Source organism: Melozone crissalis, unplaced genomic scaffold, assembly GCF_028551555.1.
Source record: "Melozone crissalis strain CALT ecotype California unplaced genomic scaffold, PUWL_Pcris_2 ptg000005l_1, whole genome shotgun sequence".
Lineage (NCBI taxonomy): Eukaryota > Metazoa > Chordata > Aves > Passeriformes > Passerellidae > Melozone > Melozone crissalis.
The window spans coordinates 3,668,997-3,805,000 of record NW_026535783.1 but is presented as its reverse complement, the minus strand read 5'-3'; the positions used below and the strand labels follow the sequence as shown (position 1 = coordinate 3,805,000).

Sequence of the window (136,004 nt, the reverse complement as noted above, 5' to 3'; positions counted from 1 at the left end):
TGGAGTTTTCTTCTTGCTGCCAATCTTTAGCCCTGCAAGATCTGGGAAGCTGAGGGGTCAGGTCCATCATCCACTGCTCCTCTTCTAAGAGGGCACACAAGAACACACAGAGGTGCAGAAATGCAACTTTCAACCTTTTAGTAATCCTCTTATTGTCCCCCAGGCTCACACACCCTGAATTTTGCTTTGTACCTTACCTCAATCACTGTAGTCCTAATTTTTTTCTTGTGTTTGAACACGCAGGAGGTCTTCATGCCACGTGTAAAACTCAGCCTGCCCTTCTGCTGACAATTTCCTTCTCCATCATCTGCCTTAAGCCCCTTCTCTCCCCCACACTCTCACCTGGTTGTGCCTCCCTCTCTTTTCTGCTGCCCCATCATCCTCCAAGACCAAGTCCACAGTGCCAGCCTTGCACACCACGTGTGATCCACACCTCTCCTCTCTCGGGGTCTCTGCTGGTCAGAGTGACCCCAAGAAAATGTAGAAAATCTCTTTTCCCAGCCTGGCAGTCGAAGAAGGAGTCAGGATTTTTTCTGTTTTCATTCTTAAGGTTGTTTGTTGTTTCTTATCTATAAAATTCTTTCTCCTGTCCAGCTGAGGTCCACTCAGCAAGACAGTCAGAGACACACTGCCCGCCTGAGAGGCAGTGTTATCATTTTATATTAAAAACTACGTGTACATGATTTACCATAACTCCCCAATACCTATCACTTATGTTAGACAGTGAGTTTCTACTCTAAACCAATCTAAAAGTGCCAGAACCACAGCAGAAGATGGAGGCCAAGAAGAAGAAGGAGAAAGGCTGGACATGCCCAGATTCCTCCATCTTGCCCCCCTGAACCTCCATTCTAAAAACACCAAAAAATTTATTTTTCACCCCGTGATAAATTCACTATCATTCTACTTAAGCTTTCGTGGCTTGTAAATCCTAATATAAGGTTGGTAATCGTTTTTTCCATGGGTCAAGATCAAACCCACAGGTGTTTTGGGCTCTGTGCAAAGGTCTCTGAGCCCCCTGACAGGGTTTTGAGTCCTCCAGGGCAGCCAGAGGAATTCCCTGGGTTCTGACACTCCTCCACCCAGACTTTCCCTCCGGGTCACTTCTCCTCCATCTCAGACCTGAAGTGTCACACAGCCACGGCTGCACACCCCAACCCTGCTCCTGACACCTGGGACAAAGTTCCTCCCTTTCCACCTCTCCCTCTTTCTCTCTGTCATGTGTCAAGCCAGATATAAAATCTGTCTGTCTCACAGATTAAATACCACCTGAGAGAAGGGAAAAAGGAATGGAAGCTGTCTCCAGCTCTGCCTTGCCCTGATGGGGAAATGTATTGAAATCTCTGCCCTGCCTTTTACGCGATCAGTTGATGACCTGTTCTGCAGCTGTTTTAAGCTATAAAATAGCTGTTCTGCGGGTATTTTAAGCTTTAATCTCCTTGCTTTCTGCTGGCAACAGTTAAAGTGGGTGCATTGCTACCTCCTTGCCCATCCCTGCTCCAATTCCTCTCTCTGTGGAGGAAACCAGGGGTGCCAATCCCTATAAAATGTCTTGTTGGGATTTTCAATTGCTCTTGGCTCTGACCCCTTCAGCAAGCCAAAGGGGAGGGCAGAAAGGCACTTTCAAGTGGTTTTAATCATCTCACCTTAAAATTACTTAAACAAGGACTCTTATGTAGGGTTGGTTTGAATTTCACTCTTCAAGTACCATTAAGGTGGAGGGGGAAGATGCAGGGGCCCTTGTTAGCACTGCACTCTCCACAAGACAAGAAAAAACACAAATAGAAGCAGCACTTTGTTTCATTCAGAGGCAAGACCCAGACTCAGGTCTTGTGGTGATGTGGCAGAAGCCCTGGGATGGTGCAGGCCGTGTCAAAGACAGCAGAAATGCTGGCAAATTCACACTCTCCATCTTTCTGGCTGGTCTTTGCTCCTCAGACCTTTGACAAAGCTGTCCAAATGTGCCCAACAACTTCTATTGGCCTGAGCAAAACTGCAGCAAACTCCAGAAGAGCTCAAAGTCCTGGAAAGCCACAAGCCAGGCCTTGGCCCGAGTGGTTGAATTAAAGGCTGTGGCCATGACATTCCAGACATTTTCTCAATAGTACCTGATAATTGTATAATGTCACACCTGATTGATTTCAAATAGTTGTTAGTAACTTTAGCAGTTCTCTGTTTCAAGATTCATCAGTTCATTCCTCTCTTCTGAAGAGGGCTGCAGCCACACATGGCCCCAGGAGGATCTGGGTAAAAACACTTTTAAATACAAAATGCCCGGCGGATTAATTAAACCCTGTGACTCCTTGGGCCAGCAAAAGGCATGCCGGCTTTTCTAGCTGCGAAAAAGGTGCAACGCCTTCTCCTTGTTATGAATACGAAGCTTGACTAGGCCAATATCCAAGCCGCAATCAATTTATTATTTAACATGGTAAAGTATGAGCAATACAGCGCTGGGTACAGTGGGGGAAGGTTTCCCTCAAACTGCGCACTGATAATTGATGGTTACAGGTATTTATAGGGGTAGTCATCAGCTTTCTCAGCAGTTTCTATTCCAAATTTTTACATCACAATTCTATACACTGTTGTGATTTAGTTTTTCTCAGGATGCAATCCAGAAAGGAGTATCCCAGGTGGTGGTGGTTTGGTTTCCGAAAGAAGGAAGAAGAATCCCATCTGGGGAGGTCCAGCTCTCCACATGTGGATCCAACTTTTAATTGCAAGGACTATAAGTCTCATAACAGTGATGTCCAGCTTCCCTTGGTTGAAACCACAAATCCTTGCCGTGATGTTCATCTTCCTTTCTCAAGCTGCTTTTCTCTGCTTTATTAAGACGTGAGATAAGTATGTTTCCTTTATATATATTCCAAAGCTATAGTTTCAAGGATACAAGAAATATTCTAAAATTATACTTCAAAAGGTTATTATTGCAGAGCTCTTTAAGGATTAACTACAAGCAAAAAGCAACATCCTCAACACTTTAATTCTAATGCTCCTAAATCAACCAAGGTTAATTGCAAAGAAAAGATAGGTTCAAAGGCCTTCTTCCATGCTTTACTTTCCTCAGTTATTATTAGGATTTGCAACTGTCCCATAGTGAGTCTCTACACATATTACAATCACAAATACACACATTGCCTGTATGCACCTGACACCAAACACAGCTTTGTATTTCACATCCTCGGTCCGGGCAGACCGAAGGGACACAGTGCCACCAGCTGGGCACTGGCAGCCGCCATCCAAGCGCTTTTCCAGCCAGGAAGGGCGGCAGGAGCTCAGCCCTCCCTGGAGAAGCTCCTTGCACAAACAGCAGCACACGCAGGGCCTGTGCCCGCCCTGGGTGAGGAGGCCGAGCCAGCACAAAACCAGGATTAGCAGTTCCTGAACCCATTAGGAGGACAGCAGCTAATCCTTGCTGCAAGGAGCTTTAGGGACCTTGTGTCCTGCAAGGTGCACCAGCATTTTTTACCTGGTTTGGGCTGGGATGGAGATAATTTTCTTCCAGGCTGCTGGGCAGGGCTGTTTTGGCTCTGTGCTGGAAACAGTCTTGAGAGCCCAGGTGTTGGAGCCCAGGGCACAGGGAATGTTTCTCTGTCTGTCCTGAGAAGTCCTGATCTCCAGGAGAACACTGCTTTTAACCTTTGTCCATGGAGAAAACTTCCAAGACTTTGTGATGAATTGGAATCTACGAGTGTGTGAAGTAGATTGTAGTACAGGTTATCACAGGGTGAAAAAGAGCTTTGGGGTTTTAACATGGACATAGATAGAAGACAGGATGGAGGATTTTGGGTGTTGTCTGATCTCCTTCTGTGGGAACCCAGGAAATTCCTCTGGCTGCCCTGGAGGACTCGAGCCCCTGCCCAGGGGCTCAGAGACCTTGGCACAGAGCCCAGGACCCCTGTGCCTGTGATTTAGCCCTTGGAAAAAATGATTACCCACCTTATATGAAGAATTAGAAACCATGACAGTTTAAGTAGAATGATAGTGAATTTATCACGGGGTGAAAAATAGATTTGTTTTGGGTTTTTAGAATGGGAGTTCAGGATGCAAGATGGAAGAATTTGGGCATGCCCTGTCCTTTTTCCTTCTTCTTGGCCTCCATCTTCTGCCTTTAGATTGGTTTCGAGTAGAAACTCACTGTCTAACATAGGTGATAGGCATTGGAAAGTAATTGTAAACATTGTACACATAGTTTTTAGTATAAAAAGATGACACTGTCCCAGGGGAGGCAGAGTGCCTTGGACTGTCCTGCTGAGCGAACCTCGGCAGGACAGGAGAGAGAATTTTATAGATAAGATACAATAAACAACCTTGAGACCAAGAAATGAAGAGCCCTGACTCCTTCTTTGACTGCCAGGCTGGGAAAAGAGACTTTCTAACATTTCTTGGGGTCACTCTGACCAGCCAGAGACCCCGAGATTCTTCATCTACTCAATCCTCTGCAGTGTTAGTAGAACTGAATTATTACTTAGAAAGAGCCACAATGCAAATGTTGCATGAACAGAAAAATAATCAGTTATTTGGTAAAAAGGTAGAAATAAAATATGTCCTAAGAGTTAAATGGACAAAACAGTTTTAAAAGACCTTGAACCTGTGTGTCTTGTGACTTTTGGTGCCTTTCTCTTTGTACTAAGTCTGGTGTGCAGATGGAGTGCTGCACTGTTGATAAGAGAAAAAATAAACAGCAGCCTGAAGACCAAAAACAACCCCTAAAGTTCCATTTGTGTCTCAATCCTGGCTCAGAACTTTTTAGGGGTCTCCCCATCAGGAGAGATGGGGATTAGGGTTACTAGGGAGGGTTTCCACACTCAGGGATCTATTTGTTACTGCTGAAGAGGACTTGCACAGCATCAGATCCTTTCCTGCTTCTCACATCACTCTGCCAGCAGAAGGATGCACAAGGATTTGGGAGGAGGCACAGCTGGGAGAGCTGATCCCAGCTGACCAGAGGGATATCCCAGACCATATGGTGTCGGGGCCAGCAGGCAGAGCTGGGGGCAGAAGGAGGAAGGGGCTGTGTTTGGAGTGATGGCTTTGTCTTCCCAAGGCACCTTTGTGGAGCCTGGCTGTGCTGGGCATGGCTGAGCACTGCCTGCCCATGGTGAATGAATTCCTTGTTCTGCAGGTACAGGATGTGTCCTTAAAGGCTTCAGACTCCCAAGCTTTTCTGTCACATTGATGATGTGAAGCTGGGGTTGAGGACAAAAAGATTTCACCCCACCAATCCTGATCTATGATGTACTAAGTGATGGCTGTGGGTTTTACATCAATCTCACCAAATTCTTTCCCTCCCTCCTTGCAGTTCCACTGGAGACAGCTTTACCACTGACTTACAGTGCTTTAAATGATACAGATACTATTTTTAAAGATTCAAACCCTCATTTGACACCATATTTATACTGGGAATGAAGATAGCACTAAATGAAGAGCAATTCAAATCTCGGGGTTGTGGGGGTTTTTTTTGTCTCGTCCCACAAGTTTTCTCCCTTTCACACTTCTGATTCTCTCCCCCATCCAGCTGGTGGGGCAGTGAATATGTGGCTGTGTGATGGCTGGTTTCCAAGTGGGGTTAAAACTACAACATGTGTATAAAACTAGAAAAGAAATGGATTTTAATGGGAATTCCAGGGGAGAAAAAAAAAATCTGTATTTATCTTAAACTTTTAAGCTTTTTTTAAAAAACTTTTTTAAACTTAAACTGCATTTATCTTGTCCCATGAGTTTTATCACTTTTACCCTTCTAATCCTCTCCCCAGAGAATCCAGAGAGAATTGGAAGGGTGAAAGTGATGAAAGCCATGGGTTGCAGGGACAGTGAGTGAGCAGCTGCTGGCTGGGGTTCAGTCAGTGACAGCAGTGGTGGCCCTGGCCCTAGCAGCAGCCTGCCATGGAGGCAGAAGCTTCTGCCCACAATTTGCTTTGGGACCTCTGAAAAAGGAACAGGAGGTCCACGTGACAAGCTGGAGAAACAGCATTCCTTAATCTTTTATGGCCAGAGGAGTGCAGCTGAGGGTACAGCCCAGCAAAAAGTGCAGGCAGCCTTGAAAACCTCATTAATTCTGCTCCTTGTCTTCCCAGCCACAACTGGCCTCTCCACTGGAGTGTGCCAGCACATCCCTCCCTGAAGGGGAGAGCTCTTGTTTTCTCTTCTCCCCTTACCTTCTGCTACATGAAAAAACCAAGCAGCTGCACACCCTTTTCCCCAGGTGTGCTTGCTATTATGCCAGGTGAAGAAAAAAACCTCTCCCCTTCTCTTCTTTTCCCCTCTTTTTGTTACCTCTGCAGTTTATCTCCTCACTGCCTGCCTTCCTTCTGCTGCTGGCTGGCTGCAGGGCTTCTCAAACCTGGTTGTAAAATGTAAAGTGACTTTCTGACTGTGTGGCTCTGAGCCAAGCCTTCACAGGCAGTGGCTAGGCAAAAATGCACTTACTCCCTGTCCTCTGAGGTGGGTCAAAGCTTATTCCAAGAGGTGCTTTGGCATGAGAGCAAAAGAAAGCTTCAGAAACTGAGAAAGTGATGTGATTTGAAGGACTCAGAGTTCAGCTTCACGGGTGGGTGGCTCCTGACCAGTGTCCATGCAGGGAGTCTTTTTGTTTCTTTCCAGCAGCTCTCATGAACTCCTCTGGCTCTGCTCAATTCGAGCCATGCATGTGGATGTATCCTAGCTACACAGGAAATGGGTATATCCTATTTATAGAGGAAATATTTATACAAATATTTTCTCTCTCCTAAGAGCTTCTCTCTCTCCCTTTCTCTCTCTCTTTCTGTCTTTCTCTCTCAGGGGTTGTTGAGGGAATTTTCCAGCCTGACCATTCAGGCTCTCTGGGATGAACCACACTCCCACTACCCAAATCTTCAACTGCTGAAGCAATTTCACAGCAGGCAGTCAGAGAGGTCAGAAAAGAAAGAAACTCACAGCAGTTAAGTGAAATTGAAGGCCAAACTCAGCTGAGCCGGGTCCCCTTGAAACTTACCCAATGGAATCATTAGTAGGAAAATGAAATTCACAGAAGGGCAGTGTCCCAGCCATGGCACTGCTGTGACACCAGAGCAGCACAGGGCAATGCATGGCATGAGCAGAACTGATTTTGCTGGGCTTGGGCATTCCCTTTTATCCCCACAGCTCACGAAATCTAATGCCAGGCCAATTTTCAAGGATGGAGAATGTCTGTTTTCTTTCAGTCCTGGCTACCATGAGCTCTGTACCACCTTGTGGCACTGAAGGGTTGCTTCCTGCAGGCTTGGATGTCCCCAAAACGTGCAGCACCCATTTCCCCTGCAGCCACATGCAGGTTTTGTTACCACTCCAGTGATCTGAGTAGGACTGTGACCCAGGCACAGCCCTGGGGCTCTGTGACACCTCTGGTGCCATGGCAGAATTTTGTCTCTAAAGGGGACCAAGGATCTGACAAAGGAGCTGACTTAAAAAACAGATGTGAAATGGTGAGTGGTGCTCAAGGGAAAGTCATGCATGGTGGCAATATCCAGAGTGCGAAACCTAGGGAAGTGGGAGAGAAAAGGAATGTGGAATTTAACAATAAAATGTGTCGCAGACATCTTTTCATTAAAATTCTTTCGTTAGGATTTTTTCCTGCTGAAGCTGAGAAGTTTCAGCAACAAAATGTAAACAATGGTTATCTGCTGCTGTGGAATGCAACAGGTGGATCCGTGATTGGCCTCCTGTGGATGTTTGGATTAACTGACCACTCACGGCAGAGCTGCTCTCGCTCTCTGCCGAGACACAGATCTTTGTTATTCATTCTTCTCTATTCTTAGCTTAGCCAGCTTCTGAGAACTTTTCCTTCTATTTCTTTTTAGTGTAGTCATAATGTTATATATATATCATAAAATAATAAATCAAGCCTTCTGAACATGGAGTCAACATTCTCGCCTCTCTCTCACCCTGAAGACCCTTGTGACCACCGTCACAAAAATGTACACAGGAAAGCATAAAGTGTCTAACTGATTCATTTAGCTATCTAAACTCTACTCCATAATTTCTTCTGGAATATTTTCAATTGTAAGAACAATTTGTAAGAACATAAGGAGTACCAGGAGCGTGTACAGGTGTTTTCAACAAAAACCCACAAAATTAACCTGCATGAGGCAGGATGTTTATGTCCTCTGGAAGAGGCTGTGGCTCAACACCAGGTCAGAAATTCTCTTTTCCAGGAGCTGCAGGGCTCCTGTGGGGCAGCCTGTCCTGCATCCACTATCTGTCCAGCTCACTGTGCTTACAGGAATCAGGTTTCTACCCAGGCAAACAGCAAAACTTCCAAATCCAAGTGCTGTGTCTGACAAAGGAAGTGCTCCATGCCGTTTCGTTTTTGTTTGTTTGTTTGTTTGTTTGTTTTCTTCTGGGTTTTTTGTTTGTTTGGGGATTTTTTCCTCCCCTCATAAATACCCAAAGTTTGAACTGCAGGCTGCAGGGAGCAGCTGGGGAGAGAGCTAGGACAGCCACTCTGCTACCTGGTACAGGATGTGTCCTTAAATGGTTCAGACTCCCAAGCTTTTCTGTCACATTGAAGCTGGGGTTGAGGACAAAAAGATTTCACCCCACCTATCCTGATCTATGATGTACTAAGTGATGACTGTGGGTTTTATATCAATCTCACCAAATTATTTTCTTCTCTCCTTGCAGTTCCACTGGAGACAGCTTTACCACTGACTTACAGCGCTTTAAATGATACAGATACTATTTTTAAAGATTGAAACCCTCACTTGACACCATATTTATACTGGGCATGAAGGTAGCATAAGGGAAGAGCAATTCAAATCTCGGGGTTTGTGGGTTTTTTTTGTCTCATCCCACAAGTTTTCTCACTTTTATGCTTCTGTATCTCTCCCCCATCCAGCTGGTGGGGCAGTGAGTGCGTGGCTCATGATTTTCTCTCCTCATGTGTGATGGTTGGTTGCCAAGTGGAGTTAAAACTACAACATGTGTGTAAAACTAGAAAGGAAATGGATTTTAATGGGAATTCCAGGGGAGGAAAATCAGTTGCTCAACTCTCAGAACATATTTTACTTTCCTTTATTTCTAACTTTCCTTAATTTCTGCTGCTAAGAAAATCCGTGAAGAATCAAAGCTCTGCTACACTAAGTGTAGGTACATTAGACACAGTTCTTACCACAGAGCTGTACTTGTGCGCAGATTTTAATTTTAAATAGTAGTAAATAATTTTAAATAGTAGTAAATAATTTTAAACAGCAGAGCCTACTGTAGAAACAATAAAGCAGTTCTGACAGTCACAGATCTGATAGTAGTAAATAATTTTAAATAGCAGACCCTGCTGCAGAAACAATAAGCAGATCCGATAGCCACAGATTTTTCTGCACACAAATAAAAACTCACTGTGTCTCCTCCAGTGCAAGGGCTGATTCAGAGAGCTGAGGGAAAGCCTGTTTTCCTCTGCCCAGCCCTCTGCTCTTGCTGTGCAGCAGAAGCTGTTAGTGTGGAGCAGGGAACTTGACAAACCTTGTTTTCTCGGGTTGTGATGGAAACGCTGCATTAATTACGCCCAAAGACAAACGAGCCATCGGCAGAGTGACTTCTGAGCGGCTTTGCTGCTCATGGAGGTAATGAAGTGATAAACAAGCATTGTCATGATCTCCCGGCCTACCCTCAGCGGCTCCCTGCCGGCAGCTCGGCCATTTCCAGGTAGTTTGATGGGAGGAAATCCGAGGTAATCTTTATTGTTCTCAGATTATTTCATGCCCTGTTCACAGAGGTTTCTGTGACCTGCCCCTGGCTGGCTGCTTGTGCTGGTGGCTCCTGGCCTTCTCCAAATAGCGACAAAAACAGGAAAGGAATGATGCATGCACTGCGAAGGGCCTGCTGAGGCAGTCTGTGACTCACTCCTCGCTTTGTCCGCTTACAGACCCCCAAAACCACAGGAGGGCTCCAGGTCCGTGATTGTGGATTTGGTTTAACCACCCTAAAAAGGGCTTTCCAAAGTCACAGTGACCTGGCAATGCACAAGGAGGGGGTTAGCTGGTGCCAGGGCCACGCTGGCATTAGAGCTGCTCCTCAAAGCCAGCTCAAAGAATATTTACTGTGTCATAAAGGCCTTCTTCCTCTCCTGTCATTTGGTTAGCTTGGTTTCTCAGAAAGAGGTTTTGTGCCATTTTTAACTACTTCCAAGCCTTCTTCCATACAGAAATGCAACAAGCTGCTGCCTCCTATTCTCAGATTACATAGATTCATCTGGCACTGTAAATAAATTAAAGTGTTGCGGTCTGGCTATTGTTTGAAAAAACCACAAAAACAGCCTTATCTTACACCTGGAGCAGCAAGAATAGTGTGTTAATATTCTATTTCTTGTGACTTTCAAGATAGTAAGTGCTTTTAGGAGGTGGCCAGGTGAGGCTAACTCTTGGTTTATGCTTCAGGGGTAAAGTGTAGGGAAATATTGTCTTTGGTGGCAGAAGAAAACTGCTCTGGGGAAAAGGCCTCCCTTAAAATTCTAAGCCTTGTTTCAAAGAAAAAGATTGATAAAGAGATGCATCTAATTTATCACCCTGCATGGAGATGGATAAAATGCAACTTCTACTTGTATTATTTGTGGTTGCCCAAGGTGGTGCATTATTGTTTTAGGGGCCTGAAGTATTTCTTCCTCCTCCAACTTTTTGCCATTGTTGCCTTCGGGTCTTCTGTCTGTGACATTTCTTTTTGGCCTAAAATACATGAAGATTGTTAACTTTGAGGATATTTTTTATCTCCTCTAGAACCAACACCTGTGCCAGGAGCTTACCACCCTCAGAGGGAAGAATTTTATTCCCCATGCTGAATCTAACCCTGCTCTGTGCCAGTGTGAAGCCATTCCTTAACTCCTTCTAAATTCTCTCTCTCCATCTTTCTTGCTGGCTGCTTCAGGTATGGGGATTAGTTTTGCCCAGAGCTTTCTCCTCTCCAGGCTGAGCAATCCCAATTCTCACAGCCTTTCCTCATTTGTGATGTGCTCCACCCCTCCGGGTGAGCAATGAGTTCCCTGGACTCATTGTCACAAGAGTGCTGCAGGAACCCATAAAATATTGTGGAAATATTTCTCCATGGTGACATGGAAACTCCTTTCACAGTTTAGAAAGGAATTTGTGATTGAATTTTCCTGCACAATCCAACCCGGAATTAAGAAGTGGGCCCACAGCTGCAGAAATCAGTTTAACCACCCACCCCAGAACTCAGCAGAGGGTTCCAGTGTTACTCCTGGGTGTCTGACCACAGGCACCATTTCTGATCCTGCTGCCTCCCAGGCCAGGAGATGAAAAATCCCTTTGGATTTCAGTATTTTGTTTCTAAACTGTTTGGGGAAAACCTCAATTCATGAGCTCATGGTCATTGTCCTTGCCTCTGGACAGCCTGAGGCACAGCATGACCAGGCTTGATTTTCTCTCCTCATCTTGTGACTGGCTGCAAATTGAAACTGCCACTACCAGCCCAGGTTGTGGGTGCTAATTGGAAAAAAATAAGATATCAGGTACTTGGAAAAAACACAAATATTCAAAGCACAGCCAAGGCCCAGCCTGGTGCCAGTGAATGCTGGAGGTCTCTGATGGAGTTGGGAGACTGGAGCAATGCTGCTGCATCCTCCTGCCCTGGATTTGTGTCAAGAGCAATTTATGCCCTTTGAACTGACTGGACTCTCACAGCATTAAATTGCTGTATTGTGGTACAGCAATGTTTAGTGCAAGCAAGAAAAAGCTTTAAGCAGATAATAAGCAAAAATATTATAGTAAGGGTACGAAACGCAAGTAATAAACAACACGGTTATGAAGGTTTCGTTTTGGGTGAACAGAGAGGGGGAATTGTGGGAATCCACAAAATCAGAGGGTTCTGGGAAAGCTGCAAAAGGCAGGCCTCAGATACAGTAGAACTGTGATTGGAGCTAAGCAGCAGCCATGAGATAGGTCAGCAGAAAAATTATTTAACAAGTAGAAAGGCAAGGAGAAATAGAACAATGGTCTCTGTATTAATGCTTGTCTAGAATAGCTCTCTAAACCACAGAAAAGTTTATCTAGCAAGATATTAGGAAGGTTGAAGCTTAATAATGGAGCTCTGTGCATTGTGTTTTAAGACTTACAAGTAGGTATAGTATTCAAAATAAGCAAGCATTGTTTTAACCAAATATACCCGTGCTTATAGTGGTTGGCTAGAACTACTGTCAATGTGCTTTTGCTTTGTGTGACTGGTCAAGAAACTTATAAAGTAAGTTGTAACATTAAGTTCTTGGTCTGCTGCCTGGGACGTGAGCTGCTGGCATCTTCCCATTGTCATAACCATGTAATGAGACTGATGCTGGAAAACAAACCAGCTCAAGGTGCGTTCCACAGCAGTCCCATCCCATTTGTGATTTGTACAGAGACCCCAGCTGGTGTCAAAGCTGATGATGGAGAAGGCACAGCCATGCTGGGAGGGGACTCACAGAGGCAGAGAAGCCCTTAGAGAGGCATCCTTTGCTACCTTCACTGGCAGGGGGCAAAATCTCCCCACAGTGGTGAATTTCCACACTGGGAGTGGTTTCCTATTGCTGTGTCCATGCAAAAAATGCTGCATTTTTGTGGGGGCCTGAATAAATGTATTGTTATGGAGAGAGTCCCTGTTAAGATCTATGTATTGTAAGATCTGTGTGGGTCTGAGTTGCTCCAAATGAGCTACAGCTGTGAAGTCCTTAGTTGGGCAGCAGCTGTAGCGCGTGAAGGTAACTGGAATAAATAGGGGTGGGTCGAGAGCCCAGGAGGGGCCTCTGAGAGGACACATGAAGGACTGTGCTGCAGAGAAGAACAGCTTGGTACAGTATGGGACTTGAGAAATGTGAATGCAACAAGAATACAACGCATTTTAATTCCAGCACAGTGCTCAGAACTGCCAGGAAAGCATCACGCTGCACTCCAGCCCAGTGGCTGCATCTCTGCCAAATGCTATCATCATCATCATCATGAAGTTACTATTCCTTTCCAACACCACAGCTTTGGGGAAAAAAAAAAAAAATACTCCCAAAGAATGGATTAGTAAGATGTGAGGTAAAGTAAAGCTGCCTCACAGGACATCCAGCTTCATATGATGGAATGATGTCCAGAGAAGGGAATGGAGCCCCAGGAGAGGCTGAGGGAGCTGGGAAGGGGCTCAGCCTGGAGCAAAGGAGGCTCAGGGGGCCCTTGTGGCTCTGCACAGCTCCTGCCAGGAGGGCACAGTCGGGGGGTCGGGCTCTGCTCCCAAATCCAACTGGACCGTCCAGTGCAGGGACACCTGGAGCAGGAGATATAGGAACACGTCCAGATGGGGTTTGAATGTGTTCAGAGAGGCAGCCTTCCACAAAAGTGTGGAAAAAGATTGCATTATAGACATGTAATGTGACAGTGTTCACAGGGGTCCAAGGATGAGGGAGGAGATGAAGATCTGACTCCATGCTTCACAAGGCTTGATTTATTATTTTATTATATATATTCTATTAAAACTATACTAAAAGAATAGAAGAAAGGATTTCATCAGAAAGCTAGCTCAGAATAGCAAAAAACAGAATGAAAAAAAAAAAGGCTTGTGGCTTGGACAGAGAGTCCAAGCCAGCTGGACCATGATTGGCCATTAATTAAAAACAACTGCATGTAACCAATCACAGATGCACCTGTTGCATTCCACAGAAAGAGTAAACCATTGTTTACATTTTGTTCCTGAGGCCTCTTAGCTTCTCAGGAGGAAAAATCCTAAGGAAATAGGATTTTTCAGAAAATATCATGGCTGCAATGTAATATGTGCGAGGGTCTCCTAGGCAACTTCCAAAGCTCTTGGTCACTCAGGGCACGAGCATTTCGAGCGCTGAGCACAGGTAAGCTGCATTGCACGGTAATTTCTTGCACAGCTATCACTGTTTCCTGTATTTAATGGCTCTCCACAAATTTTGACAGCCTTTTATGTGCCACAGTTATTATCTTTAGGTCCCCTCCTTCACCTCTAAATAATTTCATGCACTTAAGCATCATTATTCCTTTGGTTGCATGATTGTACCGCCCCCTTAAAATCCATGCTATATGTGGGCAAGAAGAATACACTGTTGGACGCATCCACTCTTTTATTTCCTTTTAAACCAAAAATAACAGGTAGTGAAAGGAATAAATGCCCACAAATCTCAGCATTGCCCTGTTACACAGCAGCCATTGAGACCCTGGGTCAGAAGCAGCTTTTCCAACAAAGACTTGCTGGAGGAGATTCAAAATGAGAGGAATAGCACATTTGTCTTTCTAAACAAGCTGTGGGTCTGCTGGTGGATAAAACCAGCACTGGGGGATAAAAGAAACAACGGGAAGGATTCTACTGATAGATGAAAAAAGATATTTGCTTTTACAAATAAACTTTAGGTTTGCTGGTAAATGAAATTATACAATGAAAGATGAAAGAAACAATGGGGAAGAAAAACCCCCTAAATTCAGTAAGAATTAAAAATTAAAAGGGAGGGTCGTACATCAGAGGAAAATCTTTGGTATCAGGCATATTGGGAAGTCTGAACCTTTCAAGTACCTCAGCCAATGAGGAAAGAGAGAAGGGAAATGCGGCCGGGAAACTGGGATAAAAAGTAGGCTGCATCCTCCAAAAATGTGAGAGATCCCAGGAGAATGCCCCATGGCCTCTCCCTTTATTTGAATCAAGTAAAATGAGTCCTCTGGCTCCTTTTTGGACATAAACCTCTGGTGTTTATAGATAAATTTTCTAAAAAAAAGAAATGTTGGTGGGTGAGGCTGAGCAGTGCCCTGCCATCCTCAGTGGAAAAACTGAGGGGGAAGACCTGGTGTAAAGTTTATGGCACCAGCAAAACGAGTTTGGAGGTATCAATATGGATTGGAGATTTTGGTGTGGATTTGAGACATTGGTATGGATTGGAGGTATTGATATGGTGTGGAGGTATTGGTATGGATTGGAGATACTGGTATAGATTGGAGGTATGGGGATGAATTGGAGATATCGGTATGGGTTGGAGGTATTGATACGGTTTGGAGACATTGGTATGGATTGGAGGTACTGGAATAGATTGGAGGTATCGGTATGGGTTGGAGATAATGGAATGGGTTGGAGATAATGGAATGGATTAGAGGTATTGATACAGTTTGGAGGTACTGGAATAGATTGGAGGAATTTATATGGATTGGAGGAATTTATATGGATGGGAGATACTGGTGTGGATGGGAGATACTGGTGTGGATGGGAGATACTGGTATGGATTGGAGGTATCGGTATGGATTGGAGGTATCGGTATGGATTGACGAGACGCTTTCTCAGTGCGAACAGGGCACCGCCTCCCCCGCCGCCCATCTCCGCGCCGGGGCCGGGACTCGAACCAGCGGCCCGGGGAATGCGGGCGGGGCGCGCAGGCGCGCGCAGGCGCAGTGCGTGCGGGGCGGGGCGCGCGGGCGCTCATCCCGCGGGAGCGGCGGCGGCGCCCGGAGCGCGTCCCCGCTCCGCGCGTCCCCGCTGCGCCGGCCCGGCCGCACCGAGCCGCAGACATGGACGAGGAGCGGGTGAGTCCCGGCGGGGCAGGGGCGGCGGCCGCCCGGGAGAACGGCGGGGCGTTTCCCCGGCCATCCCCGGCGCTCGGCCTGGGAGGAGGCTTGGCGCGGTGCGGGAGGGATGCTGCCGGCGGAGTTGTGGGGGATCCCGAGTGCGCTTCCCTGCTGGGTGTGTCTCCCTCCGTGTGGAGACGTTCCGGTGTGAGCCTGCTCTGCCGCAGGGATTGGGTTGGTGCTTCCAAGCCCTGGCTGTTCCGCCGTTCTGGAATGAAGTGCTCCAGCGGTTGTGGAGCTCTTTCATTCTGTGTATTCCTGTCATAAGTAATTATGGTGCGTGCGTAAGCCCTTCTGTTTGCCGTTGATGTCATCTAGTGTTGAAAGGAACTAATGCATAAAAAGGGTTTTGTTGGGGATTTTTATTTTTTTTTCCGCTGTGGTTGCTGCCCTGTAATTCCTTCCTCCCATTTCTTGCCATCAGACCCTCGGGGATCTCACCGAAGGGCAGAGATGCGCGCACCCAAGCGTTGGGGCTTTCCTGAACAGATATTCCTGTGCAGAAAGTTGTGGCTCAGCCTCTTGGCTTCCAGTCCCTCAGTGCAGAAGGGCATCCTCTGTGTGCTGTGGATGCCGTGCTTTCCTCAGCTTGGGAATGGGTCTGTGCGTGTGGGGCCTGAGTGATTTGGTGCTGGTAATGAAATGGACAGATCTGAAATTTGGTGCTGATGATGAAATTGACAGATCTCAAATTTACTGTAAATTACGGAAATTGACGGTAATTTTCTCTTGCTAAAGCCAAGCCCCGGCGCTGTGGGAGTCACTGGGAAGTTACTGAGGAAATTAACTGTATCCCAGTCAGACACAGAACTTGGTGTGAGTTCAGCTGGCAGCCCAAACCTTCAGCAAATCCAGCTCCTCGTCCTAAGCAAGTAACACCCTATATCACAAAACACTGCAATTCTGTATAACTTATTTTGCATAAAGCTTATTTATGCTAATATCTCCAAAGCTGTGCTTTGGAATGTGAGATGTGAAATGCCATAAAAGGTGTGTTTCTGGTAGAAACTGTCAGTTTGGGTCTGTGCCTGCTCCATGTGAGATTTGTCCCTCTGGGGGAAGAATAAATGAGGAGTGCCCCTGTTGTGGGTGCTCCAGGTGATGTTTCTGAGTGGGGTCATTGATCATATTTGAATCCCAGAGGTTCTGGATGCAGCAGTAAAACTGCAGTGGATCTTGTATTTTACAGTACCTTCTCTGCCAAGGGTTAATTTGGTAATGTCACCTGTACTGTACGAAGTTCTTCAAACTCTGGCAGCCTTGCTCTGTTGACAAGTGCAGGAGTTTAAATTAATGGAAGCTAAGCAAGCATGACCTCCTTGAAATTTGATCTGGATATGAAGGTTATGATGTCTCATGATTTTGTCCTAGACCCAGGACTGTTTCAGAAACTGTTCTGCCTGCAGTCAGCTTGTGAGCCTTCAGTGATCTTGAGCAACTTTGTAACTTCCTTCTTATGCAGCATTGCCGTGATTGTTTAATTTATCAAAATTTAGGTTTCTATGAGGTGCCTGTCTGCTCCAAGAGGTGCCATGTCATGTTAGTTACTCACTTTCAAAGGTGGGTGTTCTGTGTTTATCCACCTGGCAAGACTACAAACTACATGTTGTAGGGCTTCCTTTTATTTTTTCTATCCATCCTTTGCTCTACACACTCTTGTTTTACCAGTGGCATGTTTGGGTTGTTTTTCTTTTTTCCCCTAGCAAAGTGCATCAGATTCAGAGAGGAAAATTAGGACACAAAAAGGAAAAGCATCATGAAGCTCCCTGGCAGCAGCAAAAATTACCTCTGTAATAAACATTTCATAATGCTTTGAAAATCCATTTGAAACTGACCTCACATAGAGAGGTCAGAGAGAAAGCTCAAAGAAAATTGGTTGTAATAGAATTCTGTGAAATACTGCATTCATCAGTGGGCAGTAGAATTAAATGTCCTTTTGTGCAGAAATACCAAGAAACTTTACTGGGCTTAGTGCTGTTGAGATTCTTCTATAAACTAATGTAAAACCTAGGCCTCATCTGCTCCTTACATTGGTAATTTTTCTAGAAGCCTTTTCTCCATTAAATTACACTGGCTTTTCAGAAATTCCTCTTAAAGGAAGAAATGGAAATATTGGAGCATGTTTTTAATTTGGCATGTATGGTATGCCAGGAAGAAAATCTATTTATTGCTTATTAATGAAGAGAAAATTATGTTGGAAAATAGAGTAAGATAGTGGTTCCTAAGGGCAGCCTTTGTTGTTCTGGTGGCTTGTGCATTGGTGTTTTAGAAAAACTCGATTTAGTATTGGTGGATTAATTTAAAGAGCATTCAAACTCATTAAAATTTCACCAAGCCTGGTTGAATTTCGTAACGGAGAAATTGCTAGCTTACTTAAAAAGAGCCATGCCAACCCACATTTAGTCAGCTAACTGTAACTTTAGGTGGAAATCTTCTTTAACAGCTGGCTTGCACTTACTGCCATGCGTTTGGCTGAGCAAAGGCCTTTTAAATGTTCCTCACACGTGGATACTCCCCTTTAACCAGGATGTGGCTGTAAAATGAAGCAAAATTTTCAGCACTGCACGCAGGAACACTTTTCCCCCATGTGCTGCAGCTGAGTAAGCCCTGAGATCCGTGCTGAAAGAGGATTGTGGGTTTTCCGTGTTCATCCAAATTGACAGTTGTGCTCATAGGATCTAAGGCTTATCTCCAGGCTATCTGGCCCGTGGAAACAATTGCCCCTGGTCAGTGGTGAATGCAGAAGCAGCTGGCTGGACAATGGCGATTCATCTGGCATTCTGGTGTGTACAGAACTGCCTTCAGACGTGCTCGGTAATGAAGTGGTCAAGATTTTCTGTGCCTCTGTTTCCTGTGAGAAGCCCAGGTCTTGTTTCTGTTCCCCCAGAGTCCAGACCTGAGTCACTGCTGTCTGTTCTGTTCCCTCTGTGTGTAACACCATCCAGCACCTGTGGTAAAAGCACTCAAATTTGTTTTTTTCTATTTGTGGTTTAACTTTCTGAGTTTGGCACTATTAAACAGGCAGGGGCTGGGGTGCCCATAAATATCTCGTGGGAGATTTGTTGGCAACTGCCCTGGGAGGTGTCAGGAGAAAGAGGAAGGAGCAGAGCTTAGGAATAATGGAGAAGTTCTTTAAATCTGGTGTAGTGTTGAGGCTCACTGTGGGTGCTGTGAAAGCCTAAAACATTTTTCTTGGTTTTAGCAAACAAATGTGATCTCAGTAGTACATGGTTATTGAGAAATTGCTTCTTGGAGGGACTTCTGCAACATCCCTTTGGTGGTCTGGCTGTTTCCAAGGTGTATTTTATTATCTTCCTGTGCCTTGGTTTTCTAAATTTTATCAAGTAACAACATGAGGATGAGCAATTGAAACTCTGGATCAGCTGAATAATAATGTATTAATTAAGACAATGTTTACCTGTCTTTTTGGAGTTAGATTTGCTTCTAACACTTCTTATCAGCCATCCTGAGTTAAATTACAGAAAATTTGTAGTTAGCTCCTCATGTTATCCTTTATTTTTGTTTACATATCCTGATATGCTTTATTGATACAACTTTACTTAAAATTCTTGAACAATACAACTTGACTTAATAAAATTGAGTACCAAGGATTGATGTGTTTTTGTCAAATTCTTAGACTATGCAACTAGCTGCTCAACAAAATTAGTCTTGATGGTCTTATTTAATTTAAAAGAAGTTTTGATGTACTTTAATAGTTTTGCTGCCTTGGTATGTGTTTTGTAAGCTGAATTTACTGGTTTTTGAACAGCTGGGGTGCACATCACTGAAGTAACCTTGGTTTTCTTTCTCTGCTGTCAGTAAGCTTTCCTCTTTGAGGTCACTTTTAATTGGAATATAGAAATTACTCACCCACAATGTTTTCCCACTTGTAGAATAAGTTTACAAATGACTTTAACAGATTTATTCTGCACGTAGAATAAACTGTCAGCGTGGTTATTTCACAGTAGCTTCTTTTGACATGAGGAGATCTCAGCTTTTCTTCTGGGTTTCCTTTTGCCAGCTTTAAAAATTTTCTTTATTGGTTTTCTGTTTGGCTGCACAAGCACCAGCTTTTTCATCTGGAGAAGCTGTGGTGCCAGTGGGTATTTTGGTGCAGGACACTTATGTAGAAAAACATGTCAAACAGTGGGGTATCTTAAAGCAGGTTCTTGATTTCTCTCAGACTAACACTTCAAGATCTTTAATCCTTCCTAGAGGTCTAATATTCTTTCACTGTCCTGAGAAAATGCCTTTTCTCATCCTGTCAGAACTGAATTTGCTGCAGCTGGAATGTCTGTGGTGAATTTTCATGTACATTTAAATGGTGATGATTTGAGATAAAAATTGCAAGACAATTTTTTTACAATTTCTCTCACTTGTTTTTGTAATTCTAGGAGACTCTGCAAAGGATTGTCAGTACTCTAGTGAACAAAAATGATGAAATTCACAACTTCATTGACATGCTGAACCATACAATATCAAATGTTCAGGTATTTATTTTAGGGTTCCTAGCTTGTATCTGTGAGGGGGGCACCTTTGCACTTTTGTTAGTCTCAAACTCTGTGTAATGTCTAAAAGGCTGTGAGAATCCAGTTCAAAATACATCTTCATGTTGGACCTAGATAGAAAAACATTTTATTTTTTAAGTCTGTCTCTAGATTACAGGTGTGGTGGCTTTGCATTTTGTCTGAAGAGGTTTTGTAGAAAACAAAGCCTCTTTTCCTTTGTGTGGGAAAGATAATCTTTAATCTCATGCAAGATCTGTGTCTCCCATTAGTGGGAAATAGTCTGTATTTTCAGATTTCTACTCTGTTTGGCAGGCTGAAAGATGAGACTTGAGAGAAAGTTCTTTCTGTTTTCACCAGTTTCAAATTGTTGGGCTCAAGTTTAAAGTTAGGTGTTGTTGTTGGAGCATCTGCATGAGGATGAGGTTTAGGTCCCTTCAGCCTGTCAATCAGCCAGAAGTTGTTTCATCCTAAAGCTGGGTCAGGTTGGCTGCAGGAATGGAAATTATCCAGCAAATCTTTAAACTGCCTTCTTGAGTGCAGTTTTTAGCATCAAATGAAATATTTTTATTTGGAACTGGGCAACCTCCTCCTTCCAAATATCTAGTGATCCATATACAATTTTGTAAGGAAAATCAAGGTTTTTGGCATGGAACAAAGTTGCCAAGTGTGCTGATTTTGTGCAAGTTAGGAGACTGTTAGATCATTCCTAATATTTTTTCCCTTTTTGATAAGCTGAGAAGCAGTTGCAGGGTATCCAATGGTCGTGGCAAAACGTGTGTAGGGAATTGTGTGACCTTCAGTTTCTTGGCATTGTTTCCAGTGTAAACAGCATTTTCAATTCTCCTCTCAGGTAAACTCCTCTAATGCCATCAGTGAGCTGGATGAGGAGTTTGATGGTCTGTACTCTGTGCTACATGAGATGAAGGGGAGCATGGCCAACACTATTCAGCAAGAAGAAGCTCGTAAAATTCAAGCTCTGCAGGTAAATAAATAATTCCTCCTGAAAAAATCTTGCAGCTGAAAAGAAGCATTTTAAAACTTCCTCTGTTCCTGTTATGCTATCCCCATTTGTTACACAGCAATATTGATTTTCAGGATTGTCTTGTGACAGTTCCAGAGCTGGTAAAGTCACCATCTTTTTCAAGGCTATTGCTACACAGTCATTCAGTGATGAAGTGCAGCCCTGTAAATAGAAATTGTAGTGCACATGAATGTAAGTGTTTATTTCTCTGCTTTCTGAAACCCTGAAGCTGGGGGAAACAGGACATTGAAATTAAATCTGGCTTTTAAGTCAGGCTTCAGCTTTCCCCCCCTTGGAGTTGTGGGATGTGCCAAGTGTCACTGTGCACTTGTCAAGCACAGTGAAGTGAGGGCACTGTCAGGGGCCTTGGTTATATAAGGGAATAAGTTGTCACAAATGCAGAACAAATCTGTGGAGTTCCTAGGACTGGTGCCTCACAAACTGCTGTTTTGGTGGGAGCACATCACATTATTCTTCCTGCTTTTGCTCCAGGATCAGCTGAGCCAGTGCAGCCGTGCCCTGGAGAGCTCAGAAGAGCTGCTGGAACTTGCTGTGCAGTCGCTGGACATAAAGAACCCCGTGGAGCTCTTAGAGGTAGAAAACATTGACTGGATGTGTGTGAGACAGGTGTTGGCATTTGTCTCTATTTGAAATATCCTTTACATTACTCTCCTGGACACTGCAAACTTACCAGCTGTACCTGGAGTGAGGATAGGCAGGCATATAAAATACTGCTCTGCTGAAAAGCCAAGTTAAACATTGTAGTCCTGAATTTTTATGCAATTTCTGATAAAACAAGTTGGCTTTTTTCTTATTTAGGGTGATGGGATGGGAATACAGTACCTTCTCCTGAACAGCTGTCATTGTTAAGCAAACTTGCACCGTGACCCCAGAAAGGGAGGGTGAAATAACATGTATCTAACTGGAAGAATATACTTGCAAATTAAGGAAACAGTTCCACATATCCCCTGAATCAGTACAGTCATGCTTGCTACAGTAATCCCGCTGGTAGCACTGGGATCCGCCACGCCAAATCCAAGGCCCAATTACTTTTTTTCTCTCTACATTTTAACAGGAACAAGGACACAAGTCAGTTTAAAAGAGTGAGGGGGAAAGCTGTCTTCCTGTGTCAGTTTTACCTTTGGCTGCATGTTTGTGTGCTGTCGTGCTTTCTGGGTGCCAGCTTTGATTTATTTGCCTCTAAGAACACCAATTCCTAAACAGTATTTTTCTTCAGCTGGAGTTGTCCTTTCTGCCTTGTAGCAAGAAATTAATTTGGCTCTTCAACTCTGTGCAAAACGCAGCTTTGACTTTCTTGGAAGTTGTTCTATTTCAGATTTCTCTAATGCTTTTTTTTTCCAATCAAACACACCAAGGAAAACTGTCTGAGCGTTTGCTGGGGGAAAACCTCTTCAGATTTGGAGTCTGAAGATTAAGATACTGAAATCCAATTCAGTGAGCTCTAATATGTAGGATTTGATACTGGTATTACACTTGTGCACTCGGGGATGACATTTTAAGGTAATATTGCCTTGGCTATTAGGCAGCTGATTGTATTGCTCTCCTGGTAGGGGAAGCAAGTGTTCCTGAAGGGGCAGCTCCAGCCCTGACTGTTGTATATTCACAAATTTTCCTTGGATACTCCAGTAAATCAGTTCAGGAGCAACTAGCATAAGATTATTTTAATTTTTTTTTTTCCCTATGTTATATTTTTGAGGCTTTATTCTCGGAATTAATTTACCTGGGAGTCAAAAGAAACATGAATGGCAGATTACAGGAGGATTCAGTGTTTAGGTAGGATGTGATCAGGCACTGCTGGGCAGCTGCTGTGGGATGGGCTGATCCTGCTCTGTCAGTGGCCTGGAAACAAAATTAAGTCAGTGAAGTTAAGCTGGGACTGTTTTGCGGAAGATGTTGAGTCCTGGCTCTCTCATGTTTTACAAGACATGGAGGTGAAACCCAAGGATTTTGTTGGGAAGTATCTCTGTTTTATGTCGTGTAGGAAAATCAGTCAGTAATTCTTACAGTAACTTTGTTTTGAGGTAAAGCAAAGCTACCTCTTAAGCTAAATTATTTCTAAACACTTGGTTTGGTTTTTTTCTGCTTCCCATTTTAGAAATATATAATCAATTTTATGGCAAAGACAGCCTGATTTTCTATTTATTTTTCTCAGTGTGATTTATATTTAGTGAAAAATTGGGAAGTTCTCCACTTTTTACATCAAACTGGGAAGCTGCCTGATGATTCTTGTCTCTTTGAAGGGGAAAATGATTCAGCTGAGTGAGCAACTGGATCAAGGAGCAGTGTTGAAGTAAGACTTCAACAGACATAACCAAGCCCTCACTACTTCAGCAATAATCTTTTGTCTTAAGTTTGCAACTCCTTTTGGTGAAAGAGAGAGAATTTTTGCCTTTCAACATAGCAATTGATATTTGTCTTTTACATGTCATCACTTCTGCATCTGCTTCAGTGCTATTATTTGAGAAGAGCTAATTGCTGTTATTTTTGAATGCTGACATACAGAGAGAGTTTTATTATACCTTTGCAACAACAATTTCTAACTTTTGGAACAAAAGTTAGAATAACTTGGTTTTTCCTTTTTGCTCAGGGCATCCATCCAGGGTGTGTAGTTCAGCAAGTCAGGCATGGTTAATGTCACAAATAAGCACTTAGTTTCACAGAAAATACCATGGCAGTTAAATGTTAATGGCTTGGTTCTGTAGCTCTTTTAAAAAGCCATGGAGAGTAACTCTAAATGATTAAGAGAAATCTGAGAACACAAAGTCACACTCAGAAAGTTGAGTAATTTGGAGTTGGTTTGGTGTGGTTCTGGAAATCAGTTTTTTTCCCCATCAGACGTTACAGTGTTGCTGTGCTAACCCATGCTATTAACACGTTCACGGGGCAGTTCATTTTGAGGAAAATGTTGAACTCATTTTGAGCTTCAAATCTGAGCAATGCAGCAGAGATTGTTCTTGGCCTTCTTGCATGTTACTGCCATTGATACTTGCATGGAAATACTAACTACTTTCTCTCTCTTCTCCCTGACATGCATCAAGGCTTCCAGACAGATCAAAGATAGGTACAGTACGAAATCTATCACTTTTGTGTCTTTGAATTAATCTTATCCTTGAAAATGCATTTACTGTAAAAAGGGCCATAGTCAGCTTTAATCAAATTCATTGACTCTTTTCTAAGTGTTAGTTATCACAGCTTCTGAGAGGGAACTAAAAACTTCTCTGCTGGTCATGTAGTATGGTTTTTCTTGGCTTTCCATAACTTTAAATAAAAAGATATTTATGGTGCAGGGAAGTGGAGCTCTGCATCAGCTGCGGCTGCAATTATTATATCTTTGAATATATATGTATATCATTAATTATTATTGTTAATAAGCTTATTATTAATACCTCATGGCTGAAGCTTAACGATGTTTCAAGCTGACTCTGCCCCTTTTAGTTGTGAGAGAATCTTGTTGGTTTTTTTGTTTTGTTTTTCAAGTACTTAAAGACTTTTGCTAGCTAATTTTTCTTCAAAATGTGAAAAGTCTTGTAGCTGTTGAAATACTTCTGGTGACACTAGTACCATGAAATTATTTCTGGTAGCTTTTCTGTGAACAATTGTTTAAAAAGCAAAACTTGACTGTATTAAAATGAATACTAAGGCCATTTTCTTCACTTGGAAGAATGTTAACTCTATTCCAAGAGTATGACCTTTTGGTTCAGAAAACCCTCTATGATGTACATAATATTTTGAGAAGCAGCTCACAGGATATTGTTGCTTTTTTGGACCAAATAGGTTGGCTTTCAATGTTCAGGGTTTTCAGTGAAGGCTCTGATTTACTGCATTCTCTGAACTTCTGTGTAAAATGAGTAATTGTTAGAGTTTAATTTAATCTTTGCTTTTCCAGAGGTAAAGATTTGGTATCCTTAACAGGTCAGAGAGAGAGTGGATAGTGTCAGTGATGGGAGTCTTTAGTACTTTTTGTCAGTAATAGGTATCCTCTTGTGGTTTCCTGAAATTATCCTGAAATTTGAAATTATCACCAAATCCTTTGTGGTTCTCTGTCCAAGAGTGGTGCAGAGAAGGTGAAAAGTTGTCTGAAGCCCATTGTTCCCTGGTGTTCTCTTGCTGCTAATAAGAGGATTATTCTTCCTTAAGGAGAGATTTTCTCTACCCATCTGGCTGAGCACTGATGTGCTAGGCAGCCCATGCTGAATTTCAGAGCGTGAGCTTTGTCTTGGAAATCAATTGAATTGTCTTTCTTGATGTTCAGCTCAGTCTCACAATTGTCTCATACCCCAAAATTGCAAAGCTCATCACTCCTGACTTGCATATTTCTTTAATATCCAACTTCACATTTCCTCTTCCTTCCACACTACCAGATATTTTTTGTTTTTCAGTGTTCTTTGATGTATCTGTGGTTAGCATGCAATCTCTCTTACATAGTGAGGAAGGAGCAGGAAGGAATATGTGTTAGGTGTTCTAAAGGTGCCACACATCAGTGGGTGTAAAATGGATTCAGGTCTTGGCAGTTGACTTTTGTGGTGTATATATTACTTTGTAGTTGAGAATCTTTTTTTTAAAGGAAGAGTTGGGATCTCTGTGCTGATCTCTGATTCAGTAACACTGAATCAGTGTTACTCAAAATCTGCTTCACGGCCTGGTATCTTCAGAGTTAGAAAATTACATGAGAGCCTTGTTTTTTATTGGGATTTTTTGGTAGTGTAGTTGGAGTACAAAAATGTCTTGGGAGCCTTCATAATAGTATTCAGCTAAGCTTTCAGGAGTGGAAATGGGAGCTGTGCTTCACAGAATCCCAGGATGGGTCAGGTTGGAAGGGCCACGGTGGTTGATCTGATCCCACTTCCCTGCCCCAGCAGGGTGATCCCAGAGCATGTGGCACAGGATTGTGTCCAGGTCCTGGAATATCTCCAGTGAAGAGAAACTCCACAGCCTCTCAGGGCTCAGTCACTGCACAGGGAAGGAGTTCTGCCTCATGTCCAGGTGGAACTTCCTGGCATTCCATTCCTCGTGTCCCAATGTCCCTACAGAGCAGAGCCTGGACCCTGCTCTGCCCCTCCCTGCAGACAGGGACACCCAGGGTTGAGGCCCCTCTCAGCTGGGGCTCCTCTCCAGGCTGAGCAGCCCCAGCTCCCCCAGCCTTTCCTGGTGAGGGAGATGCCCCAGGCCCTTCCTCACCCCCACAGCCTGGGCTGGCCCTCTCCAGGAGCTCTGTGTCCCTCCTGCTCTGAGGATCCAGAGCTGGACACGGCCCTCCAGAGGTGCCTCCAGGGCTGGGCAGAGGGGCAGGATCCCTCCCTGACCTGCTGGCAATGCCCTCCCAAGGGCGCTCCAGGATCCCCTTGGCCTCCTTGTCCCCAGGGCACTCTGCTGGCTCAGGGACAGCTCTTTGTCCCCCAGGAGCTGCAGGTCCTTCTCTGCAGAGCTGTTTGTGCTGGTGCTTGGGATTATTCCTGCCCAGCTGCAGGACCCTGCATTTCCTTTGTTGAATTAAGGTCCTTCAGTGTTTAGTGTATCTTGTAAAACTGGTCTGGTGCTTGCATGTTCTAATTCACAGCTTGAAAAATCTCTTAATTCCCTGATAAAGGTAATAGATAGATATAATATCAGCATAGTGAGCTTGTGAATTTCTGTTTAGAAATGCATAAACATGATCCTGAGTATGCACTACTTCAAACTTTTCATGCTTGCTGAATTTATGTCAAGTGATATGAATTGTGTTTTGTTTCTTATCCAGGTTTTTTTGTCACTAGTAAAGAGTTTTAAACTCATCTCTAGTCATCTCCTTAGTATTTATTTGCTTAGTAATATGGAACAGCTGGTAGCTTACACCATTTTTCTGAGACAGTCACATTAACAAAACTTTCTATTTTGAGTGTGCTAAATGGTAAACAATTATGTGTTAGAAAAATGTTCTAACCTTTGATCGGTGGTTTGACGTCAGTGATGCAGATTGTCTGATTGCTGTTTTGGAAAATGGGATATGGGACTTGACAATGGGAAATACATTTTGCTAATGCTGCTTTCTTGGCTTCAGTGTCACAGTGGCTTCGGCGTTCCGCCTCTCTCTGAAACCAAAAGTCAGTGACAGTATGACTCATATGATGGTGGACTTTGCCCTGGAGAAGAGGATGCTCCAAGCTGTGAAGTTTTTGCCAGGTAAAAACCATATCCAGTGAGTTTAATTTGTTGCTACGTGAACAGCTTGCTATATTTAAACCAACTAAACAAAAGAAAATTGCACCTCTTGCACCCTAATAAACAATTTTTTCAGAGTACCTAAACTCATTCTTACTCATTGTATGTTAAATTGGATACCTTGAGGAGAAGAGTTTCCTAGTTTCATTGTGTTGATTTCTACACAAGACACCATTTTGGAAAACAGTATTGGTCTCAGAAGTGAGAGTGAGTCTTCTGGACCATGTTTTTTCATGAGTTGTCAGTTCCTCCGTACTCTGTGAAGTTACCTGAGGTTTCTTAGGACTGTCCATGCTGGCTTGATTCTAAGTGACACCCCAAAGTCCTGCTCAGGTGCAGGAGTGTTATGTGTGAAACTGTAAACTTACACATTGCTTGGAAGAGTGGTGACATAGTCTGAAATACAGGTGAGGGACAGTCCACTATACAGTGATACTTCCATATTACAAATTGTGTATTAATCCATCTGTTCCTGTTTGATAGTAAACTTGGGTGCATTAGACCAGTGTGTATCTTCCATGCCTTTTTAATCCTATTGCTTTCCAATTTAAAACACTTTGCCCTTGGCTGTTACTGAGAATATATTGACAAGAGCACTGCTGGCAGGGATGTAAAGTTGTTTCGTCTCTAGGTCACGAATCCAAATCTGTTAAGGACTTGGCAGCATCAGTTTTCATTTCTGCCCCATGTGTTGCAGATACAGTATGTGGTAGCAGGTGTGGTAAATGACCACTGTTATTCCTAGTGGTCATCTGGCAGTGTCCAGGCAGAAATTCACCTTCTAGTCTTGGACTCTGGGTGTCAATCACTGCCCTGCATTTCACAGTGCATGTGTTCAACAGAGTGCAAAGATCTAACAGCAAGTGTGAGCAAAGTTTTGCATCTCGATAAAGGTATTATTTAGTGTGACTCTTATACATTTTTCCTTGTTAAATATATAGGAATTTGAAATGGGCCTCTGATTTGTTAACAGGAAAATTCACTGTCAGGATATCAATCTTACCTTTTCTGCTGTAGTGCTGTGCTTCCAAATTACTCAGACACCAAAAGCTCCAACTGAAAACAGTAAAACTTCTTTTTCATTTCCTGCAGCAAAAGTCTTCCTTGCATGTCCTTTAGACTCTACAAATACTATCGAAATGCCTTCTTTTTCAAAACTTCTTTTCCACAGACTTAAGTGCTCTTTGATTTCATGTAAGTAGAATTTTGTTGCCTGTAAACAAAACTTCAGTCTTTAGTGGAACTTAGGAACTGTTTCCCCCCTCCTTTCAAGGCAAAGGGGTGAAAAGAAAGAAAAACTGGGTAACTGAAGAGAAACTTGTGCAGAATATTAGTGTCTGTAGTGATGAAAATAATTATAAGTGATGCTGTGTGAGGGGTGCAGCTGAATTTACCTTCCACAGACATAGGAACAGAAGTTTGTTTCTTGGTGTTGTTCCTGTAGGTTCATATTTTTAAGTCAGCTCTACTCTAGCCTTTTCAAACTGACCTGTGTGCTTGTGTTTCTGCAGTCCCTAAAGCTCCAGAGATAGATGTAGCAGCGTGTCTGGTTGCTGACAACTGCATAACAATATCGTGGAGGATGCCTGAGGAGGACAGCAGAATTGATCATTTTGTGCTGGAGTATAGGAAAACCAACTTTGATGGGCTCCCTCGACTGAAAGGGGAACAGCGTTGGGAGCTGGTTGACTACATTAAAGCTACTCAGTACACATTATCAGGTAAAGGTTTTTTATGCTTGAAACCCAAGAATATTGATATAACTCTTTATGCTTGGAAGTTTTGCAGTTTTGCCCATTTTTCCGCATGTAATGAAGCTGCCATTATATCACATCAGTCATGTGTGACTGATGTACATATTGTACATGTTGTACAATACCAGTTCTGTCTTTTATTTTGACTTTGAGGTTTTATCAAAAGTTGTGTGTTAAACGAAGTTCACACTGGTATTCAAGCATGTTTTTTTGCAGATTGAGATAAATGAAAGGCAGCTACATGGGGATGGATCTCAGTCTTGTAGGAGTCATCAGAAATAAACACAACTTCAAATTTGTAAACATTTGCTTTGTAGGTCTGAGATTTGATACAAAATACATGAACCTTAGAGTACAAGCTTGCAACAAAGCTGTGGCAGGTGAATACTCCGACCCCGTGACTCTGGAAACCAAAGGTAAAGTTTAAAAAACCCCTGACCCTTATCTGTGGTGAAAATCCTGCACTTAAACTTCCCTGCCTTCATATATGAACCTGTTATGTTCAGTCTGCTTCTGCATGAGTCCTGCTGAAACGCTTCCTTAGTGGAAAGAGAAACAACTGTAAAGGATGAAGAAGCTTATTGGCACAGAGCTGCCCTTTTGGCATCCAGACCCTGAAAAAAATGGGGCAGTTAATGTCACTTTCTCCAAAAGCTTGGCATTGGTTGCTTTGAACTGTGGAGTGACAGTCCCATGTGCTACTGCATGATGCCAACATACAGCAAGAAGAAGGATGAATATTGTGGGTGACTCTTTGGGCATCTAAACAGTTGGTGTGATGATCCTGTTATTAGTGGCAGACAGCATTCTGTAACTAGAAGTTGCTGGAAAGGGTTTTCTTGACTTTGTAGCTGCAGTTTCTCTTCACTGTCAATATTTAAAAAGCTGGCAGCTTCCAATTGCCTAAGGTGTGCAGTCGTGATGTTAGTTGATGTGAGAATTGTTAGGGTGGCTTTCTAACATTCTGTAAATAAACCGAAAGAGAAATTTCTTGGAAGGGATGTTTTGTGACAGAACACAAATCTTGGCTCTTAAGGTGAGAGAGTGATCCTGAGGTTTGGTATAAAGGGCAAAATGACTGATATCAACTATATAATTTATATAAGTATAAATTCTCTTCCTTTTGAATGTTGTTTCATAGGAAAAAGCTGTATACAATTTGAATGAGCGGATGGGCATTCTGGTAACTTTTTAATAATTATTTTAATATTCTTAAGCAGCAGTCATTGTCAGAGACATAGTATCTGTTTAATAGCCACATAATTCCCTAGTCCAGTACCAGAAAACTAATTCTGGTTTTGATCTTCTGGGCAGTTACCATGCTTCCCATATTATTTTCATTATTCGTGGGTGAACATTTTGTTCACTTTCTTTAATAATCAACCCAGAGAAAATCAATTTCCTTGTCCGTATGCTTAACCTGACTGTTGTTTACACTCGTGCATTTTTGAGCTCTAAACTCTTAAAAATCTCAGATATGTGTTCTTTCAGGGTCAGTCTGTAATATCTGATGATATCAGGATGTTTATAGAACAGTCTGTGAATATATTTAGGTAATTGAGCCTGTATTGCTTTTTTTGATTCCAGGTGTCAGACTGAAAAGCTGCAGTTTCCATTATGCTCAATAAAACTCTGCTCGCTATGCTCAATAAAACATTTTTACTACTGCTTCTATCATTTTCTCTGAATAACCATTATACCATTTCACTGTTTTCTGTTTTGTCTTGACCAGCATTTGTGTTCAGTTTGGACAGTACTTCATCTCATCTGAACTTGAAAGTTGAAGACACCTACGTTGAATGGGATCCTACTGGAGGCAAAGGCCAAGAAAAAATAAAAGGGAAGGAAAATAAAAACAGGTAAGAACTCTGTTTTGTAAGTGTCTGGCATATCATCTTGCAGTTAAAGGAAGAGGACAGGAATGAATTAAAGCACTTGGGGACAGTGGGACATGAAGGGAATTTTCATTCAGAAGTGTTTCTTTGGAAGAAATTTTAATTTTTTTCATTTCTCTTCCTCTGCCATACTGATGCAGGGGCTAGATTTGTGTCATAATTGTTAAATAATATTTCTTTATTTAAAAAATGCATTTGTTAGGGTATCATTCAGTGTACTGAGCTAAGGTGTAGTTGTGGTGGACTGACCTTGGCTACCCACCTCCTCTATGGCTTCTCCTTCTCCTGCTACCTAAACCTTGCCAGATAAGGCCAGGGCAGTAGATAAGGTAAATGTGAACAGGCAGCTGATGTAATTCTGTGTTTACTAGTGTTGCAGCTCAATTCTGGTCAATAGACAGCATTTCTACTATAAAAAAGTAAGGGAAGAGCTGACTGCCTTGCCTTTTTGAGAAAGAAGAGGTTAAATAAAACTGGTACTATATATAGGTGATGTCTTAATTTATCTCAAACCCTCATTGGAGGGGGAAAAAGTACCAATAAAACAAAACAGACAGCAAAAGCTAATGGATAATGAAACATGACTATTGTGGATATGGCAGCTCTAAACATAGTGCTTTCATCCAGGAAAAGCACTTCACTTCAGCAGAGCTCTTGGTAGGTTTATTAGATGTCTGCTGTTCTGAGTCATTGGATAAACACTGTTGGAAGAATGTTTAACTCTGCCTACTGTGGCTGAGCCTTGAATATTTCCAGGGATGAAGAATGTGGATGAGCAATGTGTTAACTTGCTAGCCCTTTGTTTCAGGCCACTTTTATGGGAGGGGAGGAATATCCTGGTACCTGACTGGAATCCCCTGTGGTGCAGTGACTCCCAGGTGCTTCTCAGCCACCAGTGTGACCCCTGTGAGGACAGCCTGGCTTGATCTTCTCTGCTCCCCTTCCTGTTATCTCATTAAAGACAGCAGTTGGTTCTTGTCTTCCTCAGGCAGAGCAAACCCCATTGAATTTCTGTGCCCCAGACCTTAACTGTGGTGTTGGCTCTCCACAGACTTGCTCTGCTATGTCAGGGTGTAAATTTGAGGAGCCCAGACCAGGACACAGCTGTCAAAAGGACAGGAGAAGTCACTTGCCTTGGGCTCCTGGTCACTGTGTTGGGACTGCAGGCTGAGTGTGGCTGTCCATGATGGCACTGGGCACTGTTGTTGTCACCTTCTGCTTCCCACACTCTTCAGTGGCTTTCCCCCAGCCTGTCCTGCTGTGTGGATTTCCCTCACCTGGAGGGTTGTGAGCCTGGTGTTCAGCTGGATCTGTCAGAGCCCAAGCCCCACTCCCAGTCTGTGCCTCACCTCTTGGGTTTTGTGGATACTCTGTGGGATTGGGTTCACACAAATGGCTTCTCCCTTAGCCATGGTTTATTGACTTTCCATAGTCAGAGTTGGAGATAATTTATGAACAAATACATTCTCCACAGGCATATATTGCTAGAAGTGTGACAGAATAACTTCTATTAGCATTTTAAAACTGGGGATAATTTACTCTAGTCATAGAACAGTTCTTTAATGACTACTTATTTCTGTCGACAGTGGCCAGAATCCTCTGCTGAAGAGCAATAGAAGGTGATAATATACCTCTTATTCCTAGGATCTAGCGCCTAGTTTTGTTGGGAATCTGTGCTACTTCCCTTTGCTTGATGTCATGAGAAACAAATCTAATAGCCTTTATCAGTAACAGTGCACATGTGCGTGTAGAAGTTATTTTGCAGTTTAATTTGGATTCATAGAGATGACCTATTCTCCAGTGACTGGAAGAGAGTCTTTCTGGAAGGATTCATCCTAATGTGTATGAAACTTGATTTGCAATGGCTGGAAGGGCATCCTGTGTTTAAACGTTGATCCAAAGATCCCTGTTACTTACAGACATACTGATGCTTCCTTAACCCTTTGGCAAATTTGTTACAAATATGATAAAGGTCTCCTTTCTGAGAACTTTAAAATATTTTTTGTGCTTATTTTTGAGCCTCAAAAACCTCTTTGCTTCTGAAATTGTGCTGTAGCTGTTACCAGACACCAGAAGATAAGAAGTAAGTGTTTTTACATGTTTGAAGAAATGAAGCATATGTTAAAAGCTTCATGGTCATTCCAATTGCAGAACCAAGTGTTTGAATGAGAAGGCCTTTTGTTTTTTTTTTTTTGAGATGTAAAGTTAGGTAAAATATTCTCCTATTCTTTGTGCAGTTGTGTTTTTCTGGTGTCACATCTTTTCTTTTTTTTTTTTAGTAAAACACCTTTTTAAGAAATTGCTTTTCCCATTTTTGATATCTTGCTCTCTTTTGCTGGTTTAGAAGTTGTGGGACTAAAAGAAGTGCCCAGGATCCTAATTTCTTACACATTTTAGTCCCCTGTTATTCATCTATCAGGTGGATCAATCTCTGATTTGAAATCAGAAGTAAAGAAAAGCTTATGCAAAAAGCAAAATAAGCTCCTGAAGCCATTCTGTTTCAATTGTTCTACTACACAAATTATGGCAATTTGTGCTAAACTAAATTTAAAAAATGTCCTGGAGATGCTTCTATCTGCTCAGCTCAGGGAATTTTACACCTTGCTCTCTCTTTGTAGCTATCAGTAGAGAACTTCCCTAGTTCTTGGCTCTGCTTTGCTGGAAGGACATGGTCACATGTTCAATTTTGCATCTCAGACTGAGCTTTTCTAGCAGGGGATTTAGATGAGCTTTGTTCTTGTAGGAGGCTTTTATTCCCACCTGAAAACATCTGTGGGATGTCTGCGTTAGAAGGGAAATTTGGAGCTGCCTCCAGGGGAGCTGGCTCCATGGAGGTGGGGGAAAAACTGTAGTGGAGTTATTTTAAACAAAAAATGTGCTGTTTTGAAGAGTTGGAAATACACAATCACAACAAAATTCTTAATTACCTTTCATTTATTAGACCAGGAAAAAGCCTCTCAATGATTTCTGATCTCCTTCCTTGACCTTTCTTCTCCAGAAGAGAATACATGTTGTGTGGAGTATATTCTGAAATGGATAAGGAAATGGGGACTAATTGCAGTGCTGTAGGCAGCAATCCCAAACCATGAGACAAGGATATCTGGCCACTGAATATTGGAAGAAATGTGTCAGTTACTGGCTAATAAGGACTGTGCTCTACTGGAAAACAGGCACAAAACTGAATTCCTGCTATGAAATTTGCTGCCTTCCATTGGAAGGGAGATGTAAGCACTGTGGAGGAAAAAAAGCCTGAGCAACTGGTTTTTTGCAGCTTCTATGTCAAATGGTCAGTGTAATTTTCTGAACTGATAAAGGCTATTAAATTGTGAGAGGACAAAGCACATGCAGTGGCCATTTACAGACTTGAGCAAAGTAAATGATACCAAGAAGCTTTTAATGCTTTCTTAACCTTGTGAAAATTCTAGCAAAGTGCCTCCATTTTTCTTATTGTGATTCTCTAAATGGTCACATTGCTACATTGCTTTCTGCATAGCCCATTTGTACTGGGTCTAACAGAAAATTTTCAGCAGCATTTGTTGGGAATGTGAGTGGATGATGTCTGATGCACATGAAGCAGGTTGGAATCTGCAGAGTGCCTCCCTCTGAAATTATGCTTTAATTCTTGGCTTTGCTATTTTTTTTTTCATGCTATCACTTGCTAACTTTTTCCTTTGGTAAGTAAACTGCAGCATCCCCCATATTTACAAAATCCAAAAGCACTTGATGTGGTGCACCTGTGCAATGTACACTCTGTGTGTCTCTTGTGAGCGCATTGGAAGCAGAGTTGTCTTCTGTTACATGCTAAATAGTGATGCTTGAGTAAACAGCTTTTTCATCACTAGTTTTTTTGTAGGCTTCTGTAAATGGAATTAAAAAATGGTCATGAACTAGATTTTAGCATACATACATCTGGCAGCATAGTATCACTTAGCTTTTGATTCTTATGTGACTTTATTTACATGGTGGTATTAGGAAAAAGGGACATGTCCCAAACCTTTCTGGAGTGGTTTTTGAGAATAGTGAATGAGTTGGAAAGAAAACAAGCTGAACCTCACTGCATTAATGGACATAAAAGTAGCAAGTAGCTTTAGCAAATAGTAGCTGAAGGAGCAGCTGGAGAGAAAACTCTTCAGTAGGTGATATTTCCTCCAAGGCCAATATGTGATAGTCTCCAGAGGATGAGAAATTAAAAATTACTTCTCAAGTGTACTTCAGAGACTGACTTTGTACTTTTTTGGGGTTTTTGTCAATGAAATTAAACAGTACAATAGTACAGCTCTTTCTGAGAAGTTAGAATTCTTTGCTACTGATTCCCTTTAAAGTAGTAAGCAGATGTGGTTTTCTGTCTACTGAGGAATATTGCAAATGGCCCTCACTCAGTTTAATGGTTAAATTATTGGTAGTTATTTCTGAGGGCCTAACCAAGGTTAAAAAAAGTTTGAAAACCTCACTAGGTTAAAATTATTCTTTTATACAACTGATTGCTCATTAGAACATTTTCCATCCTGAAGTGTTTCATTCAAACCACGTGCCACACATCTGCTTTCCCCCCTGCTCTGTTTCCATTCTCAGCTGCCTCTGAAATGTTGTTTTTTTACAACATTCTGTATGTTTTCTTCTGTCACCTCTTCCCTCTCCGCTGTTGTGCATGCATGCTGTTAGAGGCATCAACTAATGTGTCCTTTCTAGAGTGTTTGTGTGTGTGTCTCTTGCACCTGATGGGCTCAGGGACACCTGAGTGTGCACTCCTGTGGCCGTGCCCAGGTTTTGAGTGGTTGATCTCTCCTTCAGAAGCAACACAGCGTCTCCCAAGAGATCCACTAACAGCCCAAGGGCCTTGTCAAGGGGCAGCCGGGATCGCTTTGCTGGTGAATCCTACACCGTGCTGGGTGAGCTGAACTCGTTTGCTCTGTTAGGAAAGGGCAGATCAGGCAAGAATTAGAGGGAAAGTTTGTGGTTGTTCAAGGCTGTGTACTCAGCGTTGCCCTGCCTGGAGCAGTTTGTCCATGTAACACCAGAATTTTGTGTTTTCAGCTCTGCTTTGGGTTACAAAGCTCTTAGTGACTGGCATGCACTGCTTTTAAACATGAATTGGTGTTAAATGTATCTCATTGTAATGAGTGTAGCTAAATACACTCTTATTATTCTGTTTTATATTTATATTCTATTGTAAATTTTCTTGTTTCTTATAGTTCAGATTTCTTTGCCTTAAAACAAAATAGAGAAGACATCACTGCTACCTATTAGGAAGGCAGCACACCTTAGTAAGGTACACTCAGTTGTAATTAACTACTCTCAGCTGTATTAATTAAATGTATTTCTGTTGTTAGGAGACACTGCTGTTGAAAGTGGACAGCATTACTGGGAAGTGAGAGCCCAGAAGGACTGCAAATCCTACAGCGTGGGAGTAACATACAGAAACCCGGGGAAGTTTGACCAGCTGGGAAAGACTAATTCCAGCTGGTGCATCCATATCAACAACTGGCTGCAAACCACCTTCTCAGCCAAGCATAACAATAAAGCAAAGACTCTTGATATACCTGTCCCAGACAGAATAGGAGTATACTGTGACTTCGATGGAGGTAAGTTTCTCCTTAGGAGATTTAGTAGAAAAGAGTTAGTTACTATTTCTGTTGAGCTGGAGCAGTCCAAGGCTGAGGAAGTGCATTACTTCCAAACTGATCCAGTCTTTTGTGACAACACAGACCCTAAGTGCTTGTCATGCCAAATGACAGAGTTCATCTGTATGACAGAGCTACTGAAATTCAGAGAAAATAGTGAATTTTCATTCTTGAGGACTTCACTTAGCATGTCCTCGAAAAGAATCAGTTTTTTTGTACAAGTTAGACAGCAACTGCATCTTTAGCTATGTTTAAGCTGAATTTCAACTTGTTCTCTGTCTTTCTTTCTCTCTCTCTTTTAGGTCAGCTTTCATTTTATAATGCAAGCTCAAAGGCATTGTTACACACCTTCAGAACGAAGTTTACCCAACCATTGCTACCAGGCTTCATGGTCAGTATCTAGAAAATCTTGCCATTTCTAGCACTGAATTCAGTTTTACTTGTGTGTTTTTTTTAAAGAAGGAAGCTGCATGCGCTTGGTTTGGCTGACTAGTAATTTTTATAAGTGTTTTAACTGTTCTCTTTTGGATTTTGTGTGGTGCTTACTGTGGCACCCCAGCAGGACTCTGCACCTGGATGTCTCAGCTGTGTAAACAGAAGTCATTAAATTGTGTGTATGAAATTAACAGCACATTGCAGTGGCTGAGGAGCCCACTGCAATAACTGATCTGAACTGATGGAGCCCAGGATGCTCTGAGCCACCAGAGCAGGTGTCATGGGACAGAACAGCTCCCGATGCTTTCCAGTGGGGAAAAAACGTCTCCACCTTCCACATCCCTAAAAGCTCAGTGGGACTTTCTTGCCAGTCAGTTCAGTGCCCTGCATAACCTTTTTTTGTCGTTCTAAGATAATTGGCAACAACTTTCTGCAGTGTTGAAGGCTTAAACCTTGCCCAAAACCCACAGGGGAAGGATTAGTAACTATTAGTTTTCCTTTAATTTTATTTAAGTAATTAGTTAAGCTAATTTGGGAGGCTTCAGCTGTGTTGTAAGGTACTATCAAGTGCATCATGCTTTGGGAGCAGGGTGTGTGTAGGCCTGGGATTTTAACAGGTCTAGATTTTTTCATGGCTGTTTATTTGCCTTGCTGATCTTTTTCAGCATAACGGAGAAAAGAGCAGCTTCAGAACTACAGGGGATACACGTGTTAGCCATTCCCTAGCATAGCAAAGGCTGACTCATGTAAATTCAGTTCCCAAGTCATCTGGGGAAACTGTTGCTTGCCAAAATTTGGGCTGTCCCTCTGCACCTCACACAGCCAGCGCCTCATAGGGTGACAGCAGCCTTACTGACTGAACAGGACAAGTGAAAATTACAAACTACTTAGTTACAGCTCTCAAACTTATTGATAATAATGAAAATACAGCATTCTTTCATGTGCAGAATAGTAGTTGCTGACACCTGTGCCCCTGAAGCTTCTTATTTTTTTTTTTGTAATATGTTTATGCTGACATAATTATAGCATGACTTGACAAAAATAAGTACTGCTTTGAGGCACTGGAGCATAGTGAGAGTTGCTTTTCATTGTCACTTTACTTGCTGCTGGCAACATTTGCCTTCAAAGAATTTTTCTAGTTAGGAGCAAGTGATTTGAGTGCTAGGTCTTTGTTATAAACTTAGTTATGAATCATAGTATGTGAAGCATCTTAGATTTATGGACTTAAAAGTCAGCATGTCTGTGATTGTAATATTTTACAGAGGGCTGTGACAGAGGACACACAGCTGTGTTTGTGGTAGTTAATTGTGGGATGGGAGGAGGGGGATGTGTTTGGTCCATAATGCAGATTTTTTTCCTTTTCTCCCCCAGATCTGGTGTGGTGGCCTCACAGTGACGACTGGATTGCAGGTGCCAAGTGCTGTGAAAACTCTTCAGAAGAGTGAAAATGGATTGGGTGGTTCAACAAGCAGCCTAAATAATGTTGCCTAGTAATGTCTGTTTAAAGCTTCTGCTGCTGAATGTTTTTGTTTCTCTGTGTAGCTACTACTCACGGAAGCTTGTGAGCATTGGATTTTACTGGGTTTGCTACCTTCTGCTGTTTAGGGCCCAGGTACTGATAGTGCAAAGGTGTTGGGGCTAAAGTGTTAGGAACCAGTGCAGGGAATCCAGAAAAATGCCAGAAAGCTGAACTGTTGCCTATTTAAAAAAAAGAAAAGAAGCCAAGAGCTGTTACTATGGACTTTTCTAATACTGTATTCAAGCATTTTGTTACAGACTTGAATATTAATTTTGTTATAAATACTATTCTTCTATGAAGAATATAGCAAATGCAATTTTTTAGCTCTCCTAATGGAAATTACTTAACTGTGTATTTAATAATTAAATAATTAAATAATAATTAATGCTAGGCTTGCCATTAAAATTTGTGATTTCTGAGATGCATTTTGAAACAGACTGATTTGCTGGCCTATCCTGGCAAAATACCACAATAGCATGGTTTCAGAAGGATATTGTAAGAATGTCTAGGCCTGGTATGAAGAAACAGTAAGAGCAGGCTGTGATTATTTCCCCCAGTGAAATAAAATCCTCCTATTTTCCATGAGTAACTCCTTTTTAAAACCATGTGTATTGATATTGGCTCCTGTTTGTCACCATTGCATTAATTGCATTCTAATTACATTAGAAAATTACGTATGGATGTTCCATTGCCTTGACCCCCGTTTGCAAGCCTAGTAAAACAGTAGTCAAATGATTCATAGTAATGGGAGAGCTAAAAAAAGAAAAAAAAAATCATGTTATATTCTTCGTGGAAAATCCCAGCTTGTCAGTGGGAATTACTAGGTTATTACAGGCTTTTTTAATCTGCTTTCTTCCCTCTAATCAAGCCGAGGAGCCTATAAATAGTTTTCAGGTACACTCATGAATCAGGTGTTTCCTAACTGAAGATTGTTTTCTGGTATCACCTGAAAACTGCTATAAATTCATGGTCCGTAATGATTTGGCTCATTTGCTGCTGGGCCAATATATTTTCCTTCTGTATATCCTTTAACCCATAGAACCATAAACATCTAACCGTGTTAAACCTCAATATTACCAATGGCTCCTTTCTGTCCATCACAATTTCTCAAGAGAAGGAGAAATTCCTTGAGACACCTTCTAATAAACTGGCTATGATGTTCAGTGAAAAAGTTGAAAATTAGCAAGGAAATGTAATTACCTGTTCTGGAAAGTGTTATTTTTCTTGAGGAATCATGAAGTTGACAGGTTGGCTGAGCCCTAAATGTTTATTTTGTATCGGGAACTTGAGCATTTCTTAATTATTTGCATTGTGAACTTGTAATCTCTTTTTGCAGAGGAAAGTACAAACTAGTTCTCCCAGTTTAACTGTACCTTCTTCTGCGTGTTCTGTTGCTTGGGCTTTGGGACAAAGATACTCAGAAGTGACGTGGTTCTTGGTCAACAGTGTTTGAATCTGCTTCACACATTATCTGCAGGTGTTATTGTTATGCAAGTACTCTGTGTAAAACCTTTTCTCTTTCCATTTTACTGCAATGGACACCTGACTAGGAGTTCTTGGGGATAAATTGCTACAAACTCAGTTTTGCAGCCAGCTCTAGTCCGGGGATATGGTGCCCAGGCACCAGGACAGACTGGCGCCTCCTCATCGCCATTCATCCACTTGTCTTGATCATCATGGGTGTTCAGCTGCAGTTCCTCTTCAAATTTCCCTCTGTGGAAAGAAAGGGGATGTTTACAAACAGCTAATGTGTTGTGAGAACCATGAGTATTATCCAGCCCTCCACAAGAGCATTCAAATTATGCAGTTGTTTTTTTTGTTTGTTTTTTTTTTTCCTCTTTTTAGCAAGTTGTAGTATAGCCTGCAAGGTGAATTTGATATGCACCGATGTAAAAATGTAAATTTTTCTTTTAACATTTAGTTAGAGGAAAGCTTGGGAGTGTTTCATACTGTGACTTGTGACTTGCAAGTTTTGGTTCAACTCATGTCCTAGGTGAACCTTAACATGTGACATTTTACCCTTAAAAGGATGGATTTGTTATATAATAGTTTGCACAGATGTCAAATTTTTGCTGCTAACATCTAGTCCAGTTGTCTTTAGTAAATGGGGATATGAAGAATTGCCTTAAGCACTTTAGATATTTTTTGTTTTAGACTTTTTTTTTTTTCTGGACTAGTGTCTCTCCAGCACCCATCATCATAGGAAGATGAGCGACACCACACTGCTCCCAGTGATGCTTTTTGTTGCAGTTGGTGCAGGGTTTGTGCTTGCAGCTGGACAGGGATGCCTGGAGCCTGTGGAATTACCTTTTCCTTTGGGAGTCCACTTTCAGGGATTTGGAGAGGGGTGGCTCCTTGGCAGTGGATCAGATTTTTTTGAAGGTCTGCAGTTCAATCCACCAGGCTTATTTACTCTGGAGCCAATACTGCATGGTGGCAAAACAGGAGTTTTCTGCTCTATGACCAAAAGGAGATGCCTAATTTTTTTCTTCTTTTTCTTTTTAAGTATTTACTGCTGGTATTCTGAAGGTATTTTAACTCTGAAAGCCTGACTTTTGAGGAACTAAATGTTTTCCTTGAGGTGTTAATACATCAGATGAGCATAGCTGCTGTTGTCTCGTGGAAAACTAAGAACTGTGTTTTAACTGCAGCTAGGGATGTCAGTGTCAGACAGGATGATTAAAAAAAAAAAAAACAAACAAAAAAAACCTTCTGGGGATATAAATGCTTCTGCAAATACCAAACAGGCAGGGCAGAGGTGGCAGGTTCATTTTTCAGAAATGCAGGAAAAGCAGAGTCGAAGCAGCTTATTTGTACACAAAAACGGGATTTTGTGTACAAATCCCGTTTCCTCACCCCTCCCACGTGTCAGATGGAGACCGGGGCAGCCACCTGGGAGCGTGTTGGGCCTGACCGTGTTTTTATTTTGAGGCGTGCGGGGTGTTGGATGGACGCTGACCGTGACTTGTGTTGATGTCGTGCTCCAGCGTCGCTATTTTTGGGTGTCCTGCGGCAGGGCCAGCCTGCCTGTGGCTTTCCTTCGGGGCACATCCCGGTGATCCCTGGGGCCGCTCCGCCGGCTCCCTGCCCGGATCCCCCCGCCATGGAGGGGACTGGGAAGCAGGGGCGGGTGCCGTCCGCGTGTGACGCGATGTTTTGTACTAATACAGAAATCTGCAACCCTGTGTGTGTCTCTCGCTGTGTCGTTTTACCTCCGCCTCATTTTGGGGGGATTTGGGGCGGTTTTGGGGGTTCGGGGTGGGTGAGGGACCCCCGTGAGTAGGGGGGGGGGGGTTACGACAGCGAAGGGGGGTGTTTTACGACGGCGGGCTGCGCTTTGCGGCGTCGCTTTCCGGCCTGAAGCCGCATCGCGGTGAGGGCGGCCGGGCAGCGGCTCCCGGGGTGCCGTGGGGCTGATGCAGAAGATCAACAGGAACGTGGTGCTGGCGCTCCTCTCGCTGACCAGCCTGGTTTTCCTGCTCTTCCAGCTGTGCTACTACAAGTTCTACCTGTCGCAGAAGGTGAAAGAAGGCAGCGCGCTGCCCGGGTTTCCCTGCGCGGCGCTGTGTGGGCGGCAGTCCCGCCCCCGCCGGGTTCCCTGGAGCGGCTCCGGGGGCGGGCGGGGAGCCCAGGCCGGTGTCCGGTGCCGGGGGTACAGTCGGGGTTGGGTTCCCAGCCTGGTATCCGAGTCACTGTGTCAGCCAGGGCCTTCAGATTTCTCCCGCAGGGAATGATGCCCCCGCCAGCTTCCAGCCACCGCGGCTTTCCACCTTCCGCTCTCGTTTATCTGTCACTTTTATCGCCTCCCAGGTCGCAGCGAGCTCTGTCTGAGGGCTCTGCCGGAGGAAGGCAGCATCTGCTGGGTGCAGGTTTTCCAATGGGTTTTCCATGGCGGAGAGAAATCCCAACTTTTTTTTCTTTTTTTTTTTTTTTTTTTTTTCCAGTCACCTTAGGGTTTTGTGACTCAGTGCTCCTAAAGTGCTGGGTGTCACAGTTTAAATCCTGGTTTTATACGTGGAATGCTGTTTGTACCTCTTTTTATACCTGACCTGGAACGTCCAGGCCAGTGGTTTTCTGCAACAGCAATGGAAGTCAATGTTACTGTAAATTAAATCCTCTGGTGGTTCTTAGTTTACAGTTGCAACTCCGATTCGACAAAGGAACTCCTTTTATTTTTAGAGAAGAATCGTGCAGGTTTCAAAGCACCCTGACTCATTTTTTTGGCTTTTCTTTCCTTATTAAGTGCAGGCAGTGTCCGTGACAGCTGCTGCTACAACCTTCAACTTCTTTCCCACCGTTTCTGGTTTTTAAACAATGACTGAGAAATTCTCCGTGCTTTGGAAAACCCAAAAAGCTGAGCCATGAGCTGCCTTGACTCTCTCACATGAAAATGCTGTCCCTAAAATTGAATTGTCTAGGATTACACCTGGAAAGACTGAGGCACAGTGCCACTGTCCCTGCCACTGTGGTATTTGCCTGACAGGGTTTGTCATCCTCCTGTTTTACATTTGCTGGCACATTGGCTTGGAAACCCGAGGCCTCACCACTCAGTGCTTGCATGTTTGGAGGTCCCTGAGGCTTGGATTGTCCTTCTAAATATATTTAAAATACATTTAAGCCTCAGCAGTTGTTTATGATTTCACATTCAGGACTGTAGCTGGGTGACCAAAGGCATAACTCCATTATCCATGAAGTGGATAAATGCCTCTGGATGTCATGTTAGGAAAACAAGGATTCAACTGAAACTTTGGGGGTTTTATCTTCTTTCTCCCTTCCCTTCATTTTGTTTTTTTTTTGCTTTTTTGTTTTTTTTATAGAATGGAGCAGCTTTTTCCAAAGGCAGAGGAAGCCAGTCAGGCCAAGACAGCACAAGATGGGTATGTACAGTGTCACTGGTTCATGCAGCTCTTCCACAAGTCTCAGAACTCGCTTGGAACTGCAAATCCAGGGTCCGGCTCTCACTCTTCCCGCTCTTCACTGAGCGCTTTCTGCTTTGAAGGAGGAAGAGATACACTTTGTAACTTTGCTCAGTAAATACAGTATCAAAACATCACTGTAAAGTAAAACTGAGAAACAGTTACAGCTTCACAGCCTTTGCCAATGCTGTGCTTCCATTTGTTGTTGATGTTTCAGAAAGAAACACTTTTTCTTTCTGAGACAGAAGTGTTGATCCAGGGTTTTGTGTCCTTTCAGGCTGGGTGTCGAACAGATTGGCTGCATTGCCATGCAGCTTCTTTGCTGCCCTGAGAAGCCCCTGGCTCACACAACCCTGCTTTGCCCACTCCAGGTGTTTAACCTGCTGGTCACTGTTCTGTTACCTGCTTGTGCTGGGTTGTAAAGCTCTTCCCAAGCAGGAAAATGTCAATTTCAGCATTCCAGCCCTCATGACCAGTGCTGGGAGTGCTCTTAGGTGCTTGAAATGGGATATTTGTTGTGCCTTGCAAGATTGAATGCAACCAAAAGCACCCACCCTGGGGAATCAGAAGGTCCCCTGTCATATTTGTAGTTGGGGTTTGTTTGGAAACAGTTTTTACAGAAGACTTTTTGTTAACTGATCTCCCAGTGGAAAAGCAGCACAGATGGTTAAGGAGAGGGATGTGCTGGGAGCTGGCTGCCTTTCGGTTTGGATGCAACATGATAACGTTGCTAATTAGCAGAATGGCCATTTAAAGGCCTGGTTTCTGCTGAGCAAGAGGGAAGGTGCTCTGGCTAGGAGCTGTCCCTGGAGAAAATCCAGACCAACTGCTCTGTGCACTGTTTGCTCGTGCCAGGAGTGCCTTGCTATTCTTGGAGGTGACACCTCTTGGAGCTGCCTACCAGGTGTGAGGTGTCGCAGAGCTCTCCTAAAGGTTTAACTTGCTCTTCTGAGATCATCAGTGAGAAAGGATGTGCCATGATCCTGTCACCTGCTGCACTTCAGCCTTTCCGTAGAGTCCCTGCAGTGGTGTGTCCAAAATACTAAATTTGAACACATTTCTCTTGGTGACTTAATATCAAGGCCATGTTTTTCTACCATTATTTGTGGGGTTTTTAACTTATTTACATTTCAGCTGAAAGCATCTGTTTTCCTGGAGTAGTGATGGATTGGGAAGGTGGATACTTTTGCACAGACTTTTTTTCCTGTTCGTCCTTCTGGTGTGCCAGTTTTAGTCACAGAAGTAATATGAGCACATCACTCAGCTTTCATCTTTGTGTAGCTGAAATCACTGTGGGGATGGCCTTGCTTGTGCCTGTACCACACAGGTAATGCTGCTGCCAAAACTCTGTTGTTGACTCACATCCTGAGCTCATGTTTTCACATCTCCCTGGAGCCAGAGCTTTAAAATCATTAAATGAAAATGTTACAGTTGAATACATTTAAGTGGCAGGGTTACTGTGGCTGCTCTAAGTGGTTTCTGTGTGCCACTGACATTTAAATGTGCTTGATTACTGTTCTCCACTGAATCAGGTTAATAACCCCTTGCATTAGGCACAGAACATTCTTGCTGCAGCTTTTTTACTCCTTATGCAACCTTGAGTGCCCTGGGAAGACCAGAATCCAAATTCTGTCTGGCATTTGCATCCCTTCTTCTCACTCAGCCTCACAACTGTTTGTGGAAGTGAAGTGTACAGAGTGAAGAGGATGCATTTGGGGTTAAGATTTCCTTCTTGCAGTGGGTTAGGGTGTCTTTCTGTCAAAGAGTTTTAATGCAAAGATGGTCTTTCTGCCCTCTGTCAAACAGCACGTGGTTAGGAAGTTCCTGGGATTAATATCCACTCACAATATTCCAGTGTATTTGATCGATCCTTTGATTCTGGGACTGGTTAATAAAGACATTGAGCAGATCAGAAGCTCTCCTGGTGGCCCCAGCCCAGAATGCAAATACTTCTGTGCTCCAAGAGACTTCACCACCTTTGCACTACTAGACAAAACATGGAAACATGATGTAAGTGCATGTTTTCTGTTCACAATTGTGTATTTTAATGCATTCTTTGATGTTGTCACTTAATGCCTGAATGTTTGTATCTGAATTCATGTGGTGGTGATATTGTAGGCAGAGGAAACTTTGAAAGTAAAAGTTGCCCATTTACTAGCCTGGATATATTAGGAGTAATTTATAGCTGAAACTTTTTAGAAGCTGTCTGCAATATTAAGAAAAACACTGGTAGCCAGAGTCTATGCCAAAAGGAAAGAAAGAAGGTCTGTTAGAAAGGAAGAAGGAGAACCTGGAGCCTGTAATGTAGGTGCATCTGTTATAAATCTGGAGTTTGGGAACTCATCAAGAAGAAAATGCAGTTATTGATGTGACAATTACCATAGTCTGCTAATTTACATTTCTTTTAGCACATCTTTGTAATGAATACCATTTCACTTCATGTATTGCTGATACTTAATGGTGTCTCTGCTTCTCTGTAATGTTAGGACACTTTTAATGGCTGTGTTAAAAATAGAGGTGTAGCATGTGAGGAAGGACAGATTTAAATCCAATATTATTTCATCAATTAAGTGTAACCAGGAAATATTTATTAGATTAATTTCCACAGACTAAAAATACCAGTGACAAACAGCTTTTTTCTTTTTTCCTTTTTTAAATTTCATTTTTTTTCAATTGTAAAATTTTATTTTATTAGAAAGAGCAGAAGGCACTGAAATGATCAGTGACTATTTCACGGAAGAACTTGAGTGAAGAAGGGTGTCACTCTGGGCCTGATCAGGCAGCTGTTTTACCCACAGGTGCGAAGGAATTCCAGAAGCTAAGAGTGAAGTTGTATGGCAGCACACTGAGATAAATCCATTTTCCCCTTGCTTTGTGTCTCAGTGATAATTTCTGTATCATTCAGGGGAGAAGCTGATATGCTCATACAGAACATTTCAAGTGGGGAAATTGAAGGGCTCTTCAGGTGCTGATTGGTTTGTTGTTTTTTAGGGTTTTTTTTTGTTTTGTTTTTTGTTTTTTTTTTTTTAAATCAGCCAGAATTTAATTCCCTTTGTTTGTAGAAATATGAAATCCTGTTACTTGAGGCCAGTGGTCAGTGTTTGGTGAGATTTTTATCTGCCCCACAAAAGAAGGTTTTGGGCTAATCATTTTTGTGTTATTATTCAAGGACTTAGGAACACCAGATTTTGCAGAAGAACAGTTTTAGAGAATAGTTTCAGAGTGCAGGGTAGGGTGCTATGGCAAGGAACAAACCTAATCCAAACATGGCTTACAACATTAATTTGCTGTTTCATTTTGTAGTTTGAGAGACAAAATTTAAAACAAGGAAAAAAGTTGGTTGGAATTGCTTGTGACTGCTGGTCTACAAGCTCTTAGAGATTTTTGATTCATTTGTGCTTAAGCCTGGTTAAAAAATGAAATGAGGAATGGTGTGAGTTAGTAATAAACATTCAGCTTCCAGTTTTGGTTTCTCTAATCTTTAGCCTCCTCTGCCTCCTGTGTTCCTCGTTTTCAGGTGGGCCTGTTTAGAGCTGCTGAGAAGATGGGGTTCCAGTGGCTAAAGATTATAAACAAGGACCCCCGCTTGGATGGGATGGATGACCTGTCTGGGATGGAAATCCCCTTGCACTACATATTCAAACTGGCATCCCATGCCATTCACCTGGTGGTCTTCTATGAGAGGAGTGGCAATTTCCTCTGGCACGGACCCCTGAGGCTCAAGCAACACATGGACAGGAAGTTTGTGCCTTTCCGGAAACTCCACTTTGGCCGCTACCCTGGGGCCTATGAAAAGTGAGCTCACCACAGGGGAAGGAGAAAGCCACCATGGCACTCCCAAAATTCCCTCCTCTGTGTAAAACGACTCCGTTTCCTGTATCAGATCCTAAGATTCAGCTGAGAGTCAGACCCCCAAAGTGTAGGCTTTGAGAACATAGTTTCTGAGAAAACGAGAAAAATACTGAGGCATTTCACACATCAAAATAAATCTCTTTAACTTTTTCCATTAATTTGACCCCCTTCCTTCATCCTTTTAAAGCATGGAATCTGTATAAGTTATGTGCCTAAATGTTCAAAGGACACCGTGTAAGCTGTTAAATAATCTCTCTTCCATCATTATGAAGGCTGAATAGTTTTTAATTTTTAAAAGCAAGTAGCTCCAGAGTAAAATTTGATTCTGAAGTCCATCCTGTAACACTTAGACAACCAAACAGCCTGAATTTTGGTGCCCTGAACAACATCTCTGAACAAATTCAAGTCATAAGTCAGTAAAGGAATCAGTGATCTGACAAACCAGCTTGGGGTTTGGAGGTGTAGGAATTCTTTTTAAACAAAGTTTTGAAATGTATGGGGAATTTGCTGAAGCTCTTGTTGCTTTTTTTCATTTAAAATTGGTTTGGCCTGTATTTAGACAGAGTGATCACTGCCAGTAGTGTGCATTAAGATTATAACCTGAGTTAATGGATAAAGTGCCATGTGATTTGTAATGAAATTAAATAGAGTAATATATTATCTCTCTTTCCATGCAGGCCAGAACTTCTGCTTGTTTCCATTGATGACTTAAAAGTTCAAATTCCAAAAAATCCGTCCAGTTTTCTAGAGGAGATGTCCCACTCTAGATTTCTTGAATGTAGGTACAGAGAAGCTCGGGCTTTCTTTCAGGTTAGTGGTAACTGGGTGGTGCCTCTGAGGTGAAATGTGTGTTTTCACTGATTGACCCAAACCTAAGAACATTTCACTCATTTTGGTTTTTTTTTACTTAAATGGGACTGTTCACATGCACAAAGCTAAATACAAAACCTGATTCTCATTCCACAGAGTGGAATATGGTGATGAAATCAAAACTTTACCTGAAGATCATGGCCTTTTTTTGGTTTTTTACTTGTAAGCACATTTTTTTTCCAAGAGGGAACCAACATATCCATAGTTCTTACACACCCTTACTGTTAAATGGATCTTATGTAAATAAAAATAGTGGTTTTATTAGAGACACAAATAAAACTTGTGTCTTCATGGCTGAAAACTTTCCTCATAACAGTCCTTGAAGTTTTGAGAAATGTTGAATTTTAGATTTTTTGAACCATGTCCTGCAGTTCCATGTTCCTCATTTGGCTTACCTGAAATGGTTACATTCCAAAGTGACTGATTTAATTGCTTTTCTGACTGTGTAGGCTGATGTTTTCAGAGCATTGTTTTTAGAATTTTGCTACTTGATTTAGCAGATAGAAATGTTTCTGCTGTAGTGTGGGGGGGCATTTTGTCCTAACTTGGAAAGGACATGAGTTATAAAGTGATCAAAAGTTCACAGTTAGGAGTACAGAGTCAGAGTCAGACCACTGAATCTGAGCCATCTCTGAGTTCATGCAAGGGGGAAAAGGGCACTGGAGGCTCCAGTCTGCACTCATTCAGGTATTGGGGAAAGGGAGGAGCACTCCTGTTCACTGTAGCCAGCTGTAGATCCTAGTTTGGGTAGCAGGAGGGTCACAAGGGCATCCATGTGTTATCCGTTCACGTGTGGAAGACAGAAAAATATTATCCACTTCAGCCTCCAGGCAGAAATCACCACAGGCAGAGACAATGTGCCCCTAAATGTTTATTGAACTTTGCTGGAACTTTAACACTGAGACAAGCAGCTGGCACCTGTTTGGAAAAGTTAATTTTGGCTGCTTGATGCCCAAGAGCTCTTACAGAAATCCATCACAAAGCCAAGTGGTTGTTCTTTTGTTAGAATTGGTAATGTTTGCCCAGCCTCCCGTGTTGGTTTTGGCTTTGCATGGATGGCAGACCTTGCCACAGTTCTATCTGGAAGATTTTTGTGTTGACACCGTTTCTCCTTGCCAGCTCTCCTTAAAACTCAACACCCAATTCTGACACTTGGTGGCGCCAAATAAATTAATCATGGAGTTCTGGAGGTTGGAAAAGCCTCGATGTGCTGGCAGAGACTGGTTCTGTCCCTGTGCTCTCCTTGGACTCCAGGAATTGACTTCAGCATGTGCAGAACAAGGGCTCACCCGTGCTGCTGCCAACTGCTGAGAATCAGAGTCTAATACATATTTTCTTATTGTAATCTACTGTGAATTTTCATTCTTGTGGTTAGGAAAAAAAAGGAAGGTTGATGAGTCAGTGATTTAATTTCCACTCTGTAATTCCAGTGCATGTTCTGAACATGGACTGCGTATGTAAAAAAGATATTGGCCCAGGTATTAGTTAAGTAAATTTTTAATGCTATTTTTCCCTTGGATGCCAAAAAAATGAAGGGACAGGTTTGCTCTCTGACAGTAACTTGCTTACTCTTGCCTTCCAGCTGTATCCTGATGATTCCTCTCTTGATGCAGTGGAATTCAGAAAAAAGGCGAAATCCTTGCTTCATCTGGCTGCCCTGACACTGAATAACTTGGGAGTGAAGTTCTGGCTGAGCAGCGGAACATGTCTTGGTAAAAACTTGTGTTGTGTTGCATTTTTAAAGTCACCTGAAACTTTAAACACTTCATCCTCCACTTCTTGTGATGTCAGCAGAGGCCAAAAGTACTGGGTTGGAAGGTAATAATTGTATTGCAATAGGACATCTTTTGTCCTGAAAAAAAGCTTTTTCTTTAGAAACCTGAGCAGCAGAGCTGCTGGGCAGATTTCCAGTGAAGCATTTAGTGTTGTTAGCAATTACCTGTCTTGTGTTCATCCCTGCTAGGAAGTAATCAACAGTTCCCTAATTTGTGTGACTTGGAATTCACTGAAGTGCCAGTTGGAAAACACAGTGATGAGCACATTGTTCTGCTGTCCAAGTACACTCTAAGCCTGTTTTTCTTCCCATGCAATTAGATGCTTGTCACTGACTCCTAAAATGCAGTTTACACTAATTTATTTTCTTTCAAAACAAACTTTTAATAAAATCGCAGTCCATTGGAGTAGGTAATGCAAGTTTTCAGTTCTGCTGAAGGTACAAGTGTCTTATCACTGGTGGGGACTCTTTGTGAAGACTCATGTGTTCACATTTGCCTTGTATTTATTTAATAGTAGGGAATATAGTTTTCTGAATGAACAGTTACTAAAAGATGGCTTAATGAAACAGGCAAAAGAATGTCCCACTTTGTGTCTTTCTGCTTTGCAGTGGTGATTGAAAGATGATTAACATCTTGGATGCAGTGTAAAACAATAGTTGCAAATCAGAAGCACAGCTGTGGTCCTGTAGCTGTTAACTGCTGATTAGATTTGGTCCCACATAAAGAACTTTTTTATTTTTTTATGCATTTAAATTAGGAAACTGAAGATACATTATCTTTGTTTTTTCTCAAATTCTTGGCTTTCTGAAGGGAGAGAGATGGCTATAAGTGCAGTAATACTTGTTTCCTTTGATGTGGTTCATCCCATACTAAAAAAAGGCAGAAGTCTTGTTTATGGCCTCAAAAGTCAAAGACTTTTGCCTGGTGATCTGAGGACAGTTCATTTTTCTGTTGCTTTGTTTCTATTAAATTCACCTTCCTGAATTAACTAATTTGGGATTTTTCTGCTTTATTTTCTTCCCCCTCAGGCTGGTTTAGGCAGTGCAATGTCATTCCTCACAGCAAAGATGTGGATTTGGGAATCTTTATAAGGGACTACAAAGCAGATATCATTCCAGCCTTTCAGAAAGCAGGCTTGCCACTGAAGCACAAATTTGGCAAGGTACATAGAAAATGAACATTTTACTTCATGTGTGTGTTTCTGTAGATTTGTAACTTTGACTTCAGTTGCAGAAGTGTTTGATATTAAAAATAATGCAGAGTTGAATAGTCAGTTAGAATAGAAATATATCTGTATATCTAATGAAAATGAATTTGTTTTCTGCTGGCATAAGTTGCTTTGTATTTCTATGTGTATATACAGTGTGTATTTTTGTATTCCAGGTGGAAGACAGCTTGGAACTCTCTTTTCAGGGAGAAGATGATGTGAAACTTGACATTTTTTTCTTCTATGAAGAGGATGACCACGTATGGAATGGAGGAACTCAGGCCAAATCGGGCAAGAAATTTAAGTAAGAACTGGATTTGTACCACTAGCAGGAAAGAAATTGAACAAGATAGTGTTTACTGATGGCATTTTGTGTGCTGTTTCCTGGCAAAGCCTGTGCTCTTTGTGGAAATGTGGATGTCAGAGGGGAATCAGTGGAGATTCTGCACTCTGAGACCAGTGAAGCAGAGAGAGAACAGTCCTGTGCCTTGCTAGAGAGTAAATGTCAGATCTCTTGTGAAATCAAAAGCAGGGCTGGCATGTCATATATCAAGCAGATCTTTTCTGACTGTGACAGGCCCCCCGGTTACATAAGCACCCTAGATGAGAAAAAAAAATCTCTAAAACAGTGTTTATTGCACAATCTAATTTTGTAGTAGAACATTAATCCTTAGGCATCTGTCTTGATGAGGAGGTATTATGGCAAAAAGCCTCAACTCTCTTTGCACAGAAAAGCCCACAATTTGGGATTTTGAGGTAGCAGTTTGGAATACTGGGTTGTGACAGCAACACAGACAATTCCTGCAGGCCTTACTGTTCATGTTCTCAAAATGGAATTTTGAATAGGATCCCATGTTTCTTGTTTCACACCTTTCAGTATTAAATCAGCAATGATTTAATAATTTAATTTAATAACTTAATCCCAATCAATTTAGCAAACTGAATATGGGTTTTGATAATTAGATTTCTTTCAAGCACATTCCTTCACTCAGAAGGAGATTGCTGCAGACTAGTTGAAAACCTTGTAGACTTCTATAGGATTTCATTATCTTTCATATTTTGCCTGAAATATATTTGTTTGTATTTAGCTAATGGGAATTTAGTGAGCACTGTCATGCAGTTGGAGATAATGTCCAAATTCTTGTCTTAGTTATCTTTGTTCTGAAGTGATAAATAAAGACTGGGAATGATATTTTGATAACCAGCTTCAAAAGGCACATTTAGAAATAGACAAAAGAAAGAGCTTTGCTATCCAGCATATTTTCTGTGGGAATATTCTGTGGAATATCCCCACAGAAAATGTGCTGTATAGCAAAGTATTTTTTTTTTTTTTTAGAATATAGCAGCAGTTCCAGTTTTCATGTGTGGTGCATTCTGAAGAGCAAGCTGACCAATAACTTCCTTTCCTCTTCTTTGTGCTCTTGTTGCATCTAAATTGCAGTAGCTGTTTCCATGCCAATGGAGTTGACACTGCTCCTTCAAAATTCCATCAAACCTTGGATACCTGAGAGATGCTTTTCCCCTGTTTTTTTGATAATGACTGGTCCAAGACATGAGAATAGGGGATCAGTGTGACCCTGTGCTGCACTCCAGCTTTTGTATCTTTGGAAATTACAGCTCTTTTGGAACTCCATCTTCCACAAAACTCTTTCCTTTTCTTGTAGCCTTGTAATTATTTTTGGTGGTAGCTTATTAAAAGTTCCAAACATAGCTTTCTTGTTCAGTAATAACTTTGCTTAGGGAAGCCAAGCCTCTAATTCTGAGCTGGTGTTTCTTAGTTTAGTACACACAGAAAAGGACCAGGAAAACTGCTTGTTTACCACCATAAAGGCCCTGAGCCATGAATTGTAGCTGCTCAGAATCCTTAGCCAAGTAATTCCAGACGTGTTATTCCAAATGCACATTCAAAAAGAGAAAAGAGGCCCAGCTTTTGTTACTGTGAGATGTGAGAGCACTTGGCATGCTTAATCTGACTATGTACAACACCAGAATGACACTCAATTTTGCTTCATCTCCAGCAATTCTGTCAGAATTTTGGTGGAAGGCAAAAGTGAGGAGGTCAGTCAGAAGAGAAGTGATTGTTTGCTCATGCTGAATCCTAAATCTACTCTCACAGTTTTAAAGGAATTATAGTGTCAGAAGAGATGCTGATTGCTACTGGGTCATCACAGAGAAGGGTGGAAGTTCTTTTCTAAGATTAAAACTGAAAGGTAGAAGGTATTTTCTTCAGAAAGCTAAATATTTGCACAGGCATACTTTCTATACATCTAAATTAGAGGGTGGAGAGCTAGAGCATTTCTCATTGAGTCCCTAAAATATTTCTCACAATCATTTTTAGCCTCTGTTTCCTTGGAGAGTTGGTTTCTAACCCTCACAGTCTGGCTGTGTGGTTTGCTTTTCCATGTGCACAAACATTTCCTCAGCATTCCTGACACAAACATGTGCATCCTCCTGATACTGTCTTGGAGTTGCAGCAATTGAGGCTTCTTCTTTGTTTGCAAATTTAATATTGGACAGTAGCAATCTCCAGCAGGGAATGGATATCTACAAAAAATGAGTCTGGGAATCAAATCCACACTGTTTGCTTTAGTCCTTAAAGTGAGCTAATTCTGTAGGTTTTTAACAAAGAGGACTTTGTTTAAGAGTTTAGTTTAATTAGCAGTCTCTGGATATATAGCCAAAAAATGCTTGATCACTTTGTTCTTTCCTTCCACTTAAGGCATGAAGCACAATTGCTTTATTTTCTCATATTGTTTGCTGAGAGCTTAGAAATTAAATTACCTTCATGCTTGCAAGAAGATGGAGGAGGCAGTTCTAGTTCATCACACAAATGTCCAAACCTTCTTTAAAAAGGACAAAGTGCTTATGGTTTCATTTTAATGTGTGAAAAGGAATTTTAGGATCACTTTTTTTAAAAATTCTTTTTGTGTGGAAGTCTTCAGAACTTCAGAAGTAGGAATGATCCTCTGCAGGAGTAGTGGGGAGACTTTGGTATTGTCTGACACCTTGACTTGATAGGATGTTGTTCTGGAAATTTACCTGTGAGCTGCCACTGCTGTAAGCATGCAGTGCTTTCTAAAAGGGGTAACTATTAAATCCCATTTGTAACAGGCAAAGCAGAGGCAGGGACGAACCTATAGGTGGCAGAATTATGTGAGCACAAGCAACAAAAGAATTAGGAAGGCTCCTTCCTAAGCACATGAAGCAAATGTTCACCAGTTACTGTTGATAACACCCTTGTCCAGTGTGTAAGAGAAAAAAACAGCATAAATGTAACACAGCCACTAGCTGCAGTTGCTTGCTTTCTCCTTGAACTTACTTAGAGGTGCATTCTAACCCTTTGTCAGTGACCACACGCTTTTGTTCTGGCACAGGTATCTCTTTCCCAAGTTTACTCTGTGCTGGACTGAGTTTGTGGAGCTCAAGGTCCACGTGCCCTGCGAAACCCTGCAGTACGTGGAGGCCAACTACGGCCCGGAGTGGAAGGTGCCTGTGAAGAGCTGGGACTGGAAGAGCTCACCCTTCAACGTGCAGGACAACGGGATCTGGCCTATTGATGAGTGGGACAATGTCATCCAAATCTACTGAGCCCTGTCTGCTGACAGAGCCTGTCCCCAGCACTGTCAGTTTGTGATTTCCCAGTGCCCAACGGCATCGACATCCATTTCCTTTGTAATGCCCCACAAGTTTCCTGAGGAGGCATTTTCCTCCCTTTGCTTAACAGGTGTTGTCTTCACCTTCATCGTGGTTTTTCCACCTGGTTAAAGGAGAAGATGAGGGAAGGGAAGCTGAAAGAAAAGCTGCACAAAGGGAGTAGAGAGGACTGCAGTGGACTTATGGGCAGTTGACTGTTTAAATGTGAACAGTGGCCAGGTGGCTTTGACTTCCCTGGGATCATCAAAACCTTCAGACTGTTCAGTTCTCAAGCTTGAGAGAAGGTTAGGATGGGAAAATCTCAGAGAAGTTCCTCTTTTTCCAAAGGAGATATGTGACTGTTTAACTTCAAAACACCAGAGTTACTAGTATTTCAAATATGCTTGATTTGAGACTGGTACATCCCTACCATGAGCAAGGGGTTGCTCTTGGGAGTGGAATGTTTCTGTGGCACAGAACCTGTGTGACCACCTGCTTTATATCTAGGAGGTATCTGGTAATGGTGTAACACTAAGTGAATGGAAGGAGAAACTATTGACACTGGACATTTTTCAATTTGTCCTTCTTAAAGAATGTGAAGGTGCACGCTGCTGGGATGGCTTCCCCATGAAAAGAAATAAAATTCTTGTTTTAGTGTCCTGGTCTGTGTGTTCTCCCTGTAAAATGTTTTACTGTTTTTTAGCAAATTACAGCTATCCCTGCTTTCCTGCAAGTAGATAGAAATGGGGGGTTATTCACAGTTTTCTGTTCCACAGAACAGAGGCTTCTCTTTAAAGGAGAGGAGAAATGTGTACAAATACCAACTGTTCCATCAAATTTGCAGCAGCAATCCTGGCAGTCCTCTCAGTTTCAGTTTCTCCTGTCACTGAAACATTGGAGTAAATTGTTCAGCTCCTGGCAAGAACTTGTCAGGCTGGCTCTTCAATTGGATGGTAACTTTGTTCTGCCTGGTTAAGAAGGGAGAGATGTAAAATCCTGCTAACACCATTCACTTGCTTCAGTAACCATGACATGAATAGGGATAACTTCTCAGGTAGAATTTTTTTTGTACCTTTTCCTTAAAATGGAAAAAAAAAGAAAAAAAGTGAATGTCCTTGTGGTTTTCATGTTCATAACTCTGTTGTCCTGAACTTCTTGGTGTAATAACATGCAGTAAGTTTGTGAGTTTCTCAGATGTGATAAATGTTTAAGAGTGAAAGAAAAGATGCTCTCAGAAAATTATAATCTGTCAAATTTTTGACTTTGTAGATGAAAAGACTAATGAAAAAAAAAATGCATGTCCCTGAAAGGGAGGATGTCTTGAGTAGTTGATTATACCTGTAAGGTATTCTTCAGGTTAAAATGTTTTCTTTTCAGAGGATACAAGTGTATATTTAACATTGATTAAAAGGAGAGTCTAATTTGCAACTTGAGATGCTGTTTCATCCTTTGTTTTGTCATCTTGGGCAGCATTTAACACACTTCATTGCATTTACCATGACATAATGCATGGAGGAAAATCCTGAAATGTTTCTTACTCTGCTTATTGACTGCCTGTCTTTGAGCATTTATTTTTTAATAAAGATACTTGGATACAGCAAAGATGCTCTGAATAAGGCAGAAGCCCACATGTAGGAGAAGGATCCTTCAGTTGCACAGAGAGATTGCACACTGCACATCTCCTGTCACTCTCTTGCAGTGCTCTGGCAGAGATATCCTGCTTGGATGCAGACTGGGTGCCCAGGAGTGGTGTGAACCTCATGGAACTGCTGCTCTTTAAGGGCACATCATGAGGCTGGAGCCTTGGCATTCCCACAGAAACAGCCAGATTGAGGTGTCCTTCCTCTTGGGTTCTCCTGAATTGCCTCATCTGAAATGGATTCTCAATTCTGTGTTACCTTCTTAACTTACTACCTGCCTTCATTTTGGAAGTGCTCTGGAGAGAAGGGTAATTCCTAAATTCTCCTAATGGTCTTAAGAAACCACACGTGAAGTCCCTTGGCTTCCCTGTAGCAAACAGGGTTTTTCATGTTATTTATGTGCAGCTGATAAAGACAGAAAAATGATCAAAGCACCAGAATAAAATCAAGGAAAGACTGAAGAACTAGCATTGCCTGAAGAGAAGGGACCATGAAATGCCATTTTCAAAAGCCATAAAGGACGGTTACAGAAAAAGGAAGGGATGAGTGTGCTCCTTTCTGTGGGTGGTAGGAAATAGAAGTAAATGGGAGGAATGCAAATTCATCCACCTGCACAGAAACTGGAATATTTAACATGTGGAAATGTGTAAAATCTGTGACTTTGGGGGTCTCTGAGCACACATCAGGTAAATGTCAGCCAAAGCTGAGCTGACTGTAGTTAAGGACTGACTGTACTTAATCCTGTCTTCCTGATGGAAGGAGTTCCTCTTTCTCATGATTCCACAACTTCCTGCTTTTACAAGGTGGAAATTGGAATCATCGTTTGTGTATGAGCTTAAGGAAGGATCTATTTCTGGAATCTGACACTGGAGCTCACAAGAGGAGTGATGCTCTCACGGGAAATGAGAGAAAACTGTAGCATCTTGAACACTTGAAAAAAAAAGTGATTGTTTGCACCGAAAGGGTGGATGCAGTTCTTCCAAAAAGGGTGTGTCTGATCCAAGCTGAGGCTGCAGAACAATCATGGGGTGGACAATGCTTGGCTGCACAGAGGCTCTGAGGGAGATGCTGATGCTTTCCACCTGTCCATGAGCCATATTCTGACAGAAGGGCCCGTGTCTGTCCTACCATGCTGCTCTTTTAACCTCAGACACAGAAAATGGGCAAAACTGTGCTGATGCAGGCAGGAGAGGATCCTGGAAGTATGATTGTCTTTCTCTGCTATCCAGATGAAAAAGTAGTAGCTGATCTTGTTACGCCCTTGCTGTTGAAGCAGAGCCTGGGAGATGCTGGTTGCTGGTGTTAAACAACTTGCATCCTTTGCTGCTTTAGAATTCTCTAGAAGTCTGAAATCTGTCAGCTCTAGAAAATTGAGGAAAAAAAGCAGAGAAAACCAGTCTCTGCTTTGCAGTGCCCACTGTAATTGTGTGTTTTGCACAGATGAATGAGATGTGTAGCAACACAGACACCTTCCTCCCAAGGTGACTGCCTGTCACAGCACAGTGGCTCCCAGGGATGTGTTTCTGTCCTTTATTCCTCCCCAGCAGAATTCCCTGAGCTCACACGGCAGTTCAGGAAGCTCAGGGGCAGCTGCCTCACTGCTCAACCTCGTTTCCTTCCTCTTTGTGTGCTTCTATCACTCTGTGAATTGCAGAGCAGAGCAAGGGAACTTGAGAAATTACGTGGAAGAACATCAAAGTCTGCCTGGCACTTGTGTTCACTGATCATCATCAACTGTTTTGGTAAAGTGGCACCAGCAGACGATTTACACCAGTTGATAATCTTTGCTTAATAGCATTGTGTTTCCTCAGCTCAGCCATTTCTGCTCCTTCCACTTCAAGCCCAGGATAAGCCAAGTGGCTCTCTTTGACATAAAGCAAATAATTACAGCGCCTTTCACCCATCCACTTCCTGTCAGAAAAGTCAAAACTCTTGAGTAAAGCAGCTTCCACAAGGAGCTACTGTTGAACTGTGTGGCCTCCCTCCTTGAGCTGACACCAGCCCTTCTTTATCACTGCCATTGTCCAGAGCAGTGTCTCAGGAGCCGGTTGGAGCAGCAGGAGCATTTTCTTTATTTAAAAAAATCTGTGTGTTTGCTCTCTGGGCTCCTGTAATCATCTCACATTGTCAGCATTCAGACTTGGGCGCCTGTTGGTAACAACCTTTCTCAGCTGCACTGGAAGAGGGATTTCTGAACAAACATGGAAAGGGAGAGAAGATTAAATAGGGAACAGCCGGTAAAGACAGGAGCCAGGCCAAGCTGTTGGGTTTGTATTTTTATCCCTTTTATTTGGTGATTTGTTTTAATTAATTACTTTATTTTAGGAAGCCAAGATACATTTGTGTCATTTGGAAAGGGGTCCCCCCGTGATGGACCAGACATCTGGTGAAAAATTTTCTTTATTGTCATGGCTTCAGCTGGGACAGAGTTAATGTCCTCCGTAGCTGGTGTGTTGCTGTGATTTTGGACTTGGTATGAGAATAAATGTTGATAACATGCCTGTGTTTTAGCTGTTGCTATGTAATTTATACACTAAATCAAGGATGTTTCAGTTCCTCATGCTGTACCAGTGGGCAGGTACATAAAAAGCCATTGAGGCAGGTGAGCTGAACAACCCAAGGGTTTCAGAGAATGTAATGCTCTGGGTTCAGAGAATATTTCAGAGAATGTCATAAACTGGGGGGAGTTGGCTGGGAGGGCTGATCACTGCTGGGGGGTGGGATGGGCATCAGTCTATGGGTGGTGAGCAAACTGTGCTGTCCACCACTTACTTTTGATGTTTGCTCTCTCTCATTATTATTGTTACTATTATTATTGTTATCAGCATTGTTAGTATTTCACTTTGTTTTCAGTCACTGAACTGTTCTTATCTCAACCATGAGTTTTACAGGTTTTTTTCCCCCGATCTCCTCCCCATCCCTCTGTGGGGGTGACAGGTCAGCAGATTATACCCCTGTACCCCCCCAGTTAAATGATCCACTGAGTTGTCCTGCATTATTTGGAAGGAAATTAGGTGGTTTTTTCCTTGGAGCATGCCCTCTCCAGGGTCTGACATCCTCTGCAGAGTCTGACATCCTCTGCAGCAGTGCAATGCAACTCCTCCAAAACGAGGTGTGCTGCTCTGTGCTTGGAGAGAAAAGTGTGTTTCTGTGATTCAGTCCCAGCACAGACAGGGAAAAGGATGCCAGGAGGGCTTTTGGCTCGCCTTGGAGGTGCTGTTTTGCTCTGTGATCCTCATGAATACATGTAAGAGAATCAAGTAGGGTGGGAAAGACCTCTGGGATCATCAGGTCCATCCTGTGACTGATCACCACTGTTACCCAAAACAGAGCACTGAGTGCCACCTCCAGCCTTTCCTTAAACACCTCCAGGGACAGTGACTCCACCACTGCCCTGGGCATCATATTCCAATGTCTTATCACCCTTTCTGTGAAAAAATTCTTCCTAATATCCAGCTAAACCTCCCCCCTGGCCCAGCCTGAGGCCGTTCCAAACTCTGCTCCTGTCCCTGTTCCCTGGAGCACAGCCCGACTCCCTGGCTGTGCCCTCCTGGCAGGAGCTGTGCAGAGCCACAAGGGCCCCCTGAGCCTCCTCTGCTCCAGGCTGAGCCCCTTCCCGGCTCCCTCAGCATCTCCTGGGGCTCCATTCCCTTCCCAGCTCCGTTCCCTGCCCCGGCCACGCCGCAGCCCCTCCATTGCCCGTGTGAGGGCCCGGAGGTGCCGCAGCCCTCGAGGTGCGGCCTCAGCAGGGCCGGCCCAGGGACGGGCCCTGCCCCGCTCCTGCTGCCGCCGCACGGCCGGCACAGCCCCGGGGCCATCGGCCTCTGGGCCCCGGGCACCCCTGGGCTGTGTCCGGCTGCTGGCACAGCACCCCCGGGGCCTGTCCCAGCCCCTTTCCCCCAGCCTGGAGCTCCATGGGGTTGTTGTGAGCCCAGGGCAGGACCCAGCACTGCCCCTGGCTGTCCCTCAGCCCACGGATCCGGGCTGGCCAGAGCCCTCTGCAGAGCCCTCCTGCCCTCCAGCACATCCACATCCCACCCAGCCTGGTGACATCTATAAATTCATGAATGGTAAACACAATCCCTGTATCTCCAACATACCTGGACACACAGGAGCACCAGTGAAGGAGTTTGGGGCCCATCTCCATCACACACCTTACATGTGCTGCCTGTAGCCACCTGTGATGCCTTTCCTGCACTGCCGATGTCTTTAGCCCCTGGCTGTTTGCTGCAGCCACTTCTCCGGGTTAATGATGCCTCTGTAGTGCATTTGGCGTTTGATCAGGAGAAATGCCTCTTCTTTCTTGCTGAGATAAAGCTGTTGCTGAGGTCAATGTGCTGAGACCATCATTAGCCCCTTCTTTGCTGGTCTTTTACAGCCACTTTGCTGTAAGCAGCTAATGAAGTAAGCCAATTAATCTGCTGCCCCTCAGCCCTCCAGGGACCTGCCTTCCCCTACAGTGCAGTGGAGGTGTCCTAACCTCTGAGTAAAGGTCCACAATATCTCCTGTGAACAAGGAACAAGGAAAGGCCCAGAAATTATTGCTTTCTCTTCTTTCTTTGACCACCAGATCTTCCCATCCCTCCCAATATCAGTTTTGAAACGCTCTGGTTGTTATCCAGTCCCCATGAATGTCTCATCTGGCAGGCTGGCATGAGGCTGGTGGAAGCCTGGAGATGGGTACTTTGGATTTTGGCCCGAGTGGTGACCAGACTGCCACATCTTCCATCTGACCTTTTGAGTCAAGGGAGTTTCATGAGAACTTCCACTGAAGTGATACCAGGCTTTGCCACCGTGGCTGCATAGGCCCAGATTTCGCCCACAAATGGGCCTGAAAAGGAGGAATCTGATTGATATGGGGCTAATGCAACTTTTGTGATGGTCAGCAGTGCTTGTGCTGAGGGTTGGAGTCCTTAAAAGACGTGAGAGAGAGTCGCCCTTACCTGTGGCACTAATTGTTGTGTTGTTACTCCACAGCATTAGCAAGGACTGAGGCAGAAATGCAAAGCCCTACCAGGATGCTTTCTGCCTTGCTGAGGTCTTTCTGCCAAAAAAACCGTAATAAAGTGTGTGCAGAAATGGCAGCTGGAAACAACAGATGATACAGATTAAGTGGCTTTGTAATTGTGCTGGCTATCAAATCATGGAAGGCCCTGTTTTGTTAATTGTTTTTGGGTGTCTGCCTTTCTCTGGGACTCTCCATCCAAAGGGGGCTGGTAAAAGGATTTTCTGACTCTGAATTAGTGTGATAACCTGAATAATGCCCAGAGTCTGTGCAGAAATGGGCATCCACCTCCTGGAAAGGCAGCACTGTCCAAGCAGAATGGTGTTGGTGCATCCCCTGCCGACACTGCAGGTGCTGGGGGAAAAAGAGAAGGAAAAGCTGAGCACCAGAGGGTGTTCTAATAGTTTTCTGTGATTCATCAAGGCTGTTTTATAACAAAATATGGCCTGTTTGAAGAGGGCGGAGGGAGGAGTGAAGAGGAAAAGTTGACAGGGGCTTGGGAGTCCATAATTTCACATGTTAGGGGTTGTGGGTGTTTTTATGTGAGTGATGCCTTGTGAAGGCTGCCCTAGAACAGAGACTAGATGGAGCTAAAGAATAAAGCAGGGATTTAGTAAAAGGCCTCAATGGATGCACCTTGAGCAGCACAAGAGCCCAGCCAGGGCTGCACCCAAGATGAACCAAAATGGTCACAAAATGCACAACTGGTCACAGGGTCTCTCACTTTGATAAGTTCTGCTCTATTTGCGCATTGGAGTTATTTGTCCAATTCCAGCTTTAACCCATGAAGTCCCATCCTTCTTGTTTTTCTCTCTTCATTCCACTGCTGTTTGTGCTCTTGGGCCTGAGATTTGGATCATTTGTCCTTGGTGCCCAGCTGGAGAAGGAATTGTTTTGTCTCCCTGCTCTGTGCAGAGAGCTCACCATCCCCTCATGTGAAACTCAGACTAAAGCAGCACAGAATCTGAAAGATATAAAGGCCCAAAACCTGAGGCATCATGAGGAAGTGGGAAAACATGAAATAGAGGGAAATATAAACTCCTTTTCCCTGTTCTGATCCTTCACCGGTGCAAAGAGGGAAGGCTGCTGATGCCTTGGAGAGGGAAAATCCAACCCACCCACGCCCTGTGGATCAGCACCACAGCTCTAAAAGTGATCAGTCATAGCTGGGAGGTTTCAGGCTATTCCCAGCCCTCCCCCACTGCTCCCTGGTCCGTGTTCCATCCAGAGACCTGGGACACAAGCAGGGACCTTAATTTATAGGAGGGAAAAAAAAATGTCAGCGCTGACAGGCAGAGTGGTGCGAGTGGAAATGAGTTGTGCTGATAAGCCCTCCTGACTGTATTTTATTTTACCGAGGTTCTTAACAAACCATCTTTATGAAATGCAAACCTGGCTTATCAGGCTAATGCAGATTGTCTGAAATCCTTATCTCCATGGGCCAGTTAGCTGGAGTGATCCCCTTTTCATAAGGAGCAGAGAATGAAGAGCTGCGCACAAGCCTTCCCCCCCTGCCCCACCTCCTCCCAATCGCTGCCATTTACTGGCAGTGAAGCGAAGGGCTCTGATTTCCAAACTCATAAATAACGCAGGGCCCCGAGCTGAGCTGTCCTGGGCTCCCAAAGAGTTGTTCAGCTGCACAGGGAGGGGCCCAGGGCAGGGCTGGGCAAGGGGGAAAGGGAAGAGCCCCTGGTTTGTTGCACCTTTCCGAGAACGGGCAATGTTTAAGCTGACACCTAAAGCTGGAGCAGCACAGCCTCCTCACAAGATCCATCCCTTCCCCTCACCACTAAGCAAACCTAGATCCTAGAATTTTGAATGTGTTTCCTTGGAGTGATTTTTGCTCCATAACTTGGCTTGCTGTCTGCTGGGGAGGAGCTGCTGCTGCTGCTATTTGTGTGTTGAAGATTTATTGTGAGAAATGTGCCCACTGCTCAGGAGAAGGTTTTTTTCCCCTTGATTCTGTTTGTGCTGTCTGTGTATTTTCTGTGCCTGATGTAGGTCAAGTTTGTGTGCCTGGGGAATGGATGGCAGCTAAATAGCTCTGCTGCTTTTTCTGGGGACAGAAGCATGGAAAAAAGGTAATAGCAGCTGCGAGGAAATGTTTTTGTTCTGGTTGCTGAGCCTCTGGGGAATTTTATATAAAAGTCCCTCCCTGGGAACACAGGACAGAGTAAACAGATGCTGTTGTTGTCTATGCTGTCTCTGTGATCTCTGGAAATGTTCTTCTTTTCTGGGACACCATGAGATGCCAGATGATCTTCACTGGGTCCTAGCCCTTCAATTCTTGTACTGAAGTGACAAGACCAGGTGAAGAAGGGGCCTGACTTTTACCCACCAGCACCTACAAGTTCCTCTCACATCCATTTTGCCAATTTGAATGCTTTTCTGATCAGGACACAAGAATCTAGATTAAACAATCATGAGGTGTAAGGAGGCCTCACAGAGGTACAGCTGTACAGAAAAATAAGGCTCGGCAGGGAACAGGTTTCCCACAGCACGTGGCACTGAGAAATTCTAGTGGGGTTGCTGTCGGCTTCTCGTTCCTCTTGGCATCTGGGAAGATGCCAGCATGAAGGATTAGTTTAGCAACAGAGATTATCTTTCTCAAAGCAGGAGAGCTTGTCTACCCCAGGATGCAGTGTTATCCCTTTCTGTAGATGCTACTTAACTCCTAAACCCAGGAATATTAATTACACCAAAGCATGGGAATATCTTGGCCACGGAGAGGAACGCAGAGATGCCACTGCCATGGACACCTTGGGCACCTTGTTGGACATCCCACAGGTGCAGTTGCTGTCCAGCCTGGCAGGTCAGCCAGCAGCTGGCAGGGCTCATTGTTTCCAGGCAGCACTGGGGGCTGAACGGGGAAAGGACATTTCTCTGTGTCACAGCTCCTTGAAAAAACCCAACCCACTCAGTGGTGATGGCTGGGCACACACAATGTATCTGTCCCCTGGTGTTCTCTTCTTTGTTCTTGTGGTTTTTACCCCCAAGTCAGAAGCACTTCCCCTTCTGGATTTGAGAAGAGAAGGAAAATTTGGGTGAGCAAACAGGCAGGATGTTTGCTCACACCACGCTCTGCCACCAGCCTGCTTTGCTGGGCCACCGTGTTCCTTTGTTCATTCGCACCATGGGCAGGAGTGAGGGGAAGACACACTGAGCTGCAAATCTGTTTAGGTGGTGCCTGTGAGTGGCAGCTGTCAGGCAGGTCTTCAGAGACAAATGCAGCAGACTGAGTCACCAGGGAATATGTAAAGCATCTCCCGACCTTGCTGTGAGGATGGAGTGTGCTCCTGGAAACAAAGACTCACAATTAGTCTTGGGTGATTATATTGCAGCATTTCTGCTGGTGGAGAGGGTGGGGTGAGGCAAGGATTAAATTTGGTTTTGTGTCTCTTTTCTTCTAGCAAGTCCAGTTTTAGTATCCTTGGAATGTTCCAAACCCTTTATAGTTGCCCGCCTTGCAGATGTCCCTCTGTATAATGGAGGAAAAAATAAATATCCAAGTTATTCTCTTTCCCTGGTTTTGATGAGAACGTGTGCAGGAGGGCCCAGCTCACAGTGTCTGGTTTTTCTCCTGAGCTGAAGATCTCTGTGTCCCCAGTTCTTTCCATTCTAGAGTTCATGTGTTTTTCAGTTTGGGGTTTCAACCCTTCATCACGGGTGGATGCTTGGGGTGCTTCTGTTGCAACCAGCAGATGCTGAATGCATCTTGCCTTGCCAGGACCTGAATTCCACCCACCTCCCATTCCTTCTGGGAATTCCTTCTGGACTCAGCCCCAGTAGATGCCCTGATATGATGCTGAGTTTGCAGTGTGTTAAAGGACCTGTGGCATTTATCTGTCCTTCCAGATTGGTTTTATTTCATCCTGCCTGCTGAATTGTTTCAGGAGGGTTTTCAGCTCTCCACTGTAAGAACTGGAATAATTTCACCTGGAGAAAAGGGGGCTTGGGGTGGGAGCACCTTATTTTTCTTTCAATTACCTGGAAGGCAGTCGTAACAAGGTGGGGATTGATCTCCTCTCTCAGGTGACAGGACAAGAGGAAACAGCCTTAAGTTGTGCCAGGGGAGATTGTGACTGGATACCAGGAAAAATTTCTCCTCTGAGAGCTTTGTCAAGCACTAGAAACAGGCTGCCAATGGAAAGGGTGGAATCACCATCCCTGGAGGGATATAAAAGACATGCAGATCAGTCACTTAGGGATGTGTTTTATGGTGGGCTTGGCAATTGATGGCTGGGCTTGATGATCCTGAAGGTCCCAGAGTAAGGGCTGGGCCTGGTTTGAACAAGGCACAGGGGAAATTGTGCTTCAGGTCCTTTCATGTGCAGGACTCTTCCACCCAGCTCCTCTCATGGCAGGTCAGGAGGGGCCCCTCGGAACTGGCCACAGGGAGGAGCCACACAAGCCATCCCTTTTCGAAGGTGATGCCTGTTCCTGATAATGCCAACTGGCTCAGCTTTCATTTCATCTTCCTGGTGACTAATGCAGACAGATCAATTAGGGGCTGCACACAAGGAGCTGCAGCTCCTCAACCCTCCCCCGGATAATAATAAAAATATGCCCCTGCTTTTCTCCTTCCTTGAAGTCCCCAGGAGAGTATTAGCTGGTGCTGCAGGTGCAGCCGCCCTGCAGGGTGGTGAGAGCAATGAATAGTAAGGTTTTTAGCTCAAGCACACTAAGACTGTTCAGCAGCCATTGGATAATCCTCTGTTAATCAGATTATGTAAATTACTACTTCAGCATCCCTATCCCATCTCTCGTCCCCGCTGCTCTCCAAGCTGGAAATAAAAGGCACTCTAAAAAGGAACATTTAAACTGCAAAAGGCAGTGCTGCTGAAAAGGGGGTGGGCAGAGGGTGCTGGGATGAGGAGCAGGGGAGCAGGGCTTTGTTTCCAGGCAGGCAGGCAGGCGTTCTGCCCTGGCCAAGCAGTGGGGGACACCGGGAGGCCAAAGGCCAGGAGTGGGTGCTCCCTGTGAGCAGTGCCTGGGTGCTGGGCTGGGCAGGGCAGTGCTGGTGCCTTCCTGGAGCACTTTGCCCTAGGATGGGCCTCTGGTGTGCTGGAAGAGCATCCCCAACCTCCTTGGAGCACAGAGATCAGGAGTGTTTGGACAATGCCCTCAGGCATATGGTGGGGACAGAGCTGGGCAGGCCCAGGGTTTTGGCTGATGATCCTTGAGGGTCCCTTCCAGCTCACCTTATTGTGTGATTCCTGCCTGCCACTTTGCACTTGTGATATGAGGTTTTTCATTCACAGTGGAGAGCCCAGCAGCTCAAACAAGGCTTGGCTGAGAGATGCTGTCCCCAGCCTGGACTCAGCCCCTGAGCACAGGGACCAAACTGAAGGAAGGGACAGCTTGCCAACAATGATCTGTGCCTGCAAAGCCTGGACTTGTATTGGCCCAAACTTTCTCCTGTGCTTTAGTGCAGGCAAAGTAATCCCCACCTCTGGCTCTGGGCTTAGCACAGACTTGTGTCTTCCTGACACACGGGCCAGGAGCCCCAGCAGCCACACCAGCACCTTCCCCAGGTCTGACCATTGCTCAAATGGGGTTTGTGGCTCTCACTCTCTGAGGTCCGTGAGGCTGTCATGTTTTCCATCCACTGAGAACTGAGGGTATTTTTTTTACCAGCTGGACTAGAAAGCTGGAGAAGGCAAGAGAGGTCAGTCGTAATAAAACAGAGGAGCTGAGAGCTTGTTAATTCTTTGTGTGCTCACTGAAAATGGCCCTGAAAACCAAGCTGAGCTACATTTGTGGGTTAGGTGCTCCTGGATAAAGGCAATTTGTTTGTGACAAGGATGAGGCTGCCTCTGTTGTGGCAGGTACAACCAGGGCTTTGCACTGGGATTTTGCTACTCACAGGTGGTCCCAGAGAATTTTCTCCCCAGCCTTTCTCCTTTATTGAACACACTTTCTGATATTTACACCTTTTTCACTCAGTGTAAGCAAAAATGTCTGTTTAAAATTTGAGGGCTGTTTAAAATTTGTCCACACAGATCTCATATCCTGCAGGTTTGATGGGTCCAGCAGGTCATGGAGCACATCAGGGTTCCATGGGCTCAGGGGACAGACACAGGTGGGGTGGGGACACACTGGTGTGTACACAAGGGACCTCTCTGGTGCCAGTGGAGCTGCTTCCCTGGGCTGTGGGGTGAGAGGCTGGGACAGGAGCTCTGCAGGAACAATATCCATGGACAGGCAGGGACAATGAACACCCTGGTGCAAACTATGAGGAGCTTCTGCCTTGTGGGAATCCACAAAATCAGAGGGTTTTGAGAAAGGGGCAAAAGGCAGGCCTCAGGGACAGTAGAACTGTGATCAGAGCTAAGCAGCAGCCATGAGATAGGTCAGCAGAAAAAATTATTTAACCTGTAGAAAAACAAGGACAAACAATGGTCTGTGTGTTAACACTTGTCAGAATAGCTCTCTAAGCTGCAGAAAAGTGTATCTAGCAAGATATTAGGAAGGTTGAAGCTTAATAATGGAGCTCTGTACATTGTGTTTGAAGGCTCACAAGCAGGTGTTGTATTTGGAATAGGCAGCCATTGTTTTAACCAATGTGCTTGTAGTGGTTGGATAGAACTACTGTCAATATGCTTTTGCTTTGTGTGATTGGTCAAGAAACTTATAAAGTAAGTTGTAACATTAAGTTCTTGTTCTGCTGCCTGGGACGTGAGCTGCTGGCATCTTCCCATTGTCATACCCATGTAATGAGACTGATGCTGGAAAACAAAACAGCTCAAGGTGCGTTCCACAGCAGTCCCATCCTGTTCGTTATTTGTATATAGACCCCGGCTGGTGATACTGCCTGACCTTGAGAAATTATTTTGAAAATGCAGGCAATCAGATATGCATCTTGCACAGTTCTCACCTGTGCAATAGGAATTTTGTCTAAAGTTTGTCTTTCTTTCTCTGTCTGCCCTTGGCTCCTGTAGTGGCTGTGGGAAGTAAAGGGGTGTTTAGCATGGTCATGGGATGGAATTCAGGTGAATTGAAAGAGTAATGGGTTGATTCCTGCAGGCTGCAAATCAGCACTGTTCTGTAATAACTGATGAAAGTTCATCCCTTTGCACCAGCTGAGCATCTGAAGTACAGAAATACTTTAAAAAGTATTGATCAAAATTGATAAAAAATGATAAGAAAATACTTAAAACAACTTAACAAAACCATTGAAAGTGAAACTTGAAGCTATATGATCTCTCCACCATCAAGGCAGCAATATTGGCATACATTCACAATTCAGCAAAATAATAGGATGGAGTAACTTTAAAAGTGAAGGAAGAAAGCTACCTTTAAGAGTCAGGATAGTGAGTACATCTGTTTTTTCTATATGAAATGAAGTGTAAAATCATAGTGAACTCCTGAAAGACTGGCTTCAGGAGTGTTCCTCTGCACACACATGCACAGCTGTAAGAGGAGCAGCCCCAGGCACCAAACCTGGGACCTCTCCTTTCAGGATTTCAACCTCAGCCATTCCCATACAGCAAGCTACACTAAGGGGTGTTAGAGAGATTCAGAGCAAATTCCCTCCTTTCTTACAAGAGTTCACCTCAGAGAGCAAGCTACGTGGTTCCAAAGAGTTGTACATGAAGGAAGAGGACTTGCCAGACTCTGGAAAATCCTGGAATCCCCAGCACATAAAATCCAAATGGCTGGGCGTTGAGGGTTTTGCCTGAAGTCAGACTGGAAATTAAAGCTCTTGGTCTCTTGACAACTTTTTGTCATTAATTGTAAGTTTGTTGTAGAAGGTGCACCTATGGCAAAGGCTTTTGGGGCTTTTAGTCTTTTGGTCAGAAAGATTGTATTAAATTCAACTTCCTGTTTCTTTTAATCCCTGTTTTGAGTGATGCTGATGTGGGTGCCTTACTGCTGCATGCAACCTGGCTGAGCCCCACACTGTGTGCCCCTGAAAGTGGCAGCTGCTTATCCTTTCAGATGCCTGACTTGTTTTCCTCTATTTTAGGTGATTTCCAATAACTTTTAATGTCGAGGTGCATCTGTGTCAAGTGGAAAATGAGCTGTTTGTCTCTCCCCTTGCTCCTAGTGAAAAGGTTTAGAGGCACATTAGGTTTTCAGTCTCTTTATTCTGTGGCTAAACATTTTCTTCAATGCTATCAGCAAGTTTCAGCATTAAAAAGAAGGAGATTTTTGGCTTCTGGAATTAAGCCAGAAAGTGTGGCCAGAATTTAAAGCACCCCCTGATGCGTTTTGTTAACACTAATAAGAGATTCAAAATGCCACGGAAAAGCTCTAGATGATGAAAGTTTAATATTTCAGCAGTCTGCCTGCAGCTGCCATTCTGAACCTCAAGCAGCCTCCTCCAGCTCAATATACTCAAAATCTATTAATCTAAATTATGATTTTAAAGGGCAGGAGCCCAGATGTGAGTAATTGTTCCTTATTGTTCCCATATGTAGAGCAGGGCTCTGAAGTCACAGTGGTAACTCAGCTGTGGGTTTGCAGCCGCTCTCTGTCCTTCTCCTGCCCATCACTCTGTGTCTGCTGCTTTCATCAGGCTCACCTGGGTCACCTCAAAAGGCAGAAAAAATTACTCAAATCCAGGCCCATCCTTTGAAATCTCTGCTTGTATTTAGGCAGGGTTCTCTGCTATATCCTGGCCACTTGCAAGTAAGAGTTTTGCTGGAGGGAGACAGAGTTTGAGGTCTGGCCCAGTGGGAACCATAAACATTTGTTTGCCCATCTGACTATCACTCTTTCTTTTCTTGGCTCTGGAAGTTGTGCAGCAGGATGAAGCCTTTTGCTCCTGCTGGCACACCACACAGTCAGAAACAGCTTTTCTTCCTTTTAGGAAGAGGAACAACCAGGGTTTTGCCCCTGGTTTGTTTCAGGGGCTGAAATTTTAATCCTGGCATGCTGGAGTTCAGAAAGAGGCCTGGTTTTGAGATGCTCACACTCTGCAGCCACCCACATGTTCTTGACCTCTTCAAAATGGTGTCCCACAAATGTGTGACTTCCTAAGTTCCTAAGACAGAGCATTCAGTCTGCTGCTCCCCCCAGGTCAGACAGTTCCTGTGGTGCAGAGGTGAGGTGGCTGAAGTCACCTGCTAACATCACACCTCACAAAATCCATTTGGTGTCCCCTCAATTTCCATGAACAGGTGGCTGCTGAAAACCAGACCTGTTGCAGGTAAAGAATTGCCCCAGACTCCAGGGAAACTGTTAGGGTGTATCCCAGCAGAGATTTTTGTGAGGAGGAGCAAGCCCTGGGTGCAATGTTGCTCGCACAGCGCTTGTTCCTGGCTGAGCTGCTCTATCCTGGTCTGTGGAAAAGTAAAGCCAGGACTGCTGGAAGGGATGGATTGTAACGTGCTCCCCCAGCTGCCAAGCCACTGACAAATATGGAGAGGAAGATGGATGAGACTGTGTGGTTCATGGGTGCCAATAATCACAGCTCAATAGGAAGCTTAATAAAGACACAGTGAAGCAGACCCTTCAGGGCATTTTAACAGCATGAAAAAGATCCTTAAAGCTGGTGTAAATGTCAGTAACACTGTGCCATCTCACCAGTGCTGACTCTGCAGCTGGGAACTCCTGCCCAGTGCCTGGCAGTGGGTCCTGGTGTGCCCCAGCAGTGCAGGACAAAGTTTTGTCACATTTGCATCCTCTCCTGTGTGGATGCACGAGTGGGGATGAAAAGCAGTCCATCCTACTCCTCTCCCTGCAAGGAAAGTATATGTGGGACCATTGTGGGTTTTAATTTCTTGGGGAACACTCAATGAAGTAAAAGGTTGCAAAAACTGGTGACAGGCATGATTATTTGTTTTACTTGTGTGAAGAGAATCAAAAACTGCACTAGAGAACGTGTCTATTGAAATGTAGCCATGATATTTTCTGAAAAATCCTATTTCCTTAGGATTTTTCCTCATGAGAAGCTGAGAGGCCTCAGGAACAAAATGTAAACAATGATTATCTGCTGCTGTGGAATGCAACAGGTGCATCTGTGATTGGTCTCATGTGGTTGTTTGTAATTAATGGCCAATCACAGTCAGCTGGCTCAGACTCTCTGTGTGAGACACAAACCTTTGTTAACATTCTTTCTTTCCTTTTCTATTCTTAGCCAGCCTTCTGAGGAAATCCTTTCTTCTATTCTTTTAGTATAGTTTTAATGTAATATATATAATAAAATAATAAATCAAGCCTTCTGAAACACGGAGTCAGATCCTCGTCTCTCCCTCATCCTAAGACCCCTGCAAACACCGTCACATTGAAACACGAATATTTTAAAATTTATTAAAGGAAGAGTATTTAGTGATATTTGTTTGCTATAACTGCAGGCTTTGTGAGCTTTGTAGGTTGACTGCTTCTGTGGAAACAGGAGGCTGCACAAGCTGACAGTCAGGGCAAGTACTGATGATAGCCTTAGCTTGGCTTTTGGAAATTTGAAACATTCCCACAAGTGCTTGAGCGTTTTGGTGAAAAAAGGCATGACTCAGTTTTGCTTGTTTAAAAATATTTGGCAAACTGTTTGAAATAACCATTGTTAGTTTGTTTGCTTTCCTGGTTGTGGTGCTTTTTCTAGACAGGTTTTGAAAGCTCTCGGCAGTGGAGCATCGAAGCAATTAGGCATCAGGAGCTTCAGTTCCCTTCTCTTTCTGGCCCTGCAAGCCTCCTGCCCTACTTCTGCACGGAGCATCTCAGGGCAGGTTTTGGGAACATAATAGGCTGGGGGAAGTAACAGAGAGGAGGGGCACTCTCCAACTCTCCAATGTAAATTACATGGAAATTAGGCTGCTGTGAGGCCAAAAGCCCCTCCGGAATAGGGCCTTTAGTTAACATAACACTTGTGCTAAATGAAGCGGTTGACACAGCTTTCAGGCTGTAGTGCCACTGTTAATTTACCGTGTGAAAGGGCTGAACCTCCGCTCGAGTTCTGCAGGGAGCAGCCCTGCCCTGGCAGGGACCCGCGGCTCATTCTCTGCGGAGGGAGCCACCGCATCGTTCCACTGCTGCCTTGTAAATATTCATGGGGCAATCCCGCCTGCTGGAACATCCTCAGCGCTGCTACAAACCCAATAGGCGAGCACTGCTGAGCCGTGTTGCTGGTCTGGGAAATAGCTGAGCTTTTCCTGGGAGCTGGCAGAGGGAAGGAATGGTGCAGTGTGCCTGGAGCTGCTCATCCTGGGCGCAGGAGTTTTCCTGCCCCGTGAAAGTGGGGTGGTGAGCTGGGGCTTCTCCTTCCCCACCCCTTGTTCTCCTTGGTATCCCCAGGATATTTCCTTCTCCAGGGTATAAACAGGCATCTTGCTGGTTTTCCCCCTATTTGCTCTTAAGTTCATCCAAAGCAAATTCCCAGCACTTCATGGAGGAGTGGATGGAGGAGCAGAAAGGATTGAATGGGTCCCAAAGGATCTGTATGGTTGCAGTAAGGGTAGCTGGCCTGTGCTTGGGGCAATTTATGACTCTTTTCATAGAAATAAAGACTGGTTTGGGCTGGAAGGAACATTTAAAGGCCACCTAGTCCAACCACCCTGCCCTGAGCAATATCTTCAATTAGATCAGGTTGCTCAGTGCCCCATCCAAAGGGACCTTGACTGTTTCCAGGGATGGAGCACCCCTCACCTCTCTGGGCAGCCTGTGCCAGTGTTTGACCTATAAATGAGCGATAAATACCTATAAATGACCTATAAATGAGTGATTACCCAGGGCAGGGGTGAGGCTGGATGGACCAGTCCCTGTCATGGACAGAGACACAACTGGGGTGGGGTTATAATCTGCAGGTTTTGGGTTTTGCACTCAGATGTCACCTTGCTGGCCTGTTGTCCTTGCTCAAGAGGGGAAGCTTTAGGGACACCCCAGCAATGGAGAGGAAGCTTTGGGGACACCCCAGCAATGGAACACAAGTCTGTGTTTCACTGACCCTACATCTTAGCCACAGGGGTATAGAGCTGACTCATCTTTGCTGTAAAAGCATGGGTTAACCCTTCAGTGCCCTGGAGTGCAGGCTGGAAGAGGTGTGAATTCACCTCCTGCTGCCACACAGAGTGAGGCAGAGGGGCAGCAGCAGCAGCTGTCACTGTCCTCAGGCTGCAGAAGGTGCCAGCTGTGACTCCAAGTGAGAGGGAGGGCAGGATCCACTGGTCTGCACATTTTCATCCCCCCAGAATGTGACCTCACATTCTGTCAGAGCAGAGCAGGAGCTTCCTCCTGCTTGGGAGTGCAACAAACTCTCCCAGCCTGTTCCTCAGGAGGGCTTTTGAGAGAGCCATCTCTGCTTCTGGAAACACTGACATTGTCAGAGCTGGATAAAAAAGTAATTTTTCTTTTCAAATCTCCTCAAACAGAAGAGGAAAAAGAGGGGAAAATCAGACCATTGCTAAAGCTGCTTCTAGCCAGAGTCACTGAGACAAGTGACTAAAGCTGGCAAGGATGGTTCCAGCTACCAGAGAAGGGCAGGGGGGGCATGTGGCGAGCAGAGAGGAGGCAGGACAGAGAGAGCATCTCCTGGGAGATGCAAAACAAGCTCCCTGGATTGCCAGGACTAGTGGTGACACGCGCCAGACAAAGGAACTGCTACTCTATAAATGAGGCAGCCGGGACCAGCGCTAGGCTGACTCCAGCAAGAGCCAGCTCCGTGGGCAGGCACTGGAAAAGCAGCCGGGAAAGAATCACAGGAAGCTCCTGGTTTTGCTGCCTGTTCGCCCCTGACCAGGTTTCCAGAGGCACAAGTAGCAGAAAAGTAAGTGAATGGCCTCTTCTCTTTACAGCTATCCTCCCCTCTTTTGGGCTTGTCTTGCAGCTTTCTTAGGGAAGCCAAAATTTCCCCCCCGGCGCAGAGAATATCCTAAAAGGAAGGGATTTCTGCAGTGGCCTTTTACCAGTTCTCTGGATTTTTATTGTGGCACCTCTGGTTCTTGTCATCAAAAAAATTTAAGAGTAAGGCATCTCATCTGACAAAGAGCCACTTAGAGGTGGCTGCACTTCATCAAGTGAAGAGACAGTTTGTACCTGAACTTTCCAAATTCCTACTCCCCTCAGGGACTCAGAGAGTCAGACCTTACCAGAAGAAAATATTGATTGGTTTTACTGCTTTTGAGAGAAATGTTGGTGGTGAGATGTGGAGGAAATTAAAGTGATCTTATAATCACTGCTCTTAACTATTCCTAGATTTTCTTACAGCTGTATAATTGCACATTAGGCAAACTCATTTATAGTGCTGCAAGCTGCTGTAAATCAGAGCTGTAAACCAGCTTATTGTGCTGGTGCAAGAGGATTACACAGAGCATCATAGATTCCCTGAGTTTAGAAATAAAACATAAGTGAATTCTCCAATGCTGTTTGATATTTAAAACAAATTCCTTGCAAAAGCACAAATAATCATGTACTAATTACTCACTAGACTGTGTGGAAATTCAGTGTCAACAGGTAAAAGTGTAAGGAATAAGTTTTAAATTCCGAATCCTCACACATTTAAAAATATTCCCATACTTCACTGGTCATCTGTGTTACAGTTGATGCAGATGTAAAATATATAGGCATTTGAATTTTCTGCAGTTCAACAGTGCACTTAGGAGGAAAAGCTTAACATTTTAAAAAAAATTTCACTTTTCCTGTTAAATATTAGTAACTCTCAGATTTGTGACAAAACTTTTGAAACTGCCAATATAAAACATGTTTCTATTTCCAGGGGTAGCCTTCTGCATAAAACAATTTTTTGAGAAACTTAATAAACAGCAAAGCATGCACGTTTTTTTGAAGTAGCTATCCCTATCCTTCCTAATTTCCTTGTAACACTACAGGACAATATTTTGTTTTCAGAATCTTTTTCCACCATGCATTTCTATATTATTTCATACAGATACAAAAAAAAAGATAAAAAATAAAGGCCAAAGAAACAATGAACCACAAAGCTAACCAACCAGAAAAAAACTCAGAAAACCAGAAAAAAACCCCAGAAGATAAAGGCAGCTTGGTTTTTGCTGCCTGCTTACATAAACTTTTAAGGTAGTTGTGATATGAGCGGGTGATCCAGGGAATGATGTGCTTATGGAGCCAGCATGCCAGGCAGGAAATCTGTGGACTAAACACAGGTGGCTGAGGCAGGGATGATCTTAATGTTGTTTGGGGGCCACGTCCAAACACAATAAATATCTACATTTCCCTGATGCAAATGTCCTTTGCATTAGCTGGATTTTCCCCTTTTTGCTCCCAACAACTTCTCTAACAGCGTGAGGTGCTGCAGCCTGCTCTCTGCTGAGCTGTAGGATGTGCAGCATCTGGTCCCACTGCTCACCTGAAGGAGGATGTGGATTTCCCTACACACACAGGCAGGGAAATGTTTTCTGCTATTCACAGCTGCCCTCCTGCCTCCTCAGACCAGAGAGAGGGCGGCAGGAATGGGTGATGCAATGAGGTGGGAGAAATAGTGTGGAACAGGGTTTTGCACACTGGGTCTGTGTGTAAAAAAATAAAAAAACAAAAAAGAGACCTGAAGAACTCTTGGAACAGAACCCAACTGTTTTTCTTCTCTGTGTTTACCTTAAAGCACCGTGAGGGTGTCTCTCTGTGGTTCTTGGGCTGTTAATTTGGCAGAGACTGTTGTTAAAGGAAACCCACAGGAACTGTCATTCAGGCCAGAGAAGCACTTTTCCAAGAGAGACTCTCAGATTCCCTGGAACAGAAAACAGCACAAGTGCAGCTTCAGCAAATAAAAGCTGAACCTGGCAGAGTGTTCCTTTTTCAGCTTAGCAAGCTGTCATGGCCCTGCCAATGCACTGAAACTCCATTTAGCAAAAGCTGTTGCAGCCCATGAGTGGGTTCTTTATTTTTTTGGTATAATTCATCTTTCTGCAAAGAGCTATAAAAAGAATAGAGCAGAAGAGAGCTACATGAAAAAAAAACCAAACCCAACAACAACAAAAAACCCCACAACCCCCCCAAAAGCCCACTCCCATGTGCAGAGTGCATTTACACTCCATGTGTAAACCTTTCCTTGAGCTACATCTTTATCACTACTGTCAAGGTCTTGGCCACATACTCTGTGCTCTCCCAAACCCCATCTGGGTGGCAGCCCATTCATTTCTTTGCAGATTTTCCTTTCCCAAGGCAGGCCTAGAGGGCATGATGGCACAGTGTGCATGCTGTGGAGTCTGATTTCCTCAGAAAGCAGAGAGGTCTTCCATGCTGAAGTCCTGAACCCTCCAGGAGAGCAACTGGATTTCAAAGCTCAGCAACCCAGGGGCAGCACTGGGTCAGGTGAAAGAGCTGCCCCTTGGAACTGGGATCATGTGCAGTGCAGTAACCCCAAACACGAAGGGTGACTTAGTCCTGAGACCTTCACACAGCTGCTTTTGAAGACTCCGGTGATTTCCCTTTTCTAAAGGTTCAGTGAGAGCACGAGTGTGACTGTGAGAGCTCCTGTAAATGCTGCCCTTAGACAGGAGGGCTCCCAGGAGCAGGGATTCTGCTGTGTGCATTTTGTCCTAGATTTAAAGGCTCTAAAAAAGGTAAATCACTGTGTCAGCATGGACTGGTTTTTACAGTGCTTTTGCTGCTCTGCTCTCCTGTGTGCCATGGTGTGATTGTCACATAACACCCCCAACAGAGGCATGAGGCAGAGAAAGGAGCCCTTGTTTACTCTGAAGTAGTTCCTCCTCCCACACCTTATTTGAAATAAAATGAAGTTCAGTGATAGTGTAAGGAATCACCCTGGGGATGCAGGGAAAGGCTCTTCTCATTCATTTTACCAGCACTGCAAGGCTGGGCCACCCTGTGCTTGTGTCTGCTCTAACACACAAATTCTTACATACACTTGACAATTTTTTTTTCCACAAACCTTGCAGAGGTTAATAAGCAGGAGGGTCAAGGAGGTGCAGGGATAAAAAGAAAAAATGGAAATAAAAGGAATTTGCCTGAGGCAAGGGAACCACAGAAACACAGACAGAAGCTCAACTCCCTGGTTGCCAGCCCAGCATTCACTCTCAGCACTGAGATCTCTCTGTGTCCTTGTCCACTGGTACTCCTGTGGGATTTTGGGTGGGAGGCACTTTGGGAAGGGTCAGCACTGAGGTTCAGGAAGGCAGCAATGGGGAGAATGAACTGAGGAAAGCTGGGGGAAGAAACTGTACCTGGTGGTGAGCTGCTGCTCTTGCAATCCATCAAGCTGGGGTGCATTGTCCCCTCTGCCCTTCCTTCCCCGCCCAGCCCAAAGAAAGTCCCTGAAATCCAAGCAGCAAACTGTGCATAGTTAAGCTGCAGGGAGTTAGTTTATTCCTCCTGGGGAATGGGGGAAAAAAGTCCTGTTGTGGGAATCCACAAAATCAGAGGGTTTTGGGAAAGCTGCAAAAGGCAGGCCTCAGATACAGCAGAACTGTGATTAGAGCTAAGCAGCAGCCATGAGATTGGTCAGCAGAAAAATTATTTAAAAAGTAGAAAAACAAGGACAAATAGAACAATGGTCTGTATATTAACACTTGTCTAGAATACCTCTCTAAGCTACAGAAAAGTGTATCTAGCAAGATATTAGGAAGTTTGAAGCTCAATAATTGAGCTCTGTGCATTGTGTTTGAAGGCTCACAAGCAGGTGTTGCATTCAAAATAATCAAGCATTGTTTTAACCAAAGGTACGTGTGCTTGTAGTGATTGGATAGAACTACTGTCAATGTGCTTTTGCTTTGTGTGATTGGTCAAAAAACTTATAAAGTAAGTTGTAACATTAAGTTCTTGTTCTGCTGCCTGGGATGTGAGCTGCTGGCATCTTCCCACTGCAATAATCATGTAATGAGACTGATGCTGGAAAACAAAACAGCTCAAGGCGCGTTCCACAGCAGTCCCATCCCATTTGTGATTTGTATATAGACCCCTGGCCAGCGATACCCCATGTCAGCAACAGGTAGTGTTTTGTCTTGTAATACCCATGGCTCAGTCTTGCCCTCTGTGTGAAGCTGAGTGCCACGTTCTGAGGCCTGTGTGAAACTGAAGAGGGGAACTGCGAATCCCCCCTTTCTCCTCCGGCCCAAATCACAGGGATGCAAAGCGAACAAAGCTCAGCAGCAAGGAGCGATGGCTGGAGAATCTCTGCTCCCCGTGGCAGACCGGGCTCACAAGCACCTGCCTGGGAGAGGAAACCATCTGCTCTTCTGTTGCCATTTACTTAAGGGCTGGGAGGACTTAACAAAATCCAGCGCAGTGTGTTAAATGACCGATTTTAGCAGGCACCGGGTTTCCCCTGTGGAGTGATGGTGCGGCACCGCAGGTTTGCTAGAAGCACTCCAATTCTTGGTGGCAGCAGGCATCTGCTGTCTGATTAAGATTTGCAGGAGCAGGTCTCCAGCGGCCAGTTTCAGCATGGATTTAACTTCGCCGAGGTCAGAGGTATAACTTGAGGGAGGAACTTTCTCGCCCAAGATCTTTAGTTAATAGCATCCTGCTAATTATGACTGAGCGCCGGGCTGCCGGCGAGTCCCCTGCCAGCGCTCAGACATTAACCGCTGGCTCGGGGGCCATTTGCTGGGGAATGTCTGGCAGAGATGTGCTTTGCGCCCGAGCTGCTCTGCTGCTCTGCGGCTGCCTGAATTGCCTGAAAGGCTTTAGCACGGAGAGCCTGTGAGAACTGCTGCTGGGAGAGATCTTCATCTCCGCCGCCGCTCCGTCTTTTGTCTGGCTGCGTTGGAAACAGCCACTGTTCCGCCCACCACACATTTTTATATTTTTAAAATGGGTAGGCAGGCGGTGCAAAGAGCTTCAGTTGTCTCTTTGGTGGGTGGTGGTGGCTTTTTCCTTTTGTTTCTTTGCATAATTCTCTTTACATGTTGCAGACGTGCACTTTAGCTCATGAAACTCCATTTACATCCTACTTCTGGACATACCTTTCTGACCTGAGTTAAATACTTTCCTCAGTGCAAAATGTTGTCCTTCAAAGTAATTCTTGTAGTGAAAATGGTGTAAACTTCCAGATTTAGGTTGCTGAGAGCAGAATTAATCCTCCTGATTTTAAGTTGCTGTTTTACCGGATTTTTAATTCTCAGCTAAATGTGGGGCTGTTAATCTGTGGTTAGAAAAGGTGAGAAAAAATACCGAGTCCAAACCTGCAGGTTAATGCAATAAATCTACATGTTATTTGTACAAACAGGTGATTTCTGCACAGATTTAAAACAGACCAAGTAGATGACGTGTATTTCATACAGTGCATCAGAGAAAGCTAAAGAATGCATTGCTTCGTTGTGCAAAATTAGCAAAGACCTAAAGTTGCAAATGATACATTGAAAGACAAGTTTGGTGAGAAGAGTTGGAAAGAAGGAAGGAAAAGAAGGAAGGGAATGAGACAAAGGAAATGGAAATCAGATTCCCTTGCCAGCAAACTGGCTGCATTTTAACGAGAAGGTGCTGTGGTTACAGAGAACTTGAGGCATGTGTAGGTGACTAGAGCAAAAAGCTGTGCTGAAACATTACAATCACTGCAGGGTTGGACCAGGATAATTTCTCTGCTATGTTTCTAATGGAAACTCCAAGCACAACAACAGGAAACACACACCAGTAAAGAAAGAAAGGAGAATTTAAGGTGGAGAGACATATAAGGTGGCTTACACCTGAAACAAAGCTCCCCAAGTGCTATCCCTGCAAGAGGAGGCGCTGGGAAAGGAGAGGAGCTGTTGTTTGCTGATCTCAAATAAATGTCAGAAATACAAACATGTGTTTTTGAAGTGCAAAGCAGAAGCTGCTCTCACAAAGGCATCTGTTTGCTGACAAGGCTTGTGACCACAAACGTAGCATTGTCCTTTCCAGAGGCATGAGTGGAGAGACAAAGGAAGCACGGCCTGAAGGAGTAGGCTGGGTTTATTTTTCCACCAATAACAGCACTAACAGGACCAGAGGGCATGATCACAGCACCAGGGCCGGGTGTTAACCTGCTTTCCTGGATCTCTGTGCTGGGGGCTGCCTGCAGCAGGAGGAAGACAAGAGGAAGACTCTCTCTTGGTGTTTGTAGCTGTAAAGAGATGTAAACAGGTACCCAGCAAAAACTGACCCACATGGCAGAATTACAGTGCAGAGCCAAAAAGGCCTGGCAAAATACAGTTCAGTCCATCAGAAGAAACCAGGAAACCCAAATAACTGATAACTTTCCTTATGTTACCTTTTATACAGATAGGTATATCTTCAGAAGAAAAAAAAAAAAAAGGAAAAAAAATCAAACAACAACATAAACACCAAAACAGAGGACAGAGAAAGAAGCAGGTGGCATTCTGCACTTCACATGGATCTGAGCAGCTGCTTGGAAGAATAAATCTGTAAAGGCAAAAGATTTGCCTTGGGCACTGAAAACATTGCAGTGTTTAAATCTGTACCACTGATGTGGCACTGCTCTTGCCAGAAAGGTACACACAACACATTTGAGGTAGGTGGAAAGCACCAAGCAGATTTGTTCCCACAGCACAAACCAAAAATGATACACGGAGTAGGAGAACAATTTTAAAAAATGAATAAAAATAGAGATCTAATCCCCATTTGGATCAAGCAATGAGTCTTAATGTAAGTCTACAAAAGAGGAGAAAAACTCTCAGAAACCTGAAATATAAAGAGTTTGTTTTTTAAAGGAGCCTTTCATGAAACAAGGCCATTTTGATGAGACAGTTTTCTCATGCCCTAAAGGTATGACAGTAATTTCAAACCTCTACCAAAATAGAAATGTGTTGCCAGTGTAAAGGCCAGGGCCAAGAGGAGCATGTGAGGTGTTGTCAGTGAGAGCAGGCATTTTCAGTGTTCAGGGGTGTGCCTGTACTGCTGCACCCCTGAGCAGAGGTCTCTGAACACAGCTGTGACAGGATTCACAGCGCTGCAGCTGTGCTCCCCTGGCAGCTGGTGATCTGTGAAACTTGAAGGAGCTGGGCAGGAACTTCCCTGCCTTGGCTCCCTGACAGGGCATCCCAATTAAACTGTGAGTCACATTTGTGTTTCTTTATTCCTTTGGACTTTTACTGCATGTTTTGGTGAACCTTGAGTGTCTTGCATGGTGTAAGGCTGCTTTGGATGGAAGCAGGATCACAGCTGGGCTGTCATCCCAAAGTTTCCTCTTCTTGGGGATGAAGGATGCTATTCCCTCTGCTCCCCACTCCCCTTTAGAGGACTACAGTAAAGAAGGGTTTGCCAATGGGTATAAAAAGCTGAGGTTTTCACATGCATAAGAGGGTAAGGAAACATTTGTCCTTTAGTCTCTTGGCTGTGGAAAGCTCTTCCCTGCTCCAACTGTCTGCATGCCATTGGCATAAAGAGCTGCCTCAGAAATGGAGGAGTTTATCTCTTCCAGGGCTGTGGGAGGGAAGGGAAGGCACTTTCCCATGGTGGTGGGAGAAAGCTTAGGGCAGCACAAAGAACTTGGCAGCCTTTCTGGTGAATGGTATTTAAAATCACTGTGCACCCCTTGCCTCAGTGCTCTTCTTTGCCAGGTCCATTCTGGGCACGAGGCTCCCTTTGCTTGGCTCTGTGAGGGTGGACAGGGAACAACTGGATAGAGGTTTTGTCTGGGATGCCAGCATGCTTGGTAGGGATCACACTTTCCCCCCATGCACTGATCACACTTGTGGCATTTCTCAGAGGCTAAAGGAGAAGTCCCTCCTTTAGAGTGAAAAGTGTCTGCCACCAGCAGTGAGCAGCCACTGTGGGCTGGGCAGGGAACCAGACTGCTCAGCCCTGGAGAAATAACCACAGTCACACACGTCTGTGGTGTGGGCTGGCTGCTCACTGAAGGCCCATAGCGAAGTCCACCTGGCTTATCTCCAGCCAGGAATCACCAAGCTTGGGCCAGCTGGGTGCACACTCCAGGGAGGTGTGAAATGAGGCTGGAAAAGTGTGGACGTGTTCTGCACTGGGTCTGCCTGCTCTCCCCCATACAAAGTGTCTGTGTGGCTCTCACACAGCCTAGTGGGATGACAAATGCATTGTCTGTTGGGAATTCTCTTGCAGGAGAACTCTGAGGAGAAGGTGGGCTTGTAGCAGCACTAAATGCTTGTTCAAGAAAATTAAACTCCTTTACCTCCTTTGTGAAGTTCTTACTGAACTCTGGCATCTGGTTGTATCTCTAATACTTCTGATTATGACTTTAGGGTAAATCTGTGAAGAACATGAAGGACAAGAACACCAGCCAGAGGGGGTAAAAATTAGACGTTTAGCACCACCAATCTGTGCTTACCATTGCCCCAGAATTACAGCAGCCGCAAAAAAGCAGCCTGTGTGAAATTCAGCATTTACTCACCATCTCCTTTGCTTTGCAGCACCTTGAGAATGACAAGGAAGATCTTCACCAACACCAGGGAGAGGTGGAGGCAGCAAAACGTCAACAGTGCCTTTGCCAAGCTGAGGAAGCTCATTCCCACACACCCACCAGACAAAAAGCTGAGCAAGAACGAGACGCTGCGCCTGGCCATGAGATACATCAACTTCCTCGTCAAGGTCCTGGGAGAGCCAGGCCTGCAGCAGACAGCAGTGGCAGCCCGGGGCAGCTTCCTGGGGCTCTTCCAGCAAGCCCCACACTTGCAGAGCATGGAGGAGCTGACACTGATTGAGAACTGTGGTGTCTCCTGTCCCGGCATGGGCAGCAATATAGCAGAGTGTTGGTCAGAGGCGTCATCCCCCTAGTAGACAATGAGATGTGCAAGTCTCGGTGTTAGTGTGATAGTCCCTCTCTCCTGGCAGAATCTGTGGGCTGCTCTTTGATGTATTGTGATTATTTATTTGTATTTATTGCTATTTAATTTGTATTTTTATTTAATAGGGTAGGAAATACTTGGTCGTGCAAAAACCTGGAAGTCCAGATGGAGAACTTGTGATCTCTGGGAGCTTGGAAGGACTCACTGCTGTCATGGCAGAGTCCACGCCAGGAGAGTCTTCTGTCCAGATCTCCTCCATAAATCAGGGCATAGAAATTCCTTCTCTTTTCTGACAGGGAAAGAGATTGTTCTCCTATTCCATTTCAAGGAAACACTATTGAGATGAAGAATTATGACAGCACCACAAAATTTGTCCACAACAGATATCTGGCCTCAGTAGTGAAACATATTGAGAGATGTGATATTTGACACAATCCTCCATATGCTGTTCTAGGGGCTAATCGCACTCTCTCTTGAACTTGTGGATCTTATTTCTAGCTTGATTCTTTTTTTTTAAATTTAAGTCCTAGCCCTTGAACCTGGCTACATATTTCTTCATCAGACTGGAGGGACCCCTTATGTCAGAACAAAGCACATTAAACAAAATTAAATGTTAGGTTAAAGCAAAAAGTGCCAATTCAAAATGACAAAATCCAAGGTCATAGATGAGTTTCAGTGGGTTCAATAGGCAAAGTATATCTCCTCCATAGCAGTGACAGGTGCACAGGAAGGAAGATGGTCAGCTATACCCCAGCTGCCTTAAAAGCCCATCAAAGAGGTTGGTGGCTCAATGCCTTTGTTCTTCTGTAGGATCTTCAGCAAAGGAGGAGATCCTTTTTGGGAGGGAGGTGCCAGGACAAAGCCCTCAGTGAAAACCTTTGTGGACAAAGCTGTGTCTATGGTTATGCATGCATACCTCACTGGCTGTCCTTAAACTCCCCATTTTCACCTGCCCCAGCTGAGGTTCTCCCACCTGGATACTATCCCAAAGGGGCCAATGGAGCAAGGACAAAGAAATTGTGTAAATATCTTCCATTTGTGAGTCACTGCCCTGTAGGAACCATCACGCTGTGGGTGTTTACATGATAAGCTGCATGAAAGTGGCCACAGTGGGTTATTGCTGCCCACAAAAAAATCCAATCTAATTTCCTGACTTGAGTTATGACCTGTGCCAGACAAGGCCTGGTCTGCTCATGTGATTTATGAGCAGTCCAAAAAAGCAGAGAAAATGACACAAGGTTTAAGCAGAATGGCTTTCTGGTGAGATCGTGCTCCCACTGACACAAGTGCCTCTTGGTTTTCATGTGGACCAAGGTACATGTCAAGGCTTAGAAAAGACAATTGTTTATGACTGGTGAAGAAATGTAGCTCCTGTAGGCCAAGGCATGTCCCTGGGCTGTTTCTGTTTGTTCATGAGACAAAGAGGTGCTTTCAGAAGGCAGAACTGGGGTTTGTGCATGCAGCATGCACGGCCTTTCTGCATGAGGGGATTTGGCACCTGAAGCTGAGCTGCCTTTCCAAGCCTCACCAAGCACCAGGTGCACCAAAGAAGCCAGGGCTGGCTCCTGCTGTGGGAATGTTGAGCTGTCCTCAGCCTTGACATGAGCCAAGGCCTGACAAGAACACAGCTCACCCCATCCAGCACTGGTGCTGGGAGGTACAGGCATGCCAGTGGACAGATTTTGACCAAAAGAAAGAAAGAAAGAAAGAAAGAAAAAAAAAATAAACTGGAAGGGTTCATGTTGATTTGGTTTCCTTTCTGAACACTGCTCACACTTTGCCTGTCCCTGGGTTTGTGAGCTGCCAGGGTGGCCCTGGGGAGCAGCTGAGTGGAAAGGCACTTTGTTGTTTGTTTCTCTCCATCTCTGCCCACCTTAATGTGACTGAATGGAGCCACAGCCTCTTCTGCATGGCACCTCCAAGGTAACGAGCCACATCTGCCTCCCAGCTTTCTGCTGGCTTGCTGGAGTTGCAGCAGGACAAATTAGCCCAAGCAAACCAGAGCACTCCCTGCTGAGGCGTGGGGGTGCTGTTGGGTCTCGCAGTCACTTGCTATCCTAGGAAACACAAATCACCAAGGTGAGGAAAAACATCTTGTGAGCAGCTGTCATACTGGGAACGGGAGAGGAAACCTGGCAATTTTGTAACATAACATGCTTGTTGTATTTTCTATGCTAAAAACCTTCCCTTCTTGTTATTGCTTCGGTTCATATCACCATTTCCTTTGATCTCCTTTCAGTTTAGGAGCTCCCTACTGTCACATTCAGCAAGTATTTCCCTAGATCTCTCTACCAAAGATTTCTTTTTTTTGGTCAAGTTTCTTCTTTGTGTTTTGGGGATTTCTTATCTGCGTCATCTTGAACAAATGCAGTGCAACTGAAAACACTTTGTGCTATATTATGTTATTTAACACCTAATATATTCCAAATAAATTATTTAAGAAACTATCTTTGTTGCTTTAAACTTCTCTAAAATTTCATTTTACATTTGCATACCACTCGGTAGAGGATCTTAAAGACCTTAGGATGTGATTTCCAGCAGAGGATTTTTCTGCTGTCCCTTATGCAAGAGTCTTGATGGTAGAAAAAATATTATCAGAAGATGAATAATGACAGGAATTCTTTGTTTATTTTTTAATTTCTTATGCTTTCAGGTCATATTGTATTTCCATCTATGTGCTAAGAAGATTTTGACCAGCCCTTGAAAGAGACAAATAACTAAAATTTCATTGCACAATGTTGTTATTTATCTCTTCCAAAGATTCACAATTCAAAAGATTTTAATCAACTTCCTTTTAAAAAGCACATGACACTCTAAAGAATTAATTTGGAGTCCATTATTGTCTGTAGATGTTCACGTAGGCACAACCTAAAGATTCAGACAGGAGTCCAGGTTTGGATATAAAAATTAATTCAAAGTTGAGGGGAGCATAGGATGTAAAGCTGTTCTTTCTGGCTAACATTTGGTGGGAACAATCCAATCCCCAACCAAATGTGAGGCTGGGAGAGGGAGAGGAAGCACTAGGGTGACCAATGCAGAAGTTGTGAGGAAGAGATAGGAAATCACTGGATCACAGGGACAGTTTCAGTTTCATGTTGGATATCTCACATCCCTGAGAGTGTTCTGTGAACACCAAGAGAGGAATTTCTGCACAAAAAGTGTGTCAGCAAAGCATAGTCTCAAGGAATTACATGCAAAAATAATGAAATCAGCAAATGTGAGGTTCAAAATGTATTTATGTGTGATGTCCACCATGTATTTATACTAAACAAGGCAATATCACCTCAGAGAGAGTCCTCTGCTTCCAGGAAGTGCTGCCAAATTAGTTTAAATGATGAGGATCAAGTGGCAATCCCTCCTCTGGAAGTGGGCATGGTACAGCCATGCCAACACAGTGCTGTGAGATAACAGGACCTGTGCCATGCAGATGTACCAAGCTATTTGGAGCTGGCTGAAAGTGTCTCAGACATGTTGCTGCAGTGACATAACCGTAGTACAAATGACAAAAATATCCCTAGTCCTAAGGACCCTGATGTCCCCAGTTGTAACTAGCAGGGCTGAATAGAGTTGTATGAACAGCATTTTTTTTTTTACTTTTATAATTTTTTTTCTGTGAAGCTATGGCTGTCAACAATGCAAGGAAGTCCAGCTAAGGAGGTATTTTCTAGAAGCATTCATGGTTCTCTCCAAGGATAAAAAAAAAAAAGGAGTGCTGGAAAGTTAAAAGAATCATGGTCTGCTCCAACCCATGGTACTCCTCTGTGTGAATGTGAAGTGTGCTGCTGTGAATTTGTGATGCAGTTAGACACTCCTTCACTTGGAATTTCTAACAGGATCAGTGGAACAATGCAGCTCCACATTTCAGCTCAAATGAGGATTACTTTCCCCAGAGGCAGGAAACAAGTTCTGCCACTGTTCACCTGCCACAAAACCTGAGGGAGCTGATGCCCATCACCTCCATTTTCTCAACATCCCTGTTGTGGCTGTGGAATGTAATTGAAATTGGATATTTGAGCCGTGTAAAGAAAGGAATGAGTTGCAAATGTATCTTGGAAGGATGCTGTAGTGTTGTGCACTAATCCCAGTGAGGGCCAGCCTGTGGTTAGAGGAGGGCAGGTCTGCAATGTGGGTTTTGGCTTGAGATTCTGTGGATTCAAATCCTGGTGGATGTGAACATGCTGTGCCTGGCACTAGACAGTGCACAATGAGATCCCACATGTGTTTCTGGAGTTTTGCCCAGGCTGAGGAAGACACTGTGGTGAGGCTTGTACTCAGCAGCCTCGTTTGAATGGGGGAATGAAGGTACAATGAGCATCACAGAGGGGGACTCACTGGATTCCTGGGACAGCTACATTAAATGGCAAAGCAGAGTTGCTTCAGGACACCAAGATCCATCCCAGCACCTGGTTTTAAACAAAAAGTAAAGGTGCAGTACCAATGTGTTTCACAGGCATATGATTCGTGAACAATTTAGGAACTTATCTTCCAGTGTCTGACCAGTTCCCACAAATTTCTTTGCTTCTAGGGAATGATATGCAGTCAGCATGGCTAAAGTAGTGTGAGCAAGGCAGATCTGACTTTTGTTCTTTGAAGGCTGGGTGATGAAAAGAGGTGGAGAGAATGGACGACTTAACTACTGACCTGAGGGGCAGGGGTCACTTGGAAGCCAGTCTTAAATCTAAAGGTCACTGACACAGTGACAGAGCCCAAATCCGCCACTTTTCAGGGGTGTAATTGTATTTTTAATACAGCAGGTGCTGAGAGAATCAGAGGGGAGAAGGTGGGTGGAAGAAGCAGCTCGAAAAAGCACTTGGGTTACAGAAGGTAGAGAGATTGCCCTATGTCCAGTCAATACCTATATCTGGTTGAATTTATTCACTTTTGTTCTCTCTGTAAGCCATGGGCAGCATTTTCTTTGCACTTTGAGTTGGTCCAATTCTTCTCTGTAGGGAACAGAGCCTCATCCCAATGTATCCTCACTCCACTCCCTTTCCATATGTGCACACAAATGCACACCCCATCCCTCTACAATTTGTTTCACTGCCTGGGATTGCAAACTCAGCAGAGCACAAGAGAGGACCCTGTGATAAACTTCTTTCGGAGAAGAGACACCTCAGAACCAAGAGCCAGAAGGAGAGGCCAAGAGCAGCCAGCCTTTCCTGGGTACCTCTGTCACAGAACAGCACAGAAGAGGTTCAGGATGAAGAAGGAGAGCCGGAAGAAGTTAGTGAGACTCCTGTGGATCTCACTAGGATTGGAGGACTGCACTAGGATTCAGATGAAGTCTCTGACTTTTACACTGGCCAGCAATGCAGAGAGGTACCCACAAGCACAGAGCAGCAGAGGTTTCCCATGCACACACCTTTCTACACCTAGTGGAGGCACAGTACCTTAGAGATGGGGAAGGTCCCTCACTTTCTCTGCAATTCCCTACTCTACACCTTGAAAAACAGACTCTTATGTAGCCTAAAACCTTAATGAAAAGCTAAAGGATGACAGCCTGCAGACAGCAAGTCTCCAGGGAGGTGTTCTGCCTCCAACCCTGTCTGTAGACATTGATTAGCATTGATTTTCTCTTGGTGACTGTATTTGGCAAACCCTGGCAGACAGCAGGGCTCAGCCCTGGAGCTGAGAAAGGCCAAGAGCAGACAATATTAACTCTGCCTTCAGATCACAGCAGGACTGCCATGCTCTGATACATTGATTTACAACCAACCAGAACGTAACCTATGGATTCCCTCAGCTCAAGACTTCGCAGCACTAAATTCCAGCTTTAAAAAGCTTTACACTCACTGGAAAGACCTGAACTCTCAAGAGGAAACTGCAGTGCCTAAAAGCACCTTGAGTGGAGCCTATCAGACTTAGTTAACCACAGGATCTCTGACCAGCTGGCCGTGACCTGAAATATTTTACTGCCTGTAGGTTAAGAGATATTTCAGAAGGAAGAATCAGGTCCTGCTGAGAGGCTTTGCAGTGGTCTCTGTGGGACTGAATGGCAAAAAGCCAGCTGCCAGTTGAGAGCTTCCTACAGGGAGAGTGAGTTTGGCAGATCGGATTTGCCAAGAGCATTTGGTGCTGGCACAGCCTGCTTGGGTGGGAAATATTCCCACAACTTGAAAGGGAACTGAAATAACTCAACACTGAAGGGAGCTGCCTGCCCTGGCTCTTCCTCCTGAGCTATGCTGCAAACATTTTTCCCAAATTTCCAGGCACAGAAGAGCAACCAGCTGCTGTCTGGTGAACGTGCCCAACCACTGTGCTTGGCACAGCCCAATCTCAAAGGCCATTTCTGCATAGACATGTGGAATGCAAACAGGTGCTCCCCAGCTCTCAGGTTTAGAAGTGAGAAAGTCATGGCAGATAACTTCAGCAGCATATATTTATCTTTCAATTTTGAATAGAATAGCTGAGCAGATACAGAAAACACAAACCAGACATGTCTGTCTTTATATCTTTCTGTCTGTCCATTATCTATTGACCTATGTTACCTTTATCATCTTGAAATCAATTGAAGTTCACTTAAGGTCACACGCAAACAAAAATGCACAAATTTTGCCTTTATAATCAAAATAATTCTTCTTTTAGACTAAAGAATAATGTAAGTGAAAAAAATGAAAACAAGACAGATTGTCAGTGCCTGACACAACCTGGATGGACACTACACTTGTAGGGACATAGACTTCTGTCTCTGACATGGACACAGACTCCTGTATACATCAGCTGCAGAAAAAAGAGTAACATCACCTTGTTTCTCTTACATCTAACAAGTAATTAAAACTGCCAGTAATTTGGTAATTCTGAAGTAGTGGCTTCAATTAATCTCAAGCATTTCCCAAAAGTACAGGCTCCTGAACCAAAACAGACATACACTATGTGTTTCTGATTATCAAATATGTTTTCTATGTCCCTCAATAGTACAGCTGTTAGGTTGCTAAAGTAAAATTTTTAAATTCAAAGAAGTGAAAGTACTGCTAAAATAATAGTAAAAAAAAGTTTCTCTTCTATTTATCACAACTTCATCAGTTAAATACTTGCAGCAGCTCTCTGTGTGGTGCTTTTAAGATAAATCAAACCTAAGACAGTCTTCTTGAAAACTGGAGGTTCAAGTTAGGCAGAAGTTTGTCATAAATACTGCCTCAAAGCTTCACTTACCCTGACATTTATGTTTCCTTTTATCCTGTCTCTCTGAAGTAAGGAAAAACTCTAGGGCTGGGGCTGTCAGTAAGACTCTTGATCTCGAGGGCTCAACTTGAAACATTTTAGGGTTGCTGTGACTGCTTTTTGGGGTGTTTTTCTTGTAATCTCTCTCCATGAATGCTTTTAAGATACATCAGAAAGAAGAGGTTGACTGGTCAGACAATTCAGCTGGAAGAGCTGGTAGTGTGGAAGCAGCCTGAATATATTTTTAAGAACGGGCACCTTCAAGTCATTCAATCTCATGTTCCTGAACACAGCAGCATATAGAGCCCCTAGCTGCTTTTAAAACCTGTGGCCACAGATTTGAGCCTTGAGTCCTCTGGGAGCATTCATCTCCCAGCATGGGCAGAAAGAGGGGAATCAGGGCAAGCACAAAGGCAATCAAGCAGATTGTTTACTACTCTTGGCAAGGCAAGTCCACCACAGAACATGTCCAGGAAACTCCCCCTACAGACACATACCCTGCCCCTAGACAGTTGGCTTTTTCTTCTTCCATGTTTCTTATCAGTCTCCAGCAGAAACTCGAAAAGTCTTATCTTGATAGGACAGATTACCAAGATGATCTCCTCTCCATGATGAATTGAAATCAAACTGTCAGCAAAGCACACATTCCCAGTCCAGACAGTTAAATGAATAGAACCTCTCCTCTCCTCTCCTCTCCTCTCCTCTCCTCTCCTCTCCTCTCCTCTCCTCTCCTCTCCTCTCCTCTCCTCTCATCCTTTCAGTGTCCTTACCCTCCCCCCAATTAATTCCTATGCTTTAATACCATCTAAGAGTCCTCAGTGAGAAGAGGATCTGCTTGCTATGCAGGTGCAAGTTTTCAGCACCACAGCACAACAGCAATGCCACCCACTCTGCCCTCCTCAGGGCTCCTCTTTGTGAGCCACTTTTTCTTTTCTTCCTTTTCAGCTCCGTGCTGAACAACCCCATGCAGATAATCTGATTATGCTAATTTGTACTTCATGAACCCAAAGTAAGGGGATCTGTGGAGGGTGAGCTGGGCTGGGGATAAGGGTGGTGAGGGCAGGAGAGAGGTTTTGGGAGGGGGGGCACAGACAATGGGTTCAAGTCAGTTAACAAAAAAAGCCGTCTGTATTGCCAAACAAAGCACACTCCGGGTAACCCCTTGCTGCTCTTGACAATTTAGAGTGTCCCAAACTGGCCTGTGCCTCTGAGCAGAAAAGGGAACACAGAGAATATGCAATGAAGGGGCACAATGAGAAGTCTGTTTCCTGCTGAATGTTGCTTTTTTTTTTTTCCCCTCCTTAACTAATCCTTCCCAGAATCTAGTAGTTGAAGTACAGTCCACAAATGGTTTGTCAGGTGGTAGCTATGGCACTAGACAGCTTCTGAGCACACACACCCTCATCTGCCCAGTTAGACTGATGATGCACTCAAAATTTATTGAATAAGGGGCAGTGACTTTGCAGACACAAGCTCACAACTCTCAGCTTGGACTTGTCCCTCTGCAGGAGCTGATGGAGTCTCAGCTTGATTGTACGTTGTCTTTGCTGCAGCAGGAATCAGTCAGGAAACAACTCTGAGAAAAAGAAAAATATAAAGGATGGGAAAAAAACATTTTCAAGGTTAAAGCAATCCCAAAACTGTTTGCATTGGCAGGCAACTCCTGAGATCATCTGATCTAGCCTCCTGCTCAAGCCATGTTACCTAGAGTTGTTTGCCCAGGACTGTGCTCAGTCAAGTATCTTCACAGATCCTTTGCTATTCCAAGGGAAAATGGGAGAGGGAAGGAAGACAGTTCCTCTGCACTCTGCCTCAAATAGGACAGCTCCTCTTTCTCATGCAGAACAGACTATTTGTTCAGTTCTGAAGCCCTAAGTAGAATACCATTTTATAAAAGCAAATGGAGGAGGAAAAATGACTACCCTCAAGCTGTCATCTCAGGGACAGTCTTGGGTTCAGGTGCATTTGCCTTAGGGTATTACATGAAGTTTACCTGATAGGGTAGAAAACATCTACCCAACACCACACATTCAGCAAATGAGATCTCAAATAAAGAAGCACTGCTCTTCTTTATTTGAGATCTCATTTGCTGAATGTGTGGTGCATTACAAGGCCTATATCAGTATTTAACAAAATTAGCTCTAAACAACAGTGAATGGGGCCACTGAGCAAAAGAGCAGAAAAAATGCATAGGAAATATAAGATTACCAGGTTAAATTCAAGTATAAAGAGTACTTTGAAATTGTCAGATGTTGATGGAAGCATCTGTGTTCACTGTATGCATGGAAATGTGTCTTGCTTTCTCTCTTTTCCCTGGGAAGCAGAGAAGCTAATCAGATGTGATCCCGACCAAACAGTATTTTTATGAGCTGTGTCACATTTCACAGAAATAGATCTGATTACAAAAACAATTTTAAATCTGAGACAATCAGCAATCCCAGATCCTATGTTCCCTGAATGCTAGATGCCTGGAGCTCTTGGAACACTTAAAATCCACTGATATCTAATGAATTTTAAAGACCTGGGCTTTTGCCCTGTTGATAAATGTAGCACAGAAAAGCCAGTGAAAGCAGCAGGACATACAGCAGTAGTTTGAGGCCTGTTATTTCTACTGTTTGAGTCTTCCTGTATCCTTTTCTTCCCTTCTCCAGCAGCTCTTGGGTGAGACCAGACTTGCAAGGATTTGACAAAGCAGATAAACAGAATAAGCTGCATAACCTTGAGGAGAACATCTTGTTCTGTCCCCTTGTGTTTTTCCTGACCTGAGGGATGACCTGCCCTAAACCACTGCTTTTCCTAGCTTTTTAAAAATAGAAATAGTGAGTTACAGTAAGTGAGGATGTTTATTTTGCTATAATAATATAGCAAAAATATTTCAGGGAAATATTTTTGCTCTATTATTATAATATTTCAGGAAAATATACAAGGAGTTAAATGCAATGGGCTTTGGTCTCATTTGAAACTATTAAGATAGATGAAATTATTAAATTATACATATATTATGTTAATATGTAACAAGAATGTGTGAAGAATGTATTGCCAGCTGTGATTGATTAGAACCTTGAAACTAGCTAGCAGTTATTATTACTGACATGTGTTTTTCCAGAAAAAGAGAATTCTGAGCTGTTGGATGAAGCAGCCCCACAACTGTTGCACTACAGTGATGAAAGGCACAGGAGATGCATTGAGCACCCAGTCCTGAGGATCAGGTCCCTACTGAGAGGACAGGGAGGTGCTCAGTGTTTGTTGGAGCTGAACCACAAGTCAATACAATCACCAAAAGCTCACCCAGGGGACATTACAGGACAGTGAAAGCACAGCACTCCTGCATTCCACTGCTGAGGGAAAGTCACAACTGCAGGGAAAAGCATCCTTTGAATAGTGGTTGGATCAACAGAGGGTTGGAGCTTGTCTCAGTCCCACCAACCAATCAGCAAGGGATATATCTAATGATGCAGTAGAGAGATAAACAAGGTAATAAGAGTTAAAGTCTACTCTATAAATCAGCTCCTTTCAGAAAGAATACTGTTAAGGAACAAAATATGCTCAGGAGAGGCCTAGCGGGCAAGAATCCTAATTTTTGTTAACCTGAATTAAACTCTATGTGAAGTCATGACTAAGTTTACTACTGCAATAAAGAGACAAAATATTGGAGTATTTCTTTGATAGACATATAAACTTTTTTTGTGGACATCCAGAGCCTGAAGCACACACTTTTGCCTACTTGTGTGTCCATTACCTGCGGGTAGACACCAGGGACCTCTTGGGTAGAGCCAGCAGAACTAGTTACAGCTGCTACAGTCCTAGGCTTCACCTAGGAAAGAACACAGTGTTTCTGCTTCAAAGGCTGCAGGAGAAGAGAAATTTTAAATGGATCCCTAAACACTTGTGAGAATCCAATCTGGTATGAGAGAGGATGGATCTGAGGTGGATGTAAGTCAAAGAACACCACTGCTCAGTTTAAACAAAACAACATCATTTAGCTTGGCAGTAACCAGCATGCAAGGAAAATAAGCCAGAGTAATGTTAAGTTAGGAGAAACTTGGCCATCTGAACTTCCTATGACTTATTTTCTCTTTTTTTTTTTCTCAGAAAATCTGAAAGGAGATAGGACCTGACCTTCTGCAGGAAAACTGGAAAAGAAGGAGGGTAACCAGAGTGATGAAGCTGGCAGGTGCAGAAAGGTGGGGCCTGAGTTTATGAATTTTGGTTGAAGGCATGCACAAGTAAGGTGACAAAAGTGGAATGAACAGCCAGATTCTCAGAGACAGACAGGAGACTGACAGGTGTACTAAGCCACGAGTAAATACTCTGGATGTCATGGAGAAAGCAAGGAAACCAGGCAAGCAGTGGGGAGTGACACTGAAAGAAACATGCAGGGTTGATGAATATATGGTGCTGGTGAGAGTGGAGACAGGAAAATGCTCTACAAGATCAAAGTAAGCAGCTTGATCGGGATAAAACTTGGAAAACAGGGAAGCAAGGCAGAAAACTGTGGAGTAGAGTGAGAATTTGTTTGGAAGGAGACAGACAGCAGTGTGGCACATGGCTACAAATCACAAATGTGGTAGGCTGAGAGCAGAGAGTGGAAATGTCCATTTCCATATTGTGACAAAGATTACTATTTTCATCTGATTTGATTTTGATGCACAGACTTGAGTTTGGGAGATCTTCTTAGAAGATAAAAAATCTTAACCTAATAATTCATAGGAAGAGATTACTCCTAATTTCCTGAATTGGGGAAGAAGAGTAAGAGTTTGTTTTGAGGAACACTGATGAAATATACTAAAGAAGTTCTACTCCTTTTTTTCCCCCTAAGGCACTATTTTTGAACTCCAGGCCACTGCCTGTAGGACCACAACAGACATTACAAAATAAAACACTAAATAAATATATCTCACATTAAGCAGCAACTTCACCAGCTATACTTCCATGCCAAGTACACAGACCTTTTTTTTTTTTCAAACACAAAAATTAGCATAATCCTGCTGAAAGGTACTCTGGAGATTGTGCAAGTTGGGTAACTATTCAGGAGGTGGTTACAGTGGGGTTTTTTAAGGTCAGGATAACATTCCTTGGGCAAGAGAGTCAGTTCAGGGGCTCGTGCTTTGATTTTACAATGAGCTTTCCACTTATACAACACAACAGTCCATTTTAAAAATTCTTATATGCACATTGTGCTGCTCAGATCTCACTGTTAGCCTCCTCCTAATTTATGAAGAAAAGGGCATTTGTTCTTCCAGTTTAAAACCAGTAAAACACAAAAAATTATTTCTCACACATACACACACACACACACATACACACAGACAGAGACAGGTGTACCTTGCTCATACACTAATACCATCAGGTCACACTGACACAGTTCTCTCAGCATCTGTATACTTGGTTCAAGGATGAGCAGGATCATTTCAGGTGTTTTATCCCCTGCTGTCTTTAAATTATTGCTGAGATGCCCAGGACAGCTGGAAATTGATCAGATTTTAAGTTTTCTTATTTGTTACTCTACTTTTATTACACAGACTGTGTTCTGTGGTCTGATTTCTCTCTGGTGGCTTCCTCTATTATCTGCTCTGCTAAGAAGCCATCCTGAACACACAGGAATCTCCCCCTGGTCACTAGCAGGCTTAGAGAAACTGCTGCTCTTATTTCCTGGTAGAAAACTCATCAAAATGTCTTTCTTGTTTAAATTGTGGTGGTTAACATGCTTTCCCACCTCACTGCCATGAGATTCACCTCCACACCAGATACCTCTGTGTGGTTTAACCCCAGTCACCAGCCCAGCCCACACAGCCACCCTCACTCTCCCACCAGTGGGACTGGGGAGAGAACTGGAAGGGTGAAAGTTTACAGGTTGGGATAATGACTGTTTAATAAGGGAAGCAAAAGCTGCTCAACACAAGCAGAGCAAAACGAGGAATGAATTCCCTGCTTCCCATGGTTGGGCAGGTGTTCAGCCATTCCCAGCAGAGCAGGGTCCCATCACACAGAGCAGTGACTTGGGAGGTCAAATGCCACCACTCTAAATGTCCCCTCTTCCTTTCTCCTCCACTTTATACACTGAACATGATGTCACATGGTCTGGAACATCCCTGGGGCCAGCTGGGGTCTCCTCAGCATGAGGAGGAGCAAAGCCCTTGGCTCCGTTCAATCAGCAATGACAAAAACATCTCTGCATCATCACCGCTGAGCTCAGCACAAGTCCAAACCACAGCCCCACACCAGCCTCTGGGAAGGAAATTAACTTTACCCCAGCCCAGACGAGCACAACTCTGCTCTGGAGAGCAACACTTCAGGTGCAGTGACAGTGCAGTGTTATGTGTTTGAGGACCTGACTAAAAACTGAAAGTTCAGGCAGGTATTGCTGATCTGCTGCAAAACAGCACCAGCAGAGGTATCACTGCTGGCATGTTCAAGGATTTGGGTATCTCTACACAAGCTGCAGGCACAGAGGTGGCTGCAGCGCAGATGTTGCCGGCCCAAATTGCGACCTTTTTTTGCATCACTATAGGCTCCTTACGGTCACTGCCATTTTAATTTCCCTCCCTCTCCTACGATCACACACGAGATAGCCTGAGTAGCTTTCACTGCCTAGCAATGAGACGGATGCCACTCGGTGGAGATAAACCAGTACTGCAAGAATACATCGTTTTAAATCCCGTCAGTAGCTCCGTGGCTGTAGCTCCACGGACACAGAGCCCTGTTCAGCGGGAAACAAAATTGAGCTGAACTCATTTCTGCTACAGAAATGTATTATGTCTAATTACCTCTAAAGTGGGGCAAGTCGATATTCTGCTGTAGAAAACAAACTCTGTCTTCTGAGTCTGCAGGACAGAAAATAAGAATTAGATTTGTTAATGACAAGGGTAGTAAGAGATCACTTTGACTAAATCTCTTAATGTAGATGAAATGAAGATGGAAATGGCCAGGAAACAGAAATGGGCTGCATGCACATGGGTCAGGTCTCAGGGAGCAAATGAGTCCCTGGATGCATAGAAAGGAAGAGACATTGAGAATATGAACTTATTTGTGAATATAAATATTCTGATACTGATAAAAGGCAAATCAATGAAAAGAAAAGCTCCCTATTCATAGCAAGCTGAAATTATTCTGGGAAAAGTTCAAGTGTTTGCTATGTTGAGTGGCATAAACGTTTTCCCCAGAATGCTTCTACAATTTCAGTTATTTCCTGAAATTAGTTCTTGGTAGGCAAAGAACAAGTTCAAGAGCACCTGTGAAAGCTGCAATCTTCAGACTGCTTTGCTTAATTTCACCATACAGTGAAACGTGGAGCATTGGAAACTTGGAAACTTGCAAAACCTGGAGCCTTTAAAAGTTATTTTCACCAGCATGTCGAAGCTGAATTGAAAAGACAGAAACAGTTCAGGAAAAATTCAGTAGGGAAAACCAGCCAAAAATTCACAAACTAGTAAACTGAAGGGAGCCTTAGAAAGATGGAGAGACTGTTTACAAGGGCATGAGGTGAGAGGACAAGGGGGGAATTGCTTTGTGAAAAATGTGTATTTTATGATTGGCTTTTCGCAAATATTAAAATGAATATTATATGTGTTGTGTTAGAAAGTTATGCTATATTAATGCTCTTAAATAGTGGGTTAAGTATAGTTTTAGGGTATAACATAGGGTCAAAATAGAAACTATGCTATGTAGAATACATTTTTTTAAAGAAAGGACTTGAACCAAGATAGCAGCCACAGGACACCTGAATCTTTCAGAGAAAGGGAATTTATTGCCCCATTATCAGAAGAAACGAACTTCTTCCCACCTTGCTCAACCCTAAAGATGCCGTTGGGATTAAGAGGAAGAAGCTGACACTGCCCAGACAGAATCCTGTGTTTGAATGGAATTTATGCATCATGTATGAGGTGTATGAATATGCAACAGGGTATGGTTTTTAAGGGTTAATCCTTTGTTAACGTGGGTCCTTTTTCAGGCTTGTGCTGCCCAGAAAAAGGTACCCGGACGTCCATAACGCTTAATTTCTATTGTCTCATATTGTCCTAATTCAAATTGTCCAAATTATTATTACTCTAATCAGATCGCTATTTTAATAACCATTTTATTACCATTACACTTTTAAAAAATTTAAAAACAAGTGATTGGCGTTTTTCACAGCTTCATACTGAAAGAGAATAGATCTAGATAAGATATAAGGAAGAAATTCTTCCTTGTGAGGACGGTGAGACCTGGCACAGGGTGTCCAGAGAAGCTCTGACTGCCCCATCCCTGGAAGTGTCCAAGGACAGGCTAGATGGAGCTTGGAGAAACCTGGGATTGTGAAAGGTATTCTTGCCCATGAATGAGTTTTTAAGGTCCTCTCTGAGAAGAACAGTGGATTTGTCTTTACAAACAAGCTGTGGGTCTGCTGGTGGATAAAACCAGCACTGGGAGATAAAAGAAACAATGAGAAGAATTCCACTGGCTGGTGAATGGAAAAAGATATTTGCTTTTACAAATAAACTTTAGGTTTGCTGATAAATGAAATTAGACATTGAAAGACCAAAGAAACAATGCTGAAGAAAACCCCCTAAATTCCATGAGAATTAAAAATGAAAAGGGAGGGTTACACATTAGCGGGAAATCTTTGGTATCAGGTGTTCGGGGAGTCTGTACCTCTCAAGTACCTCAGTCAATGAGGAAAGAGAGAAGGGAAATGCGGCCGGGAAATTGGGATAAAAAGGAGGCTGCGTCTTCCAAAAATGTAAGAGATCGCAGGGAAATGCCCCATGGCCTCTCCCTTTATTTGAATAAAGAAGTAAAAAGACTCCTCCGTCTCCTTTTTAGGCATAAACCTCTGGTGTTTGTGGATTAATTTTCCTAGCACCTCCAACCCCAACCAACCTCATTACACGAATTTCCTGCAGATCCTCCGAGTCTGGAGAACAAAGAAAAAGCAAATGTCACGTATATTGGAATTAGCAGATCTTCGAAAATGTTTCACTTGGGTAGCTCATGATCAAACTAGCTTTGCTGAAAATAAAGTGGGATTGGTGCAACGCTGGATATAGAACTTTAAGGAGGCAAAGTTAGCCCTCGCTATCAAAATGGATGTAAAGATGCATTAAAGCGTTTCTGCTGAGCTCTGGCAGCGTCCGGAGTACATTAATACCCTCAGCAACTGATAGGCAGCATCAGCCTGCGAAAGACCACATGTGGAACCGACCGTACACGTTGGTAATGCTCTTGATGAGTTTCAGAAATATTCAACAGGGCAGAAAAAAAAAAAGAATGTATCAGGGTGAGTGTAGCGACCTGTGCACGAAGTGCGCAGGGAAGCAACACAAACGCAACAGGGGCTCTGAGGAAGACCACAACCGACCTCAAACTGTGCACGGTGCAGGACTATCAGCATTCTGACCAAAAAAAGGCAACCCCAAAGCAGGGCAGGCAGCTCGGAGCGCGGAGCCGCGGGGCTGAGGGAGGGACAGCCCCGTGAGGCGCCGCGCCCGCCCCGCCCCGCGCTGACGGCGGCCGGCAGCGGCCAAGCCGCGTCCGCAGGGCTCTCCCGTCCCGGGCAGCCGCTCCGGGAGCTCCGTGCCCGGCTATGGAGCTGTGGCAGGTGCCGCTGAGCTTCTCCCGCCTCCGCATGTTCCCTTTCTTCGACCTGGCGCATTATGTGGCCTCCGTGCTGGCGCTGAAGGAGCAGCGGGGTGAGCGGGGCGAGGCGGGACGGGGCGGACACCCCACACTCCCCGTGCGGATCCCGGTGTTTCTCCCGTGTGTCCCGGGGGGTGCCCGGCCCCGGCAGGGTGAGGATGGGGCTCCGAAGGGAGCCGCTGTCCAGGTTACCCCGTGGCCGTGCAAATGGAATTGTCTGCCGCCTGCATTAGCCCGTCTGTCCATAAGCGTTGTCTCACTGCCCGCTAAAGACACCCAGCCAAAGCTTTTCTCGCTTTCCAGAAGTTAAGAGGCGCTGGCGAAATCAGCCAAGAGTTTCGTTGGAAAGCTTTTAGCTTTTTTTATTCACTTGTTTGTTTGTTTGTTTCAGTTTTGAAGTCTCAGGAGTAAAAGGGGTGAGGCCCCTCGAAGTTGGGTTTATGCAAAAAGTGTGTGTGTAACAGGCCAATATCTCTGTGCCCAGAATTGCATCTGAGAGGGGAGATTAGCTAGAGTTTACGTTTTTCACACACCCTGTGTGTGCAGGGGCGTGTTAAGGCCTTTTCTGCCTTGTAGGAAACAGCTCAGGACTCTCATGGGTCGGTCCTGTGCCAGTGGTTTGTCAGCGTTGTACCCCGTGGATTGTAAAGTGAATTTAGCAGAGCTTTCCATTTCCACTAACACGGTTTTGTATCAGAGCACATCATGGCACTTCAGTCTGCATGCTCTCTTCCAGAAAATCATTTACACTGTGGCTCTGTGGCTGTTAGCTCCAAGCCAATTTTTTTACTTTTTTTTTTTTTTTCTGTCACAAATGTAGATGCTGGCCTTGTTTCAGTGTTTAGAATCAAGCTGCTTGTGGTGTGGGTTTAGACACATTTACAGTAACTCTGCATCCCAGGTGATAACTGTGTAGGAAACTGAGCTGGCTTTTGGAATTGGGATTTTAGGGCAAATTTGGGAGCTCTGCTTGGCTCAGATTTCTAGGGCTCTGCACTGTTTGTTCACTGAGAGCTTGTTCTTTGGTCCCTTCCTAAGTGTTCCAAGGTGAATTTTGACCATCTGCTGAGGAAATGCGCTTAACAGACTGTGAAGACTGGTGTAAAGTGCTTATGCATTCTAGAATCTTCACCAAACTTTGTTAATGCTGCTAAAATTTTTCACGGGTGCTGGGCTATGGCATTGTGTAATTTGTCTGTTCCACTTAGAAAGGGACTTTCTGACATTGTCATACAATGCTTTTAAACTTTCCTCTGGAATGGGCACACCTGAAGATGAGGATGAGAGGCCTCTGTGCCTAGTTTTAGTGAGACAACACTTAGGGAAAGAAAATTGCTATCAGAAGTCTGGTCAGATCCATGCTTCTATTTTTTTTTTTCTTCTCGGTTTAATAGCTGGTAGTTCAGAACTCCTGAGTATTTTCTAATAGTTGGAATTAATAACTGTAATCCAGGTGACTGCCTGCTGGCCTGTTTCTCACTTCCCAAGTGGTTTGAACTGAGTATTAAATCATAACTGAAATAGCAGTTATTGCGAATACTCAGTATGGATATATTATCGTCGATTAATGCTGTCTAGGTTTTATGTTCCTTTTGGAAACTTACAACAGTAGCTATATTTGACAGGGAAATTACGGGATAGCCTTGAGTGCCTGGTGATGTAAGAAGTTTGTGGTCAAGTTACAGCCACATTTATTTTATCCCAGATTACTGCCTCATTAAAATACCAACCCACCCCCACTGTTAAAATCAGATTCAGTGTGGGCATTTGGATCATGGAAGGGTGCACACTAACTGGGACTTTCCCAATCCTCCTAGCCAGGCTTTACTGCTCACTTGTGACTGGCAAACTGCAGCAGTCACAACCAACTTGTTGCTTTCTGTGTGTTTTAAAAGAAGAGTTCTTGATTAGTGCTTTGAGGATGGCTTAGGAGCTGCTTTCTTGTAACTCCAGCCAATTTTAGAACAGCCAATTTTCTTTTTATGGGATGGAGGGACAGCAAAAGGTGTTGGTGGTTGAGGATGTATCATATTTGGTTTGTTCCTGACATTTTTCTATGATCTGTTTGAGGTGATTTGAAGAGAAATAATTTCTCTTCAGCATAGTTTTGCTCTGTTAAGCCTGACTCTATAAATCCTTCATGTTAACTAATCATATTCTACGTGGTTGAATGGGGTACTAGACAAAATATGTACAAATCCTCCTGGTGTGCTCACTAGGGGTGTGTGTGGTGTGCATTATTGCCTATTTGGAGCACGCAGAAATGTTTAAAGCAGATATACTCCTATTAGATTATATTGCTATTAGAAATAGTTAGTTGGTAAGGGTTTGTTTTTTTTGTTTGTGTATTTTTGTGTGTTTATTTTGGTTTTTCGTTTTGTTTGGGTTTTTTGTTTTTGTTTTTCCCTTGGTTTTGTTTGTTTTTAATATTACTGTTGTTCAGGAGAAATTCTTAAGAGCATATTCAAGATTAGTCCTTGTGTTTTGAAACCTTTCCCTAACTTTCTGAAGTGTACATCTGCAGGGCTGGCGGCCTTCTGGCAGATCCACCATTGCGTGGTTGTGTGATGCCTCATTAATTTTAGAGGATGCATCAGAGGACAAATATAAATGACCACTTTGTATAAAAACATGTGACCTACTTAAAACTGAATTTGTCTTCTGAAAGGCTACACCCTAGCAATAATTTAAGTAGCAGTGCTGAGATCATCTTTAAATTAATATCAACTTTTTTGCCTCATTGTCTTCTGTATTATGTATATTCCTTGTAGGAAGCAAGGATATATATATAACCTTGTTAAAAACTGGCATTTGAGCCATTTCTAGTGCTGACCAACAGAAAAATCTTGAAGTGCAATAGAGGTTCCAGTTTCTTGACCTTTTATTTGTAAAATGAAGACATTTACCTGCATTGTTGTGGAGCTTACTGGTAAAGGGCAATCTGGATGTGCCCTCAAAACTGAAAACCACTTGCTGCTAGTTGTGGGGCAAAGGGAGTGTGGAGAAGCTGGTGATTGTTGGAAGGCAGGAGAATGGATCTGAAGAGAGGACGGAGACCTAGTTTTAAACCTACTCCAAAAGTAGTAAACACAAGCCATTAATAATTTGCAAGTGTCTTAACTTGGAGCGCTAGGTACTGCAGTTTGAAAAATAAATTGCAAAATAGTTAGAAATGAAAGAGATGTTATTTTATATTCAAGTGTTCTGTAACGCTGAGGAGTGCTCATTTTTATAAATTGGGTGTTTTATGGGCATTTAGATAGTGCTGCAGTACTTGATATCTATGCCAGCACTAAAATGGAACACTAAAACCTGAACTTGTTAATGCATTGAATGAATTGAGAGTGCTGTATGCTTTTTTAAATGTTTGAGCCTCTCATCTTTGGTAGGAGCTTCTTTTCCCACAGAAATGCTGGATAAACCCAAGCTTCTACTCTGAATTGGGAACAGATGTCAGATTTCATTTTGGGGCAGACAGTAGTGCTTTTGTGAACTTTGGAACTTTTGTGAACTTGTAGCCTTTGGACTACAGAAAATCAAACTTGTTCAGGCAAACAGCTCAGAACCAAGTGTAAAGGGGAAGCTTTGGCAACACTGAACTTTTAAAGTGGAAGGAAATAGTCAAAACAACTTGAGCATATTTCTAGCTTTGGTAAAATGTTTTTTTCCTCTGAAAATGGTTAATGCTTCCCATTACCTCCAGTATAATCTTTGAATATTATGTACTCTTTTAGGCATTGTTAACTTGCACTTTAAAATGATAGTTCATTTTAAAGATGATGAAATTAACAAACTGTCAACCTTTTGATAATGAGAAAAATTTACATTTATTATTATAGTTCAAGATAACCTTTTTTCCCTCCCTCTCTTCAAGAGTGCAGGTGAAAACGATTTGATAATTATCTTGGATGCAGTTTTGGCCAGCAATCACAGCAGGATATTATGAGAAAAGAAGAGAAAATAGTTACCTTGAATTCTTGGAACACTCAAAAGCAGAAATGTAATTCGTAAAATAACCCTCCAAAATGTCAGCAATCCTGTTTAGATTAGCCACTTAGGTGTTTTTAATACAAATTTGAAAGCAACTGTGTCCCTGTGTCAGGTTGTTAACAACAAGACCTCATTGCTATGCTCTGAAAGCTTTTTCCTCTTGGTATCTAGATATAACAAACTAATGCACAAAAGATTCAGAGAACACTTTGTGTCAGCCTTTCACTTCTGTTTAGGAGTTTGTGTTAAAGTCACCCTACCCTGAGGTTTGTATTTCTGGAAAATTTTCCTGTGAGGGCCTGCTGTTTGCTGGAGAATTTTTCATTACCCGAAGGAACTAAACTGAAAAATACTGACCTTTAAAACATGATGTTATTCTCCAGTCTTCATTTCTGTTTATGCAGAATGTTATATGTTGTTGTTTTTTTTCCCCACAGGAGTTGTGGAAGTGTCGGTCCGAAGTCCCTTGGCCTGCTGGTTTAGTGCAATGCTTTATTGCTTTGGGGGCTCAGTTCTGTCCTCCTTGATGCTTGGTGAACCTCCAGTAGCATTTCTGGCAAAGACCATAAATATTCTGCTGGCATCCTCAGTCTGGTAAGCAGCCACAGCTGGGTAAGATGAGTGATGCTGGCTCTAAGGAAGCTGTATGCTGTAAACTGACACCATCAAGGTTCCATGTATTTTTACTTAAAAATGTTGTGGATTTGGATGCTGTCTCTTCATCCAGGATCATTCTCTATGATCTTGTTCTCTGGGAACAGAGAGCAACTCTTACAGCCTGTTGTGTAACCAAATGCTCTTTGCTAGATTAGACTTGTCTTAGGTTTTTTTAGTATTCCTGGTCAAACAGCTGCAAACATTACTTTTTAATAAAGTTAGTCAGTTGCTGATTTACTGAATATACATATGTCATAAATGCAGTCAAGTTTTTAAAAAGTAGTTCTTAAAGATCAGAACCTGGCTGATGTAAAATTTTCGGCTTTTCCTGTAACTGAAGTTCCAAGACACATCTTTCCTCCAGTTCCTACTACCAGACACTTTTTTTTCCTGTATTTCATTCAGTCCCAGGAGGGCAGGTGTTGTGCTGGAAGACAGTAGCTAACTGAATTGTATAATTGAATTAAGTATTAGGCATTTTGGCCTGTTTGGAGTGTAAAAAAGCCATTCTGGAGTTATTTTCATATAAATGTGGTCTTCCAGTGGAGTTCATTTGTTCCAGAAAGTGATCTTTGAAGAAAACTTCAAACTTAACAAAAGTTATGAGCAGCAGTGGGGTTTTGAGTGTAGAAATCTCAATCACTATATTTGGATAGTCTGACCTGATTAAAATCCTTTAGTTCCACTTGCCCCATAAGTTTTACAGTTGTAAATTCATTAAAATGAAAACAAGTCTTTTTATCTGTCTGGGTATATGTATTAGTTTTATGGTCTTTGTGTTGTAGTAGAAAATGACACATTTAATTTGGTGAAATGAATAATATGTATTATTAATGATTTATTAACAGAATCTGCCTCTGGTTGTGTCAGTCTGATGTGGGCAGACTCATTGCTTGTTTCAAGTGACACGAGCTAGGAGTACACTTGAAGAGAGCAGGATTTCTCTTAACTCACCATGGTCAAATGTGATTTGCTGTGCAGAAATTAAAGGAGGTTTTACTGAGGAGCTGTGAATGTTACAAAACGTTTTAAGCTTCCAGCTTTACGAGGTCACCTCTTCCTGAGTGTAGTGACCTTAATTCCTGGTCCCAGATCGTGCACAAAGGAATTCCTCAAGCCACACTTGGGACTGGGAAGTGAGTGGAGTCGTGCTGGGCTTGAGGAATGCTCCTGAATGTTCTGTAGGACAGCGGCATCTGCTGTCAGCAGAGATTACAGGCAGGAATGCCGTGGAGGGCCTTCAGGGCCAGCTTCAGTCCTGTCACCAGTGCTTCAGGGTCCTAAACCCACATTCTGCAGATATAAATTAGTTCTGGTGTGAATTGGTGAGCAGGTGGCTTAAATGGCTTTTTGCAGTAGCCTGTAAAATACATCCTTTCTCTACATCTTTGGCTTCATATCAGCTGAAGCCTGGTTGCATACAGAGGCATCTTTACAATATCTTTATCTTTACAATAAGAGATAAAGGGAAGGGCCTCAGAAATTCTTGGTAGGCAGGATTGAGATCAAAAACCTTAAAGCAAGGGGCAGTGTCTTATTTTTTTTTTTTAAGAAAACAAAATTTATCCTTCTTTTTAAACACTTTCTCTGCTCTTATGCAATTTTTACTCTTACTCCTGTGCTGAAATAATCTACTTAAGATAACTTAATCAACATACTTAATCTTGATTGGGTTTTTGTGAATGTCTCAGTAAGAACTGAATTTTATTTATTATTGAAGACATATAATAAAACACTACATAATCTAATCTTTTAGAATTTACTGTCACTTAGGATTTAACTGTTAGCCATCTTTACTCGGTTTTAAAAGCAAGTTGATCAAAGATATTTTGTGTAGTGTTCTTTCAATGCTTTGAATAAAGAAATGTGCTTGTAACTGGCAAGCTGTAAAAGCTAGAATTGGTGAGTACTAGGATGTTAAATGTGTTTAAAAATAGCCATGCATTTCATGTAGTATGACATTAACTAGTGAAGGCATTCTTGCTGAAGTTATATAATTCCAGGTACCTACAGTCTGGAAGCACAGAGTCAGCATTTAATTTAGCACCCTGTTGTAATTCTATTTAAAAAAAAATCCCAAACAAAAAACCAAAACAAAACAACCCCCCTACACCAAACTAAACAAAAAGTAACTCACAAGATAAACTCAAACCACACAAAGTCAATCAGATACCACTTTAATGACTTGAATTATAAAAATGTGCAGATATATAAGGTACAGAACAATTGGAAAAATGTAAAGCTGTTTCACATGGACTTGAACAGGTTTTTCTCTGTGACAGTGAGGTGGTAGTGTTTGGTTTTGGTGCAAAAGCTCAGGTGTGCTCAGAAGCTTTTCAAATTTGTTCCAAGATGTGTGTCACGAGACTTTGAGTTGTCAGTAGTATATCAGGCATTGCTAGACACATTCCAAAAACATATTTAAAGATTATGAAAAGATAATTCCTTAGCAAAAATGTGGCTAATGTTTTCTTTCTGATGATTTTCAGGTATCTGGTGTTTTACTGCCCAGAAGACATATTCTGCCGCTGCTTTTCCTTTCTGCCTCTTCGTCTTCTGGTGGCAGGGATGAAAGAAGTGACAAGGACCTGGAAGATCACAGATGGCATTGCACATGCAGACGCTGTCTACAAAGATGCCTGTCTGATCATGGTGGCCGTGGGCTGGGCCAGAGGTAACATGCACAGCATCTTGTTCTGAGGGTTTGGGGTTTTTTGGGGTGGTATTTAAATGTCTAGCCCCTACAGCAGAACTGTAGCACCATCCTTGCTGTGCTGGGCATGGTAGTCCTGATGCAGTCTGATGTTCCTTGAAGGAAAAAGCCTGTGCTGCAGATTTTCTGCCTGAATTAAGGGTGACATTGAAGGACTTGGAGGGGAGTTCCCTTCAGAAGGTCTTACGAGAGCTTGCAGGATGGGCAGTTGATGACAATAAAGAAGTAAATCTTCTGTGTAGCTGTTGCTGAACTTTCCAACAACATTACTGCCTTGCATGAGGCTGAAGAAGAGAACTGGGTATCTTAGGTTTTTGGGTTGTAACTTGATTTTAAACAAGGGATGACCCTTGTTGCCTGCTTGCCGTTTGGAATTCTGGAAGCTACCTTCCTGACAGCTGTATTTGCAGCCACACCGTCAGGGTCCCTTCAGAAAGTAGTTGTGCGGCTCCTGTTCCTGCTTTATTCTGTGCTGCTATGGAAAGCAACACGTGTGAATGTGATGATTGGATGAGTTCAGATGCTGTCACTTACAGGCAGACCTGAGCTTCTTGCTGAGTATCTCAGCCTCTGAGTTCTCGTGGCTGTTGTTTGAGTTTTGTTTGTATGAGAGGTTGGATTAAATCTTTTTAAGTCTGGGCTTTGGTGCCACATTTAGCACCTGGTGTCATGAGTTTTTCTGGGAGCAATGGCATGGCAGTGGCAGCAGTCAGTGGAAACTTGCCATAAATCTCTGCAATTTCAGGTGCTGGTGGTGGCTTAATTTCCAACTTTGAGCAGCTGGTGAGAGGAGTGTGGAAACCTGAAACCAATGAGCTCCTGCACATGTCCTAGTAAGTTTTTTTTAAAAACCTGCAACAAGTTAGCTGTTGTTTTGCTGGCTCCTGGTGTGGACGCTTGCTCTCAGTGGTTGAAGCAAAAAAAAACCCAAAAACCAAACCATGAGGACATATTTGTACTCTGTTTTGGTGTGTATCCTTTGAAAGATGGGACAGTGAACTTTGGGACTTCTAGTGATGTTTTAATCATTTTATGTTCACAGCCCAAGAGCTGCAAATGGGAAGAGAAATCAACAAAACTTGTCAGAAAGTGATAAATACCTAGTGGGGAGTTGCTAGAAAGCAGTTTTGGCTCAGTTTGTCTTACAGCGACATGGTCTTCTATCCAAAATGAAAGCACAGTGGTACTAGAAATACACAAGTGAATCTTGGTGTATCTTCTGAGCATCACTAAGATGGCTTCCTTTGAACACTGGCACTCTTACTTTTGCTGCCAGTGCTATTTTCCTCCAAAGACATCAATTATTTGAGAAAGTACAAATTGGTTATTCAGTATAGCAGAAATGACCTGCAAGATGGGAAAAGTTACTTCTCTTGCAGGAGCAAAGAATGAGGAATATTACATGCCTCCTGGTTTTCTCTGTGAAATGAGAATTGAAACAGGCTGGAAAGCCACAAGCTATTATTGTAAGTCAAGATAAGGTCACTGTGATAATTTCCTAAAATTCTTTTGATCTTTCCCAGGTTACAGTCAGGTCTTTAAAAATAATAATTTTATTTTTTTAAAAAGCTATCTTGCCTTTCAGCAGCCACTCCTAGACACAGAATAACAGGAGAGACATTTGTAGCCTTCTCTTTGGCAATATTTCAATTTTTTGTGCATTGTGTTAGTTGTTGGCTTTTTCTGAAATTCTAAGTATTTAGAGTTTCTCTTTCTCTTGCCAGGGCAAAAATGGCAGTTTTGAAAGTAAACGTACAGAAGAAAAGGTGACTGTCATAAATAGCACTATAGACACAAATAAAAGTGTCTTTACAGGTGCAACATCAGAACAATGCTTACTGATTGGCATCGCTTGCATATATTCTCCTTCTCCACTGTGGGTATGGCTCAAAGTAACTGAAAAAAATTTCAAAAGTTTTGTTTATGTATAAGTCTTAAGAGCATTGAATTGAAATAAGTTACAGAGTTAAAAACATCAAACATCTTGCAAATGGATGAGATGCCTGTGTACACAGTGTTGTTTTTTGGGCTTCTTGAGAAGGAATTTGGTGTAGTTTTTTGCTTCCTGAAAAGACAGTGCAGAACAGATCCACAATAGATGCTCTGTGGTAACAGGAATGTCACCTGTACATGTCACATGCAGATTAAGAAATGCACAGAATTCTGGATAAGTGACCAAAGATGTCTTGCTTTCTGGCTGCATACCTGGGAAGGGATTTAGTACCACAACAAAGATTGCTGTAAACTGGAAATAGAGTGGAAATCTTTGCCTGTCTCAGGTCAGCACAGCTGTGTTGGCAAAACCTGGCCATACAGGCCTGGCTCCAGTCAGGTTTAAGCTGATACAGCCCCAGAGCTGCTGGAGTCTTACACTGGACCAAGACTTGGACTTGAACTTCAACACCTTGAAGTAACTAACTCCTGGAGCATGGTATAGGAACCTGTTTTTATGTCTAGTCCAAGTAGTGTGAGCTCTGTAATTTAACTCTTCAATAAGATATATTGGGAGAAGAAGAAGAGAATCAAGCTGACATATAAAGTCTGAATAGGAGCATTGATTTGAGGAGTATTTGTCAAATAGGAGTTTGTTGGATGTCTGAAGCAGTGCTGAACTTGATGATTTATGGACAGAAAGTGTAGTAATATTATATAACATGAAAATCTTAATTTAATTACAGCTGGATTTTGGATCTTACCACAGTTACCACAAGTTTTCACTTGTTCTATTCAGAAATAATTATTTTGCACACTTAAGAACATGTGTTGCTTTCCAGGCAGCTTCCACTGTAGAGCAGAGAAGAGAAATTAACATTCTTTGTTTGATTTCTAGCCCTGTGAAGGTAACTTTGATAGGAGCAATTCTTTTCACCCTTCAACGGAGACAGTACTTGCCTATAGCAAAACACAACCTTGTGTTTTTATACACCATCTTTCTTGTTGTCTTCAAGGTAAGAATTTGAAAGTTGCTGGTGACCAAATAACAGAAAATGTTTTATTTAATTGTTGAAATGCATGCTGCTTGATGGGAAGGCCAGCTCCTGCTGAAGAAATGTGTTTAGAGCTCTGTACATGAGCAGAATGGAAGACCTGTTCTGTTACTGATTCTGTTCAATGTATGCAGGGGACAGAGAGGAAAAGGAAAAAATCAGGAATTTTGGCACTCAGTATTTGATATTCCAGGCTTGTATGTCTGTAATCTCAAAAAAAAAAAAAAAAAAGGAAAGCTTATTCTTGTAGAAAGAAATTTTCCCGTTCTCTATCTTTTATGTGTACCTATGCAGTTGCCAGTGGGTCTGTAAAACAAACCAACTGGATTCTCATTTGATTTAAAATGTTCACAAAATAAGTGTTTGTGTGGGAAGGAAAGGCATACCAAAACTACTTTGAAGTAGCTGTAACTATTTTGTAATAAAATAGACGCTACTTCTCTATTGAAGTCTTCAGTCCCTCCAGTCTTGTTCATTTCCAGGATGGTGCCTTTCTTCTGGATTACTAGTTTATAAGAAAACAATCTCTGTTAGCAGATATCTGGCAATTTTAACAGCTTCAGAGGTGGTGTTGAACAGACCGGAGAATGTGTGGAAGTATGGTTGCCAGTCTCCTTTCTGGGAAGAAGCTGACAAGTTTAATTCTGCAGAAGTTAACTGTAGGGAGCCAAGACTTGAGGCTTATGTCCCTGATTTTCCATCTGAAATGATAAAGGCATTGTTGAACTGTGGATGCTGGGAATGAAGAAGGAGAGGAATGTTATTCTGGAAGTGAGAAATTGCAGGTGTCCACAGGAGCTGGCTGTCCAGGTGCACTGGAGAACTAAATCCTAACACTGATGGTTGTACTGAGAGCCAGGAACTCGCACCCATATAGCAAATAAACTAATAAAGCAACAGTGTATCTGGTATACTTTTAATAATGTCTCCCAGAAACTTGTCACATCTCTGAAAGCTGTAGAAACTGTTGCAATATAAACTTGTCCAGTACCCAGATCTGAAAAACAGGTTTTTCAATTCTGATTCCAAGTTACGTGTCCTAAGGGGTGGCCACCTAAATCTCTGAACTTTATGGAATGGATATGGCTGTCTGGACTTCTAATTAAAGTCTGGTTATGGACCTATACATTCAAAATGGAATTACACAGCCCATTCTTCCAATTTAAGTGGGAGGAAGCCACTCAGTTTAGTTTTTCAGTTTGAACAAGGCACTAAGCTTACACATAAAAGTTGGTCTTCACCTTAAATATATGCCATTAAATGCAATTTACTCTCAGGATGATTAATCTTGCAGAGAGTTTTTTATGCACATTGTTTGTGTATAGCTCATAGAAACATAGATTCATACAATGCTACGGGCTGGAAGGGACCTCAGAGATCATCCAGTTCCATCCCCCTACCATGGGCAGAGACATCTCCTACAAGGCCAGGCTTGTCAAGGCTTTATCCAACCTTGTCCTGAACATTACCAGGGTTGGGATATCAGCAACTGTGACGGTGTTCGCAGGGGTTTTAGGATGAGGGAAGAGATGAGGATCTGACTCCATGTTTCAGAAGGCTTGATTTGTTATTTTATGATATATATTATATTAAAACTATAGTAAAAGAATAGAAGAAAGGATTTCCTCAGAAGGCTGGCTAAGAATAGAATAGCAAAGAATGATAACAAAGGTTTGTGGCTCGACTCTCTGTCCGAGCCAGCTGAGTGTGATTGGCCATTAATCAGAAACAACCACATAAGCCCAACCACAGATGCACCTGTTGCATTCCACAGCAGCAGATAACCATTGTTTACATTTTGTTCCTGAGGCCTCTCAGCTTCTCAGGAGGAAAAATCCCAAGGAAAGGATTTTTCATAAAAGATGTCTGTGACAAGTAACATCTTAGGGAAACCTGTATCTCACCACCCTCACTTAAGAATTGCTTCCTAGAATCCAGCTCAAATCTTTCCCTTCTTTCCCATTCCTCCTTGTCCTATTGCTACAGTTCCTGAGGAAAAATCCCTCTCTGACCTCCCTGTAGATCTCCTTCATAGCTGTGTGAAGTGTGTTGGTCAGAAAGAAAAGCTTTCTTTGCCCAGTTTCAGCTAAAATGAGCAGAATTCTGTTGGTGATTGCACAGCCTCATCCTTGTGTAGAAAGTTAAAAATGCCATACACCCCCCTTCTGCTTTTAGCTTGTTTACCTGTGAAGCCATCACAACTTTTATTGTAACTTGATCCTTGTTCTCCATAGGTAAAAATGATGTTGACAAGATGTGCAACTTCTCCATTTGCTCCCATTGAGGCTGCAGTGTGCCAAATGTTTTTTGGCTCACAAAAGACACCTTCCAAAGTGAAGGGTGAAAGTGCCACATCTTCCAACGGCTCTTCAGTCTGTGACCAGCCTTCTGAGCAGCACCATGAGGGTGCTAAGAAAAAACAAGCAAAGAAAACAGAATAAGAGACTTGAAATCCTTGTGATGGTCATGAAGATGTGTGTCTTCCAGATTAGGCTGGCTGAGAAGTTTCTCTAAGGAAAGGAGAACAGGGCTGTGATGTGGTTTGCCTTTTTGGGATGTTTTGTGTAAGCTATGTGTAAATGCACATGTTGGATTTGTGAGTTAAAACTATGAATTTTTATAGTGGTTAAAAGTTTACTAATTTTTGTACTTACAACAACTTCAAATGCTTATAGGTTAAAAAGATAGTTTCAAAAATGTGACAACCTTTTTTTTCCCTACTATATCACTTGTTTCACGTCTTCCTATCCCCCATTTCTTATGTATAATTTTGATAACACTGATTTGTACTGTCAGGTGTTCACTGTAGCACATCCTAAATAAGAAAGTCATTAAGTAAGGCTTAATCACATTGCACTGTGTAAAATCATAAAAATGTACCCATTTAATGCCTTTAACTAGAAAAGTAACAGAACTGTTGTTCTAATTCACATTGCATTGGTCTAGATTTTCTTAATTTGCTAAAGTAAATATTTTTTAATATTTTTAAATGTTTTTAAATGAGAGTATATTATCTCATTATAAATATTATCTGGCACTTTAAAAAATCTTAGTTAGCAAGTAGAAACGCATCAATATTTTGTGGTTGGCTTACTTGGACTCTTATTTGCAAGCATTTGAGATGTAGGTGTTTTTTGCCACATTAGTGTTTTACAAGTGGTTTATAGTTACCTTCTGGTTCATTTGGGTCTAGACGTTCTTTGCCTGCATTTTTTTTCCAAGCATATGCACTTATTTCTTTTCAAAGACAAACTTCATTAGGAAGAATACTGGGCAGTACATTTACCTTGTTTGGTCAGCATCCTGAGCTGCACCACAGGAATGGGAGCAGAATGTTACCCCCATAATCCACGAGGGAATGGTCAGTGAGCTGCTAGAACACCTGGACACTCTCAAGCGGTGGGATGGGATCCACCCAGGGGTGCTGAGAGCTCACTGTGCCACTTCCAATCATTTACCAGCACACCAGGAGAACTGGGGATGTCCGTGTTCTCTGGAGGTTGGCAAATGTGACATGCATCTACAGGAATGGTCAGAGGGAGGATCCAGGGAATTTCAGGCCTGTCACATGCCCTCAGTGCCAGGGAGGCCATGGAGCAGGTCACTCTGAGTGCCACCAGCAGCAGGGGCAGGACAGCCAGGGCATCAGGCCCGGCCAGCCTGGGTTTAGGAGAAGCAGGTCCTGCCTGACCAAGCTGATCTCCTCTTGGAGATCAGGTGCCAAGGTGAGCTGCTCAGGGACAGGCTGTGGGTGTGTCTGCCTGGGCTTTACAGAGCCTTTGACACCTTCTCCCACAACGTCTCCTGGAGGAACTGGCTGCCCATGGACGGGGCCCTGTGCCCGGGGGAGGAACGGGCTGAGGGCAGGGCCGGGAGCGGTGGGACATGGAGGGACACCCGGCCGGGCTGGCACCAGGGGGGCTCCCACGGGATCAGGGCTGGCCAGGCCTGTTTGACATCCTCACCAAAGGGGGCATCCAGGGCCCTCTGGCAGTTCCTGACAGCACCAGGCTGGGTGGGATGTGGATGTGCTGGAGGGCAGGAGGGCTCTGCAGAGGGCTCTGGCCAGCCCGGATCCGTGGGCTGAGGGACAGCCAGGGGCAGTGCTGGGTCCTGCCCTGGGCTCACAACAACCCCATGGAGCTCCAGGCTGGGGGAAAGGGGCTGGGACAGGCCCCGGGGGTGCTGTGCCAGCAGCCGGACACAGCCCAGGGGTGCCCGGGGCCCAGAGGCCGATGGCCCCGGGGCTGTGCCGGCCGTGCGGCGGCAGCAGGAGCGGGGCAGGGCCCGTCCCTGGGCCGGCCCTGCTGAGGCCGCACCTCGAGGGCTGCGGCACCTCCGGGCCCTCACACGGGCAGTGGAGGGGCTGCGGCGTGGCCGGGGCAGGGAACGGAGCTGGGAAGGGAATGGAGCCCCAGGAGAGGCTGAGGGAGCCGGGAAGGGGCTCAGCCTGGAGCAGAGGAGGCTCGGGGGGCCCTTGTGGCTCTGCACAGCTCCTGCCAGGAGGGCACAGCCGGGGGGTCGGGCTGTGCTCCAGGGAACAGGGACAGGAGCAGAGTTTGGAACGGCCTCAGGCTGGGCCAGGGGGGGTGAATTTGGATATTAGGAAGAATTTTTTCACAGAAAGGGTGAAAAGCATTGGAACAGGCTGTCCAGGGAGTGACGGAGTAAACATCCATGGAGGGATTTAAAAGGACGTGTAGACATTGCACATGGGGATATGGTTTAGTGTTGGCCTTAGCCATGCTGGGTTAATGCTTGACTTGATAATCTTAAAGGTCTGTTTCAACCTAAATCACTCTTTAATGTCAGAAGCACTGAAAGTTTTTATTAGCATTTGCTGAAATCTTACTGCTTTCTTGCTTGTTGCGTCTTTTTTTTTACTCGAGATGTGAAGCAGTTCTAAGTGGCATACACTTCATAACTGAGAACTTTGGCATTTTAGAGATGTTACAATACATAAGAATAGAATCTTTTCAGGGGAATCTTTTCATTGATGTGCCAATTTTTAGAATAAACCATTTTTACAAAATTATACTATTTTCTTCAGAGAGTACCGCTTTGAAGAGCATTGTTCAGCAAAGAGGGGTTAGGTTAATCTTTGTGCAGAATGCCAAAGAGAATGTGGAGGGAGATCTGATTTGAAAAGACAAAGTTCTAGTTCCAGGTACATCTCTAAATTTAGAAAAGCTGTCACCAATGCTGTGCTTAGAGAAAAGAAAAATAAAAGTACCAAAGAAATTTCTTGTGCCTGAGTAGTCACATTTCCATGGTGATGACCAGAAGCATTGAACTCAGTTTGAAATCCAACTTCATTGCAAATGTGCTGTACCTTGAAAGCTAAAATTACTATTTTCTTTAACACTTAAGAAGAATTAAAACAAAACACCCCAAACTCTTTGGACAAGCTAGCAGTCATACTCCTTACATATTACATTGAAACTTAGTGTTCAATTACAAATGCTTGCATTATTCACTTGGTGTCTCATTTTTTTGTAGCTTGATGTCATGGATTAACCTGAAGCTGCCAATTGACTAGTTAATAATCAGGTAGTTATCAAGCAACACCAGCACATGCTGCCTGTCCGTGGTTTTTTAAAGTTTTGGATGTTTTTCTGAATAATTGTGTATTCTAGATCACATGAATCATACAGAATGGGATTGTGGCGTGGAACCGTGTTACACCTGCGTGAAATTCTGCCTGAAAACTAGCTATTCCTAGCTCAAGTCAATGTGAAAATATGCTTAGACTAAGTCTTTCACAAGTTTACAATTAGAGGGGAAAATGTATTGTTTTGTATTCGTTTTCAGAATTAAAGACAACAATATTAAAATTTTTAAAAATGTTTTCTTGTCTGAACACCTTAAAAATAATGCACAAAACACAAAAAATGCATGTTGTTTTGAGGCAGAACACAAGTTATGCTGACAGAAATCCTGTTTTAAGCACCATGAAAACAAAACTTTGTGTTTAAAGGTATCATGTGCTTCTGAAGGATGGGTGCTAAAAAAAGCTACATGCAAATGTTCTGATAACTACATTTTGTGACACAGAAAAAGATAACCAGTTGCTCAGGGTTTAACCTGAATTCTGTAGGAGACATGAATACAGTATGTCCAGGATGTCTTAAATAAACAATTCCCAGCTTTCCTGCTGATAGTTTTCTATCTCTGGTAAACTTCTCTGTGTGAGAATTTTGTTAACAATTTCTTGTAACTGTTCTGGTGAAGCTTGTCAGATTCAGCACAGCTGCACACATGAACTACTTAGCTGTATCTAATTTTGTCATTAACCTGGTAAAATTAGAAGAAGCTGCCTTGTGCCTATATAAGCAAAGTCATTCAGAAATTGCTTTATCAGCTCAATTCTTGGGCTAGAAGGGCATATTCCTGGTTAAATCAATTGCTGTTCTGAGTAATTTCTACTAAATACACCCAGCTTCTGTAAAAAAGAATACCTTAAAATTTGCTTCAAGAACAGAAGTTTCTTTAGACAATAAATGCTATTTGCTTTCCTCTTCTGTTTTTTCTCCATTTCATTTTATTGCAAAAAAGTGGAGATGGGAGGATGTCACACAAGCCGTGCCATCATCTGAAATGTGATTCTTCAGTGTATTGTTAGGCAAGACACAGTTGTTCAAGAATTCCAAACATCTGTCTTCTCTAGGAATCTGAATCTGCTCAGCATAAGGGGAATGCTGAAATCTAACATCTTCCAACAGTCTAGACAGTGAGTGCAAGATTTACTCAGAGTGAATACTCTTAATTTATAAGGTGAATCCTCATTTCTAAGGTCTAAGTGAAGTAGCAACAGAGAAACACCATTTGACGCTAAGATGAGAATCAAAAATGCGTTGTAAATAGTAATTTGCATTTGTCCTGATAAAACTGCTCTGTTAAGCAATCAAAAGCCTTTTGTGAAATGTGTGAAATTGTTCAGCAAGGAATAGATAGTAACATGAAGGCTGACAGAGAAATACATTAATATTCTCAGGCAAGATCACTGATCTGCCAGTGGGCTTTATCTGCAGCCAGGAAGTGGAATGTGGTGATCAAAATGGCATCCAAAATAAAAACTACTGCAATCCAGTGTGATGAATAGCTTATGCACAGCAACCTGCAGGTGGGTGGCACAACCCCTGGTGTTGATAATTGCTGGTGGGTGAGAGGCTGGACATGACCCAGCCGAGTTCTCTAGCAGCCCGGAAAGCCAAACCTGCCCTGAGCTCATCCCACAGTGTGGACAGCAAGGGAGGAGGGATTCTGCCCCTCTGCCCTGCTTATTTGGAGTTATTTAACCATACCAATGGAATATTAGTTCCCTGCGTGAAGGTGCAATTAAAAAAAACAGTTAACAAAATGTACTATTTTCCTATCTTTATCACATACATTTTTAGCTCTTGCTGGTAACTGCACAAAGCAAATGTTCTATGTAAAGGTTCAGGCTAAATTTTGACACTGGCTGGAGATCGTCTTCAGATTCCAGTCTTAAATTTTGACCCACATATGACTCAAAAAGTTATTTCAAACTGTAGCTAAGCAGTTGAATAAATTTTTAAATTAAATTGATTCAATTATTGTTGAGATTATTTTTTTAAGTACCTTTAAAGACTGTTTTATTCTTTCTCTCCAAACTTCCTTAGCGACCTTCTGGCCACCATGAGGGGCAAAAAAGTAAACTTGACATGCTTGCTCAGGTGAGAACCCACCTGCACCCGTGGGGTCCCCAGTGTAGGAATGACATGGACCTGTTGGAATGAGTCACAAAAGGGATTAAAGGGCTGGAACCCCTCTCCTATGGAGACAGGATGAAAGAACTGGGGGCAAAGGCTCTGGGGATGCTTCATAGCAGCCTTCCAGTACCTAAAAGGGGCTTAGAAGAAAGGTGGGAACATTTTAGCAGGGCTGTAATGATAGGACAAGGGGTAATGGTTTTAAGCTGAAGAAAAGTCAAATCAAACAATATTAGGGAAAAAAATTATGATGAGGGTGGTGAAACACTGAAGTGGGTTGTCCAGAGAGATGGCAGATACCCCCTCCCTGGAATCTTCAAGATCAGGTTGGATGAGGTGCTGATCTAGTCAAAAATGTCCCTGTTTATTGCATGTGAGTTGGACTAGATGGCCCTTTAAGGGTCCCTTCCATCCCAAACTATTCTGTGATTCTTTGACTCTATGAAAAGGAGATTTCTTCAATGTTGAAGCAGAGAGGTTGAGGCAGCTCTTACTGACCCTGGAAGCTGAAACTACCAGTGTCATGTAGTTCTTATGAAAGGAACTGTAGGGCAAAAAAGGAAGAAACATGCATCTAAAAGAAAGAAACGTGTGTCTACTTTGTTGTCTTTGGCTGAAATTTTAACAAGCACTCTGGCACATTTTCCCAAAATAAATTAGATACAATTTTTTTTTGTGCTAGTCATTTCAGAGTCACCTTCGGTTTGGTCAAATTTTCTCCTCCCCCTTAAAAGAAGACTGTTATCAGACACTTGAATGTCAAGGCTAGATTAGATGGTTTTGGTTTTTAAGTTGGACTTTTTCATGGCCAAATTTGGAATAAAACTACTGGAAGATACTTTGATCTAAAGCTTTTTGGCACACATTCTGCTTTCTGAAAATAATACCCATTTATGGTCTTGGGCTGTTGAGGAATTACGTGGAAGTGTTTTTGAGTGTCTTTCAGTGGAATTTCAGAATACCTTTAAGGCACTTAACAAGCAGATTACTCCGAGCAAGATAAAAATACAAACTTACATGGTTCTGTTGTTGTAGCAGAATGTCAGAAAAATCCAAGGTGAGGAAATCAGTTTTATATAGAAGAGGATGCAATTTCATGGCAACTGCTTCATCACATGAGCAACTTCTGCAGTTCAAATGTTGTTTGTGTGAAAACTTTGCTCTTTTCACTTCCCTGCCACCCATCATGCACCACAGCTTGGTTCTGACTCTCCCAGAGTGAGCTGTTTTCCTGCAAAGGAGAAAGTTGTTCTCTGGTGTTTGCTTTCTAGCTCCTGGAAGCCTAAAGCAGCAGAGCAAGAGAGAGAGAGAGAGAGAGGCTGAGTGCTTTACTTGAAATGTTCAAGCTGGGAGCAAGGCTCATTTCTGTGGGCAGCTGGGGTGTGTTCTTTGGCTGCAGTTCAATTACCCAAAGTGTTTTTAGTTGCCTTTAGTTCAGTATAGCAGGTGAATGTTAAGGAAAACCCTCCTGTCTGTTCATTCAGATGCCTCTCTGGGAGTCACACTCATTCTGCCTGAGGCTTTTAACTGCTGGGACTGAAGCCACGTTGGAATCTGGAATTAAGTAACTAATGTTCCAATAATGTGGATATCTTCTCCTGCAAGAAGTACACATGTGCTTTTTTATTTATTCTCAGCATTATGGATTAAAACATTCAGGATCAGGTTGGGTTCTTCTGAATCCATCTCTCCAAGTATAACCCAGGTGTCCTGTAGCTGGCTGGTGTTTAAAACTACCTTGCCAAAAGAATGGTTCCTTAGAAATCAAATGTGTGGATTATTTTTTTCCCTTCCCTTATCTTTACCTAAATCTCCTGCTTATATCAAACTTAAGTTTTGTTTGAGTAAGTTTGGCAGGAATTAGATCATAACTGAGTTTACAAGAAGCTGGAACACCAAGGCTGTTAAAAAAAACCAAAGTTTCAAGGCTCATGTCTGTTAAGTAAGAAGATACAGATGCCAAATGCTGGTTTACCAAACTCCCATAAAAAATAGTGCTAATACTTTGGGAAAGCAGTGAATTTTCAGGAAATAAACTCAGGCATTGCTATTGAGAATATCCACTGTATGCTGACACAGGAACCAAGTTTCCAAGTTGCGCATTGCTGTGATGGTGTTCTTGTCTTCAAATGCAAACAGAATGGAGCACAAGGTTAGTGAGCTCCAGACCAAGCTGAAGCAAGAACACAAGGAGTCAGGACAAAGTGAAGTAACTCCTGGGAATGCTATGAAGCATCTTAATACATGGTATAGCAAGGGGAGGGAACCCAGACTCTTGTCAGAAATTAACTAGGAATATGGTTCTAATACTGGTACAGCCTTATTGTTGCTGACCTGAGAGGTGATTGCTGCATTCCTGAGTCTGTACCTGGTCTGTATGGATGTCTGTGAAATCAGAGCATCAATGCTGCAAGGAAAAGCAATGATTAAGAAAGTCGAGCTGGGTAAGACCCCTGGGGATACATTTGCAGTGTGGACTACAAGAATGTGACCAGGCATTTCAAGTTACTGATGAGAATGTGCTTGTGACACCTTTAAACAGTGCTGATTTTGAATTTTTGTTTTTAACCCAGGGTGAAACGAGGTGAAGAAGAGTGGGGTCTGAGCACTTCACTAACACCAGAAAAAAAAAGAAAAAAGAGAACATAAAAAAGTATATTCCTGGTAAAATGCATTCAAGCTTCTAGGCATGCAGTAAAGTAGTCACATCAGGCAATACAGAATTCAGAATTTAACTACCCCTAGTGTGGGCTTCTTACTGCTCATCCAGGGGCATCAGATCAGTGAACCTAGAATATCTTCTGAAAGGAAAGAACAGGAAAATTGATAAAAGTTATGGGTTGGCTTTGGCACAGAAAGTGACTGACTCGGTAGGTCGACTGCTGGCTCAAGGCTAGCAGGAGAGGAGAGCACTGCCCGTCACAAAGTCTGCAAAATCAACTGGACCCTGATGCATGTGGAACGATTTTTGCACAGCACAGCAACTTCAGCTGGAACTGGTAAGTGATGGACCCCAAGCAAACAAACAAACAGACAAACAAGCAAACAAAGAAAAGCCATTTAAGTTGCACAATGTGTAATTAAGCTGTGGAACTCATTGCCTGCAGTAGGAGTGCTGGAAATGGAAAGCAGTTAGATACCAGTTGTGACTCAGGCAGGCCTCACAGAACTTTGTCAGATGGTGTGGGAGAGTATTTTTAGAGAATCACAGAAAGGCTGGGGCTGGAAGGGAGCTCTGTGCATCACCCAGTCCAACCCCTCCCCAAGCAGGGTCACCTGGAGCAGGTGGGGTTGGAATGTCTCCAGAGAGGGAGACCCCACACCCTCCCTGGCAAACTGTCCCGGTGCTCTGCCACCCTCAATGGAAAGAAATTACTCCTTGTGTTGGGTGGAACAACTTCTCCTTTCAGTTTGTGGCCGTATGAGTGCATTGACCTGTTCTCCAATATTCTGTTGTCAGACCCTGTCAGGGAAAGGTGCTGACAGTTTTTTGGGGCAAATTACAGGGATCAGCACATCTGGAGCACAAAGGATTGGCTTCACCCTAGAAAACCCACCTTCCATCTTCCCTACCAGGACAACAAAAGGCTTCTGGGCTGGAGAGGCTCTTGGACTCATGGCTGTGTTGTAGCAGCAGTGTTTATTTTGCTTCTGAAAAGTGGGCACTTGTTTTGTCAGTGTGTCCTCTCTTATAAAACAGAAGTCCTTCTCTTGCCTCTGTGCAGTTCATTATTTGTAGAATGCTTTCAGGAGCCCACATGAAAGGGTATTTTAGATGCACTAATTATTAGTGTTAAGCACAGCTGCTTTGTCTGAGGGCTTTCTTCCAGCTGGAAATGGGCTTCACTGCAAGGAAACATGTTTTTCCTAGAACACTATATTGGTTTTAAGTCTGGGAAGCAGAGAAAGCAAATAAAGCTATTTTGTTTTAAAAAAAATTATTTTTCGGGGTGAAAATTATTTCTCCCCTTATTTTAATTAGAAGTATTATTGTTTATGAAAAACTGTTGTTTAATTCATCATGGGGAAATGGTCAAACAGTAAAATTAATAGTTTTTGGAAAAAAGTAATTTCCTCAGTTACTTTCAATCATTTGCTTAGGTATGGACAGAAAATTTTCTTGGAAGCTGTTATGTCATTCAGAAAGCAGACTTTGAATTTAATGAAAAATTTCAGCAAATATCTGCTGTGTGTAAAAAGCACCCACTTTTTTTTCCCCCAACACAAAATTTTTTCTTTAAGACCCATCATACGACAGTATGGAAATTTTCTGTGATGATACAGGGTTTTGAAAGCTTGGATGGTGGGGAGAAGTTCTTATCTATCAGGTTGTGGTCATATGCTAATGATGACTTGCTTTGCTGTTTAGGTTGCAGAGAAGAGTTTTACTTCTATAAACTGGTCCGAAAAGAGGCTTTGTTAGTTTCTGATGTCAGCCACATTAAAATAAACATTCTTCTCCTCTTGAAGAGCCTCAAAAAGCTTCCATCTGAAAAAAAAATGAGTGGTTTAGTCTTACTTACAGCAGTCATGTCCTTTTCCCCTTCTGATGCTAAGCTGGGGCTGAAAGTACCTGTTTAAGCCTATCACAGGAGTACTAATAATAGGGAGAGGGCATTGATTAAAAAAAAATTGTAGGAATTCATGCTATTGAGCTCATAATTTTGTAAGAACAGAGCATCTCAAGCAAGTGGGGAAAGTCACTCTGTTTATCTGCTTGTGCTTGGTGTTATGGAAACACAAACACTCTTGAAAAAAAAGCAATACAGGAAATGTTGAAACAGGCATGGCTGCAGTGCTAATCTGCTTCAGCAACCAGGAGGAACACCAGCACAGAAATTTTCCTATTCTTTGGTCCTTGGTGCCCCACTTAAAAGTATTACCTGATGGTTCTCAGGGCTGTGATTTGTGAGATAGGAGAACATGTAAAACTTGGTAAAAAAATGTACAACTTGGTAAAAAATGTAAAACTTGGTAAAAACTGTGAAACTTGGTAAAGTTTTGGCTGGGACCTGTACTTAGCATTAGCTGAGCACAAGGTTGGACTGGATATGGACAGTGAAAAGCCATGGGTCACTCTGCACTGCTCTCTTGGATCTAATTTAGATCTTATCTTTTGTTACATTTGTCTTGTAATGTTTCCCAAATCTCTGAAGGCTGGACTACCCAACTGGACCTGATGATTTTAAAGGTATTTTTCCAGCCAAAATGATTCTGAAAGAGTAAAAATCTCTTCTTTACTTGCTTGGGGTTACTTTGCCCTGCATTATTGTGACTGACAGGTGAGTGTGCAGATGTTTTCACAGAGCCAATAAATGCAGGGCAGTTCAGCACAAGGAGGGGGGATCAGGAACTCCAAGATCACCTGTGAAATGGCCTGAATGCTGCTGCTGTCTGGAGAGCTTGATGTGAACAGTTCTGCCATCTGCCAGAACTCTTTGCCAAATTAATTACAGATCATCTGTGAGAAAGTCTGAGTGACCATTACCAACCATGGTGGCATTCCCCTAGCAAAAATGTTGTCCTTGTGTGCCCCAAAAGCATTTAAGGTGTATTGTAAAGAGCAAGATTGGAAAATGCAGATCCTGTTTCCAGCCCTCTGTGTTCAGTCACTGGCAGTGCATTGACAGCTCTAGATCCATCTATGCTCATTTAAAGCTTTGGCCTGAGCACTCAACAGAGGATGCTTGGAAACATTCTGAGCACATTTAGCGTTCCATTCCCCTTGGGTGTGCAAATTTCCAAAACTGCTGTGATAATCTTGGCCTGGAGACCCAGCACAGAGCATTCTGTCTGCAGGACTGCATGTCCTTGGCTCACCATCAGGTGGGAAGAGGTGCTGGGTTCTGGGCTTGCATGTGCCTCTGCTTTTAGAAACAGTCTGGGCAAGTGGAGGAACAGTTCTGCAGAGCCATTACAGTCTCTTCTGTACATGATGTTTGGGCACATTTTAAAGCCTTTATTTCCTCAGCCATGAAATCTTCTTTGAGTGGTTGCATTCTGTCTTGTAAGTACTCTAGTCAGGGCTTTTCCAACATGTGTTTACAAGCCTCTGTGGGTGTGCTTGCCATAGTAATTCCTGGCTACATTTTATTGGAAATGTCTTGATACTCACAGGGTTTGGAGAGAGAAGAAGTGGGAATGGCTTTCACAATTCCCGCTGGCATGGACCAAAGCCACAGGCCTCAGACTTCTTTAGAAAGTATTCCTCTTTGTAAGGGATGTGCAGTCTTTATATTTTCTCTGTTCGCAATAAAGCTATGCTATTTCCATCAATATATACAACTGTTCTCATTTTGCCCTTTCTCTCTGCTCACTGTCATTATCCAAAATAGTCTCCAACAAAAAATAAAAATAGATTAAACTAACCTCCTCTGTTTTTTATGTGCACCTTCCTAGTTAAATGTGTTTGAGCTGATGAGCTATCACTTGTTGAGTCACGGCAAACCCTTTGTCCACATTATGACTAGTAGATATTTAATTGCCTCCTGAATTAAATTGTTCTTTCCACCTTCCCGTGGTTATTTTCCCTTATCTCCTTTGACATTCACATTACAAAGTAACAATGTTGTAATTGTTTTGAAAAGAATGAAATTACTTTGCCTGTGAGACACTCAATCTTGGTAGCTCTAACGAGGTAGAACTGCTGGGTGGCAGGCAAGAGTGTCACCCTGCATGAAAAGATGAAAGAAAGGCACAAAGGGAGTTACACACATTATTTGAGAAGGGAGGGGTCATCTTGATGCTGGCTGAGACAGATGTGAACCTAAAGATCACTTTGCAGAGTAGGAGCAAATAGGTTTTGTGTGCTGTGGTCAAGATCCTGATGAAAGAGACCCAAGAGTGAGTCAATTACCCAATGTGGAAGGTGTTACATCAGCACACCAACACTTGTAATCCATAATTAGGGCAGTGTGGACCAGTGTTACACTTCCCAGAGTGTGGGAAGCGTTATCCATGGAGCAGCACTCCGCCTGCAGTGACCAATACTCATCTTCCAGTGCTCACTTCCACACTGGGACATTCACAGCATTCCTGAGGAGCTGAAGTTATGGATGCCAAGGTGCAGCAGGTTTTGCTGAGAGGCACGACAGGTCATACACATGAACCGGGTAAGGCTTGTGAGGGGAGATGCTGAGCTTGGGGTGGTGGAGAACATCACTGAGCTGCTGTTTTCAATTTTCAATTCTGCTCTCTACAGTTCTGGTAGTCCCTATACCCTGATGCCTCAAGGGGAAAAAGACTCTTGGTTCCTGGTTCCTTACAATGTTTCTCCTTATGTATTTTGCATCCTGGTGCTCTGCACACACAGCCTTGGATGATGAGAACTTTTAACTTTCATATTTCAAAATATAGTAGAAGAAACGTAATCTTTTGGACTATTTCTAGATTCTCACCTGTTTTGTCTTGTTACTGTATTTTCTGCCACCATTTAGTGTTTTCCTAGGGCTCTAGAAACACAGGTGTTGGTCCAGTCATTTCCAACCTTGGCTTATGGGCAGAAGTTCTGATTAAGCAACATACTCTGAGCAGTATCAAGGCAGCCCTGTCAGCCCTGTAAGGAGAGGGCTTGGTTCAACCTTTTAACTTGTCTGTCCACATAGCAGTGGCAAAAGGCATTGCAGACAGGTGGTGGTGGCTGTTCACAGAGTGAGGGAACCCTCACTCTAAATCTTGGGAATAATTCCAGGTTTAAGGTAGAGTGTGAGGTGTATCCTGGTAGGATTTGCCACAATAACTTCTGTGTGCAGCAGCCCTCGTGCTGCTGAAGCACACCACCCAAAAGGTGTTTTTTAACTTGTCTGAAATGGCCATGGGATCAATTAACACACTGTAGAGTTTATTATTTATTTTGGTGAAAATACATAGTAATTTTTAATTCATTTTCCAAAACAAACAAACAGTGTTTGCTTTGAAGGATCTGCACTAGTCCAACTGGCTGATGACCCCATCCAAAAGAGAAGAGATTATTCTTTTCTTTTCCAAAGGTAGGAAAATATGATGACCAAACATCATGCGGGTCTTTTTTCTGAGGAACAAAAGCTTTGTATTTCATATCCTGCATTTAAGTTGTTACATAAGTACAAAATAGTTAAGCTGAAAACCATCAACAATGATATAGATCTAGTAGCTGCTCTGCATGTTTGTTAAACTCCTGCTTTCAAAGAAGAGGTTTGCATTAGAATTGAGACTCATATAATTTAAATTACCTGTAAATCACATATAATTTAAGTTTCCTGCCAATTACCATTTATATTTCACGTAGCAGCTTTGCTAACTGAAGTACAGTCAACCTGTCTCCAGCCATATATGCAGGGAAAAGTTCTGTTTCTTCCACTGAAATTGGATGGAGGACGGAAATCTGCACTATCAGAACTATTTGCAGCATGGCTAGAGATCAGAGAAATTGTAAAGGGCAAGCATCAAGACTTTGGAACAATCCCCCACAGCACATTTTCAACACAAGTCTCCTCCTGACAGTGAGTGTCTGGGTCTGAAAATGGCCTGTAACCACTGGGCATCCCTGAAACTGGCAATATTATAGAATAAACAGTCGCCTTCTCTGTGCCTTCCCAGATGTATATAAAATTTACCATGGCTGAAATCTGTCTTTTGGGAAGTTCCAGAGGTAATTGTCTGGAGTTAACTTACAGGGCTCCTGTCAAAAGGAATTAGTATTTCAGCAGCTCCTTGGCCAACTCCATGGCAGTACTAAAATAGTACTAAAATGCCTTACACATCAGCTGGCCTTGCTTAGGTGGAGCAACTCAAATGTTTTTAAAAGCAAAATAGTTATCATGCTTCCATTGCTTCCTGCAGCAAAATCCTTCTGGCCAAAAAGGTTTCAAGGGAATGAGTGTCTTTATTTTCCTCTCCATCTATCTCTATTTATAGCTTGTGAATGTTGGGAAATGCATGACAAGAAACTGGGAGAGGAATGGATTTTAGGACTTGAGGGTCAAATATTTTGTTCAAGGGAAGCCTGAGTTGTTGATGATGGAAAGGACAGCCTGATGGCAAAGCTATGTGCTTTGGTATTTAAGATATACACAGCTGCAAAGAGAAACTGATTAAATTCAGGATTAGATCTTCAGTGGACACAATGAATTCTTTCTCACACATACACAGTGCTCATCTGGAGTCCAGAGCTCCTCTTGAAGCTCTTTTGGATATGAAATTCAGCAGCCTTTATGACCAGATCAAATGTTATTTTTCCTCATTGTTCATAACAGTATTTGCAGTGTGAGAAAATAATACTCAGCACCAGTAAGAAACATTCAACTCAGTGCAAATAAAACTGTGTTCCATTATGAATTTCTTTCCCTACAACACACTTTCCCATGGTCACTTTATCCACTGATGATTGCATCCCAGCTGGAGCAGGCTGGCAAAATTAATCCAACGTCCTTGAATTCAAGACGATTTAAATGGACAAGGGATCTTTTTCCGAGGTTATCAGTTTAAAGATGTCTGGCACTTGGCCTTCAAACTGAGAGCTGTCTAATCCTTATCTTGGTAAAGTCAGCAGCAATGTCTTCACTGACTTTAGCAGAAGTGAACCTTAGATCATTGCTGCCCAACTTGATCCTTTGAACCATTTCACCCTCAACAGCATACAGCTGTGTGTCAGATGTGATTATTTCATTGCTTATTCAGCTTTTCTCTCATTTCCTTCTGCTTTTCTATCTCAAAGGGTATTTCACCTTCACTGTTTCATATTTTATCAGACTTAATTTGAAATGCGTTGGTCTTACAATTTTTAACACTACCCATTCCTCCTGCTCCTTGTAATTTTTGATTCCACAGTCTGGGCTGGGATGCTAAAACATCTTTCCTAAAAGTAGGGTAGCACTTCATCTTGGAGCTCTTTGGAGGCAATGTCGAGCCACAAAATCTCAGTCTAGGTACAAGGTTGCTCAGAAATTGTCTTGATATTGATTCCTTTATGACTTTTTAAAATAAAAAAAGTAAAAAGGAGTAAAATATTTCAGCTTGCGTTAGGTTGTACAAATTTTCCTGATCTATTTTTTTTTTTTTGTTAAGTTAGAGGGGGTTTTGTTTGTTTTAAAATCATGCTTCTTCTCACTTTTGGGGAAAAAAAAGGTAAATCAACAAACTTGAAATATATCTGTGTTACAAAGCTCCCTTCTAATTCAGCTGACAGGTTTGGGTGATCCCAAAGAAAACAGAGAAGGGTGGAAGGGTGAAAATAGCCTTCTGCTGCTCTTAGGTCACTTTGAATTGCATGTGCTCATGAACACACTCACTTCAGGTAGTGGTGATCCCTTCTTATTAACTTAAATTAGAGGAGGCTTCGGTTCTGCTCTCTTTGAAATGGTTTTTGATGTTGTATGCTGCAAGAGCAAAGTGTGTAGGTGCAATGCATAATATACCTGTGTTCAATGAGTGTCTGACTCAAAAGCCAAAGCCCTGTAATCTCTGAATTATTTAAAATAGAGGACCAAATTATGGTTTCAGCTGCAGTCAGCTGGGTAGGTGGTGTCAGTAATTGACAAATTTGACCTAATGCCTCTTTATTGTGACACCTGGTATCTTTGGCAAATTACATAAACAAATATCCTGGCGTTTTTCTTGGCAAACAGCACAAACACCACTCTTGCTTTATTCTCTTTGTCTCGGCAAATACTTTATGGCAAGTATTCATCACCAAATAAAGGGTGAGATCATCTGCGGTGCAAAGCCCATTAGGTCATGTATCTTGGCATTCTGCTGGGCTGCAAGGTCTGCCACAAACTTGAATGTGAAAATGTGAAACAAAATGTGAAACTGTGCATGGTGCTGACAGCGTTTCCCAGGCAATAGGAATCAGATATCCCTTTTCCTTCGTGCACAGAAGTGTGTACTTGACTTGGTGAGTAGTGGTGGTATGGTACAGGGTTAGACTTGTTTGCTTAACCAAGACTTGTACGTAAAAAAGTGAAGCTGAGGTGTTTAAAATATGCCCTTGTTAGGACTTTTTAACACCATTTACACCCACAGCTGCATTCATGTGCTTTTTTTCCCCCACCCTGCCTTTGCCTACCATCTCTCTACCCTTTGCAGCACATCTCTGACCCTTCCTCTCCCTCTGTGTCCCCTGCCCCACTGGTGGCTTCAGCCAGCTCAAAATACCATCCCCTGCCATGAGCAATGAGCTCCTCTTGGAAGCTCTCCCTGGGAAATCTGAGACTTTGGCTTCTCCATCAGTATTTGCCGTGCTGCTGATGGCTCTGACACGTACTGTCCTTCAGCCACCAGAGCAGGAGTCAAGGGGACTTTGTGCAGGCTGAAGCTCCTTTTCCAGCCGTGCCCCGGGGATATGAATGCCTACCTGCCTCCAAGTCGCTTTTGAAACTCCTGCTAAGTGGCTGACAAATGGAAGGCAGTCATTTCAATGTATCCACAGATATGACATTTGATTTTTTAGGAATTACAGTGCACTGGAACTGCAGATGCACAATACTTCTTACTCATGGGCTTCTAAGCATCAAGCTTAATGAACCCCTGGTGACTGCTGTAGTCCACACGTACTCTGCTGCGCTTCAGCGTTTCTCAGAGGTGCATGGATGTCAAATTTACTGGAATTAGTGGAAGGACTCCATCTAGCAGCATGTGCCCTAATCAGTGGCGAAGCCAAGAGGAGTTCGCAGGCAACCTGATGTCCAGATCAATCCTGCTTGATTGATCTTGATCAATCCCTAACACGATCTTGTGGGGTCTGCTAACAGGCTGGGTTATTGTTCAGAAGAAGTTAAAAAACGTGCTGCCAAAATTACTTTAATTAGGTTGTCTGTTTTTAAAATATTAATTTTCATTAACTTTTCTCTCTATGTTTTCCCTATAATGAAAAATAGACATTCACATTTTTTTGTTTCTTGGTCACTCTTTACCCATGTAAATGACAAGTCTGAAAATTAACTGAGTTTAGGGGGAGCTTGAAATGTTTATGAAAGGACCCATAAGACACAGTTATCTACCTTAATGTGGACTCTGTGTGAGAACTGAGGGGGCCTTTTTCAGTCCTGTTTTTCCAGAACACACACTGTAAAAATTCAAAAGATACAAACCTGCATGTACCTGGTGCAGTACTTTCATGCACTTACAGTTTTATTCTAGAGTAGCAACAACACAAATTCTTGTTATTTATAGTGGCTGCTGGCTGTTCCTCCACCAGAAATCTTGGAGGACGTGGAAGATGGAGACAATGCTGGAATGTGCTGCTGCTTCCTTAGGTGATGACCTGGAACTGAGCATCAGAGGGACCCATCTGCCGTGCAGTGCCCAGAGGGGGATCAGGTACAGGTGGTTTATCAGCTCCTCAGTGCAAGTGGTGACATGACAGAGCTTACTTTGTACACAAATCCTTGTAAATCTGCACCGAGGTGTTTCGTGGCAGGGTACAGAACTGCGAGAAGAAACAATGGAATAAACGTCTCAAAAAGATGGATGCTATCAGAGATTACTTCTCCATTATCTCTTGATCTGCTCTAACAGGGCAGCTGATTGTTGATGGATGCAAGTGTTGTCCTGATTTAAGTGAGACTCTGGAGCTTCTCTGTTTCCTCAATGGTTCTGGATTAAATCTAAAAATCTAAAATAACTGGCTTTGTTTAAGTCCCTCTAACAACTGGCAATAGAGCCAGTGGGAAATAACCTACTTGGCTAAGTCTCCCATGCTGTCTATTGTGGCTTCAATTTACATAATTTGTTTTGTTGAACAAAACACACTCTCCTCCCCCCAAAAAAACCTCTTTTGTGGATGGCAAATGATCTGCCACAAAATCTTCTTGCGCCCATAGATGGATTCAGGGCTTGTAATTACTCTGAAGCTCAGAGCAGTTGCTTCTGGAAGACAAACACATACAAAAAACACACCCAAACCAAATCAAACCAAAGTGTCTGGGGTTCAGTTGGTGCCACCTTGGCCTCTGGACCAATGCTGGCTCAATTGTGGGTGCTGGAATGAAGGACTCCATGTGTGGAGCTATCCTGGGCAGAGCAGAAAAGCTGCAAACATTTTGTTTGTTTCACCCTGCGTGGCACCACACACATTCTTTTGGATAACTGGGCTAAATTGGGCTGGCAGTGCAAAGGGACCATGCACCCAGAGTGCTGTGTCCAGTTCTGGGCTCCTCAGGACAAGGAAAATGAGCTGCTGGAGAAGGTTCAGGGAAGGCCCACGGAGATGGTTCAGGGTCTGAGGGAGCTGGTCCTGTTTAGCCTGGAAAAGACTGAGAGGGGATGTCATTAGAGCAGATAAATATCTCCAAGAGGATGGTCCCAGGCTGCTTTTGGTGGTTTCCAGCAACAGGACAAAGAGCAATGGCCATAAATTAAACCATGATGAAGAACTTTCCACTGAGGTTGGCAGAGCACTCAAACAGGGGCCTCAAGGGGATCATGGAGTCTCTCTGAATAGATTCCAACCCCACCTGGACATGTTCCTTTGTCACCTCCTCCAAGTGACCCTGCCTTGGCAAAGGGGTTGGACTGGATGATCTCCAGAGGTCCCTTCCAACACTTCCGTAATTCTATGATTTTTGATGTGAGAAGAGGCAGGTTGGAAAAAAGGAAAGCCCAGCACATGTGAATGCCCATGCTGGCTGTGCTGCCTCAGAGATGGAGAACACAGCTTGGGTTTGAAGTCTGGGGATGGGAACAAAGTGGGGAGCCCAGGGGTGGCAGCTGGGGAGGTGGGGATGTGTCCTGGCTGTTTCTGGGGACAGGAGGCTCCTGTGAAGGGACAGTGATGATGCCTGAGGGCTACAAGAGAAGGGGATTGAGAACATCTGAAGAGATTTTCAGTGTTCTGTGTCAGAAATAGTGTGGCCCGGAGGCCAAGGGAAGTGATTCTTCCCCCTGCACTCAGGGCTGCTGAGGCCAAGGCCAAGTGGACCCCTCAATTCAAATGGACACCGAGGGGCTGGAGTGAGTCCAGAGAAGGGAACAGTGCTGGGGAAGGGTCTGGAGCATTAATCTGATGAGAAGTAGCTGATGGAGTAGGGTGGCCTCAGCCTGGAGCAAAGGAGGATCAGGGGGGACCTTGTGGCTCTGCACAGCTCCTGCCAGGAGGAGACAGCCGGGGGGGTCGGGCTGTGCTCCCAGCAAACAGGACGAGATGACAAAACTTCAAGCTGTGCCATGGAATTAGGAAGAATTTATTGACAGAGAATGTTGCTCGGCATTGGAATGGGCTGCCGGGGAGGTGTCGGAGTCACCTGGAAGCGCTCAAGGAGCAGCTGGAGGTGGCACTCGGTGTCCGGCTGCACTCGGGGTGCTCAGAGCCCTTCTCCAACATCACCGTTCATCCTGTGGTGCCGCGGGGGCGCGCAGGGGCGGCCGCGGGGGCGCGCCCCGGCCCGGGCGGCGCCACGTGGCCGCGCAGCCTCCGCGCTCCCGCCGGCAGGTGGCGCGCGCCCGCCGCTGCCGGGGCGCGGCGCGCTCCCGATCCCGGACCCGCTCCCGCTCCCGGACCCGATCCCGATCCTGATGCCGGACCCGATCCCGATCCCTCTCCCGCTCCTGATCCCGCTCCCGGACCCGATCCCGATCCCTCTCCCGCTCCTGATCCTGCTCCCGGACCCGATCCCAGATCCGATCCCGCTCCTGACCCCGGACCCGATCCCGCTCCCGCTCCTGCTCCCGATCCCACTCCCGCTCCCGCTCCTGCTCCCGATCCCGCTCCCTCTCCCGGACCCGATCTCGCTCCTGATCCCGCTCCCGGCCTCGCTCCTGATCCCGCTCCCTCTCCTGATCCCCCTTGTGATCCCTCTCCCGGCCCCGCTCCTGATCCTGGTCCCGCTCCCACTCCCGCCTCAGCTCCGTCTCCCCTCCCGTTCCCGTTCCCACTCCTGATCCCTCTCCCGGCTCCGCTCCCGCCCCCGGCCCTCAGAGCCCGGCCCTGGCCCCCGAAGCCCAGCGGGACCCGGTGCCGCTCCTCCCCCGTCCCGCTGCCCCCGCCCGGCCCCGTCCTGCTCCGGGACGGGCTGCGGGAGCGGGAACCGCGGGTTCACCCGGGAATCACAGGGTCAGCCCGGCTGGAACACAGCTCTGAGGTCAGCGAGTGCGACCTGTGCCTGATCCCCCCCGCCTTGTCACCCAGACCATAGCACCAAGTGCATCCCAGTCTCTCCTTAAACACTCAGGGACAGTGACCTCACCTGGGCAGCCCAGCCCGGTGTCCAGTCACCCATCCAGTTCCGTGAAGCATTCTTCCCCATGTCCAACCTAAACCTCTCCTGGTGCAACCTGAGACTTTGTCCTCCCATCCTGACCCTTGTTCCCTGGGAGCAGAGCCTGATCCCCACCTGAGTGTCCCCTCCTGTCAGGGCATTGTGGAGAGTGAGAGGATTCTGATCCTCTGGAGCTCCCTCAGCTGCTCCTTATCAGACTTCCACCCTTCCCCAGCTCCATTGCCTTTCTCTGGACTTGCTCCAGCACCTCATCATCTTTCCTGAAGTGAATAACCCAGACCTGGATATTGGACTCAAGGTATGGGCTTGATGGTCACTGCCCTGCTCCTGCCACCACCCCATGGCTGGCACAGGGGCTACTGGCTTTTTTGGCCACCTGGGCTCATGTTCAGCCACTATTGACCAGCACTCCCAGGCTATTTTCCACTGAGGCACTTCCCACCCATTTCCCCCCCAGCCTGCAGCACTTCAGGGGTGGAAAAACCCACCTGCAACCCCTCCTGGGTTGTTTGAGGCTGACGTAGTGAAATCTGAATTTTGATTGCCCCCTTGTTCTTTGCATTGTGATGATTGTATCTTGTTTTCTTTTCCTCTGAGCTTAGATTTGATTCCCTTCCAGTAAGATGCTTCCAGAGTTTCCTCATGACTCCAAGCACTGATGCTTCTCCATCAAACTGGTCAGTGCTCCATGCAGCATTGCAAGATGCCATGTGTCAAATACATTTAAAAATCTTTGTTGAGGGGAGGAAAAGTGCCAGCAAAACTTCAGCTCTGGACATGAGAAGAGCAGACATCAGGCTGATCAGGGAACTACTGAGTAAGGTCCCCTGGGAAAACACTTTTGAAGGTGCTGGGGTCCATCAGTGCTGGTCATTTTTCATGCACCACCTCCCAGGAGCACAGGAGCAGACAGTTCCAGAATGGCCTAAGTCAAGCAGAGGAAGCAGAAGGTCAGCTTGACTAAGCAAGGATCTTCTTGGGAAGCTTCAACCAAAAAAAAAAAGGCATTTTCCCAGTGGGAGCAAGGTTGGATGACACTGGAGGAATACTGAGATGCTGCTTGCCACTGTAGGGAGGAAATTTGTTGAGCCAAAGCCTAATTGGAGTTGGCCAGAACTGTGGGGGACAATAAAAAGGTTTATTAAGTAGGTTAATAGCAAAAGGTGGTCCAGAAATAACATGAATCCATTGATGAGGATAGTCACCTCAGAAACAGGGACATGAACAAAGATGAAGTGTTCAGTGCTTTCTTCTCTTCCATCTTCAATGCAGATGAGAAATTAAGGGGTCCCAGGGCCCTGAGCTGGAGCACTGTGGGTATGAGAATGATCAACTCCCAGTTGCTCCTGAGCTTGCACAGGAAGTGCTGCTCCAGCTGGATCCCTATAAGTCTATGGAGCCTGATGGAATTAATTAAAAAATAGTCACTGAGCTACTGATATCATGGCAAAGCCTCTCTTGATGATTTTTGAATGTTCTTGAGAATCTGCAAAAGTCCCAGTTGACTGGAAGATGGTGAATGTCCCAGTTTTCAAGAAAGGCAAGAAGGATGACCCTGCAAACAACAGGCCTGTCAGTCTCACGACAATGACTAGTAAAATTATGGAGAAGATTATTCTGGGAGGTGTTGAAAAATACCTGGAGGACACACTGGTCACAGCCAGCTCAGGTCTATGATGAGAAAGTCCTGCTTACCACACCTGATTTCCTTTCACAGCAATGATCAACCACCTGGTTGATCAAGGGAAGACACTTGATATGATCTTTTTGGACTTTAGCAAAGCTTTCCATACTGTCTTTCCCAGGATCCTTAAAGCATTCATCCCTCATCATGTAGTGAGTGATTAATGGCTCACAGATCAGGCACCAAAGGTACTGGTGACTGGGGTGACATCAGATGGGGGACCTGGCACTGGTGGGGCTCCACAGGGCTCAGTTCCTGGCCCTGTGCTCCTCAGTGGCCTCAAAAATTGCCTGGATGGGATACTGGGCAAGGTTGCCAATGATAGTAAGCTGGGAGGAGTTGTTGAATGTCTCAAAAGCAGAGGGTGACTGCAGAGAGATCTTGACAAATGAGAGGGCTGGACAATCACCAGCCGTGGGAAGTTGAACCAGAGAAAGTGCTGGAGTCTGCACAGACTAAGGAATGTGATATTGAAGATGGTGCCATGGGAAGGGACCTGGGGTTCCTGGTCAATGGCCAGCAGGACACGAGCCAGCAGTGGGAGCTGGAGCCAGCAGGGACATCCCTGTCCTGGGGACACCAGGCCCAGCATGGCCGGCCGGGCCAGGCAGGGATTGTCCTGCTCTGCTCTGGGCCGGGCCGGCCTCACCTGGAATATTGGTGCAGTTCTGGGCACCACAGGGTTAAAGAGGCATTAAACTGTCAGAGAGTGTGCAGAGGAGGCCATGGGGATGGTGCAGGGCCTTGAGGGGAAGCTTTGTGAGGGCACTGGGTCTGTTGAGATGGAGGAGAGTGAGGGGAGGCCTCAGTGCAGCTCTGCAGCTTCTTCATGAGGGGAACAGGAGGGGCAGGCACTGATCTGTGCTCTGTGGTGACCAGGGAATGGCCTGAAGTTGTGTCAGGAAAGGTTGAGGTTGGATATTAGGAGAAGGTTCTTCCCCAGAGGGTGTTTGGCCAATGGAACAGGCTCCCCAGGAAATGGGCATGGCATTAAACCTGCCAGAGTTGAAGAAATATTTGGACACCACTCTCAGGAACATGGTGTGACTCTGGGGATGTCCTGTGCAAAGGCAGGAGCTGTACTTGATGGTCCTTGTGTGTCCCTTCAAGCTCAGGACATTTTATGTGTCTATGATCCTAAATTTTAGTTCTGCAGTTTTTGAAATCTTTCTGACTGTGTCAGGGACCTTTGGCTGATTTACATGAGCAAGCTGGGAAGAAATTTCTTACACAAACACTTATTTTTTTCCATGTAT

At 43.6% G+C, this 136,004-nt stretch overlaps 4 protein-coding genes across 6 annotated transcripts; all 4 read left to right on the top strand.

Annotated features, from left to right (window-relative positions):
• The first annotated feature begins 15,415 nt into the window (after positions 1–15,415).
• Positions 15,416–39,954, top strand: FSD1L (fibronectin type III and SPRY domain containing 1 like). Of its 3 annotated transcripts, none has more exons than XM_054284479.1 (14): positions 15,416–15,497; positions 19,934–20,029; positions 20,898–21,029; positions 21,561–21,662; positions 24,128–24,150; positions 27,127–27,248; positions 28,799–29,008; positions 29,359–29,457; positions 30,774–30,900; positions 32,523–32,555; positions 35,731–35,825; positions 36,267–36,518; positions 36,860–36,948; positions 38,364–39,954. In XM_054284479.1, exons 1-14 carry the CDS (start codon positions 15,483–15,485, stop codon positions 38,481–38,483), a joined length of 1,515 nt encoding a protein of 504 aa, XP_054140454.1. In that variant the 5' UTR covers positions 15,416–15,482; the 3' UTR covers positions 38,484–39,954. The 3 variants fall into 3 exon arrangements, with proteins under 3 accessions (XP_054140454.1, XP_054140445.1, XP_054140462.1); XM_054284470.1 differs by having other exon boundaries at positions 35,728–35,825; XM_054284487.1 differs by lacking the exon at positions 32,523–32,555.
• A 1,909-nt stretch (positions 39,955–41,863) lies between these two features.
• Positions 41,864–56,197, top strand: FKTN (fukutin). The gene is made up of 9 exons (XM_054287102.1): positions 41,864–42,032; positions 43,329–43,388; positions 45,234–45,437; positions 46,945–47,222; positions 47,957–48,089; positions 49,732–49,861; positions 50,953–51,086; positions 51,308–51,435; positions 54,506–56,197. The coding sequence occupies exons 1-9, from the start codon at positions 41,928–41,930 to the stop codon at positions 54,717–54,719; spliced, it is 1,386 nt and encodes a 461-aa protein (XP_054143077.1). The 5' UTR covers positions 41,864–41,927; the 3' UTR covers positions 54,720–56,197.
• Positions 56,198–74,010: 17,813 nt separating this feature from the next.
• TAL2 (TAL bHLH transcription factor 2) lies at positions 74,011–83,188 on the top strand. Its single transcript, XM_054289941.1, has 2 exons — positions 74,011–74,112; positions 82,640–83,188. Exon 2 carries the CDS (start codon positions 82,650–82,652, stop codon positions 83,001–83,003), a length of 354 nt encoding a protein of 117 aa, XP_054145916.1. The 5' UTR covers positions 74,011–74,112; positions 82,640–82,649; the 3' UTR covers positions 83,004–83,188.
• A 16,532-nt stretch (positions 83,189–99,720) lies between these two features.
• TMEM38B (transmembrane protein 38B) lies at positions 99,721–113,835 on the top strand. Its single transcript, XM_054289928.1, has 6 exons — positions 99,721–99,843; positions 104,218–104,374; positions 106,927–107,111; positions 107,896–107,983; positions 109,981–110,098; positions 112,372–113,835. Exons 1-6 carry the CDS (start codon positions 99,738–99,740, stop codon positions 112,576–112,578), a joined length of 861 nt encoding a protein of 286 aa, XP_054145903.1. The 5' UTR covers positions 99,721–99,737; the 3' UTR covers positions 112,579–113,835.
• The last annotated feature ends 22,169 nt before the right edge of the window (positions 113,836–136,004 follow it).

What these genes read in the sequence shown, in the direction of transcription:
- FSD1L (XM_054284470.1), top strand. An exon ending in ATACAATATCAAATGTTCAG is followed by an intron (nt 20,030 to 20,897) that starts GTATTTATTTTA and finishes TTCTCCTCTCAG; the next exon opens with GTAAACTCCTCTAATGCCAT. An exon ending in CGTGACTCTGGAAACCAAAG is followed by an intron (nt 29,458 to 30,773) that starts GTAAAGTTTAAA and finishes TGTCTTGACCAG; the next exon opens with CATTTGTGTTCAGTTTGGAC.
- FKTN (XM_054287102.1), top strand. Translation starts at nt 41,928, where the DNA reads ATGCAGAAGATCAACAGGAACGTGGTGCTGGCGCTCCTCTCGCTGACC. An exon ending in AGTTCTACCTGTCGCAGAAG is followed by an intron (nt 42,033 to 43,328) that starts GTGAAAGAAGGC and finishes TTTTTTTTATAG; the next exon opens with AATGGAGCAGCTTTTTCCAA. An exon ending in GCCAAGACAGCACAAGATGG is followed by an intron (nt 43,389 to 45,233) that starts GTATGTACAGTG and finishes TCTGTCAAACAG; the next exon opens with CACGTGGTTAGGAAGTTCCT.
- TAL2 (XM_054289941.1), top strand. Translation starts at nt 82,650, where the DNA reads ATGACAAGGAAGATCTTCACCAACACCAGGGAGAGGTGGAGGCAGCAA.
- TMEM38B (XM_054289928.1), top strand. Translation starts at nt 99,738, where the DNA reads ATGGAGCTGTGGCAGGTGCCGCTGAGCTTCTCCCGCCTCCGCATGTTC. An exon ending in GGCGCTGAAGGAGCAGCGGG is followed by an intron (nt 99,844 to 104,217) that starts GTGAGCGGGGCG and finishes TTTTCCCCACAG; the next exon opens with GAGTTGTGGAAGTGTCGGTC. An exon ending in GAGCTCCTGCACATGTCCTA is followed by an intron (nt 107,984 to 109,980) that starts GTAAGTTTTTTT and finishes TTTGATTTCTAG; the next exon opens with CCCTGTGAAGGTAACTTTGA.